This window comes from Juglans microcarpa x Juglans regia, chromosome 1S, assembly GCF_004785595.1.
Source record: "Juglans microcarpa x Juglans regia isolate MS1-56 chromosome 1S, Jm3101_v1.0, whole genome shotgun sequence".
Lineage (NCBI taxonomy): Eukaryota > Viridiplantae > Streptophyta > Magnoliopsida > Fagales > Juglandaceae > Juglans > Juglans microcarpa x Juglans regia.
In genome coordinates, this window is record NC_054595.1 from 19,411,777 (window position 1) to 19,555,319 (window position 143,543).

General features: G+C 35.4%; 12 protein-coding genes across 18 annotated transcripts in view; 6 read left to right on the plus strand and 6 right to left on the minus strand.

Moving 5' to 3' along the window:
- Window positions 1-2,665, minus strand: part of LOC121246754 — a 4,956-nt gene extending 2,291 nt beyond the window's left edge. Inside the window, exons 1-4 of the mRNA XM_041145018.1 lie at window positions 2,308-2,665; window positions 928-1,329; window positions 422-542; window positions 1-114 (exon numbers count right to left, since the gene is read on the minus strand). The exon at window positions 1-114 is cut by the window's left edge and continues 199 nt beyond it. Coding sequence (XP_041000952.1) covers window positions 1-114; window positions 422-542; window positions 928-1,329; window positions 2,308-2,358 — 688 coding nt within the window. The 5' untranslated portion in view covers window positions 2,359-2,665. The remainder of the gene's footprint in view (window positions 115-421; window positions 543-927; window positions 1,330-2,307) is intronic.
- A 1,806-nt stretch (window positions 2,666-4,471) lies between these two features.
- Window positions 4,472-7,295, plus strand: LOC121247380. The gene is made up of 4 exons (XM_041145742.1): window positions 4,472-4,483; window positions 5,395-5,548; window positions 5,655-5,750; window positions 7,034-7,295. Exons 1-4 carry the CDS (start codon window positions 4,472-4,474, stop codon window positions 7,156-7,158), a joined length of 387 nt encoding a protein of 128 aa, XP_041001676.1. The 3' UTR covers window positions 7,159-7,295.
- A 1,199-nt stretch (window positions 7,296-8,494) lies between these two features.
- LOC121246755 (probable 1-deoxy-D-xylulose-5-phosphate synthase, chloroplastic) lies at window positions 8,495-12,782 on the minus strand. The gene is given in 11 exon segments (XM_041145019.1): window positions 8,495-8,810; window positions 8,953-9,237; window positions 9,331-9,386; window positions 9,389-9,611; window positions 9,753-10,060; window positions 10,430-10,703; window positions 10,785-11,056; window positions 11,429-11,579; window positions 11,718-11,882; window positions 11,986-12,114; window positions 12,440-12,782. Coding segments are annotated over 11 exon segments (2,157 nt in total). The 5' UTR covers window positions 12,584-12,782; the 3' UTR covers window positions 8,495-8,660.
- Window positions 12,783-19,015: 6,233 nt separating this feature from the next.
- Window positions 19,016-21,833, plus strand: LOC121246756 (NADH dehydrogenase [ubiquinone] 1 alpha subcomplex subunit 8-B). Its single transcript, XM_041145020.1, has 3 exons — window positions 19,016-19,153; window positions 19,279-19,475; window positions 21,484-21,833. The coding sequence occupies exons 2-3, from the start codon at window positions 19,288-19,290 to the stop codon at window positions 21,614-21,616; spliced, it is 321 nt and encodes a 106-aa protein (XP_041000954.1). The 5' UTR covers window positions 19,016-19,153; window positions 19,279-19,287; the 3' UTR covers window positions 21,617-21,833.
- Window positions 21,834-23,128: 1,295 nt separating this feature from the next.
- Window positions 23,129-37,679, minus strand: LOC121246757 (serine/arginine-rich SC35-like splicing factor SCL28). The gene is made up of 7 exons (XM_041145021.1): window positions 37,270-37,679; window positions 36,953-37,030; window positions 36,102-36,266; window positions 35,890-35,951; window positions 35,685-35,724; window positions 23,864-24,049; window positions 23,129-23,436 (listed from the first exon to the last, which is right to left on the minus strand). Exons 1-7 carry the CDS (start codon window positions 37,452-37,454, stop codon window positions 23,427-23,429), a joined length of 726 nt encoding a protein of 241 aa, XP_041000955.1. The 5' UTR covers window positions 37,455-37,679; the 3' UTR covers window positions 23,129-23,426.
- Window positions 37,680-50,419: 12,740 nt separating this feature from the next.
- LOC121246758 (squamosa promoter-binding-like protein 7) lies at window positions 50,420-64,741 on the plus strand. The gene is made up of 10 exons (XM_041145022.1): window positions 50,420-51,184; window positions 51,825-51,997; window positions 52,135-52,361; window positions 52,463-52,537; window positions 52,644-52,751; window positions 54,554-54,671; window positions 54,834-54,969; window positions 61,898-62,060; window positions 62,886-63,458; window positions 64,069-64,741. The coding sequence occupies exons 1-10, from the start codon at window positions 50,670-50,672 to the stop codon at window positions 64,363-64,365; spliced, it is 2,385 nt and encodes a 794-aa protein (XP_041000956.1). The 5' UTR covers window positions 50,420-50,669; the 3' UTR covers window positions 64,366-64,741.
- A 4,025-nt stretch (window positions 64,742-68,766) lies between these two features.
- On the plus strand, window positions 68,767-76,844 carry LOC121246759 (LEC14B homolog). Its single transcript, XM_041145023.1, is given in 10 exon segments — window positions 68,767-69,892; window positions 70,097-70,216; window positions 70,783-70,860; window positions 71,014-71,187; window positions 72,377-72,454; window positions 72,979-73,087; window positions 73,090-73,150; window positions 74,608-74,763; window positions 75,992-76,052; window positions 76,472-76,844. Coding segments are annotated over 10 exon segments (1,410 nt in total). The 5' UTR covers window positions 68,767-69,511; the 3' UTR covers window positions 76,664-76,844.
- Window positions 76,845-104,888: 28,044 nt separating this feature from the next.
- Window positions 104,889-111,976, plus strand: LOC121246760 (uncharacterized protein C1683.06c-like). Of its 4 annotated transcripts, none has more exons than XM_041145025.1 (13): window positions 104,894-105,159; window positions 105,288-105,501; window positions 105,993-106,172; window positions 106,330-106,440; window positions 106,984-107,319; window positions 107,519-107,695; window positions 107,984-108,268; window positions 108,490-108,612; window positions 108,824-109,021; window positions 109,132-109,385; window positions 109,457-109,661; window positions 110,783-111,099; window positions 111,184-111,316. In XM_041145025.1, exons 2-13 carry the CDS (start codon window positions 105,316-105,318, stop codon window positions 111,257-111,259), a joined length of 2,448 nt encoding a protein of 815 aa, XP_041000959.1. In that variant the 5' UTR covers window positions 104,894-105,159; window positions 105,288-105,315; the 3' UTR covers window positions 111,260-111,316. The 4 variants fall into 4 exon arrangements, with proteins under 4 accessions (XP_041000961.1, XP_041000959.1, XP_041000958.1 ...); XM_041145024.1 differs by lacking the exon at window positions 111,184-111,316 and adding an exon at window positions 111,360-111,976 and having other exon boundaries at window positions 104,897-105,159; window positions 110,783-111,088; XM_041145026.1 differs by lacking the exons at window positions 104,894-105,159; window positions 105,288-105,501; window positions 105,993-106,172; ... (1 more) ...; window positions 106,984-107,319; window positions 111,184-111,316 and adding an exon at window positions 111,360-111,976 and having other exon boundaries at window positions 107,554-107,695; window positions 107,944-108,268; window positions 110,783-111,088.
- Window positions 111,977-112,822: 846 nt separating this feature from the next.
- Window positions 112,823-115,012, minus strand: LOC121246761 (histidine-containing phosphotransfer protein 1). 3 transcript variants are annotated; one of them, XM_041145028.1, is made up of 7 exons: window positions 114,864-115,012; window positions 114,581-114,666; window positions 114,244-114,374; window positions 114,017-114,085; window positions 113,471-113,542; window positions 113,275-113,347; window positions 112,823-113,125 (listed from the first exon to the last, which is right to left on the minus strand). In XM_041145028.1, the coding sequence occupies exons 2-7, from the start codon at window positions 114,638-114,640 to the stop codon at window positions 113,066-113,068; spliced, it is 465 nt and encodes a 154-aa protein (XP_041000962.1). In that variant the 5' UTR covers window positions 114,641-114,666; window positions 114,864-115,012; the 3' UTR covers window positions 112,823-113,065. The 3 variants fall into 3 exon arrangements, with proteins under 3 accessions (XP_041000962.1, XP_041000964.1, XP_041000963.1); XM_041145030.1 differs by having other exon boundaries at window positions 114,836-114,938; XM_041145029.1 differs by having other exon boundaries at window positions 114,581-114,955.
- Window positions 115,013-124,020: 9,008 nt separating this feature from the next.
- LOC121246763 (probable prolyl 4-hydroxylase 4) lies at window positions 124,021-128,711 on the minus strand. The gene is made up of 7 exons (XM_041145033.1): window positions 128,352-128,711; window positions 127,958-128,015; window positions 127,719-127,823; window positions 126,757-126,814; window positions 124,958-125,133; window positions 124,589-124,658; window positions 124,021-124,481 (listed from the first exon to the last, which is right to left on the minus strand). Exons 1-7 carry the CDS (start codon window positions 128,489-128,491, stop codon window positions 124,186-124,188), a joined length of 903 nt encoding a protein of 300 aa, XP_041000967.1. The 5' UTR covers window positions 128,492-128,711; the 3' UTR covers window positions 124,021-124,185.
- A 1,548-nt stretch (window positions 128,712-130,259) lies between these two features.
- On the minus strand, window positions 130,260-134,326 carry LOC121246762 (uncharacterized protein At4g15545-like). Of its 2 annotated transcripts, XM_041145031.1 has the most exons (9): window positions 133,940-134,324; window positions 133,769-133,837; window positions 132,792-132,848; window positions 132,590-132,659; window positions 131,828-131,923; window positions 131,416-131,625; window positions 131,282-131,324; window positions 130,581-130,659; window positions 130,260-130,472 (listed from the first exon to the last, which is right to left on the minus strand). In XM_041145031.1, the coding sequence occupies exons 1-9, from the start codon at window positions 134,216-134,218 to the stop codon at window positions 130,380-130,382; spliced, it is 996 nt and encodes a 331-aa protein (XP_041000965.1). In that variant the 5' UTR covers window positions 134,219-134,324; the 3' UTR covers window positions 130,260-130,379. The 2 variants fall into 2 exon arrangements, with proteins under 2 accessions (XP_041000965.1, XP_041000966.1); XM_041145032.1 differs by lacking the exon at window positions 130,260-130,472 and having other exon boundaries at window positions 130,580-130,711; window positions 133,940-134,326.
- A 4,754-nt stretch (window positions 134,327-139,080) lies between these two features.
- LOC121246764 lies at window positions 139,081-140,532 on the plus strand. Its single transcript, XM_041145034.1, has one exon. It carries the CDS (start codon window positions 139,424-139,426, stop codon window positions 140,018-140,020), a length of 597 nt encoding a protein of 198 aa, XP_041000968.1. The 5' UTR covers window positions 139,081-139,423; the 3' UTR covers window positions 140,021-140,532.
- The last annotated feature ends 3,011 nt before the right edge of the window (window positions 140,533-143,543 follow it).

A 143,543-nucleotide genomic window follows, 5' to 3' on the forward strand; every position in this document is an offset into this window, starting at 1 on the left:
ATTCCATTTTGAGTGTGTTTCCTTCTTCACATACATCAAGACAGATTCTGCACACTGCTTCCTCTTCAGGAATCTCTTCATCATTGCCTTCCACAGGAACGCAAGTTGTTTGATCTGTATATTCCCAGGAATGGACTTTGAAAAGTTAAATAATGTAAAAGAGGAGTTAATGCACATTAAAAGCCAAATGTTAAGCTCAAGCACACGTGTACATAAAAATCTTGTGGAATACACAGCTTTACATAACATAAAACATGGAATCACAATGCTCATCCAAAAAACTGACATCTGAAAACTGAAACCAAGTAGATGATTTGACTCTAACACTGAATGACGGCTGAAGTCATACTGTCTGTGAGTCTATGAGTTGCACAGCATAAATAAGTAACTGCGTGAATAGAGTACATCTTTTACAACATACCATCACTAGGATCTGTTGGTACATGCTCATTATGGATAGCGAATGATACCGATCTTACAATGACAATGTTTTGGCCAGGCACAGACAGAGACCTTGAAACCATAGTTTGAGCAGCTGCTTTCTGTACAAAATCGACAATAACCCACTTCTACATCAACAATTGTATAACTAGGCGATCTCCAAAAACAGAATATTGACCTTAAAATTAGAAGCAGCTACCCTTAAAAAATAGTGAAGAGCATAAAGAAGTATGTTTCAACCCTGTTGCAAAAGTATTTCCAATTGTTTTGGTAAATTTAGATCTAAAAAGCACTTTCATCCAGGGAACATATCATCGTGATGGTAGTGTAGTCTTGCCATTTTGTTAAATCATCAACCATTGTGTGGCCAAGCAATCCGTTCTCTATATTGATCTTCCTTTTATAGCTCCAGATGTGCATAAAACTTGATCTTGAGAGCTCATCAATCAGAAAGAATTGCATAATGAATGATAACTATTAACTCACACGTGCATTTTGCCGGTCATTAAATGCCCTTGCTGAAGCAGGTGTGGAAACAGAAGGAGATAAGTTTGATGCAGGTGTTACAGGAAGAGAGGTACATCTTTTCCACGAAAATGCAGACTTGAGGTTGACCATAATAGGACTTTCAGGAGTTGTCTTTGGTTCTGAATTAAGGAGGAAACTTCTCTCGCCATCAGGTCCAGTTCCCTTCTTCTTGAAGCTTAAACCCCGCAAGAAGCCTCCAGGTGATGAAGTACCTTTAGAGGAACCTTGAGACTGAAGTAAACCCTTTCCACTTTGGCTATTGCTGAAAACTATGGGCTTAGGGGGTATTTGAAGTGAAATATCTGGACGCCTCCCGCTTGGTCCTGGATCTGAAACTCCTTTGTTTATTTCAATATCAATCTGCATGTAAGAAACATGTGAATTATAATACTCCATGTCATTTTCTCTGTAAGCATCCAGAAAAATTTTCATACGCATATAGAATCATAGATCATACCAGTTCATGTTTGGAAAGAGTATTGTGATGGAAAATCCTACCAAACTGGGCACATCTATTTTGTGTAAAGGTCCATAGTCATGGCTAATTGGGATACTTCACTGCCCCTAGTGTCTCCGGTTCCTCTTAAACCAGTTTTCATTTTTCAGGTTGTTTTGCAATATAACAAAAAGGAGAGACACCATTACGAGAAAAGAAAACAACATTTATTCATAATATAGTAATAAAATGTTGGGTGAGTTCAGATTTTAAATTACAAGTGCCACTATAGCCCACTGGTTGAGAATAAAGGGCCTGTTTAAAACTACTTTTCTTAAATTTGCAAAGTTCCATATACAAAGCGAATACATTGCCAACCTAACTTCAAGTGCTTCTGGAATAAAACTTGGGCTTCCAGTTCCAAGATTACCGTTTTCGAACACCAAAGCATGGCCTTGAAGGGCGTTTCACATAGTCTAGGATCACAGATTTTTGTTTAGGATCAAATAAAAAAAATTTGGATCTATCTAGGATCATGAGATTTCCTAGCTATTTCCTGTATAGCTCTATGATTGTTCTGGCTATGCCGGATAATATCTATTGAACCCCCCACATTATAGAAGCCATAATCTCCTAACGGGTAATCTGAAGATGAGATTGGAGGTTTTTCTATCTCAAACCAAAAATCTAAAAACTTGCATACGCTCACCAAGAGCTGTAAATATGGATCTCCAGTTCTTGAAGACCAATTAAACATAGAGACAGAGCACCCCATGACTCCATGAGCTCCTAGAAGCTCCACGCCACTGGTAACGCTCCCAAAGCAAAAATTACACACGCACACTGTCACGCATATACATAGCCACGTCCAATATAAAAAGAGAGACAAGACAAGAACCAACCTGAGGAGAAGTTTCTGCAACTGCAGTGGAGGCAGCTTCAGCCGCTTGCATTATTGTTCAAACCCCCCACCTCCCACAGAACTTGAAACGGACCAGTAAGTTAAAAAGTTGCTAACTTGGAGGTGGAATTAATAGGGAAAGAGTTGGGAAGATTCTTGTAGAATTTTCTTTCTAAGTAATTATGTCTGACTATTGGATGATGGGTGAGAAAGATGAGACTGAGAAAGAAAGGAGATGAGGGTCCGGTCGGGTCGGCGTCGCGTGGAAGTTGATCTGAACCTGTGTCTGCAGGCCATCACGAAGTTATCGTATATTTGCCGCATTGTGCCCACTTGTAGCTGTCACTGCCCATTGCTACTGCTTGGCCTCACGCTCCCCTTCTTTTTTTTATCACCTCGCTACTCGCTACTCGCCAACCTTTTTCTTCTTTACGTTTTGAGTCTCGATTATTAAATAATAATAATAGTAATAAATAAGAGTGGTTTGCCGAACTAATAACATAATATTTTTGGACTCTTTGTTTTTTCCACCGCAAGTGTACTACTTATAATAATATAAATTTATAACAAAGAATATATAGATAAATCTATTTTATAAAATATTATTAATTTCAAATTTATTTGAATTTTATTATATTTGATTGATTTGAGTTTTAAAAAAAATAATATTTATAATTTAAATATGTGTAAGTCTCGCGTACTTATTTTGAAAAAAGTAGATAAATCTATAATATATATGAAAAAGTTATTTTTTAAATGTAGACATCACCCTTTTTTTAAAGAGAATGTGTAAAGTTTACATAATCTAAAATTGTATCTAATATTGTCTTTTAAAAAATAACAATGATATATTATTTTATGTATTATTTTCCAACAATAAATAGGTGTACACGTGATATTATTGTGTTGGAGAGTAAACATCGCCCTTGATAATATTGTGAATGCATTTTGATTATATTTTTATTGTGAAGGGTCAAATAAGAATAGTACTAGATATAGTTATGTGTTGTGTAAACGTCGCACGTTCTTTTTGAAAAGGAGTAATGTCTATCTTTAAAAAGTTAATTTTTTAATGTGAGTCTCATATTTACTCATTTCTTAAAAAAATAGTGCACGTCGTTATATACTCTATAACTATAAATATAATTTCTGATCAAATAAAAATGAAAAAAATGGTAGAGAGATGGATGATATATGTTGTTAGCATTGTCTTATGGAGTAGCACATGCAATGTCGATGCATGCCCTTACGCACTCTTAGATGTGAGTCAACAAATTATGTGGTCAAAGAAAAAAAAAAAAAAGGTGAAAAAAAGTATAGAGAGGGTGGTTGTCTCTGGAGAGTAGAGAAGGAAGAATGATCTCTAACTAAAATTTCATTATGAAATAACCTAACTAAAGATGAACGAGACCCATCGTGAACGAAGGAGATCTCACTTATCATTGTTTCCCTTTTTTTAACGGTTTGTATTCGCAAGCCATCTCAATTCATTTCAACTCATCTCAACTCATCTTACTACTATTTATTACTATTCATCAACTTTAACTCATAAATCTCATTATTATTCATAACCTATTTCACTACTATTCACAATCCATCTAAACTCATTTTCGAATCTAAACGACAGGGTTATGGCTTTCCTAATAGATGGATAAATAGGTAGGTTAATTATATATTGCAAGAGTAATGTAACATATAATTCTACAGTATACAAGTTTCGTGTGCTCTTTTGTAAAAAAATAAAATTTACCATTAAAAAAATAAATATTTCATGTGAGTCTCATATTTATTCATATTTATCAAAAAAATTGTATAGAGTTTATACCAATGTTTTGAATACCGTACCGGATGGCGTACCGGTCAAGGCACTAGAACGAAATATTTCGATATCGGTACCGTTTCGGGATAGTCGATATATGAATAAATTATATATATAAATATATATAACAATTATATTCTAAAATAATAGTTTATATATGAATAAATTATATATAAATACATACATATATATAAATTATAAATATTCTAGTCTAAATTGGGGGTCAAAAAATGAACTTGTAGTTTGAAAAAATGAAAAAAAAAAAATGAAGGCCGAAATTTAAGCCGAAACGGCCGGTACCGTATTTAAGCCGGTACGAAATACAGGTAGTATCTGTACCGGCTCAATGGACGGTACGGCAAATATTGACCGTATCGGCCGGTACGAAACGATTTTTAAAACTTTGATTTATATATGCTAAAACTGCAAATATCATTTTTCATATTACAAAGTCATGTTTTCTGGTGCTTATAAGCAGCGATCATTTAGGCTACTTCAGATCAGATAAGATTTAAGGTGAGTTTGGATGTTGAAGTGAGTTGAGTTGAATTGAGTTGAGATAATAAAATATTGTTAGAATATTATTTTTTAATATTATTATTGTTTTGGAATTTGAAAAAATTGAATTGTTTATTATATTTTGTGTTGGGATTTGAAAAAGTTATAATGATGAGTTGAGAGTAGTTCATATTCCAAACGAAGCCTTAAGCAAGGATCTGATTTCAATTGTGTGTGTGTTTTTTTTGTTTTTCTTTAAAAGTAAATCATTTAATATGAATAAAGAATTAAAAGAGAATCTCAATCCTAAGTTTAGCCAATTTGACAGCGCGAAGATGCTATAATTGACAAATGGAATTTAATCACACCCGGACTTGATCTAGATTACATATGCACGTGCAAATGAATTATTTTCAGATAAATGATTTAGTTATAAAGATGTCGTATAAAAGTAAACTTATAAATTGATGTGACTTCATATAACATATTTGATATGCTTTATAATAAAAATAATTATATATTATAATGTACCGCATCAAATCACGTCAATTTGTAGGTTAACTTCTAAGTAATAAGTCTTTACACCACACCATCGTAATATAATTTAATTTGTAAAATTTAAATTTTAAAATTTAAAATTTAAATTAAATTATATTATAAAATAAATAAAATTATTATTGTTACTGTTTCAGAATCTTCTTTTTGACTGTATCACTTCTCATTTTAACCGGACAATTCGCACAATTCTCAACGACGTCCACTCGTATGTAGCTCATAATTCATTTTTCTTATAAAAACGACGTGACGTACGTAGGCACCTTCTACGAACTACAACGTACAAGCTACAGTACAGACTACGAAGCCGCAAGTGTTTCACAGCGACCTCCATTGGCAGCTGCAACTCCCTCCCGATTCGCACAAAAAGGTTTTTTTTTTCATTTTCATCCCCACATTTTGTCGATTCCCGACTTGAACTGTGGAGGGGCTGTGCTAATTTTGAGTTTCAAAATAATTTTTTTCCTTGTTTGCAGTGAAAATGAAGTTTCTGGATTGGTACCTGAAGATTTCGTTAGTATCAGCTTTGGTCGGAGCTTCCATGGAGTGTTTTATGATCAAAACTGGCTTCTGTGTGAGAACCCTCCTTTTTTGCTTATCCATCGTTTGAAATCTTACCCTTTTGTTTTCTTTCTCGTCCATGAACATCATTGTATGACTTTAAATGGGATTTGTTCAAATTAGGAACAAATTATTAGGCTAAGCAATCTTTTTGGTTTTTCTTGCCTTGACTATTGATTCACGGTAAAAGGGAGAAAAGGGGTTGAGTTTATCACTGATCTTTTTATACGTATACAATTTTTTGAGAAGCAATTTATTTTTTGAATGCTAACCAAACGGTACCTAAGCTTTCTGATAATGGGCGTTTCTTCATGTGTTATGGAACTATCAACTCTTTTTTCTCGAGACACGAATTTTGTTTGAATTTGAAAGGATCGTGTGAAAGTTGGCTGCAGATGTATATTATTCAGTCTTACACATATCCTGCTTGATCAAGAAAATCTGCTTAATTTCCCGTTCTGTATGCATTGATTTACATCCAAAAATATTCTTGCATCCAATTCTTAAGAAATATGGTTTTGAGGAGAGGAATAATGAAATAATTCCTGGATACTTGACCCTTTGACGAGAATGGTACGGTAAATATGAACACTTGTAGGGACGGATCGATGTGCTTTATTTCCAAATTCAGAGTAGTTTAATTGCTAGCATTCATCATATGGTGATAGCTTATTTTTTATTACACTTGTATGGGATGGATCAATGTTGCTAAATCAATGGATCATACTTAATTCCCAACACCATGTTGGGCTTTGCCTATTTCTATGAATAAAACTTCTTGATTGCCTATCAAAAAAAAATCCCAACACCATGTTGGCATCAGTGCAGACTTCGCCTGTTTCACTAATTAGTATTTTGAATCTTGCCGAATTAGAGTTTGAATGTATACTTACCGAGTGTAGATTACATTTTGGTTGTATAATGCAAATCCATAGATTTGAATGATTAGTAGAACTTGTTGTGATACTATTATGAAGTGAAAACAAGAATCATTTCCACTAAACCTTAGGTCTGGACTTTAAGCTGGATGGTCTCATTGGCTGAAGTAAAAGAAACTGGATAGGACATCGCACTAGTTCATACTCATGAAAAGGTTTATTATCTTAGCCGATCGACTAAGATTTTGTGTCCCCGACTGCCTCTTCTCAGAAAAGCTAGCTAAGTTTTATCAGTACTGTTCTGATATATTGTTTGGTGTCATCTAATTTTTCCTTCCATGAACCCTTCTGTAAACAGCACCTGTCCCACTCAGTCATTGACTTCTATGCCTTCTTATCGTTTTGTTATTGTGCAGATGACAAAGTGACTGTTCTGGAGTCAGAGAAACGGGCTTGGGAGACTTCACCAGAATCTCAGGCAATCAGAGAAGCTCTCAATCCTTGGAGAAATCATGATACACAAGCAAGAAAAGATTCCTAGCTCTATGTTGCTGCAATTTGCTTCCTGTATGGTTTATTTCTTTGATGGTTTAGTGGGATGTTGGTATGGAAACTTTGTTTCAGAGAACCATGAATTTTGTTGTTTTGAGGAGCAATGCATCAATTCACAAAATAGAACTCACTGGTCTGTATGGCTTCAAATTTTGTTGGTTGAACACCAGTGCTTCAACTATCACCATGATACGGAAAGTTCTGAAGAAGCCTTAGTAGCATTAATTCCTACGAAGTTTGCTATTTGCTCCAATTTCAAGCGCGAGCATCAGCATTGGATTATGCACATGCAAATGTAAAATTTGCATAATATGACATGATTTTACATTTGATTATTCTACTCAAAACTTATTTCCACATTGGATTATCCATCTATTAGTTAAAATAATAATAAAATATTATAAATTTAATAATAATTTTTTTTTCAATTTTTTTGTTCTATTAATTTTTTTTTTTCTAAATTAAGAGTTACATGAAAATATTAATGTTTTATGATATTAATTTTTTTGTTCCATGTCAATACTTGTTTCTTTATTGGGCTTGATGCACTTTGTATAGAGACTGGACTGGAAAAGCAACTACTTCACTTTGGAAAAATCGAGAGAAGTGAGAAAGGAAGAAAATAATAAATAAACATTTGGTCGAACTACAGTATCAAGTCAAATATGACCGAAGGAGTTGAATCACTAGCTAAAAGTTACTAGCTAAAAGTCATTTAGTTTTACAATTGCATAATCCAATACAGTCCGTTTTCATGTTTTATTAGCCATTTGAGCTTTTGTATTTGCATTTACATTTGGATATTCCAATGCGAATGCTCGCGAGTTCATATGCTTTTATTATGTACTTTCAAGTATTTTACTCAACTTTTGAAAGTGGTCAAATCACTCCTTGCCCCCTTATTATGTTAGTAAATCGAGAGAAGTGAGAGAGGAAGAAAATAATAAACGTCGAACTACAGTATCAAGTCAAATATGACCGAAGGAGTTGAATCACTAGCTAAAAGTTATTTGGTTTTACACTTGCATAATCCAATCACTAGCTAAAAGTCATTTGGTTTTACAATTGCATAATCCAATACAGTCCGTTTTCATGTTTTATTAGCCATTTGAGCTTTTGTATTTGCATTTACATTTGGATATTCCAATGCGAATATGCTCGCGAGTTCATATGCTTTTATTATGTACTTTCAAGTATTTTACTCAACTTTTGAAAGTGGTCAAATCACTTCTTGCCCCCTTATTATGTTAGTAAATCGTTACTTCATATCAACATCAATAGCCTCTCAACACGTGTCATTTGATCATGTGCATGAGACGCGTAAATATTTAAACCTTGTTTTCTTTTAAGATATTAGATTCTGTTCTTTGTATGGGCTTGGCTAACTTACATTTATATGATGACGATACTATCAAAGAATGATAAATTGGGGTTGCTTTAATTTGTACATTGTTGGAAAAAACGAGCTGCTGGATCACCTCATAAGTTTTCTTATGACATGATCTCCAGCGCCTCTCTTGTTTGTCCAAGTATGTTGAATACTGTTGCTGCAATATGTGATGGTGTGAGGCCAGCTTCAGCCAATTGGTCAGCAGGCGATCCATGGTCAATGTACCGATCAGGCAGAACCAGAGGTCTCCACTGCAAAGGTGTTATTTAGGGCACAAATTCAGTTATCAGAAACTGAGTCCATCACTAGTGAGCCAATAGAAATATCATAACTTTGGTGTTCCTATCTAATTTTAATCATGGCAGAGTTCTACAAATTTGTTTAAATTCATACCTTTAGTTTTCCGTCAAGAAGGCCATCAAGGGCCATGAACTGAGCAACGTGAGACCCAAATCCTCCAATTGATCCTTCTTCAACTGTAATCAAGACCTCGTGTGATTTTGCAAGGCTGCGTATAAGGGCACGATCCAATGGCTTGCAAAAGCGTGCATCTGCAACAGTTAGCCTTAAGCCATGGGATCGCACCAAAGATGCCGCAGCCAAACAGCTCTGAACTACTGTTCCATAGCCCAAGAGGGCCACTCTCTCCCCTTCTATCAGTGTTTTGCCTTTTCCAACCTATTAGAAAAGTGCCAACATTTCAAATCTGTGTAAATGTGCATTGAGTTATTTCTTCACTATCGAGACAGCAAAAGACTCGGGTGAAAGTACCTCAATAGGAATGCCTTTATTCCCTGGCGGTAGCTGAATACCAATCCCATTCCCCTTGGGTAGCGAAAACAACTGGGCCGGTCATCTATTGCTGCAGCAGTGGCAACCATGTGAAACAGCTCTGCCTCGTCAGAAGGAGCCATGACCACCATGTTGGGGAGGCAGGCCATGAAGGTGACATCAAAAGACCCACAATGTGTGGGACCATCCGCTCCAACCAGTCCAGCTCTGTCCATTGCAAATCTCACTGGCAACTTCTGCAGATCCACATCATGTACTACCTGTATAGGATTCACAGCATGAAGTTTTTACTATCTAATCAGAAGTTGACAAGACATTCCAAGTTTACAATTATAGAATATTATCATATCAAGTTCTCAACTGAGCAATATAAGGAGAAAGTTTTAAGTGTCCAGGCTTGCCTGGTCATAAGCCCTCTGCATGAAAGAAGAGTAAATTGCACAGAATGGTTTAAGACCCTCACAGGCCAGACCTGCAGCAAAAGTAACAGCATGCTGTTCGGCTATCCCAACATCAAAGCATCTTGTTGGGAAACGACGAAGGAAAAGATTCATGCCTGTTCCGCCTCCCATTGCAGCATGGATTGCAACAATATCTTTGTCCACTTCTGCTTCTGCAATCAAAGCTTCTGCAAAGTATGTTGTGTAAGACTGTGTAAGAGCCTTGGCTTTGAATTGCTTTCCAGTTGCTGGATCAAATTTAGCCACTCCTGTAAAGAGAAATGTAGTATATTTATCACTAAGCAAAAAAAATTAATCATAACTTACTCGTCTGACTATATTCATGAGAGATCTTTTACATGGCTTTTAAAGGATGTCAATTTCGCTTGCATATTATTTGGAATAAACAGCTGTGTTTTAAAAGTCTCTTTATATCTCTCGTTCTGTTTGTAAAGACTTTTTTTTATAACGGGTAAGAAATCAAATTCACAAATTTGTGATCTCATGTGCTAAGAAAATCCCCAGTGTACATAATTCCCATGAAAAATACCAAGATCTTCACACTACCCCCCCCCCCCCCCCCCCAACATTTTCATAGTTTTTCACTCACAACACATCGACTTGTGTTCTGTATTTACCATGATACTTGTCTGCTGCTTTCTCTGCATATGGGTATCCCCGGCCTTTCTCAGTGACAACATGAATCAGAACAGGACCTGTTGTTTTGGTACTTTTGACCTCTTTGAGAATGGCAGTAAGATCATCGATGTTGTGGCCATCAACAGGACCTATATAATATAATCCAAGCTCTTCAAATAGAGTTGATCCAGAACCACTGATCATCCCACGGGCATATTCATCAACTTTAGCAGCCAGTTCATGCATTGGACCACCAATTTGTTTTGTAACTCCCTGCAACAATCTCAGTCAGAATGAAGGAATCTCAATTTCGATCAGATTTTAGAATTGATATTTTCTTCTTCTGTTGCATACCTTGGCAACCTCTCTTAATTCTCTAAGGGGCCTGTTAGATTGCAACCTACTGAGAGCACTGCTCAAAGCTCCTACAGGTGGTATGGGCCCATCTAGAGTAGCCGTAGGTAAAGAAACCTGTTTATTGTCATTGAGGATAACAATCATGTCAGAATCTAGGTACCCAGCGTTGTTCATGGCTTCATAAGCTTGCCCTGCTGTCATGGCACCATCACCTATAACAGCAACTACATTATTCTTCCTTCCCTTTAGATCCCTCCCTACAGCCATGCCTGTTTGCCCAATGACATCCAAGGGTTAGACAACAAAGAGAATCAACACTTTATGCTTCATGAAATTCAACTGAGATTGAGAGATTAATAAGCCATTGACAATCAATTGAATTGTATTTTCAAGGAACGGTTAGGTTGATATTATGACTAAAGTTAGCATGTTCTGTGGAGAATGTGTGCATTGTTTGAATGTGTTCAATGAAGGTGTGTATATCAATCAGCATATCACTAATTACCATATGAACAAAGCCACCTTCCTTCTTTTTGAAGAATCATAGAATTGTTGTCACATCGTATCATGGGTCTTCTTATGCAGTAAATGCAATTGTTAAAAGAAGTTTAGAGCTTGATTGGAGCAGAGCAGAGAATTACCAAGTCCTGCTGAGATGGTGGTAGAGCTGTGACCGGTGCCAAAGCAATCAAATTCACTCTCTGAGCGCTTTGTGAACCCTGATAACCCATTTGTCTGCCTTATAGTGTGCATCTTATCTCTTCTCCCAGTCAGGATCTTGTGTGGGTAAGACTGAAAACCCATAGAAAATACATTCAGATTGAGAAAAATTATCCTATTCATATTTTTATGTTTTGCTAGTAGGACAAATCTCACAAGAAACAAACGCTATACAACAAAAGATAAACCCCAGGAAGGTGAGATTAAGACCTGATGACCAACATCCCATAATATCTTGTCTTGAGGGGCATTAAAGACGTAATGGAGAGCCACAGTGAGCTCAACAACACCCAGGCTCGAGCCTAGGTGGCCTCCAGTTTTGGAAACATTAAAGATGACATCGGACCGGATTTCATCAGCAAGTTGTTTCAGCTCCTGCATGAAGGCTTCGTATGAAGATTTGCCGAGAAAAACTCTATACTAGCATAGGAAGTTCCTCTTGAAACGAAATTATAGAAGACGTATGCTTAAGTTATACCTTTATTGATAGATTCTTCATGTGGATTGGATAATTTATGGTGTCCAAGAGAGGCGTCGGTGGTCTCTGTGAATGATACTCCCCCATCTCCGATAGTGAGGCACACGCCCCACCTGATCTTTTCCTGACCTGTACCGAGGGAGAAAAAATTAAGGTTTCATTCAACAAGTTTGTGTTGTTTTGAAAACTTGGAAAAAAAAATTAGCAAAATCAAATCGAACGGAAGAGAGCGAAAATTTTATTCTGGTGAGCTCTTCTAGATCATAACCTTACCCACAAAACATTACTACAGTTTTACCAACCTTAAAAGAAGAAGAACAAGAAGAAAAACTCAACTATTTCACAAAATGAACAAGACCCATTTTTCCGAACTCAGTTCGGCAGCATGGGTATTCTGTCATATACGTAGTGAGTATGCTTTACCGAAAAACAACATACAAACATAAATTCATACCCGATTGAGCTTGTGCTGAGATGGGCACAGCAGATTTGTTCCCCCCCAGGTTAAAAAGTGAGATGAGAAGGAGGAAGACTTTTGAGCATCAGAAGCAGCTGCCCAGTTCACATGGGCAGGAAATGAGAATGCAGAGAGAGCCATTGCAACTACAACAAGAACAAAAACACAGAAAAGAACACAGCTAGTTGAAGGCACTGCCTGGAGTTCAGAACATGAAGAACCCAGAAAAGTAAACGTGGTATCAAATCACGTTCTCAAAGGTCTTATACATCCTAGTGGTTCCCCCACTAAGAAGTGCTGGCGATTTGTGGTTGACAGAGTGAGTGGAAGTGAAACGCTGTACGTTGCAAGACCAAATTGGCCTCAGAAAGACCCGAATTCATATAAATACAAAAATGCTCTCACCGCTTTATTCTTGCCGTTTATTCTTACCGTTTGGAGTTATTTGATGTGATGTTTTATTTTATTTTTAATTTTTTAAGTTAATAGTTAATGAAATATTTTTTTATAATATTATATTTTTTTTATTTTTTAAATATTAAAAGATACATATAAGAAAAAGCAAAAAAAATATATTATTTTTTGTTTTAGATGAAAGTTTAAAATATTATTTTTTAATATTATTATTGTTTTAAGATTTGAAAAAAAATGAATTGTTTATTATATTTTATGTAAAAATTTTAAAAAATTATAATAATAAAATGAGATGAGATAAGAATTTTATGTCTCATCCCGTTTGCAAAACATACCCTCAGAGCAGTGTTGCAGGGCTATTTTTCATTGGTCCACCGCAATAAGAAAATGGATAGACACAAAATAGATAGATATGGCATTAAAATCATATATATTTATATATATATATATAATATTTATACCATTTATTAATGGTAGATTTTGGGCAGCAGGAATTTACCTGAAAATAATATTTTTAATTTTAAAATATATAAATTGAGCATTTAATATGATAATTTTTCTATTTTAAAGTTTTAAAAATATTTAATTCATAAAAATATATCACAAAAATAAAATTTATAAACTCATATAAGTTGTCTTAATAATATATTAGATTGAAAAGTTTTTTTGGAATAGAAAAAAAAAATACTAATTGTACTTCTGAAAAATTTACAAAAAATTTTACTTTTCCATGAATCAATTATTGATATGTTAAAAATCATAAAGTTTGAAATTTAAATTAAAAAATTAATAAAATGAATCTTGTATATTTTTTAATTTTTTATAAACTCCATTGATTTTAATACGATAAATAATTGTACATTGGCTGACAGTCAAAATCGCTAGTCTCTGTCCAAATCTCTTTTTCTTTTTCATTTTTTTTTTTCAGAGCTCGCATTGGGTCAGTAAATCATTTCTATTTCAATTTTAATTTTTAGCAATTTTCTTTATTCCTTATTTTCTAGTTGTCATATTTTTAAAATCCATCTTTTCTCCTTAATGATCATATTTTCTACAGTTCGGCTCTTCAACCATTGACTATATTTCCAAAAAAAGGCGTATTTTCCAAATGATCATATACTTGAAATTTTTTTAATTTTCATTCAACCCAAGTTCCTTTTATTTGAGATGAGGAAATGACAAACAATAATTTTAATTTTAATTTTTTGTTCTCAATGAGTGCTAGTAGCATTTTGCAAAATGGGTCTCCAGAATGAAGTATCATATGCACTTTCGTTTCTGGTTATTTTTATTTTTATTTTTATTTTTTTATAAGTTAATTTGGCCAGCTAAAGTGAATGAATGTTCACAAAATCTTGGGAGCAGCATAGCCTAAAAAATGTAAATACAACCTTGCCATCTTCAAAACCAATGGCTTCGTGGGACGGGTACGAATGGGGCCTCCACCTTACGACAAAATGCTTGAATCGGCGGCATGTTTGGTTAGTAGGAAACGAGATAAAGCTAAAACGCTATTAGATACTAATTTGATTAAATATTTAATTTGAAAATATATTCTTAAGCCGGTTTGATATCACACACCACACACCGGTTCAATACGTGGTCAACCAAGTCTATTCAACCGTTTAAAGAGAAAAAGTAAAAAAAGAGGCTTGGAAACTCCTCTCCCAACACTGTACGTTCTCTTTCCCCCTTCATTTTTACAGCTTTGTTCTCTCCCCCCCGCTCCACTTTGGTTCTTTCGTCCTTTTTTCAATGGTGTTATCTTCCAACTGTGTTCTCCTTATTCTTTCGTCCGTTTGCAACCTTTCAGCCTCTAGTTCTAGTTTAAAGCTCTCTACTCCTACTCGTTTCAAGCTCCATTTTTGCAACGTCGTTCTTGTCTCACTTCAACCCAAATCTCATCTGAGTAGTATGACTATTTCACTTTTCGATCAAGTAATAACTCAAGATTTGAGAGAAACTCGTGAGACTGATGTTCTTTTGACAAGTTCTCCAGGCAAAATCATCTTGAATGAATTCCGTGTTGAGATCAAGAAGAAAGCTTTGCTGAGTTGTGGAGGAGTTAGTTGCTAGTTAGGTCGTACATGGCAGTGGATGCCCATAGTGAAGTTGAGTGAGATGGTGGTTGTCAACAATGAGATTGAGTGAGATAGGAGAGAATAGAAATGGAGTTGAACAAATAGTTGGAAGAATGAAGATCGCAATTGGGGGAGATTGGTTGTTGGGGACGATGACTTTAGATTTTAAGGAGGTCACAATTTAATGTAAGGAGTGAGATATAATTTTGATTATTCTACATTTTATATATTTTTAATAAAAAAAAATGACCTGGCACCTGCTTGTCAGTTGAAGTGTGGTGTGCAGTTAAAAGGAGGTTGTAGTATAGAAGAACTCATATTTAATTAGTAGGATCATAACATTCTACTACGCTTCCGAATTCGTCGTCCACGGTGGTCCACTCAATCGATACTGACCCAATGATAGCCATTTTCCCTTTTGGCGGCTTCACTTATATATCAGTATTTAATGACTTAATACTATGTTCATACATAATACCAAGACATTTTAATACACTATGTCCATACATAATACCAAGACATTTTAATCCAGTGTATAGCTTTCGCCCTCCGTGACTTGAACACCTGACGTAGTCCCTACTTTGATACAAACTGTTAAAGACTCAACTATTAATCTGAAAGTCTTAATGTTGTTGGATACTAATTTGGTTAAACCTTTAACCCTCAGAATGATAACAAATATATGGCAAAGAAGATAGTCTGGTACATTTCCAATCCTATTGATGCTACGATTTTAAGCTCACCCCAAAGCCACGATCGATTAACTACTAGTCTAGAAGCAATCCTCCCTCGAATTTGAACAAGTTTCAAGTCTCTAAAAGTAGCTTCTACACTCATGCAGAAACATGAGAAAACAATAACGTTGAAAACAAAATTATGTTATGAACCTGACGTGATACAAAATCGTTTAGAGAAGAGCATTGTATTTTTAGTGTGCAACGTATAGCTTTCAAGAATTAAGACAAGAAGGGGTTACAGAATTATAGGTAGCTCAAGACACAGTTGTTTTGGAAGAGATTCTAGAAGCAGCAGTTTGTTATGTGTTCTCTCATCATATTGGGCATACGTATGATGTGATCTCAATTATTATTTTTTTAGCTATTAAAATTCTCATTTACTACTGTCTGTTATTTTTCTTTTGGAAGAAACTTTTTGTCCTGAATATAAGCACTGGAAGTTGGGAAAAACTTATGAAGAATTTTCATCTTGTAAGACTTTGAACTTTTGGAGGTTGGGTTGTCTTGAATCAATCCCAAGCTTATGATATTATATTTTCCATTTCTTTTGTGTATTTCTTGAATTATAATTGCATTAATATCATGAGGTTGCTTATAATTGATATCTAGAGCCAATCGATCTCAATGGCAGAAGCTACGCGATCCAAATAGCAACAAGAGAACTTACAAAGGCAAGTGGATTATCACGAGGAAAACATACAAGAAATCAAGGAGAGATTAATCAGATGGCACGCTGATGCTTAGCTTCGACAAGGGTGAAGCTATGGTGATTTTGGTGGACTCTGGTAGCACCCATAATTTTTTAGATTCTTCCATAGTACCTAAATACCAGCTTTCAATAGGTCTCGCCAGCAAGCTGGATGTCAAGATAACCAACAGGTAGGTCATCAGAAGTGAGGGTCATTGTAATGAAGTCACTCTACGTATCCAAGGAACCCATTCAATACCTCATTTTTTTTTTAAAGAAAATCTAGTTAGTACATCTTTTTTTTAACACACCCAACACATCGCTAATGTGGAAGACTTCCACGTTAACTATGCTAAAAAATTATTGGTCTTTTCTTTTTAAAATTATAATGGGTCTCATTATAAGTAGTGTGTTGCATACCAGGCTTCTTTATAGTAAAACTCCATTTTTGATCCTAGCGCTTGGTGGTTGTAATGTAGTGTTAGGAGTGCAGTGGCTTAAAACCTTGGGCCCTATAGTTTGGGACTTTAATAAGCTGCTTAGGGAATTTGAGCATGGGGTAAACAAGTGAGGTTAAATGGCATAAGTCTCAAAAACCTAACCTTAGAAGGGGCTGATAAATCTATGGTGACGTCAATAGGCAAGGGAAGGGGAGGTAGTCCAGAAGAAAAAATCCCATAGAGGTGCCACCAAAAGACCTTCAACATGTGTTAAACAGATTTCATTGAAGAACCTATGGGTCTGCCATCCCTTAAAGCCCATGACCACATAATTGTGTTAAAAGAAGGAACTTCTCCTATCTCCACAAAACTAGAAGACCGAGATTGAAAACATAGTGAATGAGTTACTGACCTTTGGGGTTATTAGGCTTAGCTCAAATCCCTTTTCAACCCCAGTTTTGTTAGTAAGAAAGGTGGACAGGAGTTGGTGCCTTTGTGTCGACTATAAGGCCCTTAATAAGGAGACAATTAAGGACAAAGTCTCCATCCTCGTGATTGATGAACTTCTTAAAGAGTCACAACTGGCTGAGGTATTTTCTAAGTTGGACCTAAGGTCCGTATACCACCAGATTCGGATTGTGCCTGAGGATATAGCCAAAATAGCTTTCCGCACCCATGAAGAGCACTATGAGTTCCTAGTAATGCCTAGAGGGGTATTTACATTGTTATGCCAGAGGAAAACAAAAGGAATGGAGTTAATGGCTAACAATAGCATAATGGTCATATAATAGTTATTTATATTCAACAACAAATATCTCACCTTTTGAGGCACGTTATGGGTATCCATCCCCAAAATTGACGAGTTATGTCTCGTGCACCTCCCCTAATGCAGCGGTAGACCAAACCCTAAGAACTAGGGAATAGATCAGTGGATTACTCAAAGAGAACCTTCATGCAACTTAAGAAAGGATGAAGACTTACGCTAATAATAAAAGAACTGGCACTACTTTATCGTTGGGGGATTGGGTGTATTTGCGATTGCAACCTTATAGGCAAAACTTGATTGCCATCCGTCGCAATCTGAAGCTATTGTCGCGTTTTTATAGGCCCTTCCAAATCCTTCAGAAGCTCGGATTGTTTGTATATCGTCTATAATCTACCCTTTGAAGCCAAGATTCATCCAGTGTTTCACATCTTTGGGGAAATACAGCCTAAACTAGAGCCCATTGTCGATAGATGCCTTGTTTGATGTGGGAATTGACTGGTGACGAAAATATTGATCAAGTGGCCAGGGACAACCTCGGAAGACAACACATGGGAGATCCACCCTCTAGAAAATGAAAAAACTTTACCCACACTTTGTAGACAATGTTCTTTAAGGGAAGTGGATTGTTATGAATCTAAAGTGATACGATATCCTTTGAAGAAGCGCATTGTATTTCTAGTGTGCAATGCAGCCTTCGGGAATTAAGGCAAGGGTTATAGAATTTTGGGTAGCTCAAGACATGATTGTTTTGGAAGGGATTCTAGAAGCAACAGTTTGTTATGTGTTCTCTCATCGTATTGGACATACGTCTAACGTGATCTTAATTATTTTCTTTTTTAGCTATTAAAATTTTCATTTGCTATTTTTTGTTATTTTTCTTTTGGATCAAACCGTTTGTCCCGAATATAAGCATTGGAAGTTGGGAAAAACTTATGCAAAATTTTCATCCTATAAGAAGTTTGAACTTTTATAGGTCAGGTTGCCTCGAATTAACCCCAAGCTTATGATAGTATATTTTTCACCGTTTCTTGCATGTATCTTGAATTATAATTATAGTAATATTCGAGGTTGCTTACAAATTAATTACTAATAAGTAAAACTTACCGTTAAAATCTTTGCCAAAAGAAAATCACTCACTTTTAGAAGTAAGTTCCACAAAGAACGATAGCGAAAATGAAAATGAAAATGAAAAATTCTATTCATTATTTCTACGTCACATATTTTTTTATATTTTTTATCTTTTTATTTATTTTTTCCTTAATAAGTGATGACAAGTAAAAGAACTCCCTTGGTTTAATAAAAATAAAAATAAAAAATTACGTGCAGTGGTAGCATATGGATAAAAAGGCCTCAAAGAAGGGCCGGTAGCCTGCTACGCTGGTTCAAAGGTAAAAGGATACTGAATGACAAAATGACCTCAAAGTTTATATATATTACAACACGTGCAACTTATCTCACGGGCGCACGTTAGCACATCCCACCTTCTCTCGCAGAAGACACTCTCATTTCCCCCCTCTCTCTCTCTCTCTCTCTCTCTCTCACACACCGTGGAGGAGCTGTGTCTCGGTTGAGAAAACTCATTCAGGTCAGAGAAATATGTTTTTACAATTACAGAATCTGTAACCTCCCATGGTTTTTCCTTTCCTTTTCTTCCTCAGCTACCAAACGAAATGCAAGTGGTTTCTCATCAAAAGCTTTGATTTTTAATAGGAGGAGGATATGGCGAGCGCAGTGGACGCGGCGGGAGATCCGATCCCGACATCTGCGGTTCTGACGGCGTCTTCGAAGCACATAGCGGTGAGGTGCCAAGAGGAAAACGTGGCCTTCCTCAAGTGCAAGAAGCAGGATCCTAACCCCGAGAAATGCCTTGACAAAGGCCGACAAGTCACTCGCTGCGTCCTTGGCCTGTAAATTCTCTCCCATATTTTATTTTCTCTCCTCATTTCTATTGTATTTTATTTTGTTTTATTTTCTTCCCAGTGTTATCTCGATTTGTGCTTTGTTTGGTTGCTGGGGAAATGTTAAAGAAGAGAGGAAATTCGAGTATCGAAGACTGACACTCTCTTAATTTGAGTACAGTAGGATGAAATAAATTGAATGAGTAAATTCAAGAAACTAACAGGACCGGATATATTTGAAAATCTCAGCTGTTTAAATGTCGTTTTCTTTCAGAATGCTTGGGAGTGGATATAGGGTTCTCTCTCTCGAAATATCATTTTAATTGTATTGTAAATTTGAAAGTTTTCCTTTTATAGTTTTGTTTCTTTGGAATAATTAAGTTCTGTAGTCTTGGCAACAGTCAACAGGAGGCATTCTTGTTGTAACTAGGCAAAGACATTGGAAAATGTTTGTTGTATTCCACTGCTTTTTCGCTTTCCTTTTTCTTTTTCTTTTTTTTTGTTCTTGTTAACGTAAAACCTCAGCAAGCCATGGCCTTTTGGACCTACTCTGGGGAGTAAACCCCGAAGACATGACCTCCGTCAGAACCGTGCATCAGGTAATACTAGAGAATTCCTACTGAAGTGTCCAACATAGTTCATCCCAAACTCTGAAAGTATTGGCAATTTGGCATGATTGTAGATGTTTGATTCGCTGAGAAGTATTAGCACCTTATTGATTCCTTCCCCTGATTACTGTGGGATCCATTTACTCGTTCGAGAATCTCTCTTTGTCCACTCTGCCCCAAAGAGTATTTTTTTTTTCTTCGAATCAATTATAGATGTAGCATCACTTAGTGAAATAAGTGATTACATAACTCTTGAAGATTTCTTTTATAATAAGTAAACTCTTGAAGAAAATTTGAAACTAATATATTTTGCATTGAGAAATGCTTGATTTACAAAGAGATCTCACAAACTATTTGGCTTGTTGTGACACTTAGATCTATTTTATAATAAAATGATCTTTACAATCTCATGTCCCACAGCAAGCTATATCAATTTGTGAGTTTACTTTGTGAGATCTTTTTATGAACCTAGCACTCCTCTTTTACATTTGGTATTATTTCAGAGCAATGAGAAAAGAGTCTTTTAAACTAGAGGCACATCTTTTTTGTTGAAGTTAATATAGAATTTTGTCAATTTTGTTGAAAGTTTGGATTCATTCTTAAACTGCTTCATCCGTACTTGGGTTCTTCCATAATCCATTTTGTCGTCACTGCTTTTGTATTCATTGAAACTTTTCACGGTTCCCTAGATTATTTTTGCTACTAATTGCATTTCCTCAATTATCTGTTTAGTTCTCTTACCTTTTGTTCCCTCATATTTTATGCTTTTTAAAAAACAAGCCAATATCTTTTCTACTTTTTGATTGAGATTTCAGTTGGATCTTCAAACTTCATCTTGAAGACCTGTATTGATTATGTGTACTTCTATTGCATAGGTCATAAAAAAACACCACATGTAGGGGTGAGTGCAAGGGTGGTTGAGTAGTAGGGATAAACAGCAGTATAGTTTGAATGTATATGTTGAATCACAGCTGGAAATATGATGAAAGGCAAGAGGAAATTCTTTTGTATGCTGGACTAGCATGTTTAAATTTTCACCATCTCGTGTGTCATCCTTGTGGACAAGTCAGCCCTTCTTTTGAACCTCGTAGAATTTCTTTCTGGTTATAATTTTATTGGCATGTAACTACTAGTTTGTTTTTGGATATATGTTTCATTTCCTCCATAATGCACGGTAAAATGACTTCATTCATTGTTCAGGTGGCATAATTCTCAAAAGAATATGAACTTTTTTTTTTTTTTTTTAAATGGTTCTGTTACAGTTTATAGAACTCGGCTAGGTAGAATCTTGTTAATTCATTTGCATGGAAATTTTTTAGACTTTTGATTCACTCCTGCACATGCAAAACAAATTCGACACAGTGGTATGCTTAGCTGCAATTCTAATGATAGGATTCTTGGCACTGCAGGCTGAAAGATCTTCACCAGAATTGTACAAAAGAGATGGATGCATATGTTGGATGCTTGTATTACCACACAAATGAGTTTGATTTATGTCGCAAAGAGCAGGAAGCATTTGAGAAAGCCTGCCCTTTGGAATGAGAGTGACTGTGAGACTAATAACACAATCCCCTGGTCACAATAATATAAGCAGTTTGCATTGAGCAAGTACTGCTGTTGCATACTGTTTTAGGCCTGGATGTTGTCACCCATTTTGGCATGTTCAGTGTTCAGGTTTGCAACTGGAAATGCTTCCAAGCAAGACAATATTGCCCTCTTTTCAATCATAATTATTTATGACTGACTGAATTCCTTTCAATACCAAGACTGAAATTGCATTTTTCGTCCTTTAACTAACACATTTTCCAATGTGCATTGTAAAGTATTAACTAATATATTGCACCCTTCAACTATCATTTTCTGTCCCATAGCATTATTTGTCTAAATCCGATATTTAAGATTAAAAAAAAAAAGCTTATGTGGCACAACCTTGACCATTGAATTTTGATGGATAATCTAATTCTATAGTCTGTAATATAGTTGAAAAGTGCAATGTCTCAATAATGTGCAATCTTATTACGCATGTTAGTTAGAAGGTGAGTAGTGTATTCTCTTTAACTTTTATTTTTTATTTTTTATTCTTCTCTGCTTTCAGTTGCTGTTTAAGGAGCAGACTATTTTTCTGCTATTTTACTTTACGAGAATGGCTTACAAGGATTGGAGCAAAAAAAGTGCAGTGACATTGATCAGAATGCAACCATTACCCCCACTGTTTTAACTTCTAATGACAATCAACACATACTCGCAAAACCAACAAGTCAGCAATACTAAAAAGAATTGCATTTTTCTGTCACCTAAGATTTTATGCCGAAAAAATATGGCCTATTTCAGAAATAGAACAAGATGCTTCAATTCTGCTACACAATTCTTTTCTTCTTTTATTTTTTCATATCAGATGTTTAAATATCACTTCCATTTCAACTAAAAAAGATAAAAAATGGAAACCCCTCATCTTTTGTGCGTCATGTTAATCTGCAATTTCCCATCTCATACTCGCATTAGGTTAGATTTGGATAGTAAATTGAGACGAGATAAAAATTTAAAATTAAATAAAATATTATTATTATTTTAAAATTTGAAAAAATTGAATTATTTATTATATTTTATGTGTGAGATGAGATGTATTGGGAGTGTTTCTCAATCCAAACTGAGCCGCATTCCTTGTTTGCCACCTCTCATAAGGAGATCCTATTCTTTGGGCTGGCAGTGGCAGTGGCAGTGGCAGGAGAACACATCCCAACCGTCTTCTAAAGATATGCAACTATTCATTCGGAAAGCCCTTCTCAGAACATATAATAATGCTACATCACAGTATGTTAAAGATTAACGAGCAAGAATCGATAAACACATGCTTCACAAATATGCCTCAGGTCACAAGGTTACACGGTCTCGATATTTTGGTGTAAAGGTATCATCGACAAATATATCAATTGGCAATCTGAAATCCATATATTTCAACTATAGCATATTCATATATCTATGACAAATTCCATCACAGCCAGATGTCTAACGATCATAAGAACAGGTGGCAGCACTTCCATAAGGACCACAAAGTTACTGATGGTGACTTGGTCAAATTGCACTACTTTGCACCCCAAAAGCAGGGAGAACAATTGTCAAGATCCAAACCAACCATACGAACGATTTAATGCTACAAAAGTTACAAGCACCCACTTGATTAACAAACAAAATGACAAAAAAATCTGGAACAACACACACACACAACCATGCAGAACTATCAGTCATATATACCAACATTGTACCCATCCAGAATACAACTAGCCAAAGTAATGTTTAAAATATGCTTGGAACCATTGAAGATCACCACATGAGCAGCAGCATATGACAACCATCAGCGAGGACTGCACAACAAGAATCAAAGAAACGGTCACCTTTCTTCAATTAACCATTGCAAAAATAGATATAGAAAGGTTCTCTCTACTTTTGATCTTCAATTACCCATCGCCAACAGATATACCATCCAAGCTGATGGGAGCTTGACAGATTTCATAAGTTGAGTCATGTTTCTAAATCTATTAGAAACAAAGGGAGAGGAAACACTTTCTTGCCCTCAAATGCAAGCAAAATCACCAATGACAAAGGCATTAGAATAATAACATACAGAATTTCTTTACATATTATACTCTACAAATCTCGGCTCCTGAATCTAAAGACCACAGATAATGATGACATTATATTTAAAAAGGATGTGCATTAGATGGTACTAAAATATATTTGAAAGTCAGATCATACAGAAATGGATCATGAACCGAACCAAAAATATTCTACCTGTAAGATTGTGACCGAGATCTGGAAGGACTGCGATTTTTACCCCTGGGACTCAGTGATCTGCTCGGTGCATAACCCCTCGCAGCATGGGGACTCTGACCATTTTCCCTTGGACTCGGGGACCTCCTGTAGTCCCCCTCATCACATGGAGAAGGAGAACGACAATCATCCCTAGCCCCATGGTCCCTGTCTCAGCGGCAAGAGACAGACATTACTTTAGAATAAAATCAAATAAAAAAAGTCATAAATCAGCACATGGGACAAAAACGTACTTCTCTACGGGAAAGATCACACCAACTAGAAACATTTATAATTTTCATCAACACGTATCTTTACAATTCATATATCTACAAAGCTCCATAAACAGAACTAATTTCAGCAGTCAATGGGATCAAAATTAGGTACATTGTTTTAAGATAGAAGAGCTGCCACTTACATCCTCTTCAAATCTATTTGATCAAAATATGACCTTTACCTGCACCTTTCCAGGATTTCTGAACAAAAATACGAAACTTGGATCCAAACAGTGAGAGTTAAGCTCTATAATGATGTACTGGATGATCAGCATCTGATAACTTCATAGCTCTCTTGGCCCCAACTTTCTAAAACCTCAAACTATCTTTTTCTTGGACAATGTCATCGTATCTCTACCAGTAAAAACTTTGAATGGCTTCCTTTCTTTGAAGATGATTCTTTCTTTGGCCAAATATATGCTCTATATTTCTTTCTTAACTGGATGGTATATGCAAAACAAGGTATCAACTTAACAAATTTCTTATGAAAGAAAAAATTACTTGAACAGCTTAAATAAGGAGAATACATAAGTACTCTTGATCAAATCATCTCTTGCACCAAATTTAGCTAGTCAAGTTCATTCAGCAGTAGCAAGCCTCACAAACCAAAATTCGGAGGAAAGCAAAGCCCATGGAAGTTGTAGAAAATAGCTGGTGAGGGTGACATAATAGCTAAACTTATGGAGCGACTTTGCTAGAAATGTAAGCAAGTTGCCCATCACTTTATGCTCTCTTTTCTTGTTAATCTTTTTTAATCCAGAAGTCTTTAAAGTCTCCCATTTCACTTTAATATCTGCATAAACAAGGGCACCGGCAGATATTATTTATTGGAGCAAGTGCTACATTATGTCTAAGAGACAAAAAACTCCTTACATCAGAAGTCACAACAAAGGAAGGGCATTAAGGTTAAACAACTGGATAATACTTCTTGAGTTTTCCAAGATGTCTTCTTTCAATAAGTGAATAAAAGTTTTACAAGATACAAAGCAGTAACCCAGGGGGCAGAAGATCTTATCAATCCCACACCAAAGAAAAAACAAAAAGAATTGCCATCCTTGGTTGACAAAAGTTCTTATATATATATACCATTTTGCAACTTCAGCAGATAAGCTATCACTGTTGTAGAGATATCACCAAGATAAAGAGCATATTTATCATGATACACTTAAGGATAACAATCTGCCTACGTTCAACTAAAGGAGTACCGAAATAGCTTTCAAATATCAAATGACTAGCATTAGTTTTGTCTTGCTAGATCTCATGGAGGCAACAATCTCGGGCTCTTTGGCTGAAGGAAGGCGACAATTGCACTAAATTTTTTCATCGCATGGCAAACTCTCATTGTAGAAATAATGCCATTGAATATCTTCAATCAGGGGACTCTATTATTTCAGATCCTTTGGAAATTAAGGGTCACATTGTTGCTTTGTACGAGAAGCTTTTCCAGGAGGACTTCTCTTGGAGACCTAAACTTGATGGGCTGGATTTTGGTATATTGACCAGCACTCCGGGGACTGGTTGGAGAGACCTTTTGAGGAAGAGGAGATTCTTGATGTGGTTAGAGGGATGGTGCGTGATAAAGCCCCGAGCCCTGATGATTTTTCTATGGCTTTCTTCCAAGATTGTTGGGATATTGTGAGAGAGGACATTATGAAGGTTTTTATCGAGTTTCATGCATACATGAAATTTGAGAAAAGCCTTAATGTCACCTTTATTGCCCTTATTCCTAAAAAAGTGGGGGCTGTAGAGATGAAGGATTTCCGCCCTATAAACTTGGTCAACGGGATCTATAAGATCATTTCGAAGGTTCTCGCCAACCGTATGAGTATGGGGATGGAAAATATCATTTCAAAAAATCAAAATGCATTCATTAGGGGTAAACAAATTCTAGATTCAATTTTAGTTGCCAATGAATGTTTGGAAAGCAGACTTAGAGAGGGAGTTCCTGGCATTCTTGTTAAGCTGGACATGGAAAAGGCTTTTGATCATGTCAACTGAGAATTTCTGTTATATTTACTTGGGAGAAATGGCTTTGGAGAGAAATGGTGTGCATGGATCAGACATTGTATCTCAACGATCAGATTTTTGATCTAGGTCAATGGTTCCCTGGCTGGATTTTCACTAGTTCTCAAGGTTTGAGACAAAGGGATCCCTTGTCTCCTTTCCTCTTTATTATTGTCATGGATGGTTTGAGTAGAATGATTGATGTAGCTGTGTACAAGAATTTCATGTCGGGTTTTTTGGTGGGTGGAGTCTCTCCTGGTAGTATCAAGGTCTCACATCTTCTATTCGCTGATGATACTCTTATTTTCAGCAACCCTAATCATGACCACCTTCAATCGTTGAGAGCTCTTTTATTATGCTTCGAAGCTTTTTCTAGGCTTAGAGTCAACTTATCTGAGTCAGAAATTATTCCAGTGGCCCTGTCTCGAATACTAGGGACTTGGCAAACATTTTGGGTTGTAAGATCTCATCTCTTCCCATGAAATATCTAGGCCTTCCCTTGGGTGCCTCTTATAAATCTTAGTCGATTCGAGATGGAGTGATTGAGAAAATAGAAAGAAGGTTAGCTGGGTGGAAAATGATATATTTATCTAAAGGGGAAAGATTGCTCTAATTAAAAATACGTTGTCCAATCTTCCAACGTATTATCTTTCCCTCTTCCCTTTGCCCATTGGGGTGGCTTGTAGAATTGAAAGAATCTTTCGTATTTTTTTGTGGGGTGATCTTGGTGATGATAGGAAGCTCCATCTAGTAAGTTGGCTAAAGTCTGTTTGGGTGTCGTTAAGAGTTAGATGAATTTTGCTAAATGAATTTTTGAGGCTTCAGAACTTCATGTTTGGGTGCCGTTAAGAGTTAGGAAATGTAAGTTAAAGTAATGTATCCTAGAAACTAAAGTTTTCTCTCCGTACACTACCATCTGGTACATAAACTCACATCGCCGATGGTGGTTGCAGGCTTTTGACGGTGGGCTATCTGGAATCGCTGAAAGGAAATGTGTTCCTTTAGCTGTCTAGCTATCGAATCGAAGGTGTTTGAGGTGAGAAGAGATGGGCGTGATGTGTTCATTACGGAGAAAGGGTGGAAAGTTGTGAAAAACTTGAGATTGGGGCTAGACACTACCCGATGGGTGTCAAGAGCGTTGGAAGAATGTTTGAAGACTGGGAGCAAAGGGTATTACACTGCCCATCGGGAAGGTGACAGAGGCTTCATTGCCCAGCATTGTTCCAACCCCCGTGGTTCTTACATGGCTCTGGTGGAGTATGGTGGGGGAGGTCGCCGGAGTTTCATTTTCATTCCTAGGGGTAGGGATGGAATGGGGTGGAGGAAGCTTGTGGCGACGTTGAAGGAAATTGGCAGAGAAGGTGGTCAGGGGAGAATTTTTCCCCCAACGATGGCGACAGTAACCTCGTCGTCGCGGTCGTACAAGGAGGTCCTGGAGATACCTCGAGACGTGCATCAACCTGCAAAGGGCAGGTGGAGCACCCTTTTCGGTAGCTATCCAAAGCCGAGGGGGAGATGGCAGGGGTTGCTAGGCAGAAAGAGGTAAGGCTTCTGAAGGAGTTGTGTGTTATGCAGAGTTCGTTGGATGACTTGTCTGATAAAGTTAAAAACTTAATACAGTGAGTTGAGGGTAATGGTGAGGTGGGCTTGGGCTTAGGTCGTGATATGGTATTATACCAAACGAAGAAAGGGCTGGGAGTGCTGGAGACGTTGGGCGTGGGTAAAGGGCCTAAAGGAGAGGCATGAGCCCATTCAACAGACTGGCCAACGATATGGCCCATTTTGGAGGAAGAAGCAGCAGCACGTCGGTGGCCCATCGGCGAGTGGGTCCACGCCACCGCCAACTGCGAAGCCTCAGGCGACCTCATCGAAGGCCGCAGAAGCACCGCCATCGGAGGCAGTACAATTGGAGTCTGGAGACGTGATTTATGTCGCATCTTTCGCTCATGACATCTCGGTAACTGCACAGACCAGTTCGCCTGAGGCCGTTGGCGCACAGACAACCGCACTGAGATCAGAGGAGATGTCTGCGAGGAGAGGCAAGGTTGCTGTCAACCCCGATATTTCAATTGTCTCACATAGCTCTAATGGTGTTGATTCTCAAGCCGACGGCTCCATCCGTTACACAGAAAGTCCCAACAGCTACTAAGGAAGCTTATGGGGGGTTAAAGGTGGTGCCTCGGGCGCCGGCAATCGAGGAAAGTGAAATCGTGGAAATTTTCATGGGAAAAAAAGTTTCGCTAGTTCCTGCAGGTAATGGGATAAGTCTGGTGGATGAGAATACTAGTCTGTTGAAGCACCTCTTGAATTTTGAGGGAAGTAGACAACGGGAGTTGTATGCAGATATTCATGCAAAATTTAAGAATGAGCTGTTTGACATGGACTCTTATCTACAGATGGACGTAGTTGCAGTAGATAGCGATGAGGAGGAGATGGGTAGTCCGTTACCCTTACAGATGCTTCCCCCTCAGATTGCACCTAAAGAAATCTCAGAATGGGTGTTAAAAAAAGTGGAGGAGATTCAAGATTGGGTGGGACTATCCTGTGATGGTTACGAAGAACAATTCATGGCTCTCCTAGTAGCCATTGAAGCTGGTCGTTTCCACGGCCATGAAGTCAGCGATTAGAAAGGAGAGATAGTTGAAACGATTGCAATGCTCTATTAATTATGACAATAAGGAGGGAACTTCGGGGAGAGACAGAGTAAAAGGGAGGGACTTTACTTATGTTAATGAAGCCTAAAATACTATCTTGGAATATAAAAGGGATCAATGACGTCAATAAACGTCTTCGCATTAGATCTCTCATTCACAATTGAAAAATTGATGTCGTTTGCCTCCAAGAAACTAAACTAGAATATATTGACAGGAGCATAATTTGCCGTCTATGGAGAGGTTCATTTGTAGGTTGGACTTAATTAGCTTCTTCAGGTGCATCTAGTGGAGTTTTAGTAATGTGGGATGGTACGGTTGCAGAGATGGTAGAAGATTGTATTGGTGCATTCTCAATGGCCTGTGTGTTAAGAAATTTGGAAGATGGGTGGTCATGGGCTTTGGCAAGTATATATGGCCCCAATAGGGATCAAGATAGATACTTGTTGTGGGATGAAGTGTCAGGATTTTATGTGGGAGCTGCCTTGGCGTATTTGTGAGGATTTTAATATAATCCGTTTTCCAAGTGAGAGGGAGGGTTTATCTTCTATGACTTCAGCCATGGAGGATTTCTCTTAGCTGATTTTTGACTTGGAGCTGTTGGATTTGCCACTGGTGGGGGGTGAATACACGTGGTCTAACTCTAGAAGGGGCTCAAGACTGGACAGATTCTTGGTCTCGTCTTCATGGGAGGCTCACTATCCGAAGTTATGCCAAAAACGATTGTCAAGGGTATGTTCTGACCACTTTCCCAATGTACTTGATTGTGGGGGTATTCATGAGGGTAAAAGGTATTTTAAGTTCGAGAATATGTGGCTTTAAGTGGAGGGGTTCATTGATAAGGTAAGAAGCTGGTGGCTTTCTTATCAATTTGAGGGGACCCCTAGTTTTGTCTTGGCAAGTAAACTCAAAGCATTGAAAGCTGATTTGAAGGAATGGAATAAGGAAGTCTTTGGGAATGTAAAGCAACAGAATAAATCCCTTTCGGATGAGCTCCAATCCTTGGAGGCTGAAGGGGAGAGCGAGGTGAGAACGAATTGTTGTCCACACCTGATGAGATTCAAGAGCATGTTGTGCAGTTTTATAGTTCTCTCCTAAGTGAGACGGAAGCTTGGAGACCTAAAATTGATGGTTTAAACTTTGAAGTTGTGGATGCTTCTTCAGCAAACTGGCTAGAGAGGCCTTCTGAAGAGCTTGAGGTGTATGGGGTGGTTTGTGGTATGAGGATAGACAAAGCTCCGGGTCCGAATGGGTTCTCTATGGCATTTTTCCAAGATTATTGGGAGATTGTGCAGGAGGAGGTGATGAAGGTACTTCATAGATTTTATGAGTTCCAAAAGTTTGAGAAGTCGTTAAATGCCACTTTTATTGCCTTAATCCCAAAGAGAGTGGGCGCATCGGAGTTGAAGGATTTTCGTCCTATTAGTTTGGTGAGTGGTGTTTATAAGATTATTTCGAAGATGTTAGCAAATCGAATGAACAAAGTGATGGAGAATATCATTTCTAAACCTCAAAATGCTTTTGTTAGAGGTCGTCAAATTTTAGATTCTGTGCTAATTGCAAATGAGTGTTTAGATAGTCGGTTGCGGGAACGTGTTCCGGGAGTTCTATGTAAGCTGGATATGGAAAAATCGAACGATCATGTAAACTGGAATTTTCTTTTATATATGCTTAAAAGATGCGATTTTGGTGATAAGTGGTGTGGCTGGATAAGACATTGTATCTCAAATGTTCGGTTTTCTGTTTTAGTTAATGGGCAGCCTTGTGGTTATTTTCCGAGTTCAAGAGGCTTGAGGCAGGGGGACCCATTATCCCCTTTTTTATTTGTTCTTGTCATGGAGGCTTTGAGCCATATGGTGGAAGCAGTGGTAGAAAGAGGTTTTATTTCAGGTTTTTCAGTGGGTTCTAATTCTAATGGCTTCATATCCATATCACACTTGATTTTTTCAGATGATACTCTAATTTTTTGTGACGCTGGCGGGGATCAGATTCAAGCGTTGAGGGATGTCCTTTTATGTTTTCAAGCCATCTCTGGACTAAAAGTGAACTTAAGTAAATCAGAGATGGATCTGGTGGGAGTTGTGCATAATATTCATAACTTGGCAGAATTATTGGAGTGTAAAGTTGCTAATCTACCAATGAAATACCGGGGACTACCGTTGGGGGCGTCATTCAAGGCTAAGCATATTTGGGATGGGGTGGTTGAGAAAATAGAGAAGAGGTTGGCAGCGTGGAAGAGAGTTTATTTATCTAAAGGGGGTAGAATCACCCTTATAAAGAGCACCCTTTCTAATATCCCAACTTATTTCCTTTCTCTATTCCTTTTACCAGTTGGAGTGGCTAACCACATTGAAAAGTTGTATAGAACTTTTTTGTGGGGTGGTTTGGGAGAGGAGTCTAAGACTCCCTTAAGTTTGTTGCCCGATTGTGGATGGAAGATTAGGGGTTCATAGCTTGTGTAGTTTTAATTAGATGTTGTTGGGGAAGTGGTTATGGAGATTCCATGGGTAAGAGGAAGCATTGTGGAGGGGGGTGGTAGCTCGGAAATATGGAAGTGATTGGGGGGGTTGGTGCACAAAGGAGTGTAGGGGTTCTTTTTTTTTTTTTTTTTTTTTTTATAAGTAATAAAGATTTTAGTCATACTAATAAAATAGGCATCGCCTGTGTACACAAGAAGTATACAAAAGAAAACACCTAATTACATTCTAGCTAAGGAAAGAAAGTCATGGACATTGTTTCCATCAAGTACAATGGCTGAAAACCATAGCATTAAAGTGCGCATAAAAAAATACTGAAACTCCTCCATTGTGCGTTCCCTATCCTCAAAAAAACATCTCTCATTCCTCTCGGACCATGTGCACCACATGAAACACAACGGGATCATCTTCCACACTATCGCCACTTGGAGACAGCCTTGAAGCTCCTTCCAACAAGCCAATAAATCTACCACCTGCGGAGGCATTACCCAAGTAATATCCATTCTTCGAAAGATCTCATTCCATAACCCCCTCGTGACCTCACAATGCAAAAAAGTAAGTGATCTACAGATTCTCCCTTTTTTTGCACAAGTAGCACCAATCCATCACTATGATTCCCCTCTTTCTTAAATTGTCCGTAGTCAAGATCTTCCCAAGAGCGGCAGTCCATACGAAGAAAGCTACCTTAGTAGGCACCCGTGATCTCCAAATCCTCTTCCATGGAAATGATACATGGCCTTGGGTTGACAACCTCTTGTAGTAATTCCTGACTGTACATTTTTTACTACCATTAGCCCTCCATTGCAACCTATCCTCTTGAGCCGTAATATTTCCCATAGAATAGAGCAACCTGAAGAAATTAGAGACAGCCTGCAGTTCCCAATCATGAATATTTCTATTAAAAAGAATATTCCACTGGTAAGATCCATGGGAGAATACCCTCATATCGGCAACAAAGGCTTCTCTGTTAGTTGCAATACTATAGAGTGCTGGAAATCTCCTGTATAAAGCGCACTCTCCACACCAAACATCATGCCAAAAATCTGATTCTGGAACCATCTCCCACCACGACTCGTATGTGACTTTCGAAACCCTGCCAACCTTTCCTAATAAATTTCCATAAGCTCACACCATGTCTCCCTCTCACTTCCTTGGAGCACCATCCTCCCCACCCCTTCCCATGTCTAGCATCAATAATCTCCTTCCAAAGTGTGTTCCCCTCTAAGTGGTACCTTCATAACCATTTGCCTAATAAAGCTTTATTGAACGTTCGCAAATTGCAAATCCCCAAACCTCCATTCGGAATAGGAGAACAAACCTTGTTCCAGTTAACTAAATAGAATTTGGTTTCCTCCCCCATTCCCTCCCACAAAAAAGACCGGAATAATCTTTCAATTCTAGTCGCCACTCCTGCAGGCAAAGGAAAGAGTGAAAGGAAAAAAGTGGAGAGATTGGTTAATGAACTCTTAATTAAAGTAAGTCGACCCCCTTTCAATAGATACATCCGTTTCCACCCTGCAAGCTTCCTCTCTACTTTCTCCACCACCCCATCCCAAATGGCTCGAGCCTTAAAAGTAGGGGTTCTTATGGAGTGAGCTTATGGAAGTTTATTAGAAAAGGATGGGATTTTTTCTTGAAACAAGTAAACTTTGTGGCAGTTAATCAGAGAAATTGAACTGTTTGGTGCAGAGAAATTGAACTGTTTAGAGCCTACCCGGCTGTGTTCAGATTGGCTGTTAATCAGCAGGCTTCAAATTCAGAAATGATGAGCTATTCTAATGGAAAGATGCTTGGGGATGTTAGTTTTTCCAGACCTGCTCAGGATTGGGAAATTGAGGAGGTTACTGATTTTTTCAGATTGTTGTACACAGTGGATAATAGAAGACACGGCATGGATCAATTGTGCTAAAGACATACAGCTTCAAACAAGTTTACAGTTAGATCAATTTATAAGTTATTAATTAATCAGCAACACATTTGTTTCCCTTGGAAGAGTATATGGAAGGCACATGCTCCATCAAAGGTGGCTTTTTTTGTATGAACAACTGCAATAGGGAATATCCAGACCATAGATAACAAGAGAAAGTGTGGCATGATTGTTCTGGAATGGTGCTTTATGTGTAGAAAAAAAGCAGAATCAGTGAATCATTTGCTTCTACACTGTGATGTGGCAAAGTGTTGTGGGATGGAGTGCTTAGAAGAGCTGGACTGATCTGGGTTATGCCAAAAGCAGTGGTCGAACTACTAGCAAGCTGGACCAGCCTTCATACTTGCTCCTGTGTGGCAGCTGCATGGAAGGTGATTCCTTTGTGTATTATGTGGTGCATTTGGTTGGAAAGGAATGAGAGGTGTTTTAATAATAGGGAACGTAATGTAGATGAATTATGGAAATTCTTTACAAGTTCGTTACTTAGTTGGTTTTCTGCTATTGTACTCAATGGAGGGGATGTCAATGAGTTTTTCTTATTGCTTTTTTAACTAAAGAATGTAACTAGGTGTTTCTTTTATATATTTCATGTGTACATGGGCTTTGCCTATTTCTAGTTTGATAAATAAAAATTTTACTTATCAAAAAAAAAGTTTGTTCATCAGTTTCTTGTGGGGGTTTGGGGATCCATAATTTGATGCTTTTTAATAAATCCCTTCTCGGAAAGTAGCTTTGGAGATATCAATTAGAGAGGGATCCGTTATGGAAAAATATTATTGATGCTAAATATGGGAGGGCTTGGGGGTGTTGGTGTTCTAATGAAGTTAGAAGTGTGTATGGAGTGGGCTTGTGGAAGTACATACGGAATAGTTGGGGGGAATTTGTTAACCATGTTTTCTTTAAGGTTGGAGGAGGAGATAGGAGTCGTTTTTGGCATAATCTTTGGTGTGGGGAATTGGCTCTCAAGAATGCTTTTCCTTCCCTATTTAGAACGGCAAGGGACAAAGACACCACCGTAGCTGATTCTGTATCTTTTTACAATAATATTCTCCAATGGAATGTGAGATTTATTAGAGATGTTCATGATTGGGAAGTGCCGATTGTTACTGCCTTTTTCAGTAGACTGAATGACATAAAAATGGTGCAGGGAAGAGAGGATAGAATGTTGTGGCAACACGCTGGAAATTCAATTTTTTCTATTAGCTCTTATTATAAAGTGTTGTCGTGCCATTGTGTCAACCAATTCCCTTGGAAGCATATTTGGATATCCAAGGTACCGACTAAAATTGCCTTTTTCTGCTCGTTGGTGTCACTCGGAAAAATTCCGAAAACAGATAATTTGAGGAAGCGAGGTATAATATGCCTGAACTGGTGTTATTTGTACAAGAAAGATGGAGAGTCGATTGATCATTTGTCTCTGTATTGTGAGGTGGCAAAGACTCTTTGGGATGAGATTTTCAGCAAGTCGGGTATAGCTTGGGTGACACCCAAGAGAGTGGTGGATCTATTGGCTTGTTGGAAAGGATCAGCCATCACATTTCTGATATTTGGAAGATGATTCCTCTAAGCCTAATGTGGTGTTTATGGCTAGAAAGGAATGGACGATGTTTTGATGACAAAGAACGCTCATTGGGAGAATTTAGAGTTTTTCTTTCGAACTCTTTGCTTTTGGGCGAAAACTCTTGTACCGAATGGGGATTTTTTAAATGTTTCCTTTTTAGACTTTGCTAGTTCCTAGTTCATAGCTTGTATTTAGGTGTTTCTACTTATATATTTCCTGTGTACTTAGGCTATGCCTATCAACTTGCATTAATAAATCTCTTATTACATATCAAAATAAATAAATAAATCTACATATATACCCAAAGCATTTGAATTACTCATGCATTACACGGCCAATCCAAAGCACAAGTAGCTTACATCAGTTTATGCATTGCATAGCAAATCCGAAGCATAAGGAAGGGATAAGTGCAGTGTCAGATGGGCAATGAAAACAACACCACTGGTCAGATGTATGGCATTGTTTGGTTGAGGGGACTATTATCACATTGAAAATAATAAAACCATCTTATGGAAATGGTACTCACACGCAAGTTCTAAACAATTTATTTCAGTTTTATACAACAATGTCACTTTACTTCCAGGCATATAGGAGAACCATAGCCATTCTGCCATGAATATATGCTGCCATTTATAAAAGAAAGATCCAATGTCAACTGAAAACATAATAATAACTAATGCACTCAGTATTTATGCCTGAACTCACCAACAAATGAAATGAACACAAAATATGAATGGGTTAGAATGTATAATTTTTTTGTGCATTCTATGTGGCATAAAAAAAGTGAAAGAACTCTAATATCACTCCAAACAAATATCACTGTAATATTAATAGAGGAAATGACAACCACACAACAACAATAGTCCCCAATTATCAATGGAAACTCCTCTAAGCGAGAAAATCCAAACCTTGAGTCGCGCCTGGCTGGTGTAGGTGACCTTGAGTAAGCTGAGACGAGCAAAAACAAATTAAAATAACTTTTTTTATAAGTAATACAAGTTAAGATAATTTAGCAGAAATTTTAGGGAGTATTTTCTTTATACAAAACTACATGTAATATTTTTCCAATTTTGTAAAAATAAATTAATTGCAAAGGCAAAAGTATAAACTGACAGTGGTAACGTTGTCTAGGGGACCTTGGTGGAGTTCTCCTTCTGCTTCCTCCATATCGACCACTGTTTTTAGGGATGAAGGGTGCAAGAAAGAGAAACAGAGTCAGCAATCGGTTGATGAGGTAAACAGTTTATTCCAATTAAGAGGAAGATTACATACCAAACAAATAAGATCATGCTAGAAAATGTAAGAGAGTTTAAATGTTGTTGTACCTTGTGCGGGAAGTCGTACGCATTTCTTGAGGCGTTTTTCTATTCTCCTCAGCAAACACAATTCTTATTTCACGTCCACCAATAATTGTATGGTTCAGTTGTTGTTTGGCTTCAGCAGCATCTTCAGCATATCGGTATTTCACAAATCCAAAGCCTCGTGGCTCCCTATTAATATTGAAAAATAATAACTCAAAATCACCAAATTAATACTATCATACTATTTGAACCACAATATCAACAAAGTAGGAAGTAAATAATTTTCCATTTTCACAAAAGTGTTTGCTTGATGAAATCTATCTTTTCTAGCATGTACGCACACACACAACATAACCATAAAAATATTACAATAGACATTTAAAATCAAACTGATCTATACCATTGCCATAATCCATTCTTGAAGACAACATAACTTGCACTGCTTTTTATGCAGGGTTTGTAACCAATATCCAAATACTAGTCCCACTTTATTCTGGGCTATTAGCATGTGTACAGACAGATATAATTCTGCACTGTGGAATCATTCTTGATTGATGTTAAAGACAACCTACCGGTAGATAATGGATCGGTTGCTGTATTACTAACAATAACATAAGGACGGAACCTAGACATGTCCATAGCCCATGATCTAAAGTCTTGCAAGTAAATTGGCAGCACGCGTGAAATGGAACTAAAATACAGGCATCATTAAGATCCAAATAGGATTTTCAACAAAATTTCCTTAAGCCAGCAAATACTTCAAATTGCCATGATTAACGGAGAAATAGATAGGTGTGCCAACCTTGACATGCGATACACACAACTAGATTCGAAAACCTAAGACGCGGACACATATGGTAAGACCGAAAGCATACCCAGTATGGTAGTTCTTTGGTAGATACACATCCTTCACGGGACCAAATCGCTCAAATGGGATCCTCAGATCTTCTTGCCTGCACAGCATAGTTTAAAACCCCAAATATTTAATTCTTGTACAATTGAGCAATCATCGAGTATATTAAGGGTTTGAGACATAATTAAAGGGAAAATTTAAAGAGAAATGCAGCTATGATAATAGAAATTCAGACTAGTTTTACATAAATAAGCATCGATGAAAAGGAGAATTGAAAAAAGAATAACAATACAAAATTTCTCTAGACAATGAACTTGAGGAAAAAGAAACAGAAGAGACCTAGCGTCAAGGGGGAGATTGCGGACGAGCAGGCCAGAAGAAGCAGGGGAGCGACGGTCTCTGTAGGACCTGCTTTCGCGGTAGCGATCGCGAGGCTCGTCGTCGTATCGCTTGCGTTCACGTGGAGGGGTTCTGCTCCGCCGGCGAGGGCTGTAGCTTCTGCTCCGGCTGCTGTACCTCGCCATCGCTGCAGATTCTATCACTTCTTTCTTGCGATTATGAGCAGATAGGTAGAGTCAAGGGACGGAGAAGGTTTGAACACAGAGCACGGCAAAACCCTAACCTTGGGGGTAACAAAGGAGAAGAAGTTATCTCTATCTGCGTGTATAGTTCGTGTTTGTAAGAGATTCTCAAGTTTTGGAGGGAGAGGGATTAGGGCTTGCGAAGTCCGTATATTTCAAGCATCAATCGGCCAGTTTGTATTCGTAACTCATCTCAATTTATTTCATTACTATTTATTACTATTTATTAATTTTAACTCATAAATCTCACTACTATTCACAATCTATCTCACTACTATTCACAACTCATCTCAACTGATCTTCGAATCCAAACGACACCTCCTTGAATTTTTGAATTCAGATCGCTTTATTTTCGCAACCCTCCCAGTTGTAACATTTAGCTTTAGGTTGTGTTGAGTTTAGCTGATTTTAATTCTTTGTGAATAGTAATAAATTAAAGAGCAATGCTACATACAGTCCCTATTTGGAGACTGCAATATAAGTCTAAGCAATTTTATTTTTTAAATTTTTTAAAATTACAAAAATATCCCTCTAAAAATGATATTTTTTCTCATTTAATAAAGGGTCTGTACATACAGTCCCCAAGTGGGGACTGCAAATAGAATTTCTCCAAATTGAATAGTGGACGGAGTTATGTGAAGCCATCAAAACTGAGTTTAAAGTGTGTTTAGATGTTAAGATGAGTTTAGCACTTTTTATAAGAAATTGAAAAAAGTTGTAAGTCACACGTATAAAAATGTTTTAAAGTGAAAAAAGTTGTAGGTCTCACGTGTAAGAAGATTTTGAGTTGGGATGAATTTAGTAATTTGAGAGTTGGGTGTTTGGATGTTAGACTCAGTTAAAAATAGACTGAACTCAACTGGGTTTAGCTGAGTTTAGAAACCAAACGCAGCCTTAACCCGTGCTTGTTGACAAAATTGTCTTCTACTCTTCGATTAAGGTCTAATGTAAAGTGTAAATTAGGTCTCGTTTGTTTTCGCATATGAGATAAATTGAGATAAAAATTAAAAGTTAAATAAAATATTATTAGAATATATTTTTTTAATATTATTTTTATTTTGAGATTTGAAAATTTTGAATTGTTTATTTTATTTTGTGTGAAAATTTGAAAAAATTGTAATGATTAGATGAGATGAATTGAGTTGAGAAGTTTCGTGAAAGTGAACAAGGCCTTAAGTTCTTTATATCATTATTCATCGTTTAATAATCAGTAATGCTATTTACAGTCTTAAATATATAGTCTCTACTTATTTTCTATGACAAAAAGTGAAGATCATTATTAAAAAAATAATTTTTTTAATTGGGTCTCGTATTTGCTATTTTTTCAAATAGAATACGCGAGTATTACACATCTCAAGACTGTAAATATCATTTTTTTAATAAAAAAAATGATTTATATAGTTTTAAAATATATAAGCACCGTTGACTCCTTTTCAACAAAATTAGTAAGTCACATACCCAGTACCCACATGGGAAAATTTACCTTTTTATAATGGGTCCTACTTTTTTTAATTAAAGGACTGTATGAAAAATTTACACACTCCAATACTATATCTAATATTACTATTTAATAAAAAATAAAATTTATTTATTTTATGAGTAATGTTACATACAGTCGTATAGTCTGCAAGCGTCGTGCAATAACTTTGAAAAAGAGTGGGGTCTATTACTAAAAAATTAGTTTTTTTCATTGAGTAATGCTACATACAGTCGTAGAGTATGCAAACAATGCGTAATTACTTTGAAAAAGAGTGGGGTTCACTATTAAAAATTAGTTTTTTCATGTGGGTTCCATATTTACTCACTTTTTCTAACGAGGTTACGCGGCGCTTGTGCACTCCACGACTGCAAATATCATTTCTCCTTTTTATGTAGATTTTGTATTTACTCACTTTTTTTAAAGAGATTGCACGGTGTTTACATACTCCACGACTGTAATTATTATTTCTCTTATTTTATTTACAATATTACTTCTTATCCTAAGGTGAAGTTTTGATAGTGAGTTTTTTTTTTTTTAAGGAAAAATGCTATCGTTCATTCATCAGATAAACTTATATCTATAATCGGATAGATTTTGGGATGTCTTCATATCAAACATGACATCATAAACTAAAATAATGCATTTGGAGTTCCACAAATACACTATTTCATTTTGTGACTGGTCTGATTTTTACTATTGCTGATACTTTCGACAGATAAAAGTCTAAGAGACAACATTCTCTGTCTAAACAAAGACTCAACCTCACCATTTATAGAAAGAGATGACTCAACCTCTACAGACTAACGTCCGATAAACGAACTATTTTTTTATTTTAATTAATAGAAAAGAAACAAAAAATGAAAGCAGTAAAATAGATACGAAAAATTATGGATTACAATTTGGACCAATTCCGGTAGAGTTTGGATAGTGAGTTGAAATGAAATGAAAGTTAAATAAAATATTATTATAATATTATTTTTTAATATATTGTTATTTTGATATTTGAAAAAATTGAATTGTTTATTATATTTTGTGTAGAAATTTGAAAAAAAAAATGTAATGATTAGGGCCCTTTTGGATATAGACTCACCTCACCTCACCTCACCTCACCTCATCTAATTCAATTAATAATCTCATTGCTATTCACAAATCATCTCAATTTATCTAATCTCTTCTCACTATCTAAACGATCTTTAAATAAGATGAAATAAGATAAGTTAAGATCAACCTTGAATCGGACTTAAATCTTATTGTCTCCAACCATATTTGTTGGCATCACACATCCTAAATGGTTTAAAGCGTGTCCTACCGCGAATGTGACTTGATAGGACAAAATCTAGGATTAACATAACTTCTCTTTACAAGACATATTTTGGCTCATAGCTATTAACAAATCGATGATATTTGCAATGTTCCTCTAGATGGATATTAACGTGAGTGTAATGTCTCCCTCCACACTCAAGATGGCAACAATACAAATTAAAATACAAGTAAAAAATGAAAAAGTCTTTCAGTTTTTTTTTTTTTTTTTTTTTTTTATCCTTATAAACAATTTAGATCTTTTGAACTTGTTACCATATTTTATGTCTTAAAAGTTTTCATCAGGAGTGTAATTTTTTTCATATTAAAAATAAGTAATATGATCATAAACATCAAAAAAGAGGGTGATGGAGATCTTACATATAAATCTAAAATGTTTTATAAAGTTAACAAATAATGCATTTGTTATCCATTATCAAATGGAGCCTTTATTTTGAAATATTGTCTGAGATCTCACATATATATCTAAAAAGGCATTAATTATTACAATGTTCTAAAAAAGTCTAAAAAATGTTGCGTTTACTCATGATATAATGTATGGTTAAATACAAATTAGTACATGAGTTTTCATATTTTAACATATTCATATAAATTTTGAACTTTGCAATATTGATAATTAAGAATAAAAAAAATTTAACAATTAAATATTTTTGTTAATCTCTCGCAAGAAAACTAATAAGAGGATGCCACATGCAGTTCCTTCTTTAATTTTCTAATAAAAGACTGATGGAAATATTGAGGTTGTGTTTGGAAGATGAAATCATCTCAATCAATTTCAAATCAATCATTGATAGGATTTATTACTTTTTCAACTTCCTATAAAATTTAAAATTCATATCAGCTTATTCATACATTCAAACACATATTTCAATCTATTTACATTCAAATACATCTCAATAGGACCTATAAAATACTATTATTTACAAATCAACTTAGATCATCTGATATCATCTCATTATCTAAATATAGCCTTAATTGTAAATTATTTGACTCTCAATAATCAATATTGTGAAAGTTGAAAATTGAGATCTCCATATTATAAAGACGTGAAAACTAAAGAATTAAAGCTATGCTTCGTTATAAAATAAAATAAAAAAATGTTGGAGATATTTGAGAATTTTAAATTTTTGTTTGAAATTTGGCTTCAGAAAAATGAGAGAAAATTTTGAATTTCTGTTTTGAAAAGCATTGTAATTAGGGGTGTAAATTTAAACCGGAAAACTAGAAAATCGGACCGGTTGGTCTGATTTTGAACCGGTCCGGTCCGGAACCGGTTCCTATATTATGAAAACTGGTCGGAACAGGTCCAGTTTCGGTTCCATAGTTTCCGGAATCGGACCAGACCGAACCGGACCGGTTGAAAAAAAAATATATATAAAAATTAATTTTATATATTATACAAAATATTTATATATATAAGTTTTATATATAATATATAATTATATATTAAATTTTTAATTAGGGGTATAACCAGTCCGGTCCGGTCTGGTTTTGAACACAATCTAGGACCAAACCGGTATATACCGGTTTTTCATTTTTCAAAACCAAACTAATCAAACGGTACCCACTGTTAGGAATTGAGGAAGGAGGATAGTGAAAAAGAACAGATTGAGAGAATATGAATGATTGAAAATGATTTCTTTCAGATTGAATCCGTTGTATAGAGAAAAGGTCCTGAAAATATATACATCCCTCAAGTCAATCAGGAGGGCCCTAAAGAATAACCAATTCCTATATTCTAGATACAACAGAGAGACCGTGTGCTATGTGCAGAGAGAAAACGTAACTAACTAATTCTATTGATGTGCTATGTTGTGCTATGTTATGGTGGCTGTTGTGCTGTGCTATGAGGAACATTCTAGATGATCTTAGACAGCTGGCATGAGGGCGTTATCTTTTGTAGTGTGGCTACAGTGCAAGAGTCATGGTGATGCTTGGTCTGGTGCTTGATAGGTAGATAAGTCGTCTAATTAATCTTCTATAGCTTGTGATATTAGTTAAGAGATCTTGGAGTTGTGACTGATTTACAGCCAAGGCGTCCAACATCCTCAAGAATTTCAAAGGTGTATTTCCTTTGACATAAGTGAATACCAGCAACTGATTTAGCTATTTGCAGTCCCAAGAAATACTCCAAAGGCCCCAAATCATTGAGTTTAAATTGTGATTGCAAGTACTTCTTGACAGTATCAATGGCTGTTAAGTCGGAGCTTCCTATGACAATATTGTCTACATAGACCAATAAGGCTATAAAACCATGCTCATCTTTCCTTATGAATAATGAGTAATCAGATTTTGATTGATTGAAACCAATAGTAATGAGAGTGGAAGAAAATTTTGAGTGCTATTGTCAAGAGACTTGCTTAAGGCCATATAGACACTTGTGTAATAGACATACCAACTTTTTGTCTCCATGAGATGACTCCCCCTTAATCTGGAATCCCGGAGGTAACTCCATATATATATATATATATATATATATATATATATATATCTTATCATCTAGATCATCATGGAGGAATGCATTATGCACATCTAGCTGACATAAATGACAACCGTAGATTGTTGTCAAGGCTAGGAACGCTCGAACGGTAGTGAGCTTAGCCACGAGATTGAAAGTTTTTTTATAATCAAAGCCTTCCCTTTGTGTGTAGCCTTTTGCTACCAATCTAACTTTATTTCTCTCTACTGTTTTATCCGACTTAAGTTTCACCATATAAATATACTTACATCCAACAACCTTTTTTCCTGGAGGTAGAGTAGTGATGGTCCATGCCTCATTAGCCTATAAAGCATCTAATTCAACTTGAATTGCATCTCTCCAATGCTAAGAAGTCACAGCTTCATCGTAGGTTATGGGTTCATTAATGAGAGATAGGGAAAGTACATAGGTTTTATGGGAAGGAGATAATTATGCATAAGACAAGTGCTCATGTATAGGAGCGTCAGTAGAGTGATGAGAAGAGGGGTGGGTGGAAGTGGTAGTGGCCAATTGACAGTTATAATCTTGTAAGTGAGTTGGTAATTTTTTTACCCGAGTGGACCTTCTATGAGGATTGAGAGAGGCATCGAGATGCTAAGGAGAATTAGGAATAATTTGTTGAGTGGAGTCCTGTGGCGCCCCCAATCCCCCTTATATAAATACACAGGAATCGAGACGCCAGGATGGTGACAACACGGTCACACATCCCAACGAAGTGCCAGTGTACGTACATGCAACAGTGTACAAATAAAATAACACAGCGGATAGTCAACTAAGTACCAGAATTTATTTACAATCAAACATCAGTAAAAATTTAAATAGCAGTTATACAGTCATCCATAAAAATATAATACAATAGTTTTCAAATAAACAAACGAGTGATCCCAGATCACTCCTCAGGCGGAGCCGTCTCCTTAGGCTCTCCATCCTCCTCCTCATCTGCATCAAAATCTGCGTTACCACAAAATGGTATCGCCAGGTAAGTATGACCTCAAATAACAACGTAATATAAAATGCATTAAATGCAACTAACATGCATGCACATGATGAAATATGCATTTTTTTTCACAAAACATCATTTTTCCCGAAAATGATAATTTTCCAACACACGCCAAAATCCCATTTTAGCCCAAAATATCCGTAAAACATTTTCCCAGAAAATGATTTACCCAAAAACCAACTCGCACTATTTTCCCAGAAAATAGTGAAATAATTCCAAATGCACCATGCATTATTTCCATATGCACCATGGCCTCCCCTATGGACCAACCGCACGTCCTGGCTTCGTAGCGGTGCTCAGTTCCGCGCCCAGCGCGTACATGGCCAAGCACCCACACTACGCAACGAGCGATGCCCAGTTCCGCGCCCAGCGCGTACGTGGCCAGACATCCTCTAGTCCCCGCCAGCAGAAGGACCACGGAGTCGGCACGAGACCATCTCCTCCGATCCCATTGTCGCCCAGCGACAATCCAGGGGACGTTACTCAGTATATTCCGCTCCCGAGTAACCAGAGGAGCTCCACCGAGTTAATGCCCCATCTCGGCTTGGGGTCGTGATACACACGCACCAAAAATCCATTCTCACATGAAAACCCAGTTTTCATAAACACATGAACATGAATGCAATACACGAAAACCCAGTTTTCTTTTACAAACATGATCATGCATGAAATAATGAAATGCATATGTACCAGCACAATATCCAAACCAACAATTACCAATCCAATCAAATACAACCAAACAACTCCAATCACAAATCCATCCGACCCCCGAACTCCTCGGACTCAGTCTGGCATGCCAAAAAATACAGTGAAATGGGTTAGTGCAAAAATACATTTAAATTACGAAAGTTCTTTGGAGAAATACTTACAGTGCAATATAACAATTTCCGAAGGATCACGAAGTTGAAAAATGCGACGTTTGAGCAACACCACAGTGTAAAATACACTGTGGCCGTGGGTCACAAATACCAACTTTCAAACGGAGGCAAACGAAGACCCAAGATTGATAGGGAAGGGCCTAGGGAGGTTGGTGAAGCTAGTGATGGTGGAGGTTGGCCGTGGGTGGCGGCAAAATGGGCGGTAGAAGACCAAAATGCCCAAATCGAAAATGTAGATGGTGGAGCTTCACCGGTGGCGGATCGGAGCTGGGGTTGGGTCCAATGGGTTGCTAAGAGGTCGATGATGATGTGGTAGGAAGATGGTGGCCAATGGTGGTGCGACGGCGGCGCTGGAACGAATGGTGGCCGCGGCTTTGAAGGGCTACTGGTGGTTAACGGCGGCGCGGATGGAGGTGAGGTTGGTGGGGTGAGGTCGCCGGCGGCAGGGGAACACAATGGGGTGGGCGGTGAAGGCCACCGCTGGCTCACGGCGGCGCTGGCATGAAAGTGGCCCGCGGCTTCATGGGGTGCGTGCGGGCTACCGGCGGTGAGGTAGGGGCTGGGATTTGGGGGGTGAGGTCGCCGAAGGGAGGGGGAGCTAGTCGGCCGGGCAGTGTCGCGCACGGCGGCGCGATGACAGCTGTCTGGGTGAAGGTGACGGACGCCCGGGGAGAGAGAGGGGCGCGCGCACGGGGGAGGGGAGAAATAAGGAAGAAGAAAAAAGAAAAGAAAGAAAAGAAAAGAAAATGAGAGGAAGAAAAATGGAGGGAAAAGAAATGAGGTCCAATCCTCATAACTTGGGTCACAAAAATGATCAAATGGAGATGATTTTAAAACCACAAGTTAAATAAAATAATTTAAACGTAATGGTAAATTCGAATTGAAATAATTAAATCCCACAGTAATTAATTAAATATGAAAAACAATTTAAATGCACAACAATAAATAAATATTAAGAAAGCACATAAAAATTAATTTTCACCAATTAAAATCATAGAAATAAACTCATTAAAAATCCAACCAATTTTAAAATACGAGAATAAAATTTAAATAAATAAAAATAATCCTTTAGTAAAAATACACTAATATGCGGGGTGTTACAAGTCCTGATGTGGAGAGGAAGGACGAGGTGAAGAGTCAAGGGAGTGATCAAGAGATAAATAAGGAATGGAAGATTCAGTTTCAAGAGTGGGAGATGAATTGATGTTAGATTGAAACGTAGAATGAAGAGGATAAGAGGAGATTGAATCTGATAGAGCTGGAGGCAGAACCAAATCAGGGAAGGAAGTGGGCAAGGGAGGAGTATTTGTGATAGAAGTTTGAAAAGGAAAGAAAGATTCATGGAAGGTGACATCTTTGGAGGTGAAATTGGTCTGTATAGCTAGATCATAAACTTTATAGCCTTTGACACCAGCTGGATTCCCAAGAAAAATGCATTTCTTAGCTCTAGGATCGAGTTTTGTTCTGTCATGTTTGAGGGTAGAGACAAAACATAAATATCTAAAGACTCTTAAATGATGGTAGGGATGTTTGGATGCAAATAAAACCTCATAAGGAGACTTATTTTGGAGAATAGAGTAAGAATTCTATTAATCAAGTAAGCGACAGTCAAGACGTCATATCCCCAAAATTTAATTGGAAGACATGCTTAGAAAAGGAGGGCTCGTGCAACATAAAGGAGATGTTGATGCTTTCTCTCCACAACTCCATTTTGTTGTAGAGTGTAACACAAGACTTTCGATGTAAAATGCCATGGGAGCTGTAAATTTCGAACATGTTAAATTCTAGTCCATTATCCGATTGAACTTGTTTTATTTTGGCAATAAATTGTGTTTCAATCATGTGGGTGAAAGATTGCAAAAGAGCTATGACTTCGGATTTAAATTTCATAAGGTAAACCCAGGTTACCTGACTATGGTCATCAATAAGAGTTAGAAAATAGTGATGGTCTCGAATGTATGCTTGAGAGTAGGTGCTCCAAATGTCACAATGAATCAAGTCAAAAGGGCAATAAGTAGAGGTAGCACTCAAATGAAACGGTTTCCTTTTTTGCTTAGCCAAGTGGTAAAATGTACATTACATAAGTTCTTTGCAATTTACATCAGAAACTTGAGATTGAATTACATTCATCCTCTGATGAGAATGATGTCATAATCTAAAATGCCAAATATCAAAGTGCTATTCTGCATTAGCGTTGAAGACTTGACTGTTGGAAGAGGAAGTTGAGAGGTTGACATTCTTGCAGCAAAAAGAGCTCAGAAGGAGGAAATAGAGACCATTGTGAACTTTAGCAAGTCCAATCGTCATCTATGAAGAGAGGGCCTATATGAAACAGAGGTTGTTTAAAAAGATGAGAAAAAGAGAAGAGTTGTGAGTAAGTTTGCTAGCAAAAATGAGATTGAAAGTGAAAGTAGGTATACAAAGAACATCAATGAGGATTAAGGACTCAGAAATCTTCACAGTGCCTACATGAGTGACCTTGACTTGAGTCTTTTGGGTAACTGAACATATGTTTGAGTAGTGCGAGTTATAGAGGTGAAAAAGGAAATGGAGTAGACCATCTGATCAGTGGCTCCAATATCAATTATCCATGGTGTGGAATGTGTATCGGGTGGTGAGTGATGCAAGAGAGATGCAAGATGTTGCTTATGATTAGCAAAAAAAATAGAGGAATCCAAAAAACTAGAGAGACATGAGCTTATACCTGCCATGCTGAAAGAATGAAAGTTGTTGGTCACTGTATCTGTGGATGTAGGTAGTAAGGAGTTGAGCTAGTTGAGGATGAAATGTTTCATTGATGATGAGCTGTGACGTCTGAGCATTGGCTAGAGCAATGAGTTGCTGAACTTGAGCTTAGTGAAAGGTAGCCGAGTGCCACTAACATAAATTCTCTCTTGGCCTTGGGAGTGCACCTGGTTTGCTGAGTGCATACCAGTAGACAAACCACCAGAATATCCTAGCTTACTTTTGGTGAACTTGAAGTTTGGTAGGAATCCTGTTTGCCTTTAACACTTTTCTTTGGTGTGTCCAACCTTCCCACAATGATAGCAGGTAATATCATATTTTTCTTTCTTATTGGTTAGACCATGGATGATAGCCAATGCTGAAGATTCAGGGGCTGGCAATATCAGTGTGTGTGCCTGCTTTTGTCTCTTCTCTTGCAAGATCAATGAGAAAGTTTTGTCCAATGAGGGTATGGGATTCATAAGGATAATTTGTCCTCTAATGCTATCAAACGTGTCATTCAACCCTATCAAAAACTTAAAAACATAGTCCATTTGTTAAGTTTCACAAACATTTTTTGAGCATTATAGGTGCAAAGTCCACAAGAGCAATGAAGGAACAACTTATCTGCAAATTCAAAGAGAGAACGCAAAGAAACCCATGTAAAAAATCTATTTTTTCACAAAAAAATACAAAAAACTGAAAACATGCAAATCCATAACATAAAAACAAACATTTAACAACATAAAAAGAAACATAACACCAAAAAGTTAAAACCCACGAGAAAATATATTTTTTCACAAAAAATACAAAAAAGCCACAACATGCAAATCCAAAACATACAAAGGAACGTCATTTGTGCAAATCTGAAAAGAAAAAACCAACAGGCTCATGAGAAAATTTATTTTTTTGCAAACAATATCAAAAATCCATAATATGTACAAACCCATGTAAAATATAAAGAAACTCATGTAAAATCCCCAAACTAACGGCATACAAAAAAAAAAAAAAAAACCCCCCAAAGTGCACAAACCCATGGAAAAATCAACAAACTCATGTAAAATCTCAAAACTAACTGCACAAAAAAAAAAAAAAAAAAAAACCAAAGTGCACAAAAAGACCAAATCTATTTGTTCACAAAAAAAATACAAAAAATCGAGAACATATAAATCGAAAACATAAAACGAACATTTAACAATATAAAAAAGAAACCTAACGCCAAAAAGTAAAAATCCACGAAAAAATATATTTTTTACAAAAAATACAAAAGACTTACAACATGTAGACCCAGAACATACAAAGGAACAACACTTGTGCAAATCTGAAGAGAAAAAACCAACAACCCCACGAGAAAAGTTTATTTTTTCATAAAAAATACCAAAAACTCACAACATGCACAAACCCATGTAAAATTTCCAAACTAACGGCATACAAAAAAACCTAGAGTGCACAAACCCATGAAAAAACCTAACAAACCCATGTAAAATCCTCAAACTAACAACAAAAAAAAAAAGAAAAAACCAAACTGCACAAAACAAACCTGAAGAAATACCCAGAGAACACAAAACATTAAGAGAAGAGAGAAGATAAAGAGATAAAATACTTTACTTTTGGAGAGAGAAGAAGCGATGAGAAGATGAAAAGAAGAGAAGAAAATGAAGAGAGAGAAGATGAAAATAAAATAAAAAGACATTGACACAATACACAAAAGACCAAAAAAAGCAAAGATGAAAAGACAGAGAGAGAATATGAAAAGAAAATAAAAAGACTTTGACACAAAATGTCAAAGACCAAAACACCCTCAAACGGACAAAAAACACCAAAACAAAAGGGAAAAAAAAAGAAAGATAAAACACATAAAAAATGGACCAAATACACGAAGGACGACTAAAATACTGTTCACGCTATCCCCACTTATTTTATATAGTATATATAAATATATATTATAAACAGATAGACATATCAATTCGACAAATGCAATCAGCCTAATCTATGATAAATATATGGCCCCATTGTTGACAAAGAATACATCTTTTTACTACGACTTGATGAGTACAACTTAAATTATAGACAGAAAAAATTACATAATTTAGCGAATATATGATCCCGAATTTATAGAATCAAAGTCAGTTAAAAAGATAACAATAAAGTACACAATTTGGTATTTAATCATAATTTCTATCAGATTTTATATTTATAATGGTTTTAGTTCTCATTATTCAATCAATTTGTTGGGGGTGTTGATCAATATACTGCTATACTATACTTTACTAAAAATATAATGTTGTAGAATCTATTGTAGGCATCTATCTTGACATCAACTCAAATACAAAAGATGATGATCATAAATCTCAGGCTACATCATCCAAGAGAAGAAAAATCTAGAAAAAATATTAATTGAATAATCGTCTCTCATATTAATTCTATCTATTTTACATTGTTTTAAATATATATATACACACATATATATATATATTATATTTTTAATATTGTAAATTGACCATGAAATATTTATTGGTAAAGTGAACTCTTTTATATATGTATGCTCCATTTTATATATATTTGATATACATTTTATTAATAATTGTGGTAGTGATTATGTATATTTACAGTTATACAATTCAGCATAAAACACAGAGGAAGAAAATCATAAAACATATGCTGCATCCAAGAGAAGAAAATAGATAATTGTATCCAAATAAAGTTACTGTCCGCACATTATGCGGGTTATAAGCTCGCTTTAATAATAATAATTGAGTCAAGAGTCAGGACTTGGGAGCGGTGAAAATCCTGCATTATTGGAGACATCAGACATGGATGTCATCGCCATCTGTATCGTTGACAAGGATATACCACCACCTCCACACGATTCTCGCACGCGACGGCTTCGCAATGACCAAACGGTACCAAACGAGTCGAGACGAAGTGGCCCTGGCATTAGCCATTGTCGCGCGTGGCTCTACTCTTGACTCTGTACTACAGTAGTACTACACCTTGTCTGTCCGGTTATATAATTCCAAAAAGGACAAAAAAAATCATGTATTTCATGTTGCCATAATCCTCTCTCTCGTTTCTGTTGGCAAGGGTGATAATTTCATTCCAGTATCACCGTCTGGACTGGGACTAAAGCACTTCCCCAACACTCACCCACCATGTCCAACCAAGCTGGCTGACTCTCGGAGCTGTCGTCTCTTCGCCGCCAAGTCTCCCACTCTCGCTTCCAACTCCATCCGCCGCTGCTCTTGGAATTTGACTGTTAGGGTCGTTCACTGGATTTATGGAAAGCCCTTCGCGACCTCAGCAATCTCCAAACCCTAGGGTTTCCGAGGAAATGGAGGACCCGTCCTCCGATCTCTGGGACTTCAGTGAACTCCTGGATTTCACTGTAGACGAGCACTTCTCCGTCTCCCTTGACCCCGACGATATTCATCCACACCCCATCCCGCAGGAGGATCCCGCCGCTCCCACTTCTAACCGGATCCGAAAGCGTGATCCCAGGCTCATCTGTTCCAATTTCTTGGCGGGTCGGATCCCCTGCGCCTGCCCCGAGTTGGATGAAATGATGGAGATGGAGATGGAGGAGGACGTCCATGGGAAGAAGCGGGCCCGGAGTGTTCGGACGTCTACCCGCAGGCCTCGGGCCGCCGCGCGTTGCCAGGTTCCCGGGTGCGAGACTGATATCAGCGAGCTTAAAGGGTATCACCGCAGGCATAGGGTTTGTCTGCGGTGTGCGCATGCGACCACGGTTGTGCTTGATGGAGTGGCTAAGAGATATTGCCAGCAGTGTGGCAAGTAAGCTCCATCCACATGGTTTCTGAGGTTTCAGATTCTATTTCATACTTTATTGTTCTTCTTCTTTTTTAGATTTTAGTTTTACTTTGGGTCACGGCCGAGTTAGAAGCTAGAGTTTTGCATAAGACGATTTCAACGATGTTTTGAAAGGGTACACTAATAAAGTTGTCATTTATCTTAGATACATAATTATAGTCTGGGTTTATGTATGGAGGAGGCTATATAGACAATTTGTGCGGTTGTGTTATTGTGCATGAGATCAGAGCAGCTTGAATCCTAAGGCTACGTTTGGGTAGTGAGAATACATGAGAAGTATTGAGAATGTTTATGAATAGTAGTGAAAAAGTAATAATAAAATATTAAAAAGTAGGTGAAAAGTAATGAATAGTAGAAAAGTAGGTAAAAAGTAATAATAAAGTAAAGAATAGTAGTGATTGCCAAACACACTGTAAGTCAATTGTTCAGTTTCTTACGTTCTTTTTTAAAAAAAATAAGTATTTAGTTGCTTACATTCAAGTTGCCGCTGCTAAAATACTGTTTAGTTGACAAAAATCATATATGATTCAGGTTGAAAGTTGCTGATTGATCAGTGTTGATTTTACTAATTATACCATATGCTCATGTGCAAAATGGTTGGCAGGTTTCACATCTTATCAGATTTTGACGAAGGTAAACGTAGTTGTCGAAGAAAATTAGAACGCCACAATGTTAGACGGCGAAGAAAGCCAAGTGATTCTAGAGTTGCAGCGTATAGTGAGCCTGAAGGGGCCATGCAAAGTGAGCATGTCCCTTGTGATGGTGAAGCAGAAAAAGGTACCAATTTGAATCAATTCAACTAGTTTCTATCTATGTGATGGACAGAGCATATATATTTAAGTGACTGTGGAGAAAAGTTGCACATTCTACCATGATAAAACATTTACTAGTATCATATATTGTCTATGGTCTAGATGGTTTATGCTCGAGCAGCCCAATGGCTGAAATGGAAGCAGTCTTGGAGTCTGAAGATGTACGAGTTACCACTCTCTGCTCAGATCTTAATTCCCAGAACATGCATTGTGATACTGTTGCATCTTTTGTGGCTTCTGGTGAAACCCAGATGCATGGAGAAAAAGATAATACCAAATGTTCTCTATCTCCATTGTACTGTGACAATAAGACTGATTACTCATCTGTGGTGGGTCTCCACTGACTGCTATGTTAGCCACATTGCCTTTTTTCCCCTTAGTTCACAGGAGGAGCTATCCTGGAGATGTACTGATCCATATATGATTGTAGTGTCCGACAGGTCGGATCTCGTTTAAGCTTTATGATTGGAACCCAGCAGAATTCCCTAGAAGACTGCGGCACCAAGTATTTAAAGCATTATTATTGCAGTTTGATATTTTGAAAGGGATCAGATCACTTTGCAGTCATAGATACAAATAATTGGTTAATATGTATGTACATTTATCTGCAGATATTCCAGTGGTTATCCAGTATGCCGGTTGAGTTGGAGGGGTATATTCGCCCTGGATGTACAATATTAACTGTGTTCATTGCGATGCCAATGTTTATGTGGACGAAGGTAAAGGTTTAACTGGATGCTTTCTTTATGAATACTTAGACTGTTATGGTGAGCTAGTGCCATTAATTTGGCACAGCTCTCTTGCTTGGGCAATCAACTATGACGATAAGGGAGGTAGTTCAAGTCGAGGGAGGACCAAAGGGAAGACAGAACCAATTGTATATTGTTAGTAGGACCAGTGTGTTGGGGAATTTACAATGACTTGGTATATGGGCAAAATCTGGTTTGGTGGGATAGGCATTGGTGCACTGGTGGTGGTTTGGGGCTGGCGCATTTTTGGGCTTGGGCTAGGGCTTTGTTACGTTCATTTTCCTAGATGGGTTTGTTGTTGGGCTAGGGCTTTGTTGGGTTTATTGTTCCTTGTATCTTTTTTGCATCCCAACTAGGTGTTTTCTCTTGTATACATCTAGTGTACTTGGCTGCGCCTATTGGTATTAATAAATTTTTACTTGTCAAAAAAAAAAAAAAAAAAAAATTTGGAACAGTTCTGTCATATATCTGCATATATATTATACTCACCATTTCATGTTCATGTTGTCCCTGGAGAATACAAGTATACTTGGTCTCATGCATTTGTCTTAGATCGTCTTGTTAGATTCTCCTAAGAATCAAGAAGACACATCTATGATATCTTTATATTTAGTTGGATTTTCTTCATATGTTTTAACACAACTAGAGAAGAATATTTACATATACATGTCATTGTGGCTCATAAAATTCTTTCTGTCCTCTCAATATCTTGCCTTTAACACGCCAATCTTTTGGCTGCTCAACCGGTGCGAAATTTTTTTGAATTTATTCAGATTTTAATGTCCACTTTGAAACAAGGAAAATATTTAACTGATAAAAAAAGGTCTTTTGGCTGGTCAAATTTTGATCTGCTTATCAGCCAATCTAAGTAAATCATTAACTTATGTACTATTGGATTCGGGCTCCTCATTACAATCCTGATTCAGTTTAAAAGCCAAGGTCTATTTTACATTACCTTTAGTTTAAAAAGAAAACCGGGGTTCAAACTTAGGGCTGTTCCTCCCATGTTAAGTAATAAATTTTACTAAAAGTTTAAGTTGATGGGAAGATATGAATGTACCTTTTTTTTATCAGTTAATAAGAATTTTATTAAAATAGCCATAGCCAAGTAACGGGACATATACAAGAGCAACACCCATGCATGAGAATGTACCCATGTAACTAATACTTCAACACTAGATTCTTATTAAAAAAGAAAATCAATGCTGGATATATTTCTTGTTATCATTTCACTTGTGAGTTTTCTTTTGATAAGTATTTCGCATGTGAAAATTGAGTATGCTTGTATAGGATTTTTTTTTAGTTCAGTTTTTGAGGTAATTTTTTAAGATGGTTTTTTAATGTTTGTGAAAATGGTGGAACCTGTTGAAAATATAATTGAAAAGAAATCAATTTGGATTTTCTGAAAGTGATTTGGGTTTGGGTTTTTATTTTTTATCATGGAAACTGATGCTTATGATTAGGGGATTATTTTTTGGAGATGAAAATTTATTTTGGATTTTAAAATGTGTTTGGATTGAAAGTTGAACTATCCAAACATAGCTAAAGTCTCATGCTAAATGGATGAAGAAATTATAGAATCCTATAAGTGTATGGTATAGGATTTTGTGCGATCAAACAAAGGTGCTGTTCCAATCTATAAAGTATAATAAGTTGTCAAGCTGTCACAAATTGTTTCTACTTGTCTGTTCAATTTGTTCTATTTACATTAATTTATAAAATTAGTGAAGTCTGCAAGACTAGACTAAATGTTTCTTGAATGCATCAAACAGTTATCTAAAGATCCTCTATCATATCTCCATGACTTTGTCATCTCCCCTGGAAGGATGTTATCTGGAAGAGGCACTATACTTGTTTTTATCAATGATAAGATTTTCCGGGTTATGAAAGGTAAGTTTGTGACCATACGTGTTGCTACATAATACTTGTGAAATTTGAAAACTGATTTCTTTTTTAGCGTAAATAGTTCATCAAGTGAAGTTCATAATCAGCCCAATTAATGCATTCAACCCAAGCCCTTTTGACATGAGTTGAACAATTGAATTGGCATAGGGGGAACTTCTGTGATGAAAGTCAAGGTGGAAGTGCGAGCCCCGAGACTTCACTATGTTCATCCTATATGTTTTGAGGCTGGAAAACCCCTGGAGTTTGTCGCTTGTGGAAGTAATTTGCTACAATCTAAACTTCGGTATGCCATTGAGCTTTATATATGATCATAAATATAGCTTTCCCCTCGGGTTTCATTGTTGTGTTTATTTTATTTGCTCGGTTGTTTTTAATGAACAAAAAGGTAGGAGGGAGCAACTAGAGGTGGCTTCCCTACTTGGGCGTGACCATGTGTCCATGATAGAAACCTTACCTGCTGGGCACTGGACAAGAGGGGCCTAGACTGCAGAAAGTCGTAGATGCTCCTCAAGTGGGGGTTGGGTTTGAGCCATAGCTTAGATTTTAGCCTTGCTAGGGAATTCAATGAATCATTCGGTGGCTAATACCAATAGTTTAAGATGAATCCATATTTTGGATCGAACCCTAGACCTAGTATATACCAAACAACTTAAGAGTAACCCAAAGACCATTGAGCCACCACCCTTAGTGGTTATTGCTATGTTAATACGTAATTAATATGGAAAAATCTTTCTTTTGGGTGCTGGGGTGTAGGATGTTTTGATCCACCCTTTCTATACCATAATGAGTGGCTCAGCTACCAAATGCACAAACTTAAAGGAAAAGAAAACATCTTAGGGTACGTTTGGAATTTAAACTCCTCTCAATTCATCTCAACTCATCATTACAACTTTTTCAAATCCCAATGTAAAATATAATAAACAATTCAATTTTTTCAAATTTTAAAATAATAATAATATTAAAAAAATAATATTCTAACAATATTTTATCAACTCAACTCAACTCAGTTCAACATCCAAACGTAGCCTTAGTCCTCTTAAAGTAATCAACACACAAATTGGAAGCACATGCTTTTTTCTATAATAAAGGGTACTGTGTGAAGATATTGCTTTGGTTTATGGAATAAACATATGGTATGGGACATGAATCATTTTTTTATTGGTAAAATAAAATTTTATTGAACCGAATGGATAGGCTTAGCCCAAGTACACAGAAAAGTGTTCAAGAGGAAACACCTAATTAAGCATTAGGTGCTAGAAATAGAAATAAGAAAATCATGAAAACTAGCTCCATTGAAATCTATAACAAATGCCCATAAAAATAAAGTGTTGTAAAAGAACCTTCTGAGTTCTTCCAAAGAGCATTCCCTATTTTAAAAACTCCGACCATTTTGCTCCCTCCAAATGCACCACATCAGACATAAGTGAACCATCTTCCATACAACTGCGAATTGGGAATTACCCTGAAGGTTGCTCTTGTTGGAAAGGAGATCCACCACCCTTCTAGGGCATTACCCATGCAAGTCCAATCCTGATGAAGTGTCATCCCACATGGCCCTAGCTACCTCACAATGAAGCAATATATGGTCCACAAATTCATCACTTCTCATACACACACAACACCAATCAACAACTACAATCATTCCTACAGTTATCTATGGGGAGGATTTTCCCAAGAGAAGCAGTCCAACGAAAGAAAGCAACCTTTAGGGGCACCTTACTACTCCATATACCTTTCCAAGGGAAAGGGATACAATGCAAGTGAACCACTCACTGTGGGACAAAGGGAGCGTCATTCTCATTATAATATATTTATGGAAGTGGCGTGGAGGGTATAATTCATTGATTCTAAGCAATCATGTGTGATCATCTATGATTAAGCAGGTCATCTTCAATCTTTAAACGATTATCTCGTGGGTTTCTTTAACAGCTCGAGAGTGTTGCGCCAAAGAGATCCACTATCACCCCTCTTATTTGTTATTGTCATGGAGGCATTAAGCAGAATGATGTCGACTTCAGTGGAGGGTGGTTTTTTCTCAGGTTATTCAGTGGGGGATACTAACCACGGTGCTACCATTATATCGCATCTTTTTTTTGCAGATGATATGCTGTTATTTTTGTGAGGCAAACCCAGGTCATCTTCAATCTTTAAAGGTTATTATGCTATGTTTTGAAGTGGTATCCGGGTTAAAAATAAATATCTCAAAAACGGAGATGGTTGCTGTGGGTAATGTCCATAATGTCAGGGGGCTGGCTAATATATTGGGATGTGCGGCCTCTTCGTTGCGTATGAAGTACCTTGGCTTACCGTTGGGGGCATCATTCAAAGCTAAGACTATTTGGGATGGAGTGTTAGAGAAAATAGAGTGTAGGTTGACTGGGTGGAAACGGGTGTATTTGTCTAAAGGGGGTTGGATTACATTGATAAAGAGTACCCTTTCCAACCTTCCCACCTATTTCTTGTCATTATTTCCTCTTCCTGCTAGTGTTGCCTTGTGGATTGAGAAGCTTCAATGAGATTTTTTTGTGGGGTGGACTTGGAGATGAGTTTAAGTTCCATTTAGTTGGGTGGGACGAGGTGTGCTCTCCCTTGAGGGGTGGTGGATTGGGGGTTCGTAATGTGAGGGCCTTCAATAAGGTTCTTCTTGGGAAGTGGCTTTGGAGATATAATTATGAGAGGGAAGCCTTATGGAAGATGGTGATTGATAGTAAGTATGGGAGTACAAGGGGGGGTTGGTACTCTCATGAAATTAGGGGGGTGTACAGGGTGGGGTTATGGAAGCATATTCGGAAAGGTTGGTGGTCTTTCTCTTGCAACACTAGGTTGTGTATGGGGGATGACCATAGAATTAGTTTTTGGCATGACGTTTGGGTTGGAGATATGGCTCTTGAGGATGTCTACTCCGCTATTTTCAGAATTGCAAGGGAACAAGATGCCGTGGTGGCTGAATTGAGGGATATTAATAATGAGGCGCAGCAATGGAATGTTAGTTTTATTCGGGAGGCCCATGATTGGAAAGTAGGAGTCATGGTGGAGTTCTTTAACTTGCTATACAACATTAGTCTTGCTGTTACAACGGAGGATAAACTGGAGTGGCGGCCTTCCATGAAAGACAATTTTTTTGTACACTCCTTTAATGAGACACTTACTGCCCAAGGTAGGAATCACTTTCCTTGGGCGAACATTTGGGGGAGTAAAGCACCTACAAAGGCTGCTTTTTTTGCTTGGACAATAGCTTTAGGGAAGATACTTCTTGTTGATAATTTAAGAAAACGTGGGCTTATCATCATCGACTGGTGCTATATGTGTAGAAATAGTGGTGAAACAGTGGATCATCTACTTCTACAATGTGAGTTTGTAAGGGCCATATGGAATTATTTTTTTAGCAAAGTGGAATTAGCATGGGTTATGCCGAGAAGGGTGGTTGAACTTCTAGCTAGCTGGAAAAGGATCATGGGGACACCACATATTACAACTGTGTGGAGGATGGCTCCCATTTGTATTTTTTGGTGTATCTGGAGAGAAAGAAATGATAGAAATTTCGAGGATCGTGAGTGCTTCTTGGAAGAGTTTAAGAGTTTCTTCTGGAAGACTTTATTTATGTGGGCCATCGCTTTAGATTTAAATGGTCTCAGTTTCCATGATTTCCTTGTAACCATTTCTAGTTCCTAAATAGGTGTAATCACATGTATACTGCTTGTGTACTTGGGCTATACCTATCTTTATATCAATGAAATATCTTCTTACTTATCAAAAAAATCACCTATGATTAACATATGCTTTACCTATTAAAGCAGATACTAGGTCAGATATCTTATGGTGGGGTGGAGTGGAGTGGTTTTAGATGATTGATTATCTTTTCTTCCTGCATCTTAGAATGCGATGGTGGATGCTCTGTAAAGCAATCAAACTCTATAATCCCTAGCAACTGGATCCCAATTACTTTTTGTTTATAACTATTGAAGCAATTGGTTTCTGGTTGCATTAATAGCAATTAGCAAGGGATAGATAATAACTGAAGAGTTCTGTCGCCCACTTCTTATAATTTTTATCTTGTATGTCAACCCTTTTATGTATCTTGTAGTGATGGCCTTGGTGATGGACTCCAATCATCAAATATATCAGTTTCAGACACAGTTTTCTTGAACAATGCTACCAATATTAGCGTAGGAAAACCCATGATAGGTGGAAGATTTCCAATAAACCAGTAATGAAGATGCACCACCTTAAAACCGATCACATGCAAGAAAATTTTCAACCACTTGTTTGGCCACTTTCAAATGCCCACATAGACCTTGTACACAAGTTATATCAGTGACCAGTCACTCCATATCTCTTGAATAATATATAGAAAATTTTCTCTCCGTACATAAAACCCTAAGGAAACCGCCGCCAGCCTTGTTGGCGAGTGACCTCTCACTGACGTCATAGACAAAGTCGACGGGCCCCGACGACTTCCTTTAGGGCCGGCCGGTGTCGGTCCAGAGGAGAGAGAAAACACTATGAAGCGTGAAAACCCTAAGGAACCAGATTTGCCGCCACCCACCCTTGCCGGCGAGACACACTGCACCGTTGTCACAGATAAAGCCGACAGACCTCGGCGACTTCGCTGAGGGCTGTCCGGCATCGGTCCAACCTCCGGCGTCCTATATATCCCTGTATTGTCTCTCAGAGTACTCCGACGATCCTCCTGAAGGCTCCGTTGGTCATGTCATCAACTCTGAAGGCTTCGGCGTCTCCTATGAGCACGATTTGCAGCTCGAAAGACAACTCTCCAGTGCTTGCAGTGAGCACAACCTGGAGTCCAGTGCAGTGCTTGCAGCTCCCAACAATTTTCTGATGTCTCTGAGATGATGAATGGTTGCTGAAGAAGGGGAGTGGGCTAGTATGGGTTCTTCTATGGAGTTGGTCATAGAATCTAAATCTGTTACATTGGTAAAGGAGGGGAGCATGTTGGCCATTACTGAAAGGAGTCGAAGGGTGATATCTAAGTTGGTTATGGGTTCGACAACAGTACAATGGCTGGCCAAGGCCATAGAAGTGTGCACTAAGGATAAGAAACAAGATTTTTTCTCCACTGTCAGGGAAGGTCGACGCAGTTTTATAGCTCATCGCTGCTCGAATGCTCGCGGACATTATATGGCGGTGGAGGAGTATGGTGGTGGGAGGAGAAGGAATTTTATTTTCATTCCTGAAGAGGGGGGCAGTGGCTGGAGAAGGATGGGGAAGGTGCTGCGTCATTTTTCCTTTGGCAAGGGAGGGAGTGACGGCTTGGAAGGACAAGGTGCTGCAGGTGGTGTGACAGGGAGGGAGAACTTGGAGGTGCATAAAGACCCAAGTACATCCTTAGTGGCGAGGCAATCCTATGCGGCAGCTCTAAAGACGGGACATGCTTCAGGGGTTCAAAGTGTGGGGGGTCTGCCAATCACGCCTCAAGACCTGCTTGTCGAGATGCACAATTATCTAAAGGAGGTGGAAACCCAACTTGTCGAGTTGAAGGCAACGATAACTTTCTTGTCTACGAAAATAGATCAGATTTCAGCTGGAGGCAGCAGGGTGGTAAGAAACATGATAGGCCCGAATCCTTTAAACTTAGAAAAAGGAAAACGGAAGATCGGATTCGGCCCTGCCCTATAACCTGATCCAGGAGAGTATGACGGGTCAAAAGGAAATCTGGGTTATTTGAAGCAGGGTCTACATCGGGTATTGGCGTAGAGACATCAATAATGGAATGTCATTCGCCTCGTGTAACACAAGATAGATCGATAGTCGGTATTACACCCTTGGTCCCTAAAGAAACTATGCCTCCCTCGTCAGAGTTGAAGGAAAATGGTGTACTGCCGAGGTCTGAAGGAGATGTAGGATCCGCTATCACCCTAGAGGTGAAGGGACTTGCTGTCACCCCAGAATCTCCAATGGGGACCCCGATACCATTGGAGAGAACCAAAGGAGTTACTGGAGAACCAATGGGTTTAGCGTTGGTGCCTTGTGTAGAGGAATGTTTGGAGTCGGGAGTGCAGTTTGATGGGGATATTGTGGCTCCCCTAGTCTCTCTTCCTCTAATAGCGGATTGGATTTTGCCTAAAGTGAATGAGATTTAGCAGTTCGTGGGAATTTCACACGGAGCATGTGAAGACCAATTTAACGAATTAATTACTACGATCGAGGCAAGCCGCACACTTGAAACCAAATCAAGTTTCAAGAAAAACAGGGAGTTACAATGTCTTATTTCGGCAATCAACTACGATGTTAAAGGTGGTAGTTCAACTAGAGGGAAGTCTAAAGGGAGGGCATTGCGAAGACGGGAATCAAGGTGTTGGGGTTGGTGTTCGGGTAGAGTTTTAGTTCTACAGGAAACAAGGGATTGGGGTCGGGTTTGATGTACTTTGGGTTGGTTTTTTTATGGGCTTTTTGGGTCATTAGGGCTTGTTGGGTCATTTTGGGCAATATGTTTTCTTGTATACATTCAGTGTACTTGGTTTTGTTTTTGATATATACAATATTTATACTTATAAAAAAAAAAAATAATATATAGAAAATTCTCTATGCCCTAAAATGTTGTAGCATTGACTGAGCAAAGCTGCTTTGCAGTAGTGAAGGAAAAGCCTTTCAATTGCATGTGCGCACAGCCTGTCAGGCCTTGTATCTTCAACCGAATTTATATTCTAATAAAACTTCTGCTTGTTGAACGTGTTCCTATGAGTAAGAAAACAATTATCAACCTTTCTCCTTTTAATAATTAAAGGGATTATTTCTTGTATACATCATTTGTACTATGGTTGTGCCCCTCTGTGCTTTTAATGAAATGAAATTATTAAAAAAAATTATCAAAATCCTAAACATAGTCATATTCATCACAGCTACTGTTCACTTTAAACCTGAATTGGGCTAGTCAAAATTATTATTTTACTATATTCATGAGCCTGATGAGCTTCCTACCAAGCCAACCTGAGCTGACACATCTGCAGCTTTTGTCAAAATTGGGAGAACATAATAAGCGATGCTTTTTGGAATCTTTTTGTTGTCTCCCCCTATCCTTATTAGGTGCCATTCAGTTTTAACATGCCATAATCATGTATATATCTTGTCAGTGTTTGTTTTAGATATTCTCGATTAACATTTCAACGCACTTTTCATGTATTGTAAAAGGTATTTATGTAATTGAACAGTGAAATTTGATAACATAAGGCTTAAGAAGGTTTTGGTGCCAGGTTTCTTGTATCTTTTGCAGGAAAGTATCTTGCACTTGATTATTGTGTTTCATCTCTACATGGTCAGACCGAGGGTGATACTGCTTCTAGCTGCAACCATCAGTTGTTCAAGATATTTATTCCATGGACTGAAAAAGATCTCTTTGGTCCTGCCTTCGTGGAGGTAGGTGTTTTGGATATTTTTATTTTATCCTGGGTTTTTTTTTCTTCTTCTCATTTTACCTTGGTTTTGTCTTGTACATACTGACATCCACAAAGGCATATTTCATGTTTCTTTAAGATTTCGTTAGAGAAAGGTTGGTTTTTCTGAAGTGTTTGCAACAAAAGTTACTGCTACAAAACTTCTTATCAATGAACCTATCGTTATGGAACATAACAATTGTATCTAGGATCCTGTCTGTATACTTCTTCTGTATGTATTATATCTTGGATGTATTAAGGAGATATTTGCTTTTGGGCTATGCCTATTTACTTGGCAATAAAATTCTCTTATTACTTGTAAAAAAAAGGAGATATTTGTTTTTCAAATGTGCATGAGATATTTCAAACATGTATTGGTTTTTCTGGGACATATGTGTGCGATTTTTGTTGTATATTGTGTAAACTAAAAATGGCCTGGTGAACTGTCGTAAATTCGTAATGTATGCATTGAATTTACCTCATTTCTATTTGCATGGCTCTACTTTCCATATATGCCATGTGGGATTGCTTCTGTATCTATAGTTAATTTGGCAGTGATGCTCATGAAGTCTTGTGACTTGATGTGAGCTTTAAGTATTCTGTGCTGTCACTTCCAGGATGTTTTGGTAGCATAGTCCATGATTGTTACACCAGATTCTGCAGATGGATGCAGTAATCAGTTACAGATAATGGTGGATTTATTTTGTTACAGAGATATTGTTTAGCTACATGAATATGACCGTGATGGAAATGTTGTTTAACTGGTAACTCTGTATTTTTTTAACCTAACGATAAATCTATTTTATAGGTCGAGAATGAATCTGGCTTATCAAACTTCATTCCAATACTCATTGGAGACAAAGAAATTTGCAATGAAGTGGAGATGTTACAGCAGAAGGTTGATGCTTCTCTTTTCCTGAAAGGATCAGACTTTGCGGCTATTGTTCCTCCATCTGACGCGTCTGAAGTTTTTGCATTGAGACAGTCAACATTTGATGAGTTTCTTTTAGATATAGCGTGGTTACTTAAGCAACCTGCATCGGAAAATTTTCAACATTCTATCACTGCTACGCGGATTCAAAGACTTAATAATCTATTGAGCTTTCTGATATCTAACGATTCCACCACAATTTTAGAGAAACTGTTGGAGAAACTGAAGATTGTTCTGAGTAACATGAACGCTGACAGCATGGTTAATGGCAACTGTGATGCTGATTTGGGTTTACTAGAAAAATACATAGACAATGCGAGAGATAATCTTCACAGAAAATATAAGAAAAGTGGAAGTTTAGTGCTGCAATCAGAATATGTGCCAGAAGGGGAATATGTTTCTCAAAGCCGCTCCAAAGATAATGAGCTCTTTGTCTCAGTCATCAGCCAGGTGAGGACTTCTTTCTTGTGCTTGAGCTTTTGCTGTTTGTGACCCTGGCTTGCACATTCAAGATTTAGGAACTAATCTTATTGCCTAATATATATGTGAATATGGATGTAAATATTTATCTTTTGTTCATATTTCTACTTTTTTTTTTTGCTTACTATTGTTCATATTTTTACTTGTTTATAATACACATCACAAAAAACAATATTTTTCTAGTGGGTGAATTTATAGGTTAAATAATATATGAAATGGGCAAAATGCATCAACACCTTTTGCTGGTGTTTTATCTATACCCCTTTGATTTTTAAATTAACCGTTATGCTGTCACCATATATCATTTCAATGGATATGTTCTAGCTACTTAACTTTCTGCTTGGAAAATATTTTAGAAGTCTCTTATTTTTCTTAGAGATTTACAAACTGTGTTTTCCATCTAGTCTGCTACGGTGATATGTATTGAGAGCTTTCTAGGTTTTTTCTTTTAGAAGTACTTTCTAGTTATCAAATTATGATGTCTGAAAACTTGAGAGATCATCTGTCATATTTGTATTTTCTTCTCCAACTGGCATTTATTTCTTTGCTCCAAGTGATTAATTAGGATCTTCTTTTTCAGGATACAGAGTTGGTAGCAAATGCAAGGTTGGGAGTACAGACATGCTCAACTTCTAGTAGAAGTAGAAATGTTCCCCTGTTGAATAGAGAGGTAGTCATGAAAGTTAACCATATCAAGGGATGGCCTAGAAAGTCGTGTGGTCGCATCGGTTCTGGGGCAATCTTCAGCTCTCGCCCCGGTATTTTTGTAATTTCCTTTGGTGCTGCTTGTTTAGGGATATGTGCCATTCTCCTTCATCCTCACAAGGCTGGAGAATTTGCAGTATCTATCCGCAGGTGTTTGTTCAACAGAATCTAGACAAATAATGAAAGTTGGAGGTCTCTGAGCCAAAAAAATGCTGTTGTTCATCTGTAAGTATCCATTGTATACTATCACCAGATTCAGAAAAGCTATTTAAACCTTTGGCTTCTGACTCTGCTTTTTGCATGGGAAGCTTGATATCAGAGTGCTAATTGCCTCTGCAGCTTCGGTTAAATGCTTTCATGTGCAAGGGTTGATTAAGGGTGGGGACAATAGGGTCGACCATCCCCATTGAAAGTCAAATAAGTTTGTGAATAATGTAACATGTATTTACTAGTTCTGAAAACTTTTTAGATTTTTTTGCTGCAATTTTGAATAGTTCTGGCCCTTCTGGGTATCAGTTCAATATTCTGATGTATTTCTAATGTTCAAAGTCGTTCCCAATAGTGGCTGAGTTGTACAGATCTTCAGACAGGCAAATACCATTGATGTAGTCCAAGGTCGCCGTAGACGATAACAATTGGAGACCTAAAGATTTGTCATACAATTTAACTTGAGTACGGACATTTTGATAATTCATAATTTTATGTAGTTGGATTCAGTTAAGATAAAATATTAGGGTTGCACAGGAACCGTCCAAACCGGTCTGAAACCGATCAGACCGGCTGCTAGAGCATGGAACTGTTTGAAACCGGTGGAGAACCGGTTGGCGTGCGGTAGCAAATAGAGAACACCGATATTGGCTAGTTCGGTAGTTCGGTGCCGGTTCGAGCTTGGTTTAAACCACTGAACCGGCCAATTAAAGAAATTATATATATATATATATATATTTTTCTATATTCTGTATTCAAAACGATGTTGTTCTATTTAAATTTAAGTGGAACGGCGTCGTTTTAAGCATGTAGTATTCTTTTAAACACAACTAAAACGACGCCATTTAGTAAATCAAACCAAACGGCGTCATTTTATTAATAACGTATTAAAAAAAAATTTAAGTAGCATGACGTCGTTTGGTTTTAGCGTTGTTTTGAAATAAGGTCATCTTCTTCCTCCATTCTTCCCTCATTCACTTCTTATCCTTTCTTTCTCTCTCCTCTGCAACACAAAAATTAAGCATCGGTTGGAGTCGATTTTGTCCAAAAATCACGCCGAATGAGCAGTTTTCACCCCTATAAAATATCCAAAATATAAGCTCATTTCAAATTCACTAGTATGGACTTTATGTGCAAGGCGCGTATGCTCGGTTGAAAGTTCTATTTTTGTTACATGGAGGGCAATTAAAGGATTAAAGTAAATAAAAAGTATTGTATAGCTGAAATCATCGATTCTTACATGCAATATTTCTTGTAATATTGGACGACTAATGTGTGTTTTTCAAGCTGAAGCCTGAGATCCTTGACCAAGGTGGGGTGAATATGAATGTGGTGTTAGATGCTTCATTTTTTTATGCGGCTCTCTCTTTCCAGGCCCGCTCCTCGAGGCTTGTTTGAAAGGTTTTGGTTGTTGTCACTTTCCTCAACAACAAGTGAATTAGTAGAAGTACTAGAAGTTGGTGGGGGTAGAGCACATTTTCTGCTCGCTCCAAACCAGGTGTTAGCAATGAGCATACAATTAGGGTTAGCCTTCACTAAGCAATAGTTGAACACATCTCTCGCTTGCTCCAAACAGGGTGTTTGTAACGTGCATGCGATTGGGGCAAACACTCGCACCAGGCGGCCAAAGGCTAACAACGTGCATGCGATCATGATTAGCTTTCGCCAAGCAACGGTCAAGCGCATCTCCCGTCCTCTTGTGTTTCTATAGTGGCAACCTCTTCGGATGAGCTTATGCGAGGAAAAACTCATGGGTGTTGGGCGAGCAAAACCATGCAAAGTGCTCGTGAATTGTGGTGTTGAAGCACCTGTTGTGTGCATGGTTCGTCATATTATGTGCATAGTCATACTTAGTTGAACTTGAGTGGTGTTTCGCAATTCTCCATGGTGGTAGGGCAAGCGAGCCCTAAGCTAGCGCTCCTAGTTCCAGCCACGATAAGCTACAGTGGGCAAGCATAAAGTTTGCCCCCGTGGTTCTCCTAGGTGGCGAGCTACTGTGGGCAAGCCAAGTGCTTGCCCACTATCTCCCTTGGGCTATGGGCTCCTTGCTCGCCCCAATGAGTTCATCTCGATTGGTGGGATCATTGCCTACCACGAGTTGGCGAACTGGGCAACATACTTAGGGTCGTTGCCCGCCATTGGGAGTGGCAAACTCATGCTTCTGGCTATTGGCTGCCATGGGAAGTGGCGAGCTAGGCAACATGGCACGCCACTAGGAATGGTGAGTTGGGCAACGTGCCCTTGGTCGTTGCCTACCACTAGGGGTGGCGAGCTGGGCAACGTGCCTCTGGTCATTGCTCGCCACTAGGAGGGGCAATCTAGGGAACGTGCCTTTGGCTGTTGCCCTCCACAAGAAGCAACTAGCTAGGCTTGCCATGAGAAGTGGCAAGCTGTTGCCCTCCACAGGAAGCTATGAGCTATGGTGGGCATGCCTAGCGCTTGCCCGCAGTCTTCCATCGAGGCTAGTGGTTTGGCTTGCCCGCCAAAGTCTATCCCGCATATGTTGGCTACTTGCCAATGTTCAACCTACATGTATGCCAGCCTCAAACACGTCGTGGGGCGAGGAGCACGATGCCAACGAGTCTGGCAGTGGCTGGTGGTGGTTTCACAAGCTTGTGAGTGGCTAGCAGAATTCCTTTCACCAACTTCTGGCATGTTCGGCGGTGAGAACTAATGGGAAAACTCTCACTGTCTCTATCTGGTCGTTCAGCAGGGTGGCAGGACTCAAACCGCGGCACATAGGGGTGGCAAGTAGGAAGCCATCATTTGTTAGTTGATGTGACAAACTTTTATATCATTAAAAACATCAATATTTGCAAGTTGATGTGATTGACTTTTATATCACTTATGTAGTTGGTATGTGGAGAGGGAGACTTGTAAATAAATTTATTTAAATTAATTTGTGTGTTGTTTATTTAGATTTAATTTTAATTGGAGGGTTGTCGGGTCACTACGATGACAAGATCTAGAGTTCGTGGTCAAATTGGGTGGCAAGGAATTCTCTCTATCTTATACTAGTAAGCGAACTCTCATTGTCAATTGCAGTTTCCGAGTTTTGAGCATTGTTTTGATCTTATATTTTCATAGTTAATTTAGAAATAATTTTGGACAGTTAATGGAAGTTGTAAACTTCTTCCCAACTCTTGGCAGGTTGGAAGCTAGAAATGTAAATTTTCAAACCGACCAAATTTGTATACAACTTTTTTTCTTCTTCTAAGCAATCATATTATAGATATATAAAATAGTTACAAGTTACAAGAGATAACAGGGTGGGAGACCCTTACATTCATCCCAAACCAACTACTACAACATAAGAAAAAGTAAAAAAAAAAAAATAGGGATTTCGGGTCAATGACTTGACCCCCAACCATTTCCCACAAGGGGAGGCCATTTGAAGTGGTTTTGATACAGTTCAATAAACGGACTATAATACTATGACCGGAAGCCACAGTGAATGGATATGTGGTGCATATTGCTGGTCTGGATTGACTGAATGAGACTTTCACTACATTTTTTTCCATGATCCTTGGTTAGGATGAGTGATAGCATAGGAAGCGGAGGAAGCGTCGGCAAAAGGCCACTAGGAACTATGGTGGCGCGTGATGACCAAGCACCACACTAGGAGAGTGAAGGTTGGTCGGATACAAGATGAAAATTTATCTTTCTTCCTTTTTCATAAGATGATCGTGCTATGGTTTGATTCATCAGAACCTATAGAGCTTCTCAAAAAAAGATTCCCGAATTTCAAGGCTTCAAATAAGAGAGATATATCTATAAAATAGACCCTGCAATATTTATTGATCATTTAATATTGTCCAAAATATTTATATGGACAATAATAAATGTTGTAAAGCCTATTTCATATGCATATCTCTTTCTTACTCGAGGTCTCTAAGCTCAATTTTAGATAAAAATTTGAGTAATGCTACGTACAGTCCCCAAATAGGGACTGCACATGCAATACTGGATAATTTTGTCTTTAAAAGCATTTAAAATTATAATACTATCCCTTTCAAATTACAATAATTTTCATTTAATGAAATATATCAATAGGTATGCACATGCCATCCTCATTTAAGGACTACAAATAAAATTTCTCTAAAAATTTAAAGAAACATTGATCCGAACTTGTCCAGAGATAACAAATAAATATCATTAGTATGATCAAATAAGATTTCAACCCGTGATTTCCTCCTGGCCCGTTATTTTTTCAAAAGCCTAAAGTGGGCCATCAGGCTTGATACAGAAGCCCAAGTCCGCCTGAAGAGAAGTGGATTCTGCCAGACCCGATGGGCCATATTGCCACGATCACCCCACTCTCGCAAAGCACGGGTCGAACATGGCATGGGACCCGCTTTTACTGTCCAGAGGTTTTCTGGTCTCAAGCCCAAGACGGAATGACGCGCGCGTGACTACCTCTCGCTCCATTTTCCTGCACGTCCGTGGTCTCTGCTATCAGCTACGATACAAAGAATCCGAGCAAGTTTAGGATCACTTCTGTGTTTTCGGAATCTCCAGGGCTGTGTTCGTAGAGAGGTGGCAAGGTACGAATTTTACTATTCTTTCAAAGGAAGTTTGAGATTAAAAATTTTGTCATTCGTTTCTTTTTCCTCCATTTTCTGGGCTACCAAACGGCGGTTTAATTAGTCAGTCTTACGATTATCAAATATTGTTTTATTGTTTTTTGTGAAAAAATTAGTGACATCCATGGAGGGTTTACAGGCCTACTTTTTCCTTCCTGCTTCCTCTCTTGTTTCTTGCACCAATTAAAACAATACATAAATTATATGAATAAAGGTTCTTCATTTGCTTCATAGTTTGCAAGCATGCTCATCTGCAAAAAAAATCTTTGTTTAAATCCTTAGTTCGTTGCTTCCACTGCTGAAAACCATGTGTGGTTTGATGTAGAGTTTCTTTCTTTCGGGTTTGTTACATATGTGCGTGTGTATGCGCATGTATATTGAGCACGCGGAGAATCGTTCAATCAAATATAAATGCTAGCTAAGCTCTAAATCGTGGTGTGTAGGATCGATCGTATGATTAAGTTATGGTGAATTGAAGGGTTGCATTTGGCTGGTAACCTTTGTCGTCTGTGAACTTCAAAATAAGTTATGAGTAGGATTGGAAAGGATAACAGCAGTTGTGATGTTGAAAGTGCCACCGATGGATCTTCTGCAGATGAAGGACCCAGTGAACTTTCACATAACCTTGATCATGATATTGCCCAACTCACGAAGCTTTGGTCTGGACCCCATGAACTTTTGAGCCGGACTGTACCTTGCAGGTTGAGGTTACCCGTTTCAACGGTCAAAATGTTGTTCGGTCGAGAAGGTAACTATTCAGGTAGGGGGAGATTTTCATCAGCAGATGGTTGCCATGTATTAAGCCGATATTTGCCTGTCAATGGACCGTATAGAGTGGAACGAATGAAAAGCCGGGCTTATGTTTCTCAATTTTCAGCTGATGGTTCTCTTTTTGTTGCTGGATTTCAGGTATTTTGTAGGTTTTGTCAAGCTAGAAATGAATTGTTGATAATTGAAGAATACTTTTAATTTAGGCAATTTTTTTATTATTTTATACTTAATATTCTAGACTGAACTTTACTGACAAAAAATATAAATATATATATATCTATTCCAGGCAGAACTGTATGCAATTCTATCTGTTTGATTATTTTCCGTTGTATTTATTTACAGGAAAGCCACATTAGGATATATAATGTGAACAGGGGATGGAAAGTTCAGAAGGACATTCTAACAAAAAGCTTGAGATGGACCATTACAGATACATCTTTGTCACCTGATCAGCATTACCTTGTAAGTTTGCAGGATTGTTGAAATAGGCAGCACTTGGCCATAATCTTGTCAGCATGGAAAAGTAATCTAGTTAGGCAAGTTTAAAAAATGCTAGATTGGGCTGTTTTGCGGCTGGGGGGAAGGGGTTGTGGGGGGGGGGGGGTGTTATGGACAGTGGTTTGCCCTTCCTTCTATTTATCTCACAGAACTTTTTCTGCGACCTCTTACCTGGTTAAGTAGAATGCAAATGGCAAATGGTCTTGGATCATATGTGTTCAGATTTGTGTTAATTTCAACTGGTACTTTTCTGCATTTCATACTATGCCCAAGTTTGTGCAAATCTTGTACTTCTTGCCTTTCTTCAGAGTAGCTTAAGATATTTTTTCTGGGATGGTTATATCATTGCTAAAGTCCATTGTATTCTTGGTTTGGCCTTTTTATCAATACCCGTGATTTGTATGTTTTATTTATTTTTTCAGCCTCCTGGATATAATGCATTCTAAGACGTTCCCCATTTGGATTATGTTTATTTGCAAAATTGTTTGGTTGTAATTTCTGCTTACTATATTCTTTATGAAAATTTGTAGGTCTATGCTAGTATGTCACCTGTTGTACATATTGTTAATGTTGGATCTCCTGAAACAGAATCACTTGCAAACATTACGGTATGTGCCACAATCTAGTTCTTTTAGGTATCCCTCTTAATTGCTCTTTTATCTTTCTGAGGTAACTGGTGTTATTGGAATGCCTTATAAAGTAGTGTTTACTTCATGTTTGAAGTGTTGCTTCACGTCTAAAAGCACCCTTTCAATTTGCAGGAAATTCATGAAGGTTTGGATTTTTCTGGTGATAAAGATGGTGATAAGTTTGGGATTTTCTCTGTAAAATTTTCAAATGATGGGAGAGAGCTTGTAGCTGCAAGTAGCAACAGTTCCATATATGTTTATGATCTTGAGGCGAAGAAACTGTCCCTCCAAATTAAAGCACACATGGTATGACATTTTACGGTTAGGATAAGACATTGGTTTTGGAACATTTGGAAATGGTTTTTTTTTTTTATAAGTAATAAATTATTTCATTGATAAAGAAAGTAGGCATAGCCTAGGTACACTGGAAGTATACATGTGAATACACCTATTTAAGAACTAGAAACAGTTACAAGGAAATCATGGAAGCTGAGGCCATTCAAATCTAGAGCAATGGCCCACAAAAACAAAGTCTTCCAGAAAAAATTCCTAAACTCTTCCATGGAGCGCTCATGATCCTCAAAAAGCCTCTCGTTTCTTTCACACCAAATACACCAAAACATACAAATGGGAGTCATCTTCCACACAGCCTTGATCTGTGGTGTTCCAGTGATCCCTCTCCACCTTGCTAACAGTTCTTCGGAAATGGTTTGATGTTTACTTATCAAATTTTTTTTATTAGTATGCCAGAATGTTTACAGTCGATTTTGAAAACTAGAGTGAAGTTCCACCCAATGAGTTTGTATATTTGGCCCTTCCTCATGAGGTTGAAAAAGGGTTTCTGGGATTCAAATTGTATTTGGGATATTTGAAACCGCTATTAAGCTATAGCCATGAGTATGTCTTGGAAAATTTTGGAAAAATTGTGTATGTTCACTTACCAAATAGCATTTATAGACTTATATGCCTGCACAGATAACATCTCATACCATTTTTTTTCCTATCTGTACTTTCAACAGCAAGACAACACAGGTTTAATTGTTTATAAATTATGTGGTTGCTTCTTCTGACAAAGAATGAATGTAAGATTAAGCTGTTTATTTGACCTTAATGATGAAATATCACATCTTGTTAGGGCAAATACTAATTACAGCTTGCAAAACACTAAAGTTATTAGAGGATCTAGGCATGACAGAGATGTAAAATTTGTGCCAAACTTCTTGATTCCCCAATAAAGGAAGTTCTAATGAAATTTTCTAAAGAAATATGTCAAAGTGAGATTGTTTGGTGTCTTGTGGATTAGAGCTCCATACAGATAGAGCCATTTTCCCCTTTTAAATTTCATATTAAAAGAAACTGATGCCATCCTCAAGATGAGCTTTGGAAATTTATCATGTGCAAGTGGGAAACTTTTTATGATTATTGTTCTTTATGTATCTCTTGTCCAATTTTGTAGTTAGAGGCATTAAAATCTGACTTATATTTTCTCTTGCAGTCTGATGTCAACACAGTATGCTTTGCGGATGAATCTGGCCATCTCATATATTCTGGAAGTGATGATAATCTTTGTAAGGTAAATGCTACAATTTTTTCTTGTAGATAATGAGGAAAGACTTTGTGTGTGGTTTGTATTCTTTCATTAAAAAATAATTTAAAGGACTGGTAGCCTTTTTGAGAAGCCTAATTCCATCCATGCTGCTGTTTTAGTGATGAATTTGAGGGCACTAATTCTGAGGGAGAATTTCTTTGTAATGGCTCACTTAGTGTTTTGCTTTCCTATCCTCTTATAATAAGTGTGAAAGAACTGATTATTTATCAGTTTTTACACACCTTCTCTTTGGAGGACACGCCAATAAGTCTTTCAAACTATTGCCATGTTCTCTGGATTATATGACTATTCAAGAAATCAATTGCATGGATTTTCTGGGTTGATTTTTCAAGGTTTGGTCACTCTTTGAGTTTTATTATTAGAATTATTCACGTAATGCTGTATTATTTTTGTTTTTCTGGTTGCTAGCTGAAATTGATGAGACATTAGTTCTCCACTAATGAGCTTAATCAATCAATAATTTTTGTTTACTATATTATCTTGAACAGGTGTGGGACAGGCACTGCTTTATCACAAAAGGACAGGCAGCAGGAGTCTTGATGGGACATGTTGAAGGCATAACATTCCTCGACAGTCGTGGAGATGGGCGTTATCTTATCTCGGAAAAGACCAGACCATTAAACTCTGGGATATAAGAAAAATGTTCTCTAATGCCATGTAGTAAGTCTGAATTAATGATTCTTTGCTGCCCAAGTATACTTTCTTTTTTGCTGTGGGGTTGAAAGTATAAATGCTACATATTTAGGAAATCTGTAGTTCTCAGCACTAAAATTGGTCTAATTCTTTTGTAGCACATCCCGCTCATTGCTTATGAAGAACAAGCTAGGTCATATTGTCAATGTAATCAATTAGCAAGAACATTTCCCTGAGGGTGAGGCTCTCTGAGGCAACCTTGAGGCTACAACTATAGCCTTGCCATTTTCACCCCGTGCGTTGTCTCCTGATCTCAGTATGATGAAAAGCCCATAGAAACTTTTTGGCCACTACACCAGAATGTTACAATAATTTGTTGATTTTTTGGCTTCAATTCTAGGCCCTTCTCCTATTTAAGATTTGGTGTCTCGTAAACTTTCAGATACCATAATCTTGTTCACCCTTGTTGAAATGTAGCTCTCCTTCTTTTTGGCTCAAATAGCACATTCTATCATAACCAGTTTTAGTTTCTATTATTTTCTAGCACATTCTTTTTGGCTCAAGTTGTTGAAAACATGGGTAAACAAATCTGTTTAAACATCAGATAATCTAGAAGACATATTGTATAGCCATGTACTTAAGTTCACATGCTGTGTTTGTGTTGAAATATGACACTTGGTGTTTGTCACTGCCTTTTCCCCTTTGCCATTGACACTGTTTACTTCAGATCTGTTCTGTTGTGACTTCTTGTGAAAGAATGAATTTGTACCTTCAACCCATATGGGGAAAGTACAAGAATGGTAATGCTGTGATGAGACTTCAAGATGCACCATTAGCTGTTTGTTTGATTGTTTTTATATTTTATTTTTATGCTGCTCAAATGATATAGTGCAGGATAGAAATTCTTGCTCGTAGTACAACATTACTCTGTCCATCAAAAACTGTTTTGATGGGGAAGTTGTGATTCATCATATTATTTAGTGCATTGACACACATCATTTTGGTTTTTTATATTGTCCTCCTGTTGTTTGAAGACATAATGCGGGAGAAGGAATTTTAAAAAATGAAATTGGGGCACGGAATGATAGGATTTGGGGAGAAAATTTCATGCTGTGGCTTCTATGTTGAACAAAGGGAATATTGTTCCTCTTATATTGTTCCAATAATTTGTACATGGAACTGCATATATTCTTCTTTTGCTCATTTATACTGAACCTTCTCAACATTTTATCATGTTTATGACCATTTAAGAGTACACGGTTCATTACTACAGTTTTTTCAATCTTTTGTGCATGTGCCCAACTTCCTCTATAATTTTTTTAGTCATAATTATCATGTTATGTGAAATGACTTAAATATAAGTTCAATTCACTGGGTTTGACCAATAAGTCCATTCTGCTTGATCTAACTGTGGCTTCTACTCTATGCAAGTCTAAATTATTGTTGTTTTAGGTATCAATGTTAATTTTGTATTCAATTGGCAGTCCAGTGCTTAGAGATGATGAATGGGATTACAGATGGATGGACTACCCTCCTCATGCAAGAACTTTGAAACATCCTCATGATCAGTCATTGGCTACTTATAGAGGCCATTCAGTCTTGCGTTCTCTAATTCGTTGTTACTTCTCTCCCTCGTATAGGTAACTAATATTTTTTTATGAGTAAAAAATGTTAGACAACTAATATTTTTACCTTCTTGTAATGTTGTTTTGCTCAACTTATCAAGAGAGAAATATCGTTTTGCTCCAGTAAAATTTAATTATAGTTAACCCCAATGATGTGTGTATTGACTGAAATTTTAGAGTGAGTTTACTGGACAAGGAGAGAGGGTGGACGGCGGGGTTAATGCTACTAAATCTATTAGCTGTTATTTTGATGACATACTGAATTTCTAGTGTGATGGTGTGTATGTTTGTATCACTTTTATAAATGTGTTTCTCGTGCCTCCTAGTGTTTCTTTATGTTTCAATGCAAAGCTTGGCCTCAGTCAAATGTTTTGATCCATGGAACTGCCATCTCTATGGTGGTTGTTTTCCTTTTTTTGATAAGTAATAAAAGATTTTATTCCCAAGAAATAGGCATAAGCCCAAGTACACAAAACGTATACAAAGGAAATACCTACTACTTTCCAAAAACGAAAGGAAACCTAAAACAGATTCTGGAAATTATCTTCCATTACAAAAGTTTTAGCCATAAACTCAAAGTACTAAAGAAAAAACCCTAAAGTTCTCCCAATGAACGTTATTTGTCTTCGAAGCATCTCCCATTCCTTTCAAGCCATAGGCACCACACGAGACAAGAAGGAATCATCTTCCAAACTTGAACAACATTCTTGCTACCTTTCAATTCAATCCACCCTACCAATAAATCCACCACTTCCTTGGGCATTACCCAAAGTAAACCAGTCCGATTCAAAACCTCATTCCACAAGAATCTGGCCACTTCACAATGAAGAAAGAGGTGATTAACAGATTCACAATGGTGGTTGTTTTCCTGGTCTACCAGAAGTTTAGTGGGGCTGGATACCCCGAATGGCTTTTCCAGCCGAAGTTGGGGTGGTTGATCCAACCCCTTTATTAACTGCAATGGTTCAAATTTCTATGAAGTATTTTTTTTTTCCCGATTATGCTTGCTTTTAGTCAACAATAAAGTTAGCTCTTCTTACTTATCCAAAAGGTGAAGTCAGCCCATCCCACTTCAACGATTGGTCAGGCTTTAGGGCGTTTTTGTCACCCTGATAACGATATATATTTCTATGGCATTTTTTTTATAGTTAAGATATTTTTATGGCATTCTATGTCCAATCTTATCATTGAGAGAAAGTAGGAATGCTGAATAATATTTCTCACCGCACATGACTTGTTGCAGCACTGGTCAGAAGTACATCTACACTGGATCCAGCGATTCTTCTGTTTATATTTATGATCTGGTATGCACACATATTTCTTTAACGCTCTTTCTTTTGCAGCTTAATTTTTCTTGGTCAAGCTTTTTTTTGTAATGTGAGAGAGAAGAGTAGAGATATGGCCATTGATTTTGTCATCAATGATTACTTCAGCATCATGTTGTTCTAGCCCAAGCCATACAAGTCAAACCGTACGGATAAATACCAATCTCCCCAGACTCACTGTGCATGTTCCAGGAGTAGACCCCAAGAACTCGAGAGAGAGTGCAAAACTAGTTCAGGTTTTAACAGACTTTAGATTGTCCACTTGTTATATACAAAGCCCAGAACATGCCCAGTAACATTCTATCAGACTCGGTTCTATATTAAGCCGCACCTTTTTCCCTTCAGTGGTTATGAACAACGTGCTACCTAAAATTATTGCGAGTTTATTGTTCTTATAGGTTAGTGGAGCTCAAGTCGCAAGACTGGACTATCACGACGCACCTGTAAGAGACTGTAGTTGGCACCCGCTCTACCCTATGGTCGTCAGTTCTTCTTGGGATGGTGACATTGCCAGATGGGAGTTTCCTGGAAGTGGTGGTAGACCCATTCTGCCGAAGCGGAGTAGGAGTCGATGGAGAAATTTCTACTGAAAATGGCTCTTGGTTCTACACAGTTGCTTTTGATATTTGGGTTAACATATGAGTTCCCAATCTTTTTCGTTAAACGGCTGTAGAAAAATTGTAGTCACCATAAATAAATGTATAGTTTGTTATTGTATATGGTTAATTGTGGCTGCACACAAGTCTTGGTAAATGTGTGTGGTTTTCAGCATGGGGAGAAACAGGATGTAATTGTAGGAATTGGACAGAGTATGAACTATCAGGTTATTCCAACTTCCAAGCTAGTCCTCCCATGAGCTTTTAAGTTTAAGTTCGATGATGATTTGCTGACCAACTTATTGTAGTGTAATAAGCAGGGTTGGATGGGTTGGCAATTGGGTGCCTTGAGATTGGGCTGGGCTTCTTATGCTTGACCCGAAGCATCCTGGGCCTCGTAGTTGTATAAACCCTTCATCGTCAAGACTCGGTACAGAAAAAAGAAAACCCAATCGCTTAGGTTTTATTCACTTTTTGTACACAAGTCAAAATGCCTATACAGAGATTTCAAATAACTAAATTTAAAATCTTGTAAATTCATGTTACGCAAGTTTGTAAGTTCATTCTTGCAAGATCTCTATGGAGACGAAACATTTCTCAATGTAAATGGGTTTGTAATTCATCAATTCATTCACTATGTTGATTTTAAGACTCGTTTGGTTAGCCAGTTGAGATGAAAAATCTGTGAATAATAGTGAGATAATTTGTTAAGAGTAATGAAATTGTTTGAGTTAAGATATTTTATGAAATTATGTTTTAGGATTTGAAAATGTTGAATTTTTTTTTTTTTAAGTTTGGAAAGTTGCAATGATTCGGTAATGATTAGATAAACAAGTTGAAAATTTGAAAATTTAAAATTAAAAAATATTTGTGTTTCAATGATTTTTGAATGTTGAGATGAGATGAGATAAAATAAGATGGTTTGAAAGGTTTGTGAAACCAAACCAGGCCTAAACTTGCACTACATCTTGTAAGTAAGTGTGTTAGAGATAAGTGACATATCTAAGGGTCCGTTTGAGAATACAAATATTGTCAAGTATTTTCAGGTATTTTTAGATATTTATTTTCCATACATCACTCAAATATAAAATACTATGCAATTTGAAACCTTCAACTTTTTTATTCCATCATTAACTAATCATTACAACTTTTCTAAACTCTCAAACAAAACATAAAAAATACTACTTTTTCAAATTTCAAACAAAAATAATTTTAATCATTACTCTGATTATTAGGATCGATTTTATTACAATCTATTTTAATAGTCCAGAATAATAATATTTATTACAATCTATTTTTCAATCAATGGAAGGTGTGACTACTTAGATTTTGAATTATATATTATAATCACCTTATTTGAAATGAAAACTAATTATATCTGTTTAATTACTAACCAAAGAGCAAGTTTACCGAAAGTAATAATTTGGAGTGCAGTAGTTAAAATAGAAAATATTATTTGTACTTATAATTTTACTTACATAATCATACGTGATGACGTACTAATTACGAAAAATGGTATACATTTTAAAATTTGAAAACTTAAATTTAAATTAAAAAATTTCTAATAAAATAAAACTATCACATAAAATATATAATCTTATACGTAAAATTGTGTTTATATCTTTATATATATAAAGTGACTATCTAACAAAAATCTTGTTTTAACGGTTTTTATTATTTTTCCGTTAACTAAATTAACGCCATTCGTCCAAAATTTGCATTATTCCCAATTTGCCATAATTAAATGTCATTAATTGCTGACCACTGATTATTCACCCGTGACATGAGGCAGGTAGGGTTTTTAATTGGCATCTTGCCATGCAGTTCGACCAATTAAGTGCAATCATGGCCTACATGTTAATACAATTAGTCAAACTGCCAAAATAGTAGTTCCAAATTGCACTGATGCAGAATATAGCTCTCCAATAATATTACTATTCATAAGCTCATACAACAAACACCATAATTTTTTTTATTTATTTTTTATTTTTTTAAATTTTTTTTTGGTTTTATTATTCTTAAAATAATTGAATTATTTTACTTATAATCTATATACCACACATTTGATAAGAGAGTAAAATTAAAAAAAAATCTTAAAAATGATGGTGTGTGGTATATGAGGCTTAGGAATAAAATTTTTCTATTATCAATGAAGTTTAATCGACAAAAGAGCAGAAGAACAAAAGTTCAAGTTTACTTACTTTCTAAATATTCTTTCGCTTTATATATATCTATTCTATTATAATAAGTAGCTATTTAACTGTAAATAATTTTTTTTTCCCGTTAGCTTTTCTTATTTTTTCATTAAGTCCGTTAAGTTCTGTTTTAGCAAAAGGCTCTTAAAATTTTTGACCATTTGACATGTAGCTCCCTTATAGAATTTAATGAAGGATCTTGTTTTACCAAAAAGTTTTTAAGACTCTTGACCATTTGATATGTAGCTCCCTTGTACAATTTAATGAGTGATCATGTTTTATCAAAAAGTCTTAATAGCCCCGCGGCGCACATGAATTGACGTCTATTTTTCATGTTTTTTTTTGTTTTGACAGTGTGCTTATATAATATGGATGTAGACCAATACTCATATTTTGCTGAAGTTCAGATTTTTTTTTTAATCTTAATTTGTTGTCTTTCTTTAACCTTATATTTTCTTTTTCTAGACAAATAAGTTATTGATTTTTTTCACTTTTTTTATTTAAATTATTATGTTAGGTGCACCCCGGGGTTAACACATCCAGGAGCCGTTCCCTAGTACATACATATATATATATATATATATATATATATATACTAGCAGTGAAGTTACGTGCAAGACATGTTTGCCCTGTATTAAATTGTTCTAAAATATAAACATCCACTGTAGAAGAAGAAAATTTAATGATAAGATCTATGAGGATAATATAGTTCATTTTAATTAGAAACTACTAATTCAAATAGCAATAAGTTTAAACAAACTATAGGTTAAAGCAAGTTTGGAAAGTAAATGATTATCTTTCGAATTCATATTACAGTTTGTTTTTGAAATGACTAAATATTACAGAATTGTTTTTTTCGTTCTGAAAGTAAAGTTTGGAAAGTAAAGTTTGGGGGTTATTTATTTAGAGGTGGTGTGTTCTTCCCATTCACAACATTTATGAAGAGAACATTGAAGTTTTTGTGGCGCTGTTTTTGGAGTTGATCTAAATCTGCACCCAATTGTATGATCCATTTTTTGCTTGAACATAATGTTACAATATTTTGGATATACGGTAAATGTTCTTGCATGAAATGAATTTGGAGTCTAAGCATGGTTATCAAAGATTTAGAAACATGTTAATATAGAATATATAAAGTATGGTGAACAAATATAAATGTAGTGTTTGCGTCTAATAATAATCTTGTCAATATATAAAGTAGACCAATTTATAATTTGAAAGAGTAATGGCTTATGTAAAAGACATTATTATGAGTATATAATTTTAAATTTCTAATTGACCAGAGAAATGTAATATCAAAACCAGATCTCATTAACATATTAAAATTAACAAATGAACAAGAAAATCTAACAACTTCAGACTTGTTTCAAATTTTCTCCAATGTAGCTTGGCATCAAGTTCCACTCTTAATGATCAAGTTGGTAAGGAATTTTGACATTGCATGCCAGAAATTTTAGGCCAATAGAGGTAAATGGTTCGAATGTCTATATATTCCTATAGTTTTTGAAACAAGGGTAATTTTCTTTTAACATCTTTAAAAAATGCTCCAAGAATAATTTGCAACATTTGTTTAATTTAGTGTATAAGAAAGAAAATTTATGTAACTCTCTATTTGAATATCTAAGATCAATTTTTTAAAAATAAAAATAGGAATATGATCAAGTTGGTTACCTTTCCTGTGTGTACCATTAGTTTGGTTGTTGTGCAACCTAGAGCTTCTTCTGCAATTTCACCAAACATGACAGCCCCCAGTCGTCCACTGCCATCGTTGATGTCAATATAGGCTCGATAGTTGTATGAACAAACTATATTCATGAGTCTAAATGACTAAACAATAATTTGAATATAACATAAAACTGATTAAACAAACTATATTCATGACGTAAAATATGAATATAACATATATACCGTGGTTGTGCATTACTCATATACTTTCAATGATAACACAGGAATTTTTCATTTTGTTCATATCCTATCCCCTTCTTACATCCAGTGCAGGACACGTAGTAGAATATTTGATGGAGATCAACCACAAAGATGGTTGCTTTAATCTAAAATCTTGCCTTCTGCATTAAATTTTGAACAAACATATGTTCTTAAATGGTTGTAAATAGTATGTAGCCTTAGGAGAAGGTTGTATTTTTTTTAAAAATGCATGTGCTGTATTTTTAATAGGCAATATATATAAAGACAAAAAAAGTTAAAGAAAATCGTAGAAATGTACTATCATTGGTTGTAATGATTTAAGGAAGCCAGCAACATCATCAATCTTAATTATGTATTTCATATCAACAGTTGATGCAATGCCGATGTGCAATGCAGATTTTTTTCGACGATTTCTTCAAGCAGTGCATGATTTAGCATCGTCCTTAATATTTTTAGAAGAATTTAAAAAGAATGAGAAAAATCATGGAGGGAAAGATATACAAGAAAAAACATTTTTAAAGCTAGTCGACGAATATGCATTTTGTGTATATATTTTGAAAATTTTTAATATAGTATAAAATGTCTAGGTTTTTTTTTTTATAGTAGGTACAGATTATATATGTAATAAGGTAAGAACGAATTACCACTGACACAATGGAGTTGCACCAGGGATGACAGGATTTAAGGTAAATACACTCGTCGGTTGAGATGAAAGAGAGAGACCTATATTATAAAGAAATAAAAATAGTTAGTAGATAATGATATTCTATATTTAATAGATGCTGATATTGTAAGTTGTGTAATATATCATTGTATGAACCGACTTTTAAACGTATTACAAGTAGAGTTGGTTTAGCTTCAATAATATGAAAGATTGTCTGACATTCACCATTCACAAACCGACCCCACATAGTCAACCATATGGGTATTAGGCTGTAAAATTTAGGGGAAAGTATTTAAAAGTATAATATGACAAAATAATATTAAGAACAAGGTAATTAAAGAGTTATTAATATCACATATGTAGTTGATAAATCTTGTTTACCTTTGGTCAATAACATATATTTCTTAGATCTTTGTTGGCCCATATATTGAGGTAATTTTTCTAGGAGGTTTCATGTGTATTGCGACCGCTAGAATAGCTGCCCAATTATGTTAAAATTTTTTTTCGTGAAAACTAAATAAGAGTATCAAAAAGTAATTTAAATATATTAATGTGGTATTTACCTATTTCAAATCTAATGTCTTTGTAGTCATGCAGATTGGTGAATGAGATAATATTATATTCTGGTGGTTGTAATTCCTTTTCATCATCTTGAATGTTTTCGATGATTGTTCTTGAATTTAGGATCCACTGGCATTCGTGCATTTCGATTCTATGTCTGGGATCCAAAGGCTTGACATAGGCATTGCTAATGTAGTACGACTGGAAGATGTGTAACATGTCATTACGTAGGTCTATATCTTTGCCAAAAATTGTTGCTTGCAGTCGGTTGCCTTGCATAATATTATATAAATGAATAGTTATATGCATTCAATTGATTGTAAAATAGTATTTATTAAATATATACATGTATGATTTAATTTGAGAATATAGTTAGAATGAATCCATCTTGTAAGGGGAAAACATATTTATTTTGGATATATCATGTAAAAGAATACAATATAAACATTAAGTGTGTTTTTGCAAGTATGATAATGATGTCAACGTATTACCTCGGGGTATATCAATGTCAGATTTTGATATTTTGTCAGTGAATATTGTGCAGTACGTTTGGAAGATTTGTCTGATATAATCATCTTGATGCTCCAATTTCTTGTAGTTAGAGTAATGTCCTTGATTGATGTATGGACAGTCCGCATGTTGAAGGCTACTCATGCATGAAGAAAAAAAGATATTAGTATAAACAATTGAACTTAGATAAAATAATTTTAATAAATAAAAAAAAGGAAGTTAAGGAAAATACATAATGGAAAAACAAATTGTATTCAATCAGGAGGCATATATTGGAATTAGATTACTCATAGAAGTTCATGATGGATATGCAGTGTTAGTAATTCTCTATAAACAATATTCTTTGTTTCAGCTTCTTCACAATCATGAGTTGATACTAGTAGTCTTATAAGAACTTTTACTAAAGTAGAAGTCTTGGCTCTTGACAATGCTACATATAGTTGGCCATGACAGAATTCAGGTTGAGGCAAGTATACAACAACAAAATCTATTGTATGCCCTTGTGCCTTATTTATTATCATCGCAAAATTTAATCTGATAGGAAATTGTGTTCTTTTGAATGGAAAACCACTATTATCGTATCGTCTGCATTTGACAAGAAATGAATTATTGGTATGAAAACTCTTTTCCCAGTGTGGCGACCAACTGCAATTTCAGCATCAATGATATTTCGTTCAAAGTTGTGGCAAATAAGACGTGTTCCATTGCACAGGCCTTTTGAAAGATTGACATTTCTGAGTAACATGATAGGACAATTTTTTTTTAGTAACAATTCATGTGGTGGAAGTCTATTTGGTGTTAATGTGTTTAAAAAATCCTCCATGATGCCTTGTTCTGATGTATCAATTGTTTCGTCAAAACTATAGTATTGTGTAACTTCACCAGGAAATCTTTGAATGAGCATTGCATTTATTTCATCGACAGAATTTTTCTTTGGTATCAAGATAGCTCAATTTGTCATTTCGGATAAATTTTCTAAATAACTGCTGATATTCTAGAAGACCGCATCGATCAGATTATCTAAGGACTCCATATCATTTTTGTAAGGAATAAACATTTCATTGAAAATTTTTATCTTGTTCTCAATTGTGATTGATGTTATTCCATTTCCAACCTGAAGTAAATAATTTGAGAAATTTGGATCGAATCTTGCTCGCATATTTTCACTCAACCTAGTCTTAGTTAGAGTGGACCACAAATATGATGATACTAAACTGACATTAAACTCTTCTTGTCTTGTGCCTTTATGAATCACAGGTAAGACTTGACGAAAATCTCCACCAAATACAATAACTTTTCCACCAAATGGTAATCTTGAATCAGTTATGTCTTGTAACATTTTATCAAATGTTTGCATATATTCTTTTCTAGACATAGGTGCTTTATCCCATATGATTAACCTTGCAAGACGTGACAATTTGGTAAGAGCACCTTGTTTGCTTACACTACAAGTACTATTTTTGTCAAGATCTAATGGAATTTTGAAGCGTGAATGTGCTGTTCGACTCTTAGGTAAAATAGATGCAGCAACACCAGACGATGTAGTTGCAAGAGCAATTAAGTTTCTTGATCTCACTATAGTGAAGATTGTTTTATATAAGAATGTTTTCCCTGTTCCACCAGAACCGTCAATGAAAAATGCAGCAGATTCATTTAGAAGGACTTTTTGCAAAATTGATTTGTATGCATGTTGTTCAAGATTAAGAGTCATTGAAGCCATAAAATCTTCCTCTGGTATCAAAACTGCAAATTCATCATTTATTTCTCTAGATTCAATTTCATTCTGATCAAAAGAAATATCATGATCTATTAAATGAAACATGTTTATGTATTTTCCCATCGATTCAAGTGTAGAAGAGATGGTTCGTAAGACTTTTGTCCTAATATCTGCTAATGTTGCATCACTTGTTTGGAAATCACTTGACATATCTTGTTCAAAACATTCCCAAAATTCTCTAGGATTTGTTGGGTTATAATATACTAAATTTTTTGTAAATAACTGTCTTAAACTGTGTGGTATTTGGTACAAGTAAGCCTCTTGCATACAATCTTGTAAACCGGTATTTCTTCTAACAAATCATGTAATGTAGCTGCTTCACAAAAGGTTGGTGCAGTGACACTGCCAACTGTTTTGATGTGGTCAAATGACAAAAAGACCTCTTATATGATTTAACAATATCCGTAAGTAGTATCTTTCACCTTCGAATGAGTTTACTGTAACAATGTGACCTATAATAGTTTTCTTCTTTCTTGGAGTCTATATTTTATGTTGTTAGCTCCAAACAAAAGCATCATGAAACTCTTTGTACAATAGCCTTCGGGCATTTTCATTAGCTTGATTTGTTGAAAAGAATTCAGTCAACATTGATTTTCCCGAGAAATCAGATATCAGAACATTGTTTAGATCGTCATGTACATGAAAAGCTACTAGGTGTTGATCTTCAAGATGTAGATGTAAACTGTAAACTGATGGATACATTTTATTAAGAGTAAAGCCATATATTCACCACATAACTTCTGGTAGAGCAATCCATCTAGATGATTGAAATTGTTACATTTCATCAATCTTTTAAATGTTTTGTCCAGGAATCAAATTGAAAGTAACACGATCATGAGCTCTGTAAATGTACTTATAAAGGTATTTGACTGCTTTAATTGTTGAGCAAATTTCTACATTCATGTGACAATCAAATTTTGCAAAGAGATATGGATTATGTGGAACAACCCAACAGTTATCTAAATCTTTACCTTTGACTTTGACAGTTATTCTATTATCACAACGTTTGTACTGTGGGAAACAATCGATTCCAACAATTGTGTTAGATGCAAAGCTTTTTGGATAGTGGTTCTTACAACTACCATTTATTTTCATACACACATTGTTCGGATTCAATACTCCACCAGGGCCATGCATCATATGCTTTATTACTGTTTTGTGCAAATGTAAATTTCTATCTTTATCAGGTATTTCTATTGATACAATTTCATCAAAATATTCGGGAGCATAGATTTTCTAATCTCTTTGGAGTATATTGTGAGATCCATAAATTCTTGTGTTTATAATTTATAGTATTTTATTATTATTATTAAGTGTGTTATTTTATTTATTGACCTTGTAATTTATGTTGGTGTGTTTTATTTTTCCTAGTATTTAATTATTATTTATTTGTGTTATTTTATTTTTAGTGTTTTATTTTTGGGCTTGTGTATAGTTTATTTTATTGAGCTGTGCATGTGTGTGGGTGTGTGAGTTTGGTGAGCCTAAACTTACCCAGCCCATGTGTGTATGTGTTTGAGCCCGAAGCCCAGCTTAGCAGCCCAACCCGTGCATCTTGAGTCCAGCCCGTGTAGCCTCTCAACCCAGCCCTTCATTTTACTCAAATGGCGCCGTTTTGGTCAAGGAAAATTAGGGTTTCATCACTTTCCTTCATACGCCGCATGACCATCTCATTCTTCTTATTTTTTCTTCTTCTTCCTTCTATTTTCTTCTCTCTCTTCTTGTTCCAGCAGCTGCCGTGAGCCACCTCCACCTTTCTAAGGCAGCTCCGTGTCGCTCGGTTGCGGCCCTTAGTCAAGTATTTTCACCCGCTGCTGCCACCTCCTCCTTCCTTGGTCTTTCTCGATGTCACTCGGCATGAGCACTGAAGGCTTGCTGGCAAGCCATCGCCCCACGGCCACCATCTCCTTCTTGCTTGGGCTACTCGGTGTCATGCGGCAGTGGATTCCGTGGTGCGCTGTTCAGCTGCCGTGCCACGCGTTCGTGCGAAATGCCACCTCTCCTCCACGGCTTGATGCCTTTTTTACTTTTCTTTCACCCGTGTGACACGCATGCCTCACAAACCGCCACTCTTGGCCTATTTAAAGGCCACGGCTTCTGCAAATAAAATCCCCCGAGAATCCTTATCTTCCTATCTCGTTTAAGCTTCTTGTTTCTCCGTGTGTTTAAAGTTTTGTTCTTTAATTTTTGGTGGTTAATTCGAAAGCTTGTAGTTTGGCCGTGCTTGGTTTTGTTCTAAAATTGTGTATGACAATCGGTTTGGGTGAATTGTTGGAAATTGCCGTTGTGCCGCCGTTGTGCCGCCACCTTGAGCAACGCCCTTTCGAGTGATCTTTCAGATTTTTTTTCTAACTTCGTGCGTATGTAATTTTTCAGTTTTATAATTATATTGTTGTAATTGTCAAATTGTAAAACTGTTGATTTGTTAGTTTGATGGAAATTGGGTCTTGGGCCGTTGAAGTGTTGGGTTGTGATTGTAATTGGTTTTGGTGTTGGGCCTTGGGCCGGATTGGAGGTTGGAATTAAGCGTGTATTTGTGAAACTGTATAATTATAAATAGAGGATTATTTTATTGTAAATGAGATATTTAATATTTATTCCAATAAACTATTGTAATGCAATTTATCGTTTATAATAAATTGTGCTGTGATGTCAAGTTGTCTGTTGGAATTGAGATTGAATATGTGGGTGCGTGTGTTTCACAACCCCAAGCCGAGATGGGTCATTATCTCGGTGGAGCTTATCTGGTCACTCGGAAGCGTAACAGACTGACGTGACGTCTCCTGAGTTGTTGCAGGGCAACGATGGGAACAGATGAGACGATAACGCTCTCGTACCGATTATGTGACCTTTTGGATGGCGAGGTTAGAGGATGCTTGGCCATGTACGCGCTAGGTGCGGAACTGGACATCACTCGTTATAAAGTCTCATGCACGGACGTTACCTGTGATGTGACGATGAGAGCCATGGTGTGCAGACGGTCCATAGAGGAGACCGTGGTGCATGCGTAATTTTGTAATAATTATGATCGGGGCCAAAAATGAGATTTTTGGTGTGAGTATTAAAAGTATATTTTTGGGAAAAAGGAATGTGGGTTGTTATTCTGTTTATTTGTCTGTATGAAGACGCGTGATTATATTAATATGTTTTAAATCTCTTGGATGTTGTTTTGGTTAATTACTTGCTGAGATGTCATAATCTCATTATGGTGTTTTACCCTACGGTTCCGTCTTATGGTGTTGTAGAGTCTGACGCAGAACCCGAGTATGAACCCGAGGGATCAGCTCCGCCAGAGATCTGAGTTGCTGAGTTATTGTTCAGCGTTATGGGATTTGTTTACCTTATGTTATTTTCTGTTTTTAATTTATTTATCGTATGACTGTATAATCCTTGTAAAGTTATTTTACTGTTTTTGAACAAATTCTGATACTTATTAAAGAAATACCTTTTTTATTTCTCCGCTGCGAATATTTTTTGTACACTTATTGCATGTTGTACACACTCTGAGCATTGGTCGTTGGGGTGCGTGATCTGTGTGGTTATCATCCCGGTGTCACGAACTCCACAAAAATAACACGTGGGAGTCGAGGACGCCACATATATAGTTGGAGTATTGTGTATATATATATCGATTATATATGTGTACCACCAAATAAATTAATGAAATTAATATTATCCCTCCACTCCATGCCATAAAATGTGAGAATTACTGAGTCATGCTATCTATAACAAAATGATCTAACAAGAATCCTAGTGATTTAAGACACTCAGACTTTAATGCCCAAAATTAAGAGATTCGATCCAATTATAAAGCTGGACGTTCATCCCTAATTTTGAAATAAGTTCACATGTGATTAGCTTTATTTACATTGTTACAGTTATATTATGATCGTATAAACCCTATTTTCACGAAGTATATGTCAGTAAAAGGCATGGTTTATCCTTTGAAAATGAGAACGGATCCTTCATTAATTTTCAACCCTATGGTCAATGAGTCCGCAATGTGGAGGGAAAAAATAACAATAATAAGCTTGTGGCTAGCTAACACCGAACGTGCCAAAAGATAAAGTTGATTTGAAATTAGTTATTGGTTAAATTCATTTATTTAATTTTCACTCAAATACGAGTTGACCTCAGGCTTACCGATATGTTATAATTTATCATGTTATACAACCAAGTTTAAACTTTGTTCATAAGTTAATTTTAACAAAATAGATTTTTACAGTCTTATAATTGTATCTCTAAATTTTAACAAAAGAAATTATTTTTATGATTTTAAAGTGTGTAACTTCCGCACAATATTTTTAAAAAAATTTAGTATATTTGAGATCCATATTAAAGAATCTACTTTTTACATAATAGTGATAAATATTTTAGTGATTTTATTTTATTTTTATATATAATAGTGATAAATATTATAATGTTTTATTTTATTTATTTATATATAATAGTGATTTTATTATAGTGATTTTATTATTTTTTTTCCTCACTTTCTCTCTCTCTTCTGGCCTAATTCTTCCCCACGGTCCGTTCTCCTTCAGCCCAGCTCGGCACCGCCGTACGCCGGCCAGCCTCACCGCCACCATTAGCGAGTACCCCTAATGCCGACGACCAACCCAGCCACCATCGATGTCCCCCACGCGCATCCCTCTCTCTCCCCTGCGGTAACCCAACCGAAATGGGTTTCTCTCATTTCTCTCAACTTGCGCCGCCGTACGTGGCCACCCAGCCTCACCACCACCACCGGTGACTCCCCCTCACGCCGGCGACCAAGGCAGTCACCACTGATGTCCTCTATGCCCAGCTGTCTCTCCCCCGCGGAAACCCAACAGAAATGGGTTTCACCCATTTGTGTCTAGTTGCGCAGCCGTACGCGACCACCCAGGCCACCGCACCTCCACCACCTTACACCGGCGACAACCTCTAGCAGACCCAGCCACCACGAACCTCCCTTTCCCTCTCCGTCGCACACTAGCATTCGCACGCACGAACCCATTTCTCACGGCAACTCTCTCTCTCTCTCTCTCTTCAAACTAAAAAGAAACGAAGAAAAAAGAAAACAAACATGCGAAAATAAATCTGAAACGAAGAAGAAACTGTACGGGGGAAAAAGGAAAACGAAGAAGAAATATATTTCTGTTGTTGAGTCATAAAAAGAAAACAAACATGCCAAAAAGAGAAAAAGAAAAGCAAGATGCAGAAGTGAAATTAGAAGAATAATGCATACCAGAGGCAAGAAGAAGAAGTGAAATTAGAAGAATATTGCAAATCAACGGCAAGAAAAAGAATCCTCAAACAGCACGGGAGAATTTTTTTCTTCCTCCACTTGAGTCTGAAAGCTCTACAGATGCTGGAAAACCACAAGACGTCTCTACACTCCATCCCTTTTATCGACAGGCCAGATATTTTCGACTGTCACACCATAATACAATAATACTAACCAGATGTTTGAGACTCAATGAAGAAGAAGTAAAATTGTGACTGAAAGGGAAAAAAAAATCATTCAAAGGAACGAGAGACCAAAAAAAAGACGCCGAAACACTGGTTACTGTTTAGAATTGTTCATTACTGTTCATGTTTTATATATGTTTTTAAGTATTAGGAAGATATCACTACTCAATTAAAAAGGGAAATCCTTGGGACCGGTTCGGCTGCTATTAACCAAATAACAGTCTGCCAATCACATAGTAACACGTTAACCTTCCACCACAATTATCCTGAAGCAGCACTACACCAGAAAAGGGAATCCAGGCTCCTGCTAAGTGCCATCAAATCATTTCGCACAACTTCCATTTGTTTTTCGAGCTAGTTTTTTTCATTTTGAAAGTTAGAGACCTTAGCCTCTAATTCACTCCGACCATGTCCAAGTACTCCAATGACCAATCTCTTCTTCTCTAGACAACAACTTAGACTCAAGTTTTTCAATCTCAGAAACTTTTTCCGTCAATTTCTTACATTGTTCAATGACTCTAAGTTGCAATTCCATATTCAAACTCTCCAGTTCTTGAGTTGGAAGAACGTTACTATATTCAGTCTCCCTGAAGTGTTTCTTCTTTAACTTATCTTCAAGATAGTGTGTTTGTGTTATGTATTTATGTCCCGTTGCTTCAGACTTTTTTTTTTTTTAATATAATCGTTGGAGCTTTGCTATGCATTTACACGCAGAGGTCTCAACGATACAGCTTAGCTTGTTTCACCAAAAAATGCTATTTTTATGGTCTAAATGAAAGATAACTTGGACATGCTGCATAACATAAAATTCATAAAGCTTTGAGCCTTTGAGCTCTCTCTCTCTAACCGAGAAATTTCCAAGAAAATACGAAGGCAAGATCTCTGAAATAAGAATCGTGTATGCCAAAATTGGAGCAACCAAACCATTATCTGGGGAAGTAAGCTACTTCAATCTTCTTCCTCAATGACCTTGGTTCCCAAACCCCTGAAACCCTCTGGAGGAGCCTCTGTAACAGTGACCAGTGAATAAAATTCGTCCTTTGCATCTTCTTCGTTATTTCTGATTCCTGCAAGTGTTGCAGGTGGAGCATTAAATTTCTATTTTCTTCTGTATTTACTTCGACGTCGACGCTGACGCCACCACAGAGCTCGTTTATGTTCTTCAAGAGCTAGAAGAGACCATAGAAAACCAGAAAATTGAGATAGAAAATCTTTTAGCACCACAACTTTTGGCGTTGGCGTTGGACTGAGGGTGGTGAGCGAGGAAGAGGGGCGGGCGATGCCAATGAGAAGGCAGAAGGGCTAGCAAACATACAATCGTGATTCTTTATAGTGGAGTGTATTTTTTTTACAGTGTATTTTCTTACATGAAGTTATCTAAATAGAAGACTGTTTTTGTAAAATATTCAGCCGGACCGCTGGGAAGCATTTCTCAATTAAAAACCAACGATCCAACAATAGTTTAGAAATGCAAAATATAGCTTCTAAAGATAATGTTCAATGCCAGAAATAACAACGGCATTTTGAATAGACCCGTGCGGTTTCTACTGCTTTGTCCTTTTAAAGCAACTCTCTCTCTCTCTCTCTCTGCTCATATCACACGCACCGACTCACACTCTGACACACATGAACCAATTCTGCTCTCCCTCTCCCACGAAGTAGCAAGAGTGAGGAAGTAAGAATGGCGTCGTCAATAGCTAGGGTTTCATTCCGCACACTCATGGCGGTCCTTTTGCTTCTCCTTCTCTTCTACGTCGGTCGCCCTCTCTACTGGAAGATCTCCGCCACCATCCACGATATCCGCCAGAACAAACAGACCGTCAAACAAGGTATAATTCGCTCAATCAGCTCTTTCTTGTTTTCTTTCTGCATTTCTGTTCGTAGAAAAATCATCCATGGTTTTTATTGCTTACGACGTTTCCTTCTTTTGTGGTTCTTTGTCTCAGGTCTTTCCCAGATCGTCCTCGAGGCCCAGAAATCCGTCGGGTGGTACCACGACGAGTCGGACTCGGGTGTCCACGAGGATCGGGCCGGGAGCAAGGTCGGCGCCGCGACGAGTCATCGTATTCTCCTGCCTAAGCTTTTGTGAGAAAAATCAAATTTAATGGGTTATTTTAGTTGGTTATAATGGTAGATCTGGTTGTTTTGATGGTAATAATGGGAGGGTGTTGATGTGGGTTAGCTAATGAATTTGTGAAATCCCGTTGGTTTTGGCTTAGTTTGTGAAACATTAATTGTAATGTTCGGATATGGAGGAGCAATGGTAGAATTCTTAATTCTGAATATGAATTAATAGCATTATCTCAACAAATATATATATATATATATATATATATATATATATATATATATATAGAATCGAAGGATCTATTATTAAGGATGCGATCTTAAATTTTGATGACCTTTAGAAATTGAGTGTTTGATCTCGAATTTGGCAAAGCTTTCGCTGGTATCTGATTATATGTTCATTTTGATTGCGTTTCTACTAAATCATGTTTAGTTTCTTATTTAACAAAACGTAGAGAAGTGCTGGAATTAATTGTTTGTCAGGGTTGTGTAATTGTTGTTTAATGATGAAAATTAGCAAATCCTCTTGGTCTCATAAGCTTGTGTAATAGGATGCAAAGCATGCGACCCTTAAACTGAAGCAATGGCCTTTGTAAATTTTGATGCTGATGAAGCTATGTTTCACAAATGAACCAATAGCTGCAAAAGATTTTATGGAGAAGATGCCTGCATTTTATTGGGGTGGATGAGGGAGAGGAATCCTGTAATAACCAGGTTAAAGTTCTGTATACGTTGTTTTATATGGCGAAGAACCTTGGAAGCCATTGACTGCCCTTGTAATGTGTTATGTCCTAAGTTTGTTTGCATGTGATTGGGTTGAATCTTACCCTGGAAGAGAAATTTTAAAGATGTAGATTGAGGGAGTTCTAGCTGGATGTGTAATCCAGTTTTAGAAGCTGTATCAGAAGCCAACCCAGAAGTGAATGTTGCATGGATCAAGGGTTTGGCTATCTTAGGTAAGTTATCTGCTCTAAAATGCAAATGAACTGTACAAAGTTTGCAAAGAATGTATGTAGCATTAGATCCTTATAGATGCAGCAATGGTTACAATGCTAATATGCCATTCATTCGTGATGCTGTCGGCTATTGTCGTAGTGTTCATCTGCATCTCAAAATAATTAGGTGCTTATGAGCTTTTGCTCACAGTCATCAGTCTCCTACTTCTAGGTGTAGATAGATTTTAGCCATGAAAAAGAAAGGTGTAGATAGTTTTTACGTCATTCACGAAGATTTTCACATGATGTTAGCCTGGATTAGTTTTGACTCCCATACTGTCTTTTGTTCATCTTTCACAGTTAATTCAGATTTTCATATTTTGGATTAAAGGCGGCTGATCAATCAAACATGTTACCTTTGTTTTAACATTAAAGAAGATATGCATAATGTAAAGAGCAGTGCACAAATAGTAGATGAACACACGCCTCAATGACATACACTTGAATTACATTTTAATTATTGCACAGGTAGTTATAAAAAAAGATAAAAGTATTTTCGCATCAATCCAATCACTGAACACTCAAAATATAAGAAGAAAAGTGAATGAAAATAAATAATAAACAATGAATTGTTTCATTCTGCAGGCCAACGAGAAGCTAATTCATTTCATTTCAGCTGAGATGAGGACTATTATAGATTCAGTTCATAATAGGCAATACTTGGATTGAAACTGTGTAATTGCTATCCTCATTTACTTCCATAGAAGTTGATAAAACTTGGCATTCATATCTGTAATCGATTCAAGAGAACTATCAGAGCATTGAATGCATTAATCATACACGGATAATGTCCTGGGATCTCCTACGAGCAGCCATGTATATCATACAAAGAAAGATCAGTAAAATAAGAATAATTCTACTCATCATCTCTTACACCATGCATCACACACGATTTTTCATCTTTTTATTTATTTATTTTTTCTCCCTTAATAAGTATGTAGTATAGGGATGATAAGTAGAAAAATTTAATTAGTTTAGTAGGAATAAAATAAAAAGAAAAATTATATTCATAAGCCTCACACACCACTCTTTTTGTTATTTTTTTAATTTTTTTTCTCTTACCAAATATGTGGTTCAATTATTTTAAGAAGAATAAAATAAAAATAAATAAAAGAAAGTGCGGTGTATGGCGTGTGGAGCTTATGAATAGCAAAGTTCAGATAAAAAATAAAAATGTGTGGTGTGTGATTTATGATGATATATAGCAAAACCCGTAAAATAAACATTTGATCAATCAGTGAAAAATGCAAGAGATGGGAAAGGGTACCTTTTGGGCTGGGCCTAGTCATCTGGCCACTTAATCAATTCATGTTTATAGGCCTAAAATTATCGTACATATTCCAGTTTACCACCAATGGGCTAACCCCAATTGTAACTTAGATCCATTACAGCTAAATTCTGCATGTTTCGCCTAATGGACAACTCCTATGGCATATTACAATAGCAGGTTAGGTAGGACTCTCCTAGCAGTCCTCCTCATCAAGGAACTATTATTTTATTTTTTTAAACCATCGTGTAATAAAAATATTTCTTCATTTCACAATTGATATTAACATATTCCCACTTGACCCAAACATTAATGATACTAAATATAGGGTGGTTGTCACGAGGATTAAGATAATAAATGTGACAGCAACTTAGACATTAGAGAAAATAAATGATTTTTGTTTTAGTCAAAGGAGAAAGGTGGCTTTGAAAAATAAAGTTTGAAATGGGAGTGTGTAATTTAGAGAGAGAAAAAAAAACATAAAACTGCAAGAGACTACTCCCAACAACCCTCATCTATCAAACAATCGTTTTCAGAGACCTTTCCTAGAGGCCTACATCCCTTATAAAATATTCGTGCCAACGATAAGAGTCGGTTTCATTATTAAAGAGTAGTGTTACAACTACAAAAATATTTTATTAAAATAAACTTATAAATTGACGAGATTTTATAGATTTATTTTACAATAAAAGTAACTTTATAGTCCGATGTATCTCATTAAAACATGTTAGTTAAAGAGTTTAATTTTGTAAAAATATTTTATAGCCAAAACATTTCTCTTCATCAAATATTATATATTCAAACTCTTGATCATATGTTGTAGTCAATCTTTGAAAAGCAATTAAAACTTATATATTAAGGTGAGGTTTGGATAATGAGATGAGATGAAATGGTTTTAGATAAAAGTTGAAAAAAATATTATTAGAATATTATTTGTTAATATTATTATTATTTTGATATTTGAAAAAATTGAATTATTTATTATATTTTATGTGAAAATTTAAAAAAATTATAATGATGAGACGAGATGAAATATTATCTTGAGATTTTGACAAAAATCTTAAAAAAAAAATCTTGATGATGTAAAAATCTTTATGGGAAGTTGTAAAATAAATGGATTCCACCATTAAATTAATTTACTATTCATCGGACATGGTCTAAGCAATTGCCGGCACCAAAACTTGGAAAAAAAAAATCCTGACAAGATGCACTTGTAGCAGACCAGCCAAGTAGAAAAAGTGATAAACAATTGAGTTGGGCCCCGCGAGAGATGGAAAAGTTGTATACAATAGAGAGAAAAGTATATGACAGAGATGAAAAAGTAAAACAGAAAATTAATGTTTGTCATTTGTGGGTCCTACAGATGAGCTCAATTTTGGAATCTATTCAATCTATATAAAAGCTTGCGTTTGGATGTTTAATTTAATCTAAAAATAAAGTGTATTGAATTGAATTGTGCATCCAAACGAGACCTTAGTCTAATTTGTGGGTTGCTTAATACACAACAGGACACAGGTTTGTAATGCAATTAAAAATACTTAATTACTAAAACTATTGAGGTTGCATTCTTTAAAGTGGATCATTTGGTTGAACTTTATTAAAATTCAACATATATCGCATTCACATATAAAAGATCATCCCCGTTAAGGAAAAAATCATCATTGCCGGTATATTAAAAATATATATAGCCAGCATGTTGTTCAGTGACCAAGATTTTCTACGTTGGAATGAGGACACGTGTTCTTTCACTTCTGAGCAGCAATCAGAGAGATGAAACCAATGAGTTCTACTTCTCCTTGTGGTCGGCTTGCCCATTAAATAGCTTCAATACTATATGTTTTGAAATGGTATTAAAGTTCATGTAAATATTTTGATGATTAAGTTAATATATATTTTGAGAAAAATTTAATTTTTTTTTACATGAATTCCATATTTATTTATTTTTTTAAAAAATAATACACAGCATTTACATATTTTATGACTATAGATTTTATTTTTCTATAAAAATAGAAATGAAATACACACCATTAAGGGATAATAATTATCAGTAGAAGAGTAACTTTTTTTATGAAATGATTGATTAATTAATTTGTTTATATATAAAAAGGAAAATACTAAATGTATTTAAAAAAAAACTTACAAAAAACTTACTTCTTAACATATCAGTTATTGATATGTTGAAAATCATAAAATTTAATTTTTAAAAAAAATTAATAAAATTAATTTTATAAATAAAATTATAAATAAAAACATAAGTAGATGTAGTGCAACTCATATAAAAAAGGAAGGGAGTTTTATGGGTGGGATACATAGGCAAGTTGTAGCCCTAATAAATGTAAATGGTGGGAGGGGAGGGATTAAGCAAAGAGCATGGTATCTATGCATCCAAACCACTCAAGTGCATATTAAAAAAAAGTAACAAACTCTTTTGAATGGTGAGTGAAGAATAATACCTAAAAAGAATAATATCTTTAATTTTAAAAATAAAAATTCAATTTTATTAATAAAAGTTAATAATTTTCCTTTTTGAGACATTTTAATACTGCTCTTGACTTGACCATTTGTCAATAGCCCAACTATAAATGCCGATGGGACTAACGACATTATGCAGACAGCTCTTGCGAATGGGTCATAGCCCATTCGTCCTCACAAATGTCGACAGGACTCTGAACTTTGTCAAGCATCCATCCAATGAAATTCAGCCACATCAGCAAAATTCAGAAATACTTATCTTCTTTTTCTTTTTATCAAATTTTAATCTTTAAAATACTAAATACATAAAATAAATTTTGATTATTTTTATTTTTATTTTGATCATAATAATAAAATAAAATAATTGTCAAAACTTATAGTAAAATGTTAAACATATAGCATCCTACTATATATATTTAGATACATATTTCGATCTATTTCATACATTTAAATACATTACAATAAAATTTTAAAAATACTATTATTAATAAATTAATTCAAATTATTTAAAATCATCTCAACATCTAAATACAACTTAAATATTATTCTCGTGATTTAAGCTAACCCTAGCACAGGAAGTTCATTCCATGATCAAAGCTTCGAACCCCACACTGCTTTGAAAGTACAATTTTTTTTAAATGCATGTAGATGGAGAGGCATGCATGCTGTTTTTATTTAACTACTTATTATTGTCCTTGATGAATTTATCTCTTTATAGATAGATAACTACCCTCTCATCCATGCCTATATATATATATATATATATATATATTGTTTTATTTGTTTGCTATTTTTATATATTATTTTTTCTTTTGGGATTCATTAAATATTTCATCAATACCTCAAACACATAAATATAATAACTGCTACAGATATAAAGAGATTATTTAAAAATAAACCTACAAACTGAATTGATTTTACGTGATCGGTTTGATCTTATTTATAATAAAATTAATTTTACAATCTGACGTATTGTACCAAATCATATCAATTTATAAATTTATTTTTATATAATCTCTTTATAGATAAATTATTTATATATATATATATATACATATGTCTGTTTCTCTACGTTTCTTCTCGGAGTTAGAGCCATTTATCCTTATACGTGTACATTCAATAATTTTGAACCTCTTCCTTCCCCCCTTTGATTTGGTTAAGTTGAATACCCTCAATCAGGTGGAGATCGTCAGCAGTAGTTGTAGCATAGGAATTAACAAAGCAAGTGCATGTTACCTAACATCAAATAAATACAAAACAGGGCCCAGTAATCAAGCAAGCACCATAATCTACTGTAGAAGCTAATTCATCCCCATTCCAAAAACAGCCACAAACATCCAAAAATTGAGGCAAATTAGCATCGAGTGAATAAAGAATCTAACGATTATTTGAAAGTCATTAGGCTTGTAATTCGATATTTGTTATTTTTCTAAATTTTATTATATTTAATTATATATATATTAATGTAATATATTTGCATTAATATATATTTATCGGTGATAAATATATAGTTTTAGCCCTCATTTTGAGTGTACGAGATAAAAATAATATTTATAGTTACAAAATACGTAAGTGTTACGTACTTATTTTGATAAAAATAAATAAATATAAAATTTATATAAAAAAATTAAATTTTTAATAATAAACTTCATGCATTATTCTTTTTTCACTATTTTTTTTTTTTGTGTTTTTTATTTGTGACGTGTAAAATAGAAGAATAACGTGTCAATTGAAGAGAATAATTTAAGGGAAAATTAAAGTAGCATTGGTCAATAAATGAAATGATGGCTCAACCGACTAATCTGCACAAGAAACGGTGAGCTTTGACTGCCAGAAAAAGGAAAGCTCCTTTTGCTGCTCAACACCAATCTCGAAAACCAAAACTATATATATATATATATATATATATTCTAATTCTCTTAGTATTATTATATTATTTGAGAAAGTTTTCGAATTCGGAATTCCTTTTGCTTCGGTGCTTTGTCATTAAATATTATAATTCCCTCGCTTTTTGAATGTTTTTCTTATCCAATACGTTCAAGCATTAACTTTATTTATTAATTTATTTTATTTATTGTTCTTATCCCCCACCATTAAAAAGGGGAAAGCAAATGTGGCGTGAGGTCTCAATCTACAAAAGCCAATGCTCATTCAATGGTTGGGAAACAGGATCTTAACTTGGTGGGACACCCCATTTAAATTTTAATTAGGCCTCTAGACCTAATTTTATTGACTAACCCTAGCATATAAATCATCTGAACATAAATGCTTAATAAGAAGGTAAAAATAATATATATGGTGTGAAGATAATAAATAATATTTATCATATTCAATTATGTTGGTTTGAATATAACTGAAATTTTCAAGTAGAAAATCTCATTGGGATTTTGAAAAGAATTTTCTAGCATATTCTCATTAGCTCTCACAAGTCTTGCGTCTTTTTTTTTGAAAAAATTAGATAAATTTAAGACTTGTTGGGGATAGAGATTGGTTTTGGAGTTAAAAATTTAAGAAACAGTGAGTTCGCTCGACCTAGCGCTCGAGCGAAACTTAACTCGTGAATTCGCTTGATATGCGCTAGACAGTAGGCTTCAGCAAAACTCAACCCGTGAGTTCACTTGAGTCTCACGTGACAGTGGGCTCGAACGAGATACAAATACTAGCGTTCGCTCAAGCCACGCTCGATATTCCGCTTCAGCCATATTGATTGGTTGTTCGCTCGAGATACGCTCGACACGCCGCTCGAACGAATGATATATTTTTGCCAGAATTAGGGTTTCCAACACTGCTTACTAGAAATATGTAATATTTAACTTATGATGTATGATTTTCAACATATTTTTTAGTGAGAATAATAGTCAAGTAAGTACATATTGTGTGAGAGAACAAAAACCCTAGAAAGAGTGAGTTGAGATTGAGTGATTGTAATCTCCTCTAATTAATAAGATTTTTATAACTCTGTAAATGTAGGTAAGTTGTCGAATCACGTAAATTTTGCGTCGTGTATTTGCTTGATTGTGTACTTGTTTACTTTAGTTGTCATCCTTGATTTTTGTATTTTTATACAACAAGATATACATTAAAAAATTATTTATTAAATGATAGGTGCTACTCTTTTTTATAAAGGAGATGTAAGACTTGCAATTATATCTAACAATAGTTATCTCTTAATGCAAAAGAAAAAGTCTTACATCTACGAGATCTAGATCATGTTTCTCTGTCAGGGATTTTTATGCCTCAATAATGCACTTTTTACTTTTTCTTGAATCGCAAAACCATATAAAATATACAGATCATATACCTACAAAATGACTTTTAGTTTTAGTACTTAGATAGGTCTCTTAATATCATATATATAGATTCTTCATTTTTTTTTTAATTTTTTAGTAATCAAAGACTCATCTTAACTTTTTAAGCCCGACTCTCAATCAAAAAATCCAATTATTTAGTTGATCAAGACAAATTAGTGTTCTATTCCCATTTTCTTTATTTGAGGAATCAAGCAGGTGTCACATACACGTGGTTTTTTTTTTTTTTTTTTCTTTTTCTTTTTCCCTGAAAATAGTTTAAATATTCCTATTGCTTCAACTTGAGAATACATGCATGATTCATAAACAAGTCATGATCGATCCAATATATATAAATTGTTCACTATTCGACAAGATCATAATCTCTTAAGTTTATTAACCTGTAAAGATCTTCTATTTTTAAATTACAGTCATTTTGCCAACTGTTTGCAAGTGTTTTTTTATTTTTTAGTAATGTTAGGTACAAATTTTAAATATACAAATTTTTTGTAAAAATGTGAGTCCCATAACAAGATGAGTTTTCACACTTTTTCATGTTGAAATCCACCTTTTTTATAAAAGTATGTGCGAGATTTGTACATTTTAGATTTGTATATATCATTTGTCTATTGATCGTATCTTGGAGACAATGAATTTGTATTGACTGCACAAGATATCAATCTTTTGCAATATGCCAAGAATTTGAGATAGCTTAATCCTTATTAAATATATAAAATAATAAAATCTACATATTCTCATCAATTTAAATATTTGATGCAAGTAGTAGTAACTAATATCACATGGTATTATATATAACAAAGGTTCTGAATTTGAAATCTTGATCGATTTACACTTCATTCAATTAATTAGATATTTCTTGTGTTGGACTCACTTAACGAGGGATATTAAAGATATAAATAATAAAATCTACTTCTTTTTATTGGTTTAGATTTTGGCACAAGCAGTGATTTCACAATCTTCTAATTCCTAAATTATTTATTTTATCCAATTAGTTTGGGTAACCAAACATTTTCAGGTATTCTCATATATTTACTTCCTAAACATCATTCAAACACAAAATATTTTTTAATTTTAAATTTCATTCTTAATCATTATAAATTTTTCAAACTTCCAAATAAAACATAAAAAATAATATAAATTTGTCATATTTCAATACCAAAATAATATTAAGAAATTATATTCAACCAATTTTTAATTCTATAATATTCAATTTTTTTTCTCTCATTTCTCAAAATCCAATAAAACATTTGAACCCAAACAATTTCATGACTACTCACAAAACATTTTAACACAAATATTTTGAAATATTTGAAATGTCCAAACGAGCTTTAAGATTTATAGCAGCAACATTATTGGATGTAAAACATGTTAAAAGATAGAAGAATGCTATATACAGTTTTAGTTGTGTAAGTCTCGTGAACTCCATTTAAAAAAAATAAAATTTATTATTAAAAAAATTATTTTTTCATGTAAATTATATATTTATCATTTAAAAAAAATATGGGTACAAAAGAATATTCAAATATAATTTCTCTATATTTGAAAGATAACATTGAGTAGAGTGAGGGTCCACGCATCCGCAACGGCAACCGCCAAATCTGAAAAAGTACTGTGATTCGTTGGACAATCCACGTGTGAAAACCATAATTCGATGCCAATACGTAGGAACGCAAATAAAAAGGATAAAAAGTTCCAACAAAACATCGTTGATATGATTGTTTGTTAACGCTGATTTGTTTTTGTAAATAAGATGAGATGAATTAAGATTAAAATTAAAAAATTTAAAAAATATTATTAAAATATATTTTTAAATATTATTTTTATTTTAAAATTTAAAAAAGTTGAATTATTTATTTTATTTTATTTTATATAAAAATTTAAGAAAGTTATAATGATTAGATAAGATAAAATGGATTGAAATCAACAGTAAAAACAAAGAAAACCTCTTATTTATTCCTTTTCTTTTTTTTCTAAATTTGATATTTTAATTTAGACAAAGAATACAATAGATTTACTTTTATTTTTTGCATCATTTTCTAATAAATGGGTATCCAAATTACAGAAAGACTGACACGTGGACATCTGGTATCCAATGGTATTGAACTTTTCGAGTTTCGGGGGTAACCAAGTTACCAATCACCATCATCGAGATCGGATTATTCCCAGGGCCAGGAGGTAATTTTACTCCTCTTCTTCTTCGTCGGTCTCCCTCCCACTCTTCACATTTGTTTCCATTAAAAGGCTCCTTTCCTAACTGATCTGTACATTCACTTTATTATAGTATGCACATGTTTTTCCTATTATTTTTGCTTTATTCTCAGCATTTTTAATCCATCTTTTCTGGAAAGATGCAATCAAATCAAACTAATTCTGTTTTACGATTTTCGATACGATTCGAAGTGGAGAGTATACCATCTATCTTATATAAATAATTTATAATTTAAAATATTTTATTATATAATTTTATTTTTATTTTATTTTTTAAAAATTATGAAGCATGCTTTGGGTTGAATTGAACTGAAATATATATAGTAATAAATAATCCATGTGTCTGAAATCAATCTGTGTCGGTACCATATGTGCATATACGATTTGATCTAATGATTCAAAAAAAGCATGTTCCCTATTCACATATCCATGATTACGATAATTTGGTTGGTGAAATTATTCATGCACATATATACCTATTTTATTCAGTAAATACTGACAAAAATGTTGAAGGCATCTATGTTTTATTCTTTTAAACGACCGACATTTATTCTCTTTCACGAATCAGATCATATTGTAGAATATTAATTAAGCAATGACAGCTAGGTTTACAAATACAACTACAGAAAGAACAAAAAACCAACCTAAAAACTAATGCCCTCGTGTTAATTAAATATGATGCATCAGATTTACATTAAAGAACGTCAGTTTATAAAAAAGAGTCATTACTTACAGTAACACGTTCCATCATCTTCTCATCAGACATAAATAATATATTGGACGGTTGGATTTTGTGTTGTATTTTCTGGTGAATCCATGATATAGTCATAGTGTACGTGGTGATCAAGATGATCTTTATCATGAAAGATATAACAAATAATATTGAATTAGAAGAAAGAATGATATACATTCCCAGATCAGAAGGTGGCAAATATTATTATATTATTTGCCCAAATATGACCAAAAGCAAAATGCAGATCAAGAAATTGCCAAAACCTGAGGTTGATATGATAAATTATAACAGGGTGGCGCCCATAGTATTATATAACAGTATATATATATATATATATATATATATATATATATGCATGCACCAGTGTCAAATTGCATGCATATTTAAAGGGGTTGCATTTTCCACCCTCCTTTGGTATGTGTGCTTGTGTTTTTTAATTCGATGTTGACCATATTTCATATATATATATAATTATATAAATGTATTTAATTGGTCCCAAATAAATATAAAAATTATTTCATTTTCTTTTTGCTAAAAAAAAAAAAAATTGTTAAGATAAGGAGAATGTTATAACATGTAGAGTTCTAGATATATATAAATCCTAAGTTATTTAAATCCTCATAAATAATTATAAATTATATGGCTGAAAATTTAAGACTTTTTTTTTTTTTTTTTTTTTTTTTTTTTTTTTTTAAAAAAATTTAAGACTCTTGACAATATTTTAGATCTATTTTAAGGGTTGAGAATTATATATATATATATATATATATATATATATGTGTGTGTGTGTGTGTATGTATGTATGTATGTATATAGATTTTAATGGACAAGTTTTACAAAATCAGACTATCTCCAGATTTTGCTTTCATATATAGGCCAGACTCGTGATATGTATTTATTTCATAACTTAAAATCGCTCATGAATATGTTGCATTCTTGATTGAGAATGAAGTTTGTGATAAGTTTTGGAAGAGTAAAGTTGGATATAGTTTTAGAGTGTGTAAGTTTTACGAATTTTTTTTAAAAAAATAAATTAATATAAGATCTATATAAAAAAATTTAATTTTTAATAATATATTATTTTTAAAAGAGTGTACAAGACTTATATATTTTAAGATTATAACTAATATTATTGTTTGAAATGACTAAAAAGAAAAAAAAAAAAAGGTAAGCTTTTCAGAGGGATAATGCATGATTAGCGAAGATCTAGCTACTACCTACCTTTAATGTCAGGTCTAACACGTTACAAATTCGCATTGAGACCCTTCCATATACTCTCTTTAATTTGAAAAAAGAAAAAGAAATAATATTACAAAAACTCTAAGTACAGTTATTTTTATGTATTTATTGTATACTTTACTGATGTGATAGACTGCATTATTTTTTAATATAAAATAAATATTGAGTTTCACTACATTAATAGAGTACGCAAATAATACATAAAAATAATTGTAGGTAGCAGAATTGGTAACTTTAAATGTCTCCATTGGTTTTTGCCTTTTTCACAATCAGAATATATATGACAACATTGAGGTATGATTTGGATAGTGAGATGAGATTAGATGAGATGGTTTTAGATAAAAATTAAAAGCTGTTATATTTTATTTGAAAATTTAAAAATTTTTTAATAATGATATAAGATGAGATGAAATATTTTCACTATCCAAACGAGACCTAAATATTACAGTTATGTTGTGTCTTTTTCATTCCGAGTTAGTTCATCCTATTAATGGGAAAAAATACCATCCAATTCAGTCGGTGAATGGGAGAAAATTTCAATAAAAAAAAAAAAAAAAAAACTGTTAAGGTAGATTCATGTTGTATAACGGATTTTTTAAAAATATTTTTGTATAATTCATTTATAGTTAAAAGTATTTTCTTGGCCTCATGTTTAATCGTTAACGAGCCACCATAATATTTTTCTTTTAAAATCCCAAAATAAATGCAATAATTTCGTGCATTTGTATCTAAAATCTGTAGAAATAATCTCTGACCCGTATGCCGGTTGAAGAAATGACCTTTTTTCTCGCCATTGCTGTCGTTACCTTCAAATCATTAAAGGAGGAGGAGAAAGTTCAAGAAATAATAATAATACTGATAGTAAAAAGGAGGAAAAAAGAAAGATAAACAGAAACTGGAGTTGTACTCTTTCTCTCTGCTCTCTCAAAAGCCAAAAGTCCAAGAATCTTGCTGGTTCTGCCAATGAAGACGTAAACTTGGCATCCCTTTTGTCTTTTCTCATCCCTAACCGGCGGTTCTTGCGCCCCCCTCACGTGCTGCCGGTCTGGATATCCTCTTCATTTCAACTAGTACTTAATACTGTCCAACTCCTCGTCTCCCTCTCCAAACCACCTCTGTAAGTTTCTGCAACTTTTCTAATTCTTCATGCTCTTGTGCTTGATATTATGTTGTATGTTTTTCCTTACGCTTTGCTCTGTGTTTTGTTTTGGAGAAATAAGAAGCAACGTTTGATATTTTTTGTAGAAGTGGATTCTGGGTTGTGATTGAAGCCATGAGAATGTTGCTGCAGAGGAATTTCTGGGTTATAGTGTTATTGATTATAGGAGTTGTTGGAGATAATCTGTATACTGTGAAGGGTCGTACACATCGAATTCTGTTGGATACAGATGTCGATACCGATGATTTCTTTGCTCTCTTGTACCTCTTGAAGCAAAACAGATCAGAGTTTGAGGTGGAGGTGAGTTCATGATAAATCTTTTTTATGTGACATCAAGTGACTGAATTCCTGCCATTTTCTAATGGTGATCCAAAACTTATGAACGACTTTAATGTTAATTTCTAATTTTGCATTCTAATTGAGTTTATTCTAGCAATACGAGTCAGTGCTTTAGAATCTTGACTATATCTGTAGTTTTGAAGACGTGGAATTTTTTTGTTAGATTGCTTTGGTGGATGTTGCAGTTCATACTTTCTTTTTGATGTTGATGAACCATGTCTTGGTAGACTGTTCCTTCCAGAAATTCAGTAGTCCAGCATTTTAGTTCCAAAATATTATATTTCCAAGGTGATTTATGACATGTTAGCGGTGTAAAATGTGTGTTATTTACACGGGCTTGCAAGTAGAATGACTTATTCTGAAACCAACTAATTCATTTCAAGTTTTAAACGCCCCGAGAAATGTTTATGACTGGTACAGCAGATAGTGATTATTGAATAAACATGCTGCAGGGAGTCACCATCAACACAAATGCATGGACTGATGCTGGGCATGCTGTGAATCAAATCTATGACATTCTTTACATGATGGGCCGTGATGACATTGCCGTTGGAGTAGGAGGTGAGGGTGGGATACTAGAAGATGGTACAATTCTCCCTGATGTTGGAGGGTATCTTCCTATTATTGAACAGGTGTGAAGAAGTTTCTGTGATCATTTCAACTAAATGGCTTGCTATATAGTTCAATGTTCTAAATCCCAGTCTAAAAGCCACATGAGTCCACTTATTAATTATCTAATTGTACACTATTTGTTATGTGAATGGTTCTATTATGTGTTTAACATATCAGGGAATCACAACTGGAGGGTATTGTAGATATAGACAAGCTATTCCTGTAGGCCAAGGAGGGCGACTAGATATTAATGCCAACTATGGAATCCGGAAAGCTTTCCTACCTCAGGTATGAACTTGCACAGTAATTGCAATCTGGAATGATCTTTGTTCCTTCTTCTTGTTGGTCCAATTCCCCATAAATTATAACATGTTGATATACTTCCCATGGTACACTATATTAGCTGAAGTACTCAATTCATTTTTCGGTTTTTATAGCAGCTAGAATTGATTGTCTTGGCCATGTTATACTATCAACTCACTTCAAGCTTACCAGATAATGCTTTTATTTTCTTTTCTTTACCCTTTCTTTTTGTTGGGGGGGGGGGGGGGGGGGGGGGGGGGGGGGGGGGGGGGGGGGGGGGGGGGGGGGTGGTGGGGAAGGGTGGGTGCGTTTAACTGGGGAAGTTTGTCTCAGCTTCCTGCTTTACTTCATAATGTTTATCCTCTAAATATGTGATCTTAGAATTTTCTTTGTATAATCTGTTCAGTATGCTCTGTTAGGATTCAAGACTCATGTCCAGCTTTTATTTTGTGCCTTTGCACTGGAGCTGTGCCTTCTTTTTTCTTGATTATCATGTCGTTTGGCTAACATAATTTGTGATGTATTCAGGGGAGAAGGAAGTATACTCCTCTTCGACAGCCAACTGCTCAGCAAGTGATGATAGATAAAATATCAGAGGGCCCCGTAACTGTGTTTGTCATAGGAGCACATACGAATATGGCTATTTTCCTTATGAACAACCCACATTTAAAGAAAAACATCGAGCACATTTATGTCATGGGTGGTGGTGTGAGGTCAAAGAACCCGACTGGTTGTTGCCCACAAAATGCCAGCTCATCTTGCGTGCCTCAGCAGTGTGGTAACCATGGCAATTTGTTCACTGATTATACTAGTAATCCTTATGCAGAGTTCAATGTGTTTGGAGATCCTTTTGCTGCATACCAGGTAATGCAGTTCCTTCCTAGGATGCTTGTCATGGCAGATGATTCTCTCTCCAAAAAGTATAAAATGGTTTTCTTGATAGATTAAGAATAGAGATTCTCTCCAATACCTTACCATTTCCCAATTCTGTAAAGAGATAGACACATCTCGTGTCTTGAAGCTAAAAGTCAGTTGCATTTGACAATGATTCCTTTTCGTTCAGGTTTTTCATTCTGGTATTCCTATCACCCTCGTTCCGCTGGATGCAACGAACACTATCCCAATTAATAAGAACTTCTTTGACACATTTGAGAAGAGTCTGAATACATATGAGGCACAATACTGCTTCCAGTCATTGAAGATAACTCGTGATACATGGTTTGACGACGAATTCTATACTGTAAGTTGTTCTACTACAAGAAAAGAATAAAAGTTTTTCATCTTACTAATCAAATCCTCCCATATTAGCAATGCAAAGGGTGTGTCTTTCGCACAAGCTTGCAAATATAATTTTCTTGCTTGTCATTATGACCTTACTTTGATCTTTGATCTCCTATTATGTGATTACATACAAACTTAAGAAGTTACAAAGTCTTATTTGCATCTCTTATTAAAAAAAAAAAAGACTCACTTTTGCATCTTTTTCAGGAGCAAGTAAGATAATCTGCTACAATTTGATTGTTTGCAGAGCTATTTTATGTGGGACTCCTTTACATCTGGTGTGGCAACTTCAATCACGCTTAACTCTCACAGAGATGATGGGCTAAATGAATTTGCTGAAATGGAGTATATGAATGTAACTGTAGTTACTTCCAACAAACCTTATGGGGCTTCTGATGGTTCCAATCCATTCTTCGATGGCCGCATAGTTCCGAAATTTGGATTAAAGAAAGGTGGAGTACATAGTGGTCATGTTCAGACTGGACTTCGAGATCCATTCTGCATTGTGAAGAATGGGAAGGGAAAATGCCAGGTATTAACTTGTTCAGGCTTGCAACACAACATAATAGACAACTTTTAGATTCTTTCCATTTCTGCCGACATGTCAAGATTTGATCTATTAGAAAATTTTAAAATTAATGATCTTTTCAAATCAAATCTTGCCATGTCAGCAGTGTACTGAATCAATAATGTCTGGCTTACATTTTGTGTTGTTCAAATGTGCATGTGCTATCTATTGCAACAATTTATTAGGATGGTTATACAGCAGAGATAACTGGTCCGGATGCAGTGCGTGTGCTAGTTGCTACAAAAGCCAAACCCAACCAGAACAAGAACAGCTCCCTAGACAGAGAGTTTTTCATAAGTTTCTTGGATGTAGGTTCATCTTTTCTCTTCTTAAATTCTTGAATATGTTTCATTAACATTATTGTTTTACACATGATTCAAAGGTGCACAAAACACAAACATGCGCAACTTGCATGCACAGTTGATGTCTACTTGGAGTATTTTCATGTTCTGTTCAATGCAGTCTTACCTCCTTGCTACAATGTATATATGAACAGAATTATAACACACTTTCTTACAGGCTCTAAATCGTCCTCAACATACTGGGAGATTTAATTTTACGACACAATTTCCTTATTACAAAGAAGTTCTTTACAAACCAGATTTTGGGTCTAAAACACTTGGGAAACCTGTTGTTTTTGACATGGATATGAGTGCAGGAGATTTTCTAGCTCTGTTTTACCTCCTGAAAGTACCTGTGGAAGTAATCTACCTGAAGGTAGATTGCTCTTTCTTTTTATTCATGATGATTAGCTTTTTGGTTGTCTCCCAATTCTAAAAAGCAACAGAAATTCTTATATGCATTGCCTTGGTTGTTTCATTCTGCAGGCAATAATAGTAAGCCCAACTGGTTGGGCAAATGCAGCTACAATAGATGTGGTTTATGATTTACTTCATATGATGGGGCGTGATGACATTCAAGTTGGTCTTGGAGATGTATTTGCAATGAACCAGTCCGATCCTACCTTTTCAGCTGTTGGAGACTGCAAATATGCCAAGGCCATCCCACATGGCAGCGGTGGATTTCTTGACTCCGACACTCTCTATGGTCTTGCTCGTAGTTTGCCAAGAAGTCCTAGAAGGTACTAAAAGTTTACTCTATTTTCTATTCATCATCTTTTTAACCATTATCATTTCATTATTTCCTCTGCAGATACACAGCTGAGAACTCCATTAAGTATAAAGCTCCTCGGGACACCGATCACCCTGAGCTCAGGCAGCCACTGGCATCGGAAGTTTGGAAGTCTGTGGTGGAAACACTTGACTCAGGATCTAAGATTACTATACTCACCAATGGACCCCTGACTAATCTAGCCAAAATCATACTATCAGAGAAAAATACCACCTCTCTTATTCAGGTAAGTGGATTTATTTACTTGCTAATCTGTCTGATCACAAATTTAAGAGGGAATTAGAGGAATTCATGATTAAAGTAGTTACCTCTAAAAACTTATTACAATATAATTTTAGATCTCGGATTAAATACAAAATCAATCACTGAATCTTCGTAATTTGTTTGTAAAAGGTTTCCTTGGTTTTCAATGTTTTAGTATTAATCCTTGAATTTTTCGAAAATTTGCAACTAAGTTATTTTATCTAACTTCCGTTAGAATTTAGTTGCCCATATGCCATGTGAAATTGATGTCACGTGTCAATCAATCAAATTCTACAATTTGTTTTTTTATTGGCATCGGGTGTTCAGGAAGAATGTCAATCAAAGTCTATAACTTACACAAAAGTATCACATTACTTACCTCGTTAAAAATTATTATAAAAATTAGTTTAAAAATCCAAAAGTGTTTAAAAAGACAGAAAGAAATTAAAACACACACAAAAAAAAAAAAAAAAAAAAAAAAAAAAAACTTAAAAATGAAAACTTGAATAACTACAATCAAAACGACAAAATTAACTAATTGTTTCTTAAAAAATACGTACAAATTAAAAACTAAATATTACTAAAATAAGAATACAAACAAAAATAAAAGATTAAAATATATGTGAACAAATGTGGTTGGTTAAAATCTTAAAAAAAAAAAAAAAAAAAAAAAAAGAAGCAAAGGAGGAGGATCCTGCTCCTAGGGCTGATTTGGTAGCACCCAATCACCTTGCATAGTGTGGCTTTTTATGCCACATGTCGACTTGTGATTGGTTCGCACATAAATGAATATCATATAAGGGGTTGGACGGTGGCACTTAATTGTAAATTAATAAAAAAAAAAAAACAAAAGGATAAATTTAACGAAAATCTCTACAAATTAGTGAAATCTAACGACTCATTTTGCATGTTATCATCCTTTCTTAGGTTTCTTGGTGAACCATGCCGTTCTGAAAAGTGCTAGCTGCTGTTATTTGCTGAACTTGATGATGAAAATAATATATAGCTTAAAACTTGCTTTGACATTATGTATGATAAAGTTAAAATTATGGATAATTTTCATATGATATTAACAACATCAACCGATCTCAAATCTGGCCGCAGGCTGTATATATAGTTGGAGGACACCTCAGCAACAAAAGTAAAGACAAAGGAAATGTGTTCTCTGTTCCATCCAATGAATATGCAGAATTCAACATGTTTCTCGACCCTTTGGCTGCAAAGACAGTCTTTGATTCGGAACTTAACATCACACTCATTCCACTTGGCATCCAGCGTAAAGTTGGTTCATTTCCAAGGATCTTGAAAAGGTTTCAGGACACAAAAATGACACCTGAAGCCAAGTTCACCCGGCGTTTGCTGACAAGGCTATTCCGCTTGCAACAAAGCCACCTTAGATATCAGCATATGGTAATGGCATTATAATGCATGTTATATAGCATTCTCCATGCATTATTTTGGCACCAAGTCGATCTATTTGCAAGTCAGCATAGAGGATGGACACACTTCACGTTACTGCTATGTCAGCAGTATAAAGGATGTGTCTTCTGCATCGTGTTTAGAAATATAACTTTTCTTTGATGAAAGGCTTTTCCTCCCTTTCATTTTGTTGTCTTGGTGATGTATCCACCTGATGTTTCTTCTGCTTTAGCTGTTAGCACTGAATGTTAGTGTTGTGCAGGGGACATTCTCCGGGGAAATCCTTGGTGCAGTAGCGCTGGCCGGTGATCACTCCCCTCTGAAGCCAACTTTGCTAGTGAAGCCCATCAAAGTCGTTGCCGAAGGTGTCGAATCCAAAGATGGACAAACTGTTATTGATGAAAAACATGGAAAACCGGTCAAAATATTGGAACATATTAACCTTAAAGCATATTATCATCTGTTTGCAACACAGCTGGTAAATACAGAGCAGTCTGCTGTGATGGGAAGTTTTGATGACCAGAAAAGAATGTGGAGGACACCAGCTAAATAACCTGGGATTTCCTCAAGGCAAAAAGGGTTAAATATTCTTTGACAATAAGGATTTGATTTTTTGTTCCTCCTTGGATATACAGCAGTTCATCTGTATTGCTGATGTTCTTCACACACAAATTTTATAAGAACATGTTTCATGTAGGAACCGAACCTGTCATTATGCTTTTTAGTTTAGTTCAGTGACAGCAAAACACAGTGTAGGAAACAACACACAAAGCAACATTCACAGTTGTTCATTGTCTTTAGTTTTCAATTCGTTTTCCATCACATTACTTTGTAACCACACAGATGATCAACAATAAAATTTCAAAATGTTAGTTGGGATGCCTACTCTTTTAGAATCATGGTCTGCCTTCCTCACATTCCTGGGAAATGGGAGAGTCGGGACTTGACAAACTTTTAGGAAAATTTTACCTTCTTAGGAATTTTCTGTACTTTCAATTCTCTCCATTTCCTCGTTCTTTCTCAGCCACCAAACAGCAATTATTTGCACCTCTGCCAAGCGCCCGAAAAGCAAAAGAGGATGATTTTCAACAAAAGACAACGATTGGATTGGATTGTGAATGGACTTTTCCTGAATCTTGCTGATACTTTCTGTTAAACAATTGACGGGAAGGAAAGAAAGCGTATCACCATCCCATTCTACCACCAACTTCCACGTTCCTGTCCACTCTATGTAGCCATAGAGAGCGACAGCTCCAATGTCACGATTGACCTCAAAGAATCATATCTTTGGAAGTGGATTCGTATTCCCGAGTCCCTCTAATTTAAAATGGTATTTGGCTGTCCATTTGAATTTATTATACCAATTTAAATGTTTCCATCGTCCTCTCCTCTTTATGCCAACTAATGACGATATGGATCATAGACAAAACGACAAGAAGAGGAGGAACGCCTTCAAAGAAAAAAAGAAGAAAAATCTACCAGCCAAAAGGCAAGATTTGCTAACTGATATGCAAGATTTTCACGTTAGTAGTTTCGTTAAGTGTATCCAGAAGAACCTTTCAAATAGATTTTTTTTTCTTCCTTTTCACAGCCCAAAAAAAAACCCTTTTGTCAGAAGTTGTGTTTCACAGCAAAATGAAAATGCTGGGAAGGCATGCATTTGCATTTGCATTTACATCAGAACTTCAAATAATTAGACTGTGTGCTTTACAAACAAACATCATATTCAGTAAAAAACGATAACACATTGAATTAAAGAGAAACACAAAATTGATCTCCCAGTTTCATAATGAGAAATGGCACCAGATGGAAAGCTAGCTCTCTTTTCATTCATACAAGCATTAGGCCAGTAGTTAAAGAGAGCCATGAAAGCAACAGATCAAGTACTTGTTCACATGAACTGATATAAACGCTATTCTACAACAAACCCCCCAATTATACTTTGCAGCCCCCAGCAATTTGGTAGCGTTAGAAAGTCATTTCTGCCATAGGAACTGACCCACCTGCTGCCACAATCTGTTGCTCTAGCTGCAATCATCAACATTATTTTTGCAAAACAATGAAATAGATGTATATAGCAAACAATAATCATTCATTCAAACAAAAGGGCACATAAAAAAAAAAAATGATAGTTTGCAATAATCAGTAATCTTTAAAGCAATTCCCATTCTACTCACCCTGAATAGGGTCTCAAGCTTGTTCTTCACAAGGTAGTGCTCTTGTTTTACTTGTTGCAGACATCTCAGGCACCTGCAATCCGACGTTCCACTTTGTTACAAAAATATCTTGCATCTTACAAATTTTAGATTCAATTGAAGATGAAGGAAAAACAAAAGATATATTTATGGGAGGTAGGGTATGATAATGACTCACCCTTCAACGTTCTGTTCCTCACAGCAGTTGCGGAAAGCAACACAGGCATCTTTGACTCTCTGTGCACCCACGCTGATAAGCACGAAACCGAACTCTTCTTTTAGTAAAAGCAGATTAGAAGGAAGAAAATAAAAGTTCTACTTGAGAAATAAAAAAATAAAAAAAAAAAAGTTCTCCACGGCCGATACGGTACTCTCTTTGTTTTTCTTTTCATTCTTAACTATCGTCCCAGAACTTTTTAAGTTTTTAACTGATAAAGTTTCTGGTGAGATTCAACTTTTAATTCATGGGGCTCATACCAAGTTGGAGAAACACATAAAAGAGAATTATTACTTTGGTAGATTATTTGAACAGTACAGAGACCAAGCAGGACTTTTTATTTCATGGGTTCGTACGGGGAAGGTGGTTGTTTTCTTGTTTATTTTTCGTTTTCATTCTCCTTCTTCTTTTTCCGGTTTCCCCCCCTTAAATCAAACAGCAAAAAGGAAAACTAAAAAGCAAAGGAAAACAAAGAAAACGGTGAACAAAATAAAGAAATTTGAGTACCTGGCACTGCTTCCCTTCAACTGGTGAACATGTGCATCAACCCTTTTGAAATCTACACTTTGCTGATCTCTGAACAAAGAACAATGTAAAGGAAAACCCCAAAACCGAAGAAATAAACTTTTCTGCTCAACTCAAAGTATAAAAAACAAACAATCCCAGCAAAAAAGGAAATAAAAGACGATGGAGAGAGAGAGAGAGAGAGAGACAGAGAGAGCTTGAATCCTCACAGAGCTCTGGCGATATCATTGAGTAGCTTCTCAGAATCTTCAAAGAAAAGAGACACAACTTCAACAACGAAGTCTGGGTTGCTCTCGTCTTGAAGTTGCTGAAGCTGTAAAAACTGAGCATCCAAGATCCCCTTCACTCATCAACAAAACCAAGCCCCACAAAATCAGAACCAACGCGTAGAGAACGAAATTTAAAAAAAAAAAAAAAAAAAAAAAAAAAAAAAAAAAAAGGCCAAATACAGCCCAACAGATCAGACATATCAGACCAACAAAACAAAGCAAAAACCACAAACCCATAAAGATTTGCTCATAAATTTAACAATTTTCTCTGGTTTACCTCCATATACAAGGACCTTGTGTACTCAGCCAACCGTCCCTGCATCTGACCCAACTCCATGCCTTTGCCTTTGCCTTCGCTCCTCTCTACACAGACACACAACACTCGGTGACCCAAAAAAGATTGTGGCTTAAATATTGCTGATCTTAAGGAATTACTACTCAATCAAAGAGTATATAAATGCTTGAAAGGGAATTGAGAATTTATCACGCTGAGCAGAATGCAAAGGTTTCTAGCTTTTGGGTATGTGTCTACTCTGAAACGCTAGTACAGTCTAACCCACCCTTTTCTAGTCCTCTTTTGAATTGTGCTCTGCTTTTGAGTGCTTTCTTACAGAATCGCAGCCCCCACCAATTGTTCCCTTCCTTCGCATCGTTTATGAGCTTTTATTTATGAAGCCCGCCCCCCTTAACCCTTTCAGAATTATTATTCTATTTTTTTTTAATCCATTAATTTATTTTCTGATTCGCCTACTCTTTTTCATATATTTTTAAAAACAAACGTCCTGCAAATTATTGGTTCTAATCGAATGTTACACATGGGGTTGACGTAGAAATTACTTCAGACACGTAACCTTTTCTTTTCAATGAATTTATGATAGTCTATGTTCACTTTTTCCTGATGACAGATAATACCACGTTCACTTCACTTTCTATGGGGAGAGAGAATATTTTGCTGCGAATCAACAAGATAATGAGAAAATTGTTGATACCTCTTCTAATGACTAGAACGACGAGGGTTGACATTTACCCAAAAATATTTAATATTCAGAGAAATGCCCACATTTAAACAACTAACGGAAGGGAGACATCAGGAGAAATACCTGCGAAAGAATAGAGATGATAAGTCCAAAGATTGTTCTTGATCCATTGTTAACATTACTTTCCAAAGCTATATATATTTTACTGTTTATAAGTCTTTCTGCAGAAATAAGAGGGAAGAAAAAAGGGATTCACTCGTGTAAGTTTCACTAATCATATATCTAAATTGATGCGTATCATGAGACTTCTTTCACTTACACATGACTACTTGAAATATCATGTCATCAACCATCTCCATACATTTAAAGATTATTAACTTATGAGAAATGTTTTAGCTCTAAAATTTTTTTACAAAAGTAAATTTACAGACTAACGATGTAATAACAAGTTGTTATTTTGGCTATTGAATTCCTTATCCAAAGAGATTGCCAATAGTGTTCTTTATGCGGATACTGCTAAGGAGATGTGAGATGACTTGAAGGAAAGATTTTCTCACAATAATGGCCCTAGGGCTCTCCAATTGCAGAAGGCAATTTCAGTTCTTTCTCAAGATGATCTTACAATGAATGCTTATTTTACGAAGCTCTTATTGGGATCAACTCTTAAATTACAGACCCTTGCCAAATTGCTATTGTGGTGCCTTGAAGACTCTTGTTGATTATCAACAACAAGAGTATATAAAGCAGTTTCTGATAGGGCTAAATGAATCATTTTCACATGTAAGGAGCCAAATACTTCTCATTGATCCATTGCCACCGATAAATAAAGTCTTTTCTTTAGTGCTTTAAGAAAAAAGACACAGAAATTTCTTCTATTTCGTCTCCAAATATTGAATCAGCAGCTCTACTAACAAAATATTTTGTTCCTAAGAATGGTGGTAAATCTTCAAGAAAAAATAGGCTTTTATGTACTCATTATGGTGTAGCAGGACACATAATAGAATTTCGAAGGAGCAGTGTCAGCAACTTTTGTGCTTTTTACAACAACATTCTTTTCCTGAGGTTTTATCATCTAATCCCTCTATAAGTACTAATGATGTTCCTTCTCATGAGTCTTTGCTGAATCTTTCAGGTAATTTCTCGTTTCTATCATCTCTTGATGTTCACTCTGTTTTCTCTACAACACATCAATCCATTTCCTTTTCCAAATTTCATGTGATTTTGTGGATAATTGACACCAGAGCCATTGATCATATTGTTTGTTCTATTTCATTCTTTACTATAATAACATCCTCTGTTAAGTCTACCGTCAAATTACCAAATGGTGATCTTGTCTATGTTACTCATAAAGGTGTCGTGCAATAGTCTAGCTCTTTGGTTCTTACTAATGTTTTATGTGTTCCTAACTTTTCTTTCAATCTTTTATCAGCTAGTTAGTTGACTCGTTCTCACCCAATTGCTGTCTCATTTTCCTTCCTGAATATTGTTTCATTCAGGACCTATCCTCATGGAAGATGATTGGACTAGCAAAGGACTTTATTACCTGTTGCAAGAGCCTTTCTCCAATACAGCTCATAATACTTCATTGTCTGCTTCAGTTTCTGTTCCACATTGTAATTTTCCTTGTATTCCTTTGTCTACTTCTCATTTGTGGCATTGTAGATTTGATCACTTGTCTACTCCTAGATTGCAACTATTAAATAAGTTTGCACCTGCAATTATAGTTGCTGATGATTTTCATTGTTCAGTTTGTCCATTTCCCAAACAGCACAGATTACCTTTTCCTCATAGTCATTCTTTTTCTACTCATATTTTTGCTCTAATTCATTACGATATTTGGGGTCCTTTTTCCACCACTTCACTTAATGGTTCACGATATGTTCTCACCATTGTAGATGACTTTTCCAAATCTACTTGGGTTTATCTCATGCAATGCAAATATGACACTAGGAATACTTTTTGCTATTTTTTTAGTCTTGTTGAGGCTCAATGAAATACTAAAATCCAGATCATTCGAGTTGATAATGGACCAAAATTTGCTATGTCTGATGTCTATTTTGCTCATGGTATTATTCATGAAAATAGTTGTGTAGCCACAACTATAGTATTATTCGAGCTAAAATTATGTTGTAGAGAGGAAACACCAACATCTTCTAAATGTGGTTAGAGCTCTTTAATTATTTTCAAGCTCAATTGCCCTTACAATTTTGGGGTGATTGTTTCTTACATGCTGCTTACTTAATAAATCGAATTCTCACTCCCATTCTCTCTAACAAATCTCCACACGAAATCCTATTTTCTATTTCTCCTACATACACTCATTTGCTTATCTTTAGTTGTTTGTGCTATACCACTATCATTTCTCATTCTCGTTCCAAGTTTGATCCAAGAGCTAAACCTTGTGTTTTTCTTGGATATCCTTTTGGTGTCGAAACTTACAAGCTTTATGATTTGTCTTCTCATACAGTCTTCTATTCTCATAAAGTCTTCCTTTATTCTTTTTCAGCTTTGCTTCCTTCTGCTTCTTCACCTTTGTCTTCTCCTATTTTTCCTCCTCCTATTCCACTTTCTTATGATGATAGTGGTATTGCTTCCCAAACTACTCCTTAACCTAATTCTACTTCTGTGCCATCAACCATTAATCCTGAATCTAATCCACCTAGAAGGTTTTCTAAGATTCGTCATCCTCCTTCTTACTTGCAGTAGTATCATTGTAATCTCTTGCGTTCTTCTACACATACAATCTCTTCCCTGGACAATGTTTCTTCTACTTCAAGTTCTTCTCTTTACCCTCTATCTTTTTTTTTTTCATATACTTGCCTTTCTCCTTTACATAGAGTTTTTACTACTTCTATTTCTTCACATGATGAACCTCAATCATTTTCTCAAGCTGTTAAGTATGCACATTGGCGTGCTGCCATGGCTAGTGAGATTAAAGCCCTTGAAACTAATCACGCATGGTCTCTTTCTACTCTACATCCTGGTAAAGTAGCCATAGGCTACAAATGGGTTTACAAAATGAAATATAAAGCTGATGGTTCAATCAAGTGATACAAGGGGACTTAGATTATCTAGAGACTCTCTCTAATAGCTAAGCTTACCACTGTTCGTGTTCTTCTAGTTGTGGCTATAATTAAACAATGGCATTTGTTTCAGGTAGATGTGAATAATGCTTTTTTACATGGTGATTTAGCTAAGAAGGTTTAAATGCCAATTCCTCTAGCTTTTGCTCAAGAAGGGGAGTCTAAATTTTGTAGACTACACAAGTCTTTGTATGGTTTGAAACAAGCATCTAGGTTATGGTTTGCTAAATTGTCTAGCTTTGTTACTTCTCTTGGTTTTGAGCAATGTAAGTCAGATTACTCCCTATTTATCAAGTCTTCTGGAGATCATTTTACAGCAATGTTAGTATATATTGATGATATAATCTTGGCTGGAAATGATTTAAAAACCATCTCTGGATTGAAGGCAAAGCTTGATGATGAATTCAAGATTAAAGACTTGGAGAATCTGAAATATTTTTTAGGCTTGGAGGTTGCACATTCTGCACAAGGAATCTCTATATGCCAAAGGAAGTATGCCTTAGATGTTATTGAAGATGTTAGCATGCTTGGAGCACAACCAGTAAAGTTTCCCATGGAACATAATTTAAAACTTAATCAATATGATGGAGCTTTACTCACAGACCCAACAATTTATAGATAGTTGGGAGGCTTTTATGCTTGACTATCACTAGACCAGATCTATCTTATTCAGCTCAAGTGTTGAGTCAATTTATGGATAAACCACGGGAACCCATTTGGCTACTGCTTATCAAGTTTTGAGATATATCAAAGGTAGTCCAAGGCAAGGATTGTTCTATTCATCCTCTTCACAGCTTCATTTGAAAAGTTTTTGTGATTCAGATTGGGCAGGATGCCCAGATACATGGCGATCACTTATTGGTTATTGTATTTTTATAGGAGATTCACTTATTTCTTAGAAAATCAAGAAACAAACCACAATTTCTCGAAGTTCAGCAGAATCTGAATATCGAGTTATGATAGTTACTTGTTGTAAAATCAATTGGTTGTTGTCATTGTTTCATGAGTTGAAATTACCACATTCACGAACTGTTTTACTATATTGTGACAATTAGGTGGCTCTACATATAGATGCAAATCCTATATTTTATGAAAGAATAAAGCACATTGAGTTGGATTGTCATTTAGTGAATGAGAAAGTACAAGTTGAAATTGTCAAGGCCTTTTATGTTTCTTCAACGCATCATCTTAGTGACCTCTTCACAAAATCACTTGGTTGTGATGTTTTCCATGAATTACTTGACAAGATGGGCATTCTTAATTACATGCTTCACCTTGAGGGGGAGTGTTAGAGTTTATTTATTATGATGTGCATAATTAGAAACATGTGTACATAGCTTGCTTAGTTAACCGAATTAGATAGCTCAGTTTGTTACTTGGAAGCTTCTAATGCATACAAGTGTATAAATAGATTTTACTGTACAAAAAATACAAAATATCAATATTACTCTCTTTTTCATAATCTCTCGAAGGTTCTTTCCTGTTCTTGAGATCTTAGTTTCTTATCTTCATTTTGCTAGCAGTTTGCATCAGATTCTTCACGTTTTGGTGGTTTACACGTACGTATTATCATCCTATAAAACTTTGGTGAAAATTTATATATAGGATATAAAGTCATTTTTAATGTCGAAAAATACAAGGGATTATATATATATATATATATATATATATATATATAAACTTGTATTTGACATGATTTTTTGTCCACCACTGTCTCATGCAGAATATCCTTTTCTATATATTCTAGTACGTACTTGCCAACTGGCTTATTGATCAAGATATGCTTGCCTAGTCACAGATTGGAAATTATCTTCCTTTGCCAGTTGCTACATATGGACAAACCGGCCTTCCTGAAATAGTCAGCAAACATTACTTTTATTCCCAGCTGTAGTCTGCAGATATATATAGCAATCTTACGCAACTTTCTTAATCTTCATACACCACATTTTTTTAAATTTTTTAATATTTTTTTTAAATTTTTTTTTGAGTTTATTATTTTTAAACTAATTCAATTCTTTCATTTATTATTTATATATTAAATATTTGATAAAAAAAATTAAAATAAATATGATGTGTGAAAATTATGCGAACAGTAGGAGATCGTGTAGTTTTTTTCATGGAATTATGAGCTGGGAACAGTCCCCGTCAAAACAAGCTGGTAAAGTAAAGCTTCTCTTCCTGCTTGGATTCAGATTTCATTTCAGGTAGATCAGTTTATTAATTTGCCCCAATTAGCTGTGTCTGAGCTGGGTGGGGTACTTTTGATCTTTCATTATCTTCGATCGGTCTCTACTACTGTGTATTTTTTAATGTTGTTTAATATATATTGTTCTTCCAGTCCCAGACACGTACGTAAGAAAGTTCAAAACCATGAAATCGATTAACCTCATGGTACATGACGACCATGTACGTGGCAGCAGGATGATCACCATCCACATGATCATCAATATCATGAACTTTTACTTTTTCATCGATCCTATGATATTGCATATATATATATATATATATATATATATATATATATATCTTTGATGCCATATCAATATTCGTTAAAGGGAGAGAACCCTTAACCTTTCCATCAACTTTAGGTCATATCATGATGAGTTGTATTAGCTAGCTAGCTAGGGTTATTATCTATCAATATATTATAGTTCTGATCGATCTCTTTTCTTTGTAATTATATATGCATGTTGGAAGATAATGTTGGCCGGCGGAAAGTACTTCTCATGATGTATGCAAAAGGTTTGCATGTAAAAGAAGGATGAGATCGATTAGACGACCCATTAATCGATCGTACGTACGTGTCGATAGGATGATCCCTTCGATCAGCTCGAAATTAGTCATGACTATATATGATTTATCTTTTAGACTACTAGGCATGCTGCAATATGCATTAAGTTCCATGTAAGAGATAGATCTAGAATAATTAATGCTCGATGGAGCGTTTGTGTTTTAAGTACTGTTTGGTTGCGCGATCGTGTGCTAATTACAAGCTAGTTTATATATATTCATGATCTAGAATAATTAAGCTAGCTAGGGATCTTTACGTTTGTATATGTATGTTGGTGAAGAAGTTTGGAGACGTTGAGATCAATTAGATGGACATGATCAATGTTATTGTATTACAGCTGGAGGACTACTAGTGGTGGGGATTCAAATAATATAAAATATGATATGATATGCAAATCTCGTATATTTTATTTTAAAAAAATAAATAAATTTATTAACTTACTATTATTATCAATTTTTTTTAAATAAAATGCACGAAACGTTTCGTATCTAACATTTATTTTGAAAACTGGCCACCTATTAATAACCTGCATTGATCTTATTCACACCACCTTTAAATGACTGATAAATCGTCTTTCTCCACTAGCACTTTGTCTCTTTGTGCATAACTTTGTTTTCAGCCACGTTGTTCTTGCTGTTTTTGTCCGGGTCCCTAATATTTCAACATCAATGACTCATGTGAACTAAGAGTACAGGTCATTGCGAAGTTTGATACCTCCATTGGGATTTTTTTGGCAAATGTACGTCAAAACTCATCCAATGATATCAGTAAGTAAGGGAAACACTCTAACTACCAGAAAGGGATTATATAATAATAATTTTACAAACTTGCATGGTTTAATATGATTCGTCAATTTATAAAGTAGATCTAACGAATTATATGAAATCACGTTAATTTATAAAATTATTTTATATAATCTTTTTATATCTGTAACAGTATTTTATTAGTAATATCATGCATGTCTCTACTTTTTTTTTTTTTTTTTTTTTCATGGCCTAGGAAATATAGTAAATGGAATCAAATGATTTTGCCAAAATTTTACAGCTAGGAGATGATCAGATCATCTTGCCTATGATATGATGGGGGAATCTTCATGTGGGTGGTCCATATAATAAATTTAAAAAGAAAAGGTAAAGACATTAGAAAGAATTTGTCCTTAGCTACCCAAAATATCAATCAATAAATAAAATAAATTAAAGAATGAAATAAGGAGAGGGCACTCTTGACAGAGAGATGGGGTGCATGTTCAAACTCCTTTTCCTTACAAACAATTGTGTACTTGGGAACATCATTACCATCTCTTCATTTTTCCAATAATTAGAATGCATTCTGGAAGTTTCATCTCTCTCATACATACAGAGACATTCACTGCACGAATCTCCAAACTTTAGCATGTGGAATGACATCGAAAAGCATTGGATGTATCCGCCTCCACTTGGCAAGAAAATGGCCACACATTAACCTTTAATTATTATGATTTTAATAATCTTGTTGTTATTCAAAGGATGTGTTATCATTTAATGATTAAGATTGTAATAATCTTGGCGTTTTCAAGGATGTGTTACAAGGATGAAAATCCTCGACTTTTAAGCATTATGTTCCTTTTGAAAGGTTAATTTAGTATCTACTGCTTTTAAAACAATCTCAGTTTTTTTCATCACTCGATATATTTTTAATTTTTTAGTTCATGGTAAACACTGAAATAGTAATGATTTGGTGCTTATTTATCCATTTTATTTAAAAGAGTTTTGCTATATATAAGTCAATACGTTAACATTACTTATAGTGATATCCATTATAACTTTAAAAAAATTAAAATTTTACAACTATAAAGAGATTTTATAAAAGTAAATTCACAGACTGACATGATTTCATATAATAGATTAGATCTATATTTAATAAAAATAACTTTACAATCTAAAATATCACATCAAGCCATATCAATTTATGAAGTTTACTTTTATGTGATCTTTATGTGGCTAAAACATTTCTCTTAAAAAATAAAAATACCAATCAATTTTTTTAGCATAACTGATCTAAAAAAGCTTCCACGTTAGCGGAGTGTTGGGTGTTTAAAAAATAAGACTTTTCTAATTAAATAGATTTTCTCCATTAGAAAATAGTGAAATACTACAAGTAAACCTTACACCACACAACTTCACCTAACCAACATGTAATTTCTCATTTTTGTCATTCTATTTAAAGAAATCATTTTCGTCATTTTATTTTATTTTAATATCGAAGCCTCTCCAAGACAGGACACTTCGGATTCACTCCTACAGAGTAAATCCTAATCCTGTGCACCGCACCATCGGAAGTTTCTCTATATAAAACTGGTTAATTCATTGACTTTTCACCGAGAGGTGTGACTCCAAAAGATTGTTTACATTCATGAGGTGTTGAATCTTGGACCTTGAAGGAATTGATACTCCAAAATCAAGGCTTTCACCACTTGGGCCAACCCCTTGAGATTGTTTGTCATTTTATTTAAACACACACATATCTAATCATTAAGATAAAAAAATAAAAATAATAAATTATATATTAATTAGGTGGAGGTGGACGTTTTCTTATTGAAAATAACAACTGAGATTTTGAGATCCTTTAGCCAAAATAATCATCATCCTTGTATTGATAAGTGCAATTTCCCATATAACAGCACCCTTTCACTGTCAACAGTTCACAAACTTTACTAACTAGTCACTATTTAATCGGCAAGATTGCGCCACATTTTTTTGTTGATTTTAACGGTTAAATCTATAGACTCCATACCAAGGTGCAATTTGCTTTAAAAAAAAAAAAAAAAAGGTTTGGAAAGCAAATTTGGCGTGTAGATTGAAAAAAAAAAATGTGAGTTTTTAGTGTGTAAAATGTAACTTCCTCGACTTTATTTGAACCAAAAGATAATACAAGACGTGTGCAAAATCATCGTCAAACAAGACACTAGGATCCACAAAAGGAAAAAGAAAGAGGAAACAAGTTTTTAAGGAACCCTGAAACGGATGCTGGGAGGAAAGCAGAAATAAAATTCCTAACAAACCTTGCAGCTCCTCCGACAGTAACCAGGAAGTTCTGGAGATCCGAGCATATACTCTGGGTTCTTCGTGCATTCCCCAAGGGCTGCCCATCTCTCACAGCTATCATTCTGATCTGTGCAGTTTCCACCAGCTGCCAAGTTCTTGTCAAATGAGTCTACATGGATCCACTTTGTTGCTGACCATTTCTCACCTTCAAGCACAGGGCAACCTGCATGGAGACTGCTTGGGTCTGGAATCGCAGTTGGGTGAAGACTGAAGAAAAGAAGGGCATCCCCTCTCCGTGGTTTCACTAAGTAATGCCAATGTGTGGAGGACAACCGAAATCGCATCAACTTACTGTAAGCAAGCAGGTAAACTGAATGCACAAAGCAAATGGTAATGTACACGGTGGCTTACCTGCAATTCCTTTCTTCGCACACTCAGACAGATTATTGTCTGTTTCAGAAGCTTTATGACGGGGATTTTCCTGTTGGCAGATATAGATAGACTTAAATAATCACAATTAGATAAAGAAAACAACCAGGTTGGCTGTAGTTCTAACATGCTCCAAAAGTAGGAAATCTCCTAGCAAATTATTCATCCCCTCCTGTTTTATCCACACTCCCTGTATTATCCCAATAGAAGATGAAGCACTGTGTCATCCCCACCACACATCTAATTCCCATTTATGATTTCTGTGCCCCTAACATGTACTGCTCTATATTTGATAGCTGCCTTTTTGAGAAGTATAAAAAATGGATGTGTATGGCGAGTATGTTAACTGACCTCTGCTGCAGGGAACACTGTTTCACCACCTTCGGTCACATCGGTTAGATACATGAGTACCGTTGCAATTCGATGTCCACCCCGGGCTATATTAACCTTGTCAGCAAAGTAATCGTAGTGTGGGTCATATTTCTGCCCATGCTCATATCTTAATACTTGTATGTCTTCCCCATTTTCTGAAATTCAACAAACGCAAATCCTGTCTAGTGCTTGTTCCATTATCAAGAGAGACAAATCATGCAGTAGATTTTATAATTTCACATATACAGGATGTACATTGATAATATTCTGTCCCACTCCTATAGACTTTGTAACCCACATCTGAACATAGATGAAAAGGTGATTTCTATTTGGTTGTCATAATTTGATGAGTAAATTAAAGGTAAAATTATGTAACACCCCAAGGGAGGCCCAGGCCGCATCTAGGACCGCCGTCCAAAATGACTATTTAATAGTACAATTTAAGCCCTATTAGAATCATTATAAAAAGAAAGAACTTCTCCATTCCAAGCAATGTTTTACAGGTATGGTTTACTGCAGGCAGCTACACCTAAGGTTTCCAAAGCAATCACATGAGGAAAATAAGTATCAAATCCTAAAGGGCAGTCAAAAAGACTTCTCAAAAGTCATAGAATGTTCAAAATTATATAGATTAAACATTCTGGAACTTACTGGAATCACAGATTAAAAGCCAAGAACTGATGCTACTGAGAATACACTCACATGCAACCACAATGACAACATCCCATAACAAAAATTATGGAGATCACCTTACTGCCTTCAATTCAATAAACATACAAAAACATAAAAATGATCTGAACCAACAGTATAAACTAGGTAAAAACCTAGAATCAGATGGGAACAACCCAAGATTGATCACTCAAGGTCCCAAGTGGATTCCGATTTAAAACATATTTTAATCTTCCTTTTTTATTTGAAGTTGCTTCATTTTAGGCTTCTTGAGACTTGCATCTTTATGCCTGTTGATTTTGTACGTTATCAAATTTAAACAGAGGTCCTCTCTCCTTATAACAGAAATTTTTGTCTTTTTAAGGTTAGACAACAGCTTATAGCCTACATGTAAATTAACCGATTTCTTTTCTTATACCATTACATTGAAAGAATAATATAATATCTAAATCTTCTTAATTCTATTAAAACATGGCAATGTATGGATTGGGCTGAAAGTAGTGAGATCAATAGTAAACCCAATTTCCAATTTCAAATAGATATACTGATGACTGAAATGCAACGAAAAACAAAAGGAAATGAAAGAAACAAAAGTTAAGGAACAAAAAGAAGAGAACAAGAACAGAAAATGTGATACCCCATATGATAAGGATAAGGGAAAGTGGTGTATAGGATCCCACATTGCTTGGGAATGAGAAGTTCTTACACTTTATAAGGTTCCAATGGAGCTTCAATTGTATCATTGACTAGTCTTTTTGGAGTATAGGCCATGTGGTTTGGGCCTTTCATTGGGGCATTACAAATGGTATCAAAGCCTATCCCAACCAGAAATGTGGGACTTGAGCCTTGCCACCTATAACGAACAGACCCGATGAGGACGTCGGGAATTTAATGAGGGTAGATTGTGATACCCCATATAATAAGGATAAGGGTAAGTGGTGTATGGGATCCCACATTTCTTGGGAAGGAGAAGTTCTTACACTTTATAAGGTTCCAATGGGGCTCCAATTGTATCATTGACTAGTCTTTTTAGAGTATAGGCTATGTAGTTTAGGCCTTTCATTGGGGCGTTATAGAAAAGTCATAGTGCTCTACTATAATTGGTTTACCTTTTGGAAGAAATGTCCAAGAAGATATCTTGTCCTCTATACCAGCAACAATAGGATCCTACAAAGAACTAAACAAGTGAGGAAGCTCCATAATTTATAGACAGCAGAAATATCAGGTAATTGAAACAGAAAACTAAGCAATAATGACCCAGTAAAAAAACACAAGGTAAAAGAACCAATGACAGGTCAGAGCACAATCATATAGACCAATACCAATATATCAATAGCAATGTCTTAAACTGTATTCTTCCCTATGGCGTATGCCAGGAAAATTCTCCTTGCAAAAGTGAGCATCTACAATCTTACATGCACCCAAATACTAAGCTTCTGTTTTCAAAAGGAGCACACGACATTGACCAGTGACCACTGTTAAATAAGGTAAAATGATTGAAGTTTTATCATAATTAGTGTTACCATTTTAGGGGAAAATGTTGCAAGAAGCTCGAATTCCGTTCTTGTTTTAGAGAGATAATTATGGATCTCTTCTCTCGCACTACAACCCCCTCCCCCTTCATGTTCATCTTCTTTTTTATTGATGCAATAGCCGGTATATACTAGTAACCAAAATGCATATTATTAAATTTTCAGATCACAGAAAATGAGTTCCGCACCAAACTTTAACCAAGATTAACTAGGAATTATTGTCTTGAAAATTTTCCCTAAGACTGAAAGCATGATAGAAATATGGAATCAATTCAGCTCAAATGTTTATTCCTTAAGTAAATTTGATGCAATTTTCTTCCTCGTGAGAACGAAGAATCTGCAGCAACACGTGTGAGATGCCAACAAGGATAACCCAATAATCACTCCTAGGTCAAAATTAAAAAAGGAGAAAGACGATAACTATTAGGTAAGAAGCCAGAGCATGACTAAACATGCCAAACAAAGAAAATTACATTTATGCAAATGGATATACATAACATATTATTAATGAACGGACCAAGAATCGCAAGTAACCAAACCTTCCCCTTTGATATGAACATCCCGGAACTCGTGCGAACTTCGCTGAGCTTGCTTTTTCCGGACACGTTATCTGCGACCGCAGATCTCTTCAGCTCCGATTTCGCCTAATTAAATGCGACCAACAAATTCTAACGACCACTAGAATCAAGTTCATATTGAAAGTTTTCACTTCTTTTTCCGAAAGAAAAAATAATAATAATTAAACAAATGGAAGCGATGGAATTCCAATGCTACTCACGAGAGAGATCAAGTGTTCGCATTCCAAGTCTGTAAGTAAACCTTCGTAGACGAAAGCTCTGCAAAATCATCGAGTTCTTTTTGTAGAATAAGGTCAAAGCATAATGGAACAAAAATATCGAATTGTTTAATGAGAAAGTGTAAGAAAAATATAAACAAACAAATAGGAAATGAACTAAATATTGAAATCTTAGCGGATACGTTCCTTTCTTTGGTTCAGTGGAATTGAGCGAATCAAAAATTTGGAAACTAGAACAAGCGACAGTAAACATAAAAAAAATTTCCACAAATTTTTTCTTTTTCTCTTTCAGAATTTTATCAGCAATCAAACGCGGGCAACTAGAGAGACAGAAAGAGAGAGAGAGAGAGAGAGAGAGAGAGAGAGAGAGAGAGACCTTGGCTTCCATGAAATTTGCTTAACTTTAGCGGGATTGATGATGGAACTAGCTGAACCAGCATAGGAGCCCGAAGATTCACGGAGGAACAACGAGATCGAAATAAAAAAGAGGAACGGAAGATGCCCAACTTTCGGCATGTGTCTTGCCTGGATGCTTGGATCACAATTCACACCAGAGCAGAGGGAGGGAGGTAGGGAGGGTGGAAAGTATTTTCTGGGAAAAATAAATACAATAGCGTTGAATTTAGAACGTCGATTTTAGGTAAAAATACAAGGAACCCGTCGTTACATGCAAGTACTTGTGGAGGCGACAGGTTGAAGGTAGTTTAACACGACGACTTTTTTTCTTTGAAATAGAAAAGTGATAGATGTTTAAGATCTATAAAGTAATCTTATAAAAACAAATTTATAATATATATTCATTAATCAATAAAAATTTTACAATGATCTATTACATCATGTTATCTTACGTTATTGATAAATGTATTTTGTCAAAACTTGATTCGAAATTTTTTTTTACAACGTTGTCAATAGTTTTAGAAATTCTCTTTTTTAATTTTTTTTTAATTTCTCTTATTCATATTTTTTTAATATTTTTAAATATTTTTAAAAAATATATATAAAAAAATCAATACACTAATAGTCACCTTCTTAATCAGTAAATAAAAGAAAAAATATATATAAAAAAATTAAATATATGAACTATCAAAATAAAAAGACAAAAGAAACAAAATAAGGCGGTATAATAACATTATTCAATTAGAAAATCCAAACACGAGGTTCAAAGATGAAGATACATTTTCCATGGTTCAAAACTAACAACATCAAAGATGTAAGCCATCATTAATGCTGTTGAAGATCTTCAATAAGTTGTTTCTTTCTTGGCTGTGCCCTAGCTAACACCCATTTATGGAGAAAGGCATTGCCTTCATAATTTCATTGAAGACATAAAAAAAACCTACACTTGCAGCTCAGATTTCATTATCTTTAACTTGCTACGGATTGCTACAGGTGGGGTTTCAATTCTCTCTGAGCCCAAATGGGATAGACGAAAAATATAAGAGTAATGCTATATATACTTATAATTTTATGCATAACATTATACATATTGAGTAAAAGAACAATTTTCTCAATTTTTTATTTTTTAATTTAAATTTTGAATTTTGAATTTCATAATCTTCGATATCATTAGAACCTATTGTTATGGAAGTAAAACTTGTAAGTATAAATAGAACTTTTCAAAATATAATGTCAGAACATTAGCATTGGATTGACTATTCTATTCTTCAAATTTTGATTAATATGTAACTTTTTCACTTTTAGCTAATCATTTAAAATTTAAAGTCTACATTAGATTAGTCATCACATTCTCTATAATAATAAAATATTATTACTTTTTATTATGTATATATTTTTAATTAAATTATATTTTATTTTTATAATCTCCAATAACCTCTAACAATCATTTTCATTTTCATTTTCACAATCTAACAATCTACAATATAATAATCTCATATATATATAGATGATAAAATCTTATATGAATAAAAATCTCATATCTATAATATAATAATCTCAAAAAATACTTTTAGATTTACTATAGTTCTTTTCATATTTGAAAAGAAGAATAGATTTACTGTAGCTTATAGTTTGGATGAAAACAATTTAGCTAATTCAACGTGGAGCAAATATGGATGATATTTGCTAAATTTGAAGATGAAAAGATATTTGGTTAATTCAATGCCAATTATTTATTAATTTCAGATTTCATTATTTATTACTTTTTTTTTTTTTTCACTTTGTGTACACTTCGTAGTAAAATGACAAAAAGGACAATATCCTAGCCAAGGTTATATTTCGTCAATAAACATGCAAATTCAAAACCCGACACCCAGCTGAACAGGAGTTCAAAGAATCGTTTAGCTGCACTTTTTATTGAAGTGGTATACAGGGTGAACTGCTCTAAAGACTAGAGAAATAATCAGCATTGCTTACAAACTGTAATCACAGTTCCAGCTATGCAATTTCAGTGGACGTTGCGAGTGACCAACCCCTCAAATATCGTATAAAGGTCCCTGTTGTCTGGGCCAAAAATCTCATCAGCCTTGAGTAGAGTCTCCTGAAATATCCCAGAAGCATAAGTGGATGCAGGTCAGAGGTCAGTACAGTACAGGAAGTGTTAACAGCAAGAGAGAGAGAGAGAGAGAGAGAGAGAGAGAGAGTATACTTCTTTTGTTTGCTTGTGGGCATTCAATTCCTTAACATTTGCTAGAAAGGCACCGAACTGCTCGTAAGACACTCGGGTCCTGATGACAGGAAGATACAGGATCAGATGAAAAGCTCCTTCATTTGAAAGGCCAAGAACCAAATCATGAGCATATAAGCACAAAACTCGGGTTCCAGAGTTGTAAAAGTAGCTTGAGTAAACTTTTTTTTTTTTTTTAATTTTTTAAAACTGCTTCCAAAATAATTGCAAAAATCTGTTTACTTGATCAGTTGAGAAAGGGAAAGGCAATGCATAATGGGAAAAGAGGCACAATTATTTCCCAAGGGGCATAATCTGTCATGCCACATTTATTTGGATTATAAAAGCATAATGATTCAGCTGCTATCCCCCATATCCGGATTGTTTTTTCTCCGAATAAAAAGCTTTGGGTTACAAATGAACTGGAGAGTCTAGTCCAGATGAGTAAGGTTTGATCCTATTCATGAGGATGCTGTATATGTTCCATTACAAAAGTAGAAAGTTTGAAACAGTAAGCTGCTAAATGTTGCATATGGAATTCCATTAACAAAAGATGCACCACTTCAGTCATACTGGACACGTGAGCTAATTATATTAGTTTTATTGATTTTGGCATGATTTTGATAGCGCAAGACTGTGTAAGAAATTCGACCATTCAGGATCTCAAACTTCCATGTTTTTACCTGACTTGGCGAAAGAATTCTTTCCCATCAGCCCGTGTTCTTCCTGAAACAGATTAAGATAGTGACTAATGAAATAGGTATAAGAAAATTAAAGAAAAAGTTTCCATAAGCAATCTACTTGCCCAAGTGCTAACCACTATGCGATCCTGTGTCAGAGCTTGATATCGAACCATGATGGCTTGAGTGCACCAAAGAAGACGTTGAATACAGCCTTGGAGACACAGGTTTAGATGTTCTTGCTGGAGACACCGATGCAGATAGGCTATGGGGGGAATCTGGAGGAGTGAGCTGAGGTGTGCCAGCTTGGGATGCTAATAGGAGGCCAGGTGAGATGCGAGGTCTTACTGCAAGGATTGGTCAGAAATCATAACTGACATGCTCAGTTGCAGGGTTTTGAAATCCATAAGCAACATAGCATAGCCTGCATATCTATCTAGGCATTAACTCGTGCAAGACACATATTGCAAACGCCTAAGGGAAGAAACTCTGATCTTAACAGCTACTCTCAAGTTATAATATGCACCTCAAGTTATAATATGCACATACCATCAGCCTCATGATCCTCTGCAAATGAATTTCCTAGTTCAGGCCTCTGACTCTGGAGTGAAGAATATCTAGAATATGGAAATGTGGCATCATCATCTAAAAAAAATAGAAAACCTATCTCAGATTAATGGCAGTATCTGCAAAATAATATTTGAGAAACTCGGACCAAATGCATCAAATATTTGGTGCAACTTTTCTTAACAAAAGCACTTTCAACCATCAAGTGCAGTACGTTTCAAAGCACATTCAAAAGTTAATCAGGCAAATATAAACTGTCAAAAGAAATGTGGAAAATTTTCTCAAAGGAATTCGAGAAACATATGGCTGTTTATGAGTATATCATTTTCAACTTTTCTTTAGATCAGATGGCAGTGTGCTGTAAAGGTACTTCCTGCACCCAAAAACCTCTCCTTTCATAGATTGATCCAGACCTCACCCCTTCTGAAAGGGGATGAAAGGGGATCTTACCATTTGGCCATGGAAGGCCAAGGATGAAATAATAAGTTAAATCTCGAGCTCAAAAAATTTCCTATGAAGGGATTAAAACTATATTTTATTTTATGAGTCTAAAGTGATTAGAAATTTTTTTTTTTTACAAGTACTAAAGTGATTAGAAATTAATATCCATAAGTCCGCAAATTTCATTTCCATACACACAATCAATCCACTGTTGGGATATTTATCAATTTGATATGCAAATAAGTAACAAACACCTAGAATCCAGCTAGGTAGGTAGCAGGAACAAAAACAAAAGTAAAGGACCTCCTATCTGTGACGCAGAAGATAAACTTGAATGGCTTTGTATCTTAGCAACAACCTCTGGAGCCCCTACCTGTGGCGAAACCAGATTCAGTAATCGCAGAAACCAGATATACTAAAACAGGCAGCTAGTATTGCACTCACAATGAATAGGTTTGATGAAACTGCCACATTAAGCTAGACCAGAACTTCTTAGATTACTCACATTATTTTCATCCTCCTCTTGAAGAGATTGCACGAGTGTCTTCCTGAAGACCTCCAACTGCAAACACCCAATACAGTACGACCCCATGAGACCTCCAACTACAAAACCCAATTCTACACTCAAATCATTTGTATAAAGAAAGGTGCTCGAAAAGATCTAAACATTCACAGGTCCACACAAACACCTAGCAGCAAAATAGGAGGCACACACAAGTACACATTTACTTTGTCGGTAAAGCATCGGTCTTTAGGAATTAAATAAACGTAATCCAACTCATGTTTTTTTGTTCTAGTTTTTGAGGTGCCCAAAAAAATCTGTAATATCCAATCAATGATATCAAATTATTGCAGTACGAAATTGTTTCAAGCTATCATCAATTCACATTTCTCCCAACATAATCTTGTTTTTAAGAAACTTCTGAACTCATTTTATCTTATATAATTATTACTATTTTTTTAAATTTTTATACAAAATAAAATAAATAATTTAATTTTTTAAAATTTTAAAATAAAAATAATATTAAAAAAATATTTTATAATAATATTTTATTTAATTTTTAATTTTAATCTCAATTCATATCATCTCATCTACAAAAACATGCAAAAACATACGAGACCTTAATTTAACAATGAAAAAATTTTATTGTAAGTAAATTCGTGCACTAATATTGATATATAATACATATGTTTAACGAAATGATATAAATTAAAAATGAAAATAATTTCCATGATATAAGAGATTTTTTTCTTCTCTCAAATTTTTATTTTTCAGTTTTTTAAATTAAAAAAATATCGATATACGATATGATACACAAACTCACTTGTACCTCGCAAAACTCTTTAACAATAGACGGTATCAATTACCACCATGTATGGATTCTCATTCTGTGCACCATACTATGTGGCAGTAAATAATCCAACGGACTAAAAAGCGATAATTCAGAAAATGTAGCCGTCGGTGCAAAGAATTGGCGGTACCTTGGAGACATCTCGATTAAGCTTCTTCACGGTGTTGGACAGCGAAGCGTTCTGTTTTAGCAAGCTCGCCTGCACCAAATAGAACGCCCAGGAAAAAGAAAAAAAATGAACGAACTATACCGGGTTTTTCGTAACCAAATAAGAACTGAATCGGTTAGGGGCTGTCCGGACCTTTTCCTCGTTGGCAAGGGCGAGTTGATCGGCGGTATCGGATAGGGAGGCGTCGAGATACTCAATCTGGGCCCGGAGGTCAGCGACGAGCTGGTCCTTGTCGGCGAGTTTGGAGTGGAGGGCGGAGGACTGGGATTCGAGAGCGGAGACACGGGTGGAGAGGGCAATGGAGGTGATTTTGCGGGCCACATCGAGCTGCTCGAAAGGATCGGACGGCAGCACTTCCACCACCTCCTGGGGAAGATCGAAGTTGGGGCCACCAGAATCCTTCGCCATCATTTCTATTTTGTTTTCTCTGATTTTTTCGAGAAAGGGACAAATGTGGCAGACCGATTGGATCGGCCATGAACAGAGATTGGTACGACTTTCGAGAGAGAATCTGCGCGTGTTTTATAATTGTAAGTTAATGATTGTATTTATATATATTTTATAATTTTCCTGTTGTTTTATAATTTATTTAAATTTTATTACGTTACGTTATCAAACTTATTTCAATTTATTATAATTTTTTAAATTTTAATATAAAATATAATAAATAATTTAATTTTTTTAAATCTTAAAATAATAATCACATTAAAAATTAATATTTTAATAATATTTTATCATCTCAACTCAACTCAGTTGAACATCTAAACACAACCTTAATTTAAGTTTTTAAAAAAAATTTAAAGTTAATTACACTTTACTCTATCAAACTATCACTCAATTCACAATATATCTTTAAAATTAATAATTACATCAAAATGAACCCTCAAACTTTTAAAACTTTCCAATCCCCTCATTCCGTATACCGTTAGCGTTAAATAATTTTTTTATTAATTTATATATAATTAATAAATATTAAATAATTTTATTGTGTACATAAATTATTCGTACTTGCTTACAACTTAGGTATAAAATAATTTTATATATGGTTAATGGTTAATGATTTATTATTAATTGATATAATATATTATTTTATATTTTATATAGTCAATAATAATAAATTAGATGAAAATTATACTTTTATAGTGAATTTTCGTTAGATTTAACGTTGCTAGTAGACGGAATGAGTGATTGAAAAGTTTTGAAAGTTCAAGAGTCTATTTTGATGCAATTATGAGTTTCGAAAGCATATTGTAAATTGAATGAAAGTTCAAAAAAGCAAAGTGTAATTAACCCAATATTTTATTAAGATGTATTCTTTATATTTTTTTTATTGTTTGATAATTTATTACTTTATAAATTTAAATTCCTTAAAAATATTTTATTAGGAAATAGTATAATATATTTTTATAAATTTTCTATTGTTTTAAAATTTATTTAATTTTATGAATTTAAGTTTATCTGATAATTTATTTAATTTTATAATTTTTAAAAATATTTTATTTGGAAATTTTATAATACCTATGGAATGATTATATTTGAGTAATTTTCATACCATTTTTAAGTAGTTGAAATATATAATATTATTCTATGAACTATAATCTTGAATTTATTATTTTAAAATAAATATTAATTTTATAATTGATAGACACTACTATATTAAAAAAAGTATATCGATAAAGTTTTTAATTAAAAATAAAAAATGATATCAGAAATGAAAGTTTGTGAAGAGAATAGTCGAGATAAAACGACAACACGCACACCTTCTCAATATATTTCTTTTATTAAAAAAAACAAAAAGGGAAATTAGTCAAGTGGGTTTGAAGCCTGAAGAGGATGTTCTATTCAGTCAGTCTTGGGCACGACAGGAGATGGGTTGGGCCGAATTGATGTAGCTTTGATGTCCAATGATAAGATTACATGTTTGGGCCTTACACTTACAACCAAAGTGCTTTGGGTTTTGAATACACACATCGCATAGCTCAATCAACTCCACGACACACTCATTGAATTCTAAGCCCCATGTCGCCCCACATCTGCTTCATTCATACCTCCAGCAGACTGACTCGTCACAACCACATACACAAAGGTATAAACAAACAAAAATTTTAAGTGTAATTATTTTTGTATACTTATTTACGTATTCTATTAATGTGATTAGTTATGTCACTTTTTTTAATATAAAATAATTACTTTGATCAATTGTATCAGTATAATACAGAAAAAATATATAAAAATAATTATACGTAACAGAAGTCATAAAGAAAACATGATTGTGATAGAAAGCTGAAGGAGCTCGAGACCTCGACTCCTATCGGTAACAAAAGTTTGAAAAATAAATACATAAAGTTTGTATTCTATCACTTGCACACTTCACAATTGTATGTACTATTTTGGGTTTAATATTGTTCGAAGAAAATGGCACAAGGTAGGCAGGTCAACATTAATGGGTGAATCTGCAACACAAATTGATATAAGGCAGCTGCATTCCCCAAGGGTGACCAAAGCATCTCTAAAACACTTGAGCATAAAGAGCTTTCATGATTCCTCTCATGCACTTAGCTTTATCCATCATTTTTCTTTTTTTATTTTATTTTTTAATGTAGGAGGATGTTTCCACTTTCCACTACCTCTTCCCAAAATACTATTTTATAAAAAAAATATTTTAACTATAAAGAGATTTTACAAATTAATATAGTTTGATATTAGTATGTCCGATTGTAAAATTATTTTTATTATAAAATAGATCTAATAAATTTCATGAAATCACGTCAATTTATTGATTTATTTTATATAATATCTTTATATTTATAACAATTCTCTTTTATAAAAATGTGAATATAAGAGAGACAAGATAGCATTATTGCTTCCTTGCAATTCACTTCTTATTTTAAAAAAATAAAATTAAAAAAGGTTCCTTTGACCCCACGTTTTTTAAAAGCTTCATAGATTTGTTCCCACTTTCTCTTTATTTCCTTCCTTTTTCAAGTGCAATTTCATTGGGGAATTCAGTGGGGACAGAAAACAAGGTACGTACACTCATTATTCTCACAAAGAATACTGAAATTTAATTACAAATCTTACTCTCTTTTTTTTCCCCCAAAAGAATTCTATTTACAAGTACATAATTGTATTATTGATACGAAAATCTATTACATTCAAAAAGTAAAAAATATTTATATTTTAAATTTTTCTTATAGTTACGGTTTCACAGTAAATAATATGTTTACACGTCGACTTGTAAATAACAAAATTTTATATATATACAAGGGCAAACTTAATTTGGTAATGCATTATTTTTTTTAAAATAACTGTATAATATTTACGTACTTCACAACTACATATATCATTATTCTTTCTTAAAAATTAAGAAAGGCAAGTCTAATCTAGAGTTGTTTGAGAATCAGCTTTTTTATCTTAAGGTAGGAGTAGATGGTCCCCATGAGGCCTTCACTGGCTGGCACTAGTCTCATAATGGAAGAAAGGGCACTGCAGCATGCATCTAAACTCAAGATCATGTCTATAATAATTTTTTATTATCTTTGGGTAAGGCTTGTCACATTTAACAAATATATAAACGACTTATGTCATGTCTTGAATAAAGTTGCATGTCTAGTGCTAGAATTGCTTGAATAAATCAAAGTCCAATATGATGAACCACCACCTATAAAAAACATAAGAGGATCTCTCTTTTTTAGTTTTTTATTTTCTTACTTTAATATTTCCCATTATTTTTTCAATATTATAATATATAGTCTTATGCAATGATTTCTTGCTTTAAAAAGGTGAGATTCCCTTTAATTTGATCATTAGAGCAAATAAATAAGTGTTAGTGGGTTGTGATTTTGTTTTCGAGAAGCACGTGGCAAGTTGCCATTGCCAAATGAAGAAATATTCAAAAATCATAATCCAAGCAACAGTCACATGTGAACCATAAAATTGTTTGCTCCATCTCTCCAAACTTAGGTTATGGTTAATAAATTCATAAGTTATTCTACTCAGTAATTTTACACTATATACAGCTTATTGATGTGAGTTTTTATTTTTTATTATTTTTCATTTGTAGGTGTGTGATGTAGGACTGTTGAGTAAAATTTTTCTATATTCATATTGTAGGAGTTCCGACCATAAGTTTCAATTATAAGTAATTTGGTGTTTTGATGGACTATTGGGAACGAACGCTTTCTAGAGTTTGGTAATTTGATTATGGAATTCTTTTATTTATTAAGAGGGTAGCAAGATGGAATTAACCCGTGGACGATGAAGAGGGCAAGATGCGTGTGCACATATAATAAGATGGTGGAGTCCGAAGCGGAGAAGAGAATGAGCATATATTAGGTCGCGAGAGAGAGGTGAATTAGAAGAATATGAAAAGGAGTGAAATAGAAGTTGGAAAATAATGGAAGTTAGGATGATAGAAGATGGAGGATGATTAAACTTATCATCTAATGCCATATCATGTGATGATAGGAGGATGATAGAAGTTAAGATGATGAATAGATTTTTTCGAAGTTGGAGAGGGGAGACTAGTTTGTTTTCACACATGAAACGGGATAAGACAAGTTGAAATAAAAATTAAAAGTTGAATAAAATATTGTTAAAATTTATTTTTTTAATATTATTTTTATTTTAGAATTTTAAAAAATTAAATTGTTTATTTTATTTTGTATGAAAATTTAAAAAATTTATAAAAATTAGATGAAATGAGATGAAGATGATTGTAAAAACAAACTAGACGAAACTTATATCTAACATTTTGTAATGAAAAATGTTTAATTCATAAAAAGATTTGATAAAAAAATAAGTTTACAAACTAATATATTTTATTATAGTACATTTAAAGTTATTTTTACTGTTAAGAAATTAACTTATTACATTTAACTACGTTGATTTATAAACTTAATTTTTGTAAAATTCTTTTATTTCGCTAATATATATCTGTTCTAGCGAGTAGCGACCAAACAAAGGCACGCACAAAGCTTGTGGTGACCATTTGTCACTTCGTAGACGGGACGAGACGAGACCACCCAACAGCAAAGAGATTATTAATATCGGAAACCGACAACTAACGCCTGCCAATCTAACGCCGTTTCAAAAATGAGTTCGGACAGCGTGTCCACACCAATCACAATAAAAATTAAATTAAGGAAATGGAGCTAAAATATAACGGTCCTTATTCGCCAGGTCGGAACAGACACGGGGGTAGCCAAGTGGACTCCACCTACTCCTTCACACGTAAGAATCACATAACGCAATTAGACCCGGTCGGTCAGGTCAGCGACTCGAACGTGGCAGCTGGGCTCTCGATCTTCACGCGTCATTTTGCGAAGGTGGGTACGAAGTCTCCCCCACATATTTTTCCTCTCATCCCTCCCCCAGCTATATATATTCGTGTATAGCATCTGCCTTTTCCGCAAGCCAGAATTGACCCTGTTTTTATCTGAGCAGGTAACAGAGACCCTTCTCCTCATACTTCTGTGAGGAAGAAGAGGCGGGGAGGAAAAAGAAGAAAAGGTGGTATTTTTGGGAAAGAAAAAAAGAAAAAGAAAGTTTAGATCATTACGTTTTCTCTCTGTTATCTTCCTCTTTCTCGTTTCGTTCGTTTGAGGATTTGAAACTATGGGGACCGAGGTTTTACGGCCTCAAGACTGTTTGATCGGACGGGTCAGAGACCCTCATCCGGTGGTTTTTCATCGCCGGAGAAGTAATTATGGAAATTTTAACCCGAGTTATGTATTTAATCCTAGATCTACCCGAAAACCGGCTGTCCGGTTCGAGAAAACGGACCAGAAAAAAGGGTCCGGTTCGAGCCAGTCGGAGCCGTCGGTCTCGAAGAGATCGGGATCCTCCGACGACTTGAAGACGGGGAGAAGGAGTCTCTCAATGGAGAAGGTGACGATTTTGAGGAGAGGCGAGTCGCTGGACTCGAATATCAGGAGCCAGGCGCTGAGGAAGGAAGGCGACGGTCTGGTCGTTATGGGGACGCAGAGGCTGGGTCCGGACCCTAGAATGGTGCCGAAGCAGATCCGGATCGTGGATCCGAGGTCGCCGCCGATGAACGGGAAGTGTGACATGTACGCGGGGTCGGCTTTCGCGACGTCTCCGGCGCCGAGCTCGCTGCCGCTTCCATCGTTCTCGAAAAAGAAACAGGTTTCAGCCATCGTCGATGACTCGGCCACCAGAGATCTGAGGCGGTTGCTTAGGCTCGATTTGTGAGTTCCATTTCCAAGCAGGTGAAGAACCTGGTTTCCGGATCCAGAGACCATTTGAATTCGGAAGAAAACTCTCTCTCTCTCTCTCTCTCTCACATCTCTCTAAAATCTTCCCTGTGTTGCGCCTTTCGCCTACGTTACTTTTATCTCGAGTTTCAGGATCTGAACCGGCCGTGATTTTTTTAAACGGTGGTTGATCTAAAACTCGGGAGGACTACGGAGGCGAATTAGATAATATTTGCTCTTGTTGTACCTTCGCTTCTGTAATTGTTGGGTGTTGTTTATGGGTAGTTTTAGTGTTGTATTCTGTAATGGAAAATGGAAAATAAATCTTAAAAAAAAAAAAAAAAGAAGAAGGAAAATGGTGGGGGTGGGGAAGATAACTTGTAATATGTGGGCTCTGTAGTGTGTTCTGAATCTGTGAGGACTTTTGTTTCCCTGTTGTACTGTAAAATACTATAAGCATAAGGGATAACTTTTATTCTAATATGAAGCATTAAGGGATAACTTAACAAAGCAAGATGCTTAGTTCTCTTCGATTTCATCTCTCAAATTCTCTTCCGAATCCAAGTTAAGTTTTTGGATAGTCCTGGTCTTTGTTCTAATGGCGTGTAAACAGAGAGAGAAACGTAAATGGTTGAAATAAATACGAAGATGAACTGGTGAGCTGGTGGGGATGATGAATTTGGTACCAATAAATGAACTGTTTGGACCATATATCATACACTTGTGGTGTGTGGTGTACCCAGATGACAGTCATGCACACCTTTCCTCCATTTCCAGCTTACTGCAGCTGTTCCAGATTTTGATTGGATCAGTTGCTCTAATATTTGACCATTAAGATAATAAAATACAATAGTGGTAGTTTCGAACGGGAAAATTCTACTTATTATTTTTTACACTACGTTATTTTTATCTTTCTATTTAAACATCAACTCATTGTTTAAATCTGTGTTAAAATAAAATGGTAAAAATGAATAATTAAATGGTTATATGTGTTGTAAAAATAATGAGTAGTATTTTTCGAATAAATTATTTTACTTTGAAGTGGTGGCTGTAAACTAATGAGTCGGAGAGTCTAACAATTAAAAAATCTGCAAAATTCTAGAAGATTTATGAGTCTTTGAGCTCCAAATGGTAAACAATTTTTAAACCTATTGTTTGAATGATTACAAAAGTCCTCAAAGAGTTTTGTAGTTCAACTAGATTTTATTTTTTTGGAGTGTGAAACTTTGGAACAAATGATTTTGTTGATATGAGTTGGATGATTATTGTAAGAAGATTTTTTCGATTTCACAAAGTCTACTGGGCCTCAGTCCAATATCCGGCCACAAGATTCCAAGACAACCCATGAAACAAGATGCCTACAAAGGAAATAGATCAAGTAATTGACGGGATAGACTGGCTTGACATTGCTTGGCCACGTTCTGGACCTGAGAACTTATACGAAACGTAGTGAGAAATATAAAAGACTCTCGATCCGCTGACATGGAAATATCAATGGCTCACAAAGGATAAAAGCAAAATCAGGGAACCACGTCACATTAATGACACTACTACCTAAGCTACATACTACATTAATAGTGTCATCGCAGATCCACACCACATTAAAAGATTCTGATATAAAGAAACAATATGAAGGGCACGGACTCCGTAGGGATAGACGCAATCTATTCCTCCTCAGGCTCATTGTATAAATAGCGAGCTCCAGGTACGAGAAACTCTCTATGATCCCTAGACTCCCACTTATTCACAAACTTTCAAGATAATTTACTAATTTTGGTATTGGAGACTCACAATCCCAAAGCCACCCTATACTAGTTGCCTCATTTCTTACCTTTTGTAGGCCCAAGTTTTGAAAATCTAAATTGTCACAACTTAATCCAAAGGCATGTGAAACTCGATGTTAACAATTATAATGATTTTGTTGATGTGGAACATACGTCATCAACAAATTGGTCTTAAAAAAAATAAACTTACACGCATCTTGATATAGTATCTCCGATTATAAAATAAATATAAAATATCACATCATGATTATTAGGGAATGTTTGTAACGCCTATGGCTACAAATAAGAAGAGATCTCCGCTTGTTATTATGAGAAATGATATTTGTAATTATAGGGTACGCAAGTGTCGTGCATTCATTTAAAAAAATTATGTAAATATGAGATCAATATAAAAAATTAATTTTTTTATATTGGATTCCATTATTTTTTTAAACGAGTGCACGATGCTTGCATAACATATGATTGTATCTAGCATTACTCCATTAATATTACTATGAAAAAAAAACTAGGACTCCCATAAGAGTGATGTTACGAACTCAAACGTAAATGCACGAACGTTACTCGTAGAAGGCAATATTTTTTGGATCATGCTACTAGGCCGCTGGTGTACCTAGTACAAATTGCATTTTTTTTCTTTTTTCTTAAATTATTTTCAAATATTTTTAAATATTTTTTTAAAAAATTACAAATTTATTAATAGTCACTTCCTTAATCAGTAAGTAAATATAAAGAATAAAAATACACAAGTGGTCAAAATGAGGGGCAAAACCATATGGCAAGTTAGCATTTTCCATTCTTATATATTTCCTTCCCAAACATAAGTAAAATGTAAAATATTTTTTAATTTCAAATCTTTAATTTTTTTATCTAATCATTATAATTTTTCAAACTTAAACAAAATACAAAAAATAATACAAAATTTTCAAATTTCAAAACAAAATTATATTAAAAATTATATTCAAATAATTTTTTAACTTTATAATATTTTTATTTAACTATTTCTTTCTTATTTCCTAAAACCTAATAAAATATTTTAACTAAAATTATTTTACTATTATTCACAATCTATCTCATTACTATTTACAGAATTCTCATATAATCTCATTACCAAAATATGCCCTAAAGTGTCTAAACGAGCCCTAAGTATGCACTAGGGAAGGAAGTAAAACAATTATGTTTGGTTTGAATAGCGAGTTGAGATGAGATAAGATGCGTTATGAACAGAAGTGAGATTGTTGAGTTAAGGTGAGTTTAGATGAAATGAAATGATTTTAACTTCTTTTTAGAGATTTGATAATTGTAAATCCTACCAATTATTGCATAGTATTTGTAATGATTAAGTATTATTTATAAAAAAAGGTATTATTTATAAATATATTTTTATTAATAATAGTAATTAATAAATTACATACCCAAAAAATTATTAAAATCACATAATTAATATGTTGCAATTTTTGGAATTTATACTAATCAATAATTCTTGCCTTTTCAGAATTTAAGTAAAGCCGTAATTCTAAAAAATAAAAATTTTATTATAATATATATCACTCTAATTATGAATTATAAATTAATAATTGCACTTCGTTATTACATTTCCAATCTCATTAATATATAGATCAATATTAACAATTATGGGTGGGTCCCCAAAAAAATTGACAGTCTGGTCTTCGTATTACAACAAAAAAAAATGTATCACATGTTTCTAGCGAAAAAATTACAGTTTATATCTAAGCATTG

What these genes read in the sequence shown, in the direction of transcription:
- LOC121247380 (XM_041145742.1), top strand. An exon ending in CTCCCGATTCGCACAAAAAG is followed by an intron (nt 5,549 to 5,654) that starts GTTTTTTTTTTC and finishes CCTTGTTTGCAG; the next exon opens with TGAAAATGAAGTTTCTGGAT. An exon ending in TATGATCAAAACTGGCTTCT is followed by an intron (nt 5,751 to 7,033) that starts GTGTGAGAACCC and finishes GTTATTGTGCAG; the next exon opens with ATGACAAAGTGACTGTTCTG.
- LOC121246756 (XM_041145020.1), top strand. Translation starts at nt 19,288, where the DNA reads ATGGCGAGCGCAGTGGACGCGGCGGGAGATCCGATCCCGACATCTGCG. An exon ending in ACTCGCTGCGTCCTTGGCCT is followed by an intron (nt 19,476 to 21,483) that starts GTAAATTCTCTC and finishes TTGGCACTGCAG; the next exon opens with GCTGAAAGATCTTCACCAGA.
- LOC121246757 (XM_041145021.1), bottom strand. Translation starts at nt 37,454, where the DNA reads ATGGCGAGGTACAGCAGCCGGAGCAGAAGCTACAGCCCTCGCCGGCGG. An exon ending in AATCTCCCCCTTGACGCTAG is followed by an intron (nt 37,031 to 37,269) that starts GTCTCTTCTGTT and finishes TATGCTGTGCAG; the next exon opens with GCAAGAAGATCTGAGGATCC. An exon ending in CCAGCCAGGCGCGACTCAAG is followed by an intron (nt 24,050 to 35,684) that starts GTTTGGATTTTC and finishes CCGCTGAGACAG; the next exon opens with GGACCATGGGGCTAGGGATG.
- LOC121246758 (XM_041145022.1), top strand. Translation starts at nt 50,670, where the DNA reads ATGGAAAGCCCTTCGCGACCTCAGCAATCTCCAAACCCTAGGGTTTCC. An exon ending in CTAGAAGACTGCGGCACCAA is followed by an intron (nt 52,538 to 52,643) that starts GTATTTAAAGCA and finishes ATTTATCTGCAG; the next exon opens with ATATTCCAGTGGTTATCCAG. An exon ending in TTGGTCCTGCCTTCGTGGAG is followed by an intron (nt 62,061 to 62,885) that starts GTAGGTGTTTTG and finishes TCTATTTTATAG; the next exon opens with GTCGAGAATGAATCTGGCTT.
- LOC121246760 (XM_041145024.1), top strand. Translation starts at nt 105,316, where the DNA reads ATGAGAATGTTGCTGCAGAGGAATTTCTGGGTTATAGTGTTATTGATT. An exon ending in ATCCTTTTGCTGCATACCAG is followed by an intron (nt 107,320 to 107,518) that starts GTAATGCAGTTC and finishes CTTTTCGTTCAG; the next exon opens with GTTTTTCATTCTGGTATTCC. An exon ending in TGGAAGTAATCTACCTGAAG is followed by an intron (nt 109,022 to 109,131) that starts GTAGATTGCTCT and finishes TTCATTCTGCAG; the next exon opens with GCAATAATAGTAAGCCCAAC.
- LOC121246761 (XM_041145028.1), bottom strand. Translation starts at nt 114,640, where the DNA reads ATGGAGTTGGGTCAGATGCAGGGACGGTTGGCTGAGTACACAAGGTCC. An exon ending in AATGATATCGCCAGAGCTCT is followed by an intron (nt 114,086 to 114,243) that starts GTGAGGATTCAA and finishes TTCTTTGTTCAG; the next exon opens with AGATCAGCAAAGTGTAGATT. An exon ending in TTGAAGGGAAGCAGTGCCAG is followed by an intron (nt 113,543 to 114,016) that starts GTACTCAAATTT and finishes CGTGCTTATCAG; the next exon opens with CGTGGGTGCACAGAGAGTCA.
- LOC121246763 (XM_041145033.1), bottom strand. Translation starts at nt 128,491, where the DNA reads ATGCCGAAAGTTGGGCATCTTCCGTTCCTCTTTTTTATTTCGATCTCG. An exon ending in TGTTCATATCAAAGGGGAAG is followed by an intron (nt 126,815 to 127,718) that starts GTTTGGTTACTT and finishes AGTTCTTTGTAG; the next exon opens with GATCCTATTGTTGCTGGTAT. An exon ending in TGCGAAGAAAGGAATTGCAG is followed by an intron (nt 124,482 to 124,588) that starts GTAAGCCACCGT and finishes GGCATTACTTAG; the next exon opens with TGAAACCACGGAGAGGGGAT.
- LOC121246762 (XM_041145031.1), bottom strand. Translation starts at nt 134,218, where the DNA reads ATGATGGCGAAGGATTCTGGTGGCCCCAACTTCGATCTTCCCCAGGAG. An exon ending in TTCTGCGTCACAGATAGGAG is followed by an intron (nt 131,924 to 132,589) that starts GTCCTTTACTTT and finishes TATTTTTTTTAG; the next exon opens with ATGATGATGCCACATTTCCA. An exon ending in AGAGGATCATGAGGCTGATG is followed by an intron (nt 131,626 to 131,827) that starts GTATGTGCATAT and finishes CAATCCTTGCAG; the next exon opens with TAAGACCTCGCATCTCACCT.
- LOC121246764 (XM_041145034.1), top strand. Translation starts at nt 139,424, where the DNA reads ATGGGGACCGAGGTTTTACGGCCTCAAGACTGTTTGATCGGACGGGTC.